Source organism: Python bivittatus, unplaced genomic scaffold (genome assembly GCF_059951505.1).
Source record: "Python bivittatus isolate LINGU-HERP-01145 unplaced genomic scaffold, Pbiv_v1 ctg000480_np1212, whole genome shotgun sequence".
Taxonomy (NCBI): Eukaryota; Metazoa; Chordata; class Lepidosauria; order Squamata; family Pythonidae; genus Python; species Python bivittatus.
This window is the reverse complement of record NW_028277075.1, coordinates 13,436,547-13,580,725: the sequence shown is the minus strand read 5'-3', so window position 1 is coordinate 13,580,725 and position 144,179 is coordinate 13,436,547. Positions and strand designations below refer to the sequence as shown.

At 37.6% G+C, this 144,179-nt stretch overlaps 1 protein-coding gene across 3 annotated transcripts; it reads right to left on the bottom strand.

Annotated features, from left to right (window-relative positions):
- Window positions 1-54,752: 54,752 nt before the first annotated feature.
- MBIP (MAP3K12 binding inhibitory protein 1) lies at window positions 54,753-104,995 on the bottom strand. Of its 3 annotated transcripts, none has more exons than XM_088145364.1 (10): window positions 104,811-104,995; window positions 95,228-95,347; window positions 93,217-93,438; window positions 93,019-93,115; window positions 91,077-91,142; window positions 89,398-89,550; window positions 87,188-87,285; window positions 86,376-86,414; window positions 84,795-84,881; window positions 54,753-54,988 (listed from the first exon to the last, which is right to left on the bottom strand). In XM_088145364.1, exons 1-10 carry the CDS (start codon window positions 104,940-104,942, stop codon window positions 54,977-54,979), a joined length of 1,026 nt encoding a protein of 341 aa, XP_088001490.1. In that variant the 5' UTR covers window positions 104,943-104,995; the 3' UTR covers window positions 54,753-54,976. The 3 variants fall into 3 exon arrangements, with proteins under 3 accessions (XP_088001490.1, XP_088001491.1, XP_007431002.1); XM_088145365.1 differs by having other exon boundaries at window positions 54,753-54,985; XM_007430940.4 differs by lacking the exon at window positions 54,753-54,988 and having other exon boundaries at window positions 84,390-84,881.
- Window positions 104,996-144,179: the final 39,184 nt, after the last annotated feature.

The following is a 144,179-nucleotide window of genomic DNA, read 5'->3' as shown; positions in this document are numbered from 1 at the left end:
GAGATCAATTTCCTATCTGAGTTCCCTGAGAGTAACATACCTATTCCCTCTTGATTAGAAGAAGGTGGTCCAGGCAGCCCATAATTCCCTGGCATGGAGAATAGGAGAGCTATACTTGGGGGTGCTCAAGTGCAACTGTACCTTGCCTTGGGGTCCCAGAGCTTTTCCTGAGGACAAAAACATGAAAATAAAGCAATCTCATAGATGGGACCCTGGGAGGGAGGATTCAAGAAAAGTGCTTTGCTCTTTCTTCACTTCTGTTGTATCTCAGCTCCAGACTCCAGTGTTCTCCCTTGAGCAAGCAATGCTGGACTAGTTCCCAACCCTTTATTTAGACAGACCCTTTATGTAGATCCTTTCTGATCCTGAAAACAACTAGTTTTTCTGTTTAAGCTGACAAGAACTCACCACAGCTACAAGATATGAGGAGACCACAGTGCTTCATCCCCTTCCCTCCTGTCGCATGACTGGGGTGATCTACGAACAAACAAACAAACAAAATGTCACTGGGATGTGCTCATCATACCACAATGACTAATTGCTGGCCTGAAAATATTGGCAGCCAACCCATGAGGATGAGTTTAACAAAAGTGGCACATTAAACCAACAGGAAGGAAAGGCTAGAAGGCCAAATTATATCCTCAGGCTGGAGATCATCTATCCCTCATATAAAGACATGGGACTAATCTGAGAAAGAGTATATAAGAGATCTTTCAGTGTCTTCATAGGAATAAATCTGCAACCCTTACACAAAGTCATAGTAATAAAACACTGAATTTAATGGGACTTGCTTCAGGGTAGGCTTGCATAGGATAGGGCTGTAAGTATTCTAGAAAAATCAATGTAATCTTTCCCTTAAGATTCCAGTTTAAATTTAGCCGAAGCTAAGACTAATAGCACTTTACACTTCTCTTTATGTTTCTTACTCCTCTTTCCTTTCATGCCACTTCTGCCCTGAATTGGAAGAAAGAGGTTAAAATAGCATGAGGAAGGCTTTGTAGGAAGGACAATGTACAGGAAATCCTTGGACATTCACTCTTAGAAGCCTGTTTTTGCACATCAAAAAGACTTGCAAAGAGTCCCCTGATAATAGTGAATTTGGCCAAGAATTCTTTTCTTGATTGATGTTAGACAACAGTTCCTTTAAAAAATGCAGTAAAAGTGTGTGTCGGGGAGGGGGCATTTTGATTTTTATATCACTTTTATAAAAGTAATGTTTATTTCATAACATCCTTTTTCATGAGAACTATCCAGGATCAAATCAAATCAAAACTTTTATTACAGCCTTTAGGCCAGAGAACACTACAATAAAATACAAGATCTGCATTTATAAATTATTTCCTTTTCTATTTCCTCTGTCTCTTTTCTTTCCACTTTCATAGTTTCTCACCTACCCCCTGCTACTCTCCCCTCCAAAATATTACACTGGACACAGAAAGAACTCTGAAGCAATGAAGGTAAGGAAGAACAAAATGGGGGAGGAGGAGGAGGAGGAGAAGAGGAAGAAGAGGAAGAGGAGGAGGTGGAGGAGGAGGAGACTAGCTATAGAATTCAACAAAAACATTTGGCTGGAAAAGAAATGAAAACCATGAGGAAATTGTATCCAGCCAATTTTTCAATTTTTCAATATTTCATAATTAATATTCTATTTAATCCATTACAATACTACACCATTTCTCTGCACAAAACTATTTTTTCTGTTTAAGAAACAATCATATTTAAAAATGATATTGAATTCCATAAACCTGGAGTTTTAGAAAAATATTTTATTTTTGGGAATACATACTGGGCACTTTTACATAGAATGAGAAGCCAAGAGTTTGAAAGATCCTGTTTCACATTAATGAACTCTGTTATTATTTCATACATTCTATTCACTCCTGTTTTCTACTCCCAGCTAGCATGAGAAGTAAGCAAAACAGCAAAACTTATGGACCTAATTTGTTTTGGACTAGGAAGCCCAAATTCCTGTTTCTGATGACTCACTGAAATCAACCTTTCATGAATTGCTTATTAGTCACACTTGTTGGGAGAGGCAAACCTGGAGTAAATAGGCTGCAGTGTGCTTAGGATAAGCCAGAATTCTGCCTAATTCTGTGCAAGCACAGCTATTGAGTCAATGGTTAAGCTTATATGTCATCCTAAGCCATGATTTGTTTTAACCATGTTCAGACAAGCTATTATAACCTGGATCATGCACAACATTAAGCCATATACTCTTGTTTACAAACTACAATGGTTGAATTAACATGTTACATTAACATCCCCTCAAACCTATCTATGGCTTAGCTTTATATGTTACCAGTTTTCGATAACATACATACAAGATTAGTGCTCCTCTCTCTTTGTAGGGCCTCTTTTCTTGCTTCCTTCTTTTTTCTTATTCCTAGGTTACAGATTCTTCCCATTTTCTTTTGGGAGGAGAACGGGGTCAGGCATTTTTAGGTTGATTGTGACTCCGTGTAGCACCTGCACATCTTGAAGGAAGTGAAAACTGGATGGTGGTACCCAATCAAGGTGAGCCCCATGGAAACAGTCTAACAATTACCTTCAGTAATTCCCAGACTATTTTTTGACACTAAAATCCTGACAGCTTGCTCTTGTGATAAAGATGTTAACAAGAGAAGAAAATGGCTCTAATTTAATCTATTCTTACAGGTCATGCTGAAATGAGATGGGGATGACACAAAATTATAATAATAAATACAGGCGTAATTTCACAGTTCTTCATAAATGCTGCTCCCCCGTCTTTTCACATGCAAATGTGCTAGCCTTTGCTTCGTGACAGTGATTTATGAGGTGCTATCTTGCCCTCCACTTGGGAATTGTATTCTACCTGATCCCATAATTATTTTTATACTACTAAAACAAACCCTTACAGATTACTACTGCAGTGCCATTCTAGAGATTTTGTACCTCCTTCTCTTTATGCTTTTGAGAGTCTTTACAATGATATTAGCTTCTTAATTGTGACTTGGCTTACACCGGACAAGAGATATAAAATAGGATCAAAGTGCAAAGGGAGACAAAAACAAATTTGTAAGAGCTGAGATTAGCTATTGTTTAAAGAAGCATTTGTGTGATGCTGGCTGCCACAGATGGAAACCAGGTTAATTCACAACTGGCAGTGGCTGGTGAGGAATGTATTCAGAAGAAAGAAGCTGGAGGCATTAAGTGTTTGTGTTTTCCTTGACATTTGCAGCTTCTTCCTTGGCTATCACTGTCCCTAACTATGTTTTTGCCAAACGTAGATTTATGGGAATCAGCAAGACCATGTTCACAGTCTAGTCTAAGGGGAATGGCTAAAGTCAATCAAGGGAGGATATTTGCTTTGAAGAAAAAGGAAGCTGGGTTAGGAGCGGATATTCCTGAGGCATCCCCCAGTCTGAAGAGTGTGATTTGCAGCACTACTGGGTTTCGATGCTGGTAATTCCTGACCCAACAATAGAAACAATAACATGAAGATACTAATAAAGTCTTAATGAAAATTATGTCAAATGGGGCAAGGGCCTTAATCTGAAGGAGAATGATATAGCTCTTAGGCAGAAGGATTAGTACAAAAACAGCAGCAGAGAGCTTCTGAATGGCAATTAAAACGATGGGTCTTTCCCCACTATCTTCCCATCCTTGAGTTAGCAGAAAAGTATACTAAAGTGAAATTTGCTATTCCCATTGCTGATCCCAATGCTACTTTTATTGCCTCTGTTCCCAGTTTATTGCCAGGAAACTTATTTCCCTCCAAGTTAGTGGGGGATAAAGCCTTACAGAATACATGCACTTGGAAGCTGCTTTTGGAGGTAGGTACACTGTACCACTGGTACAGAAAAGGATCATTTAAGCCTGTCTCATTATGGGTTAGAGACAGATGAAGGCAATGTCATGGAACTCAGCAGAAGAAAAAGGTCACCAGAGCGAGTTTATGCCATTTTGAGTGCAAGTGCAAAAGGCCTTAAATCTGGTAATCTCTCTACCCAGACCATTGGGAGGGCATATGATGAAGTACAAAAGGTTGGGGAGAAAGTTAATAAAGCTGTCCTTCACACAAGCATTCATATCTACAGTAGTGCCCTTGAGATATTTTAGGCTATAGTTCCATCAGAGTCAGCCAACTTGGGCAAAGTTCAGGGATTGTCAAACTCTTATTCTGAAGTCTCCTTGCTAGGCATTTGAGAAGGGCCTTCATAACTCCCAAATTAAGGAATGCACTCCCCGGCAATTTGCACTCCTTTCTGTTTTTAGGGAAAAAGTCAAGACTGTCCTCTTCAGTTAGGCTTTTTCAGATTTAGCTAAGGAATAGCCATTTAATTATTTTTAAAATATATTTTACGTCTTTATGCTATATTTTTATAGTTAGGTTAGCAAAAGGAAGCTCCTATCCTTCTGGAGATTTTTTTTTTAATCAAGAGGTAATTTTCAGAGCTGCTTCTTCAAATTTACTTCCTGCAGGACTGAGCAGAAATCAATTGGAGCTAGGTAACAATTATAACCACCACTGTATTTCTAGTTTCTCACCGCCACCAGGTCTTTCAAACCTATAACTGCTACCTAACTATATTGAGAAGTTTCTGTTACACCATTGCTTTAAAAATGCAAATAAGTTGAGATTCCTGTGAACCAATGTTATATCACATCAGAGGCGGATAACCCATTAACTGCATGGTTTTGATGCAGTACATGCCACTCACTTGCCACTGAAAAACATAATAAAGACATGCTGTTAAAAAAAGTGATACACCAAGGTGTGCTGTGTGAAACAAAATACATAAAAAATACACCGAAATAATATTTTATTTTGCTAATTTATAGCGCAAAGTTTTTCAGAGATGGTACAGTACTCTGAACCCAACGTTATATTTTAAAAGATGAACATCACATTTTCCCAAACATTTCTGACACAGTAACAGAATCTTTACAATACCGACTTGGAGACCATGGGACACCATTAAAAAGTATGGCATTTCTCCTGAGTCTGATTTTCAACATTACTAGATCAACATCTGTCAGACCACTGATGTGGCTTTTTTACTAACCAGATAATGAACACGAGAAGGAATATGTTTTTCTGCTGCCTGCATTACTAAAACTTCTCAAAAGAGTAACTCCTGTGAATCTGCAAGAATTACAACATATATAAGCACCCCAGGGTAATCAAGGAACAATACTAGATTATAGGCAGGCTGAATCAATCAATGGTAACAATAACTCAATACATGGAGCTCTACCCTGCAAGATGCCAACTGTGTTACTAATCTAAGTACTGTAGTGGCTTTTGTACGCAAATAGAATAATAGCTGTCACCACAAACAAGAACACGTTGGTGTATCTGATGGTACTGAGAACTGTGGAGCAAGTGGTCATTGTTTCTGCTTTGAGAGTAGATGCTACTGGTGGTAACTCACATCAGTTGTTAAACAAAACACTGTTAAACATCACGTGACTGTGACTTGCAATTTTATTGCCGGCTTTTCCATTGGCTCTGTTTGTTGGAACCTGGCTGTGAAGTGTGCAAATGGTGATCACGTGACCATGGGACATTGTGACAGTCATAAACACCTGCTGGTTTGTGCCTGAATCTCAATCATGTGACCACGGGGATGTTACGATGGTTGTAAGTGCAAGGACCAGTTGTAAAGTTATTTTTTCAGTGCTGTCATAACTTTGAATGGTCGCTAAACAGGGCAGTCATTAAGCAAGGACTACCTGTACCTCTGTTTTCTTCAGCATGTGCAGGTTGCTCAACTTGTTCAGCTATTTTAGCTGTTTGTGTCAAATATTCTTCTCAAATTAGAGTTGCTTAATCAGTCAATCATAACAATAACCCAATGCACTATAGAAACGACTAAAACTGTTCATAGAGTTTGGCTTATTTTGTGGTATTATAGTTTTTATTTTTGCAAATTGCTTTAAGCTTGAACATACATACATAAATATGCATCCATCAATTTTCAAAACACCAACAACTATAGATTAAAATAACTTATACCTCAATGACTGGAAATGTCAAAGTCTTATGTTACCAATCTGCCACTCCATTTTTATTGTAGAATCTTTTTTTTCCCTAGTGGAATGTGGGAACTTCTGTACCTTGTATACCTGGGTAACATGAGAAACTCCAAATGATATAGTAATTCTACTTCAGTTTAATCACTTGGTACATCTGATGAACTGAAAGCCTATGCCTTTTAATAAAATATATTAGTCTGAAAAGGTGCTACCAGATTCCTGATTTTTGGTTATCGTAGACTAATGCATGGCTCTCTTCTCACAATGTCTTGAAATTACATCAGAAGTTCTCTAAGCCCGTGTTTCCACAGTTTCTGGGAGGGATGACTTTGGGATGGGAAAGAGGTGCTCCAAGAGGTGTCCTTCATGTGATTTAGGAGTTCTCGTATGATCTCTGTAGAATGAGAGAGAACCATACCAAAGGAGCTTCTACACTACCAACATAAAATTAGAGTGCGGGCTTGCCATGACAGAAAAATTGAGAATCATTGCCATAGGTCTGGGGCACTCAACATGGCATCTGTGACACAAGTTGTCCTTCAGCCTATCTGCCTTGGTACCTACCAGGCTATCTGCTCCATCTAAAATAAGTGGCTAGATTATGATTTTAACTGTAATAATATGGGCATCTGGCATATGCCAAAGCAACTTGCTAACCTCACATTTCTTTTTGCCCAAGAATATATTCACATATGTCACGGGCTCCTAGGAAATGGAAGAAAATAAAAATGGTGGATGGACCCAGCCTAGTATGCCCCCTGCCCCCCAAAGCCAGAGAGATAAGGTAGGAATTGTCACAATCTTCCAAGGAGACTACGGGGCAGCAGGAGCTTTCCCATCATCTTGTGTTTTGGTAGATGGGTATTTTGTAAGAGGAACTACCTGTATAGCAGCAATTTGCTGAATGGGCGAACCATTTTACCCATTTTGTGTGAGCATCGTGTGAGTCCTCACCATGTATTCTACATTTTGAAGTATGCCCATGAATCACAGAAGGTTGGAGGCTCTTACCAAAGGCCTTCCATCTGAGATGCCATATTTCATGGACAAGAAGCCTATCTGGTTGGTATATGCTGGGTATAAGCCAAATGAATCATAAAATCCCATCTTTTCCTATACCCTTGGTCATTTGTATGTTAGGTAGGGAGAGTGAAAAAGCTGGGACTAACTAGGAGAAAAACTTGATGCCTCTGTGGTCTCAGGTGGCCTCCAACAATGTTACAAAATTCATGTATTCAGAATGAAAAGTTTTACAAGTGACCCATGACACCAAAGAGTACTATGGAAAATGTTTGTGAACCATATATTCACATTTTCTCTGAGTTATTAGAGAAAAATAGGGGTATTAAATGAACCATATGATAACTCCAAAAGAGTACATTAATAGCAAGCATAAATGGTAAAGCTAGTTTCAGCAGCTTCTTTATAAATGCAACAACAAAGGGTCTTTCTGTGCCACTAAAATGGAAGGAAATTACTTTTGGATTTGGAGCAAGCTAATGCCAAGGTGACATTACTGGATCAACTGTTGAATCTTCTAATGGAAATTAACCAAACAGCTTTCTCACAGCACGCACACTTGGGTTAGGAGCTGCTCCCTTTTGCAAGCTTCACTCGTTAATTTCTAGATTGTAAAGATCTTTCCATAGAGATTATTTTCCATATAGAGAATGAACTTACCATTAGGACATCAGACTTCATATTTAATGTCAACAGCACTTTTTTATGTAACATTCTGATTTACTATCCACCTCCCCACAACTAAGGGTTAGTAAAATATGATTCATTAAGTACACTATGATACCTAAATGGTCCTACAATTAATCTACCTTCTTAAGGCTGTTTTGTTGCCTGTTCCCCAGATGACTGCTAATATTTAATAGATTTCCACTGACTATCTGTGTAAAAGGATGTTTATGGGCAAGGTCTAATTTATGAACACAAGTACCATTATTTGTGCTTACTCTCATTATGGCACAAAAGGCTTATCTTGACCTTTTAAAGTAACACAATTTGTAGATGCATATAGAAAATTACAAAGAAATGCAATCCATTTTTCTAATAATATGACTACTGAAGTTAATAGCTGCTTCAGCCATCACAGAAATAAAGCATAAGTTAAGTGTAGTTTTTGAATATTTCTGTAACAAAGCCTGAAATATATAAAAAAGGGGATGACAATAAGAAAGAGTTTAACTTTGTAAGAAGGAGTAGATGTATTTAATATCTTCCTGCAGAGAGCAATTATGGTTGTAACAAATATTTCAGATCTTGTATTATGGAAGTATCTTTATTAATCCAACTCATAGTTCATAAATGAGTGGGGTATTGTCTAGAACTCTTGTTTGAGTGTGTGTGTGTGTGTGTGTGTGTGCTGTACACAAAATGAATCAAGAAGAGCATGAGGCTTAAGCCTTCCCAAAACACAGGGTATAGTCTTGGCACTAAGCAGAAGAAAAAATTTAAAAACTAACCCCATGCCATACACTATAAAACAGGTGAACTGAGATAGGTATACTAGAAATATGTTGATATAGTGAATAACCTGAACTTGATCCCCCTAGCACATCACTGGCTGAGTTTGGTTTCACAACCAATATGCTGCGGTGGATACTACAGGGCCAGAGGAGTTTGATACAATATCTCACCAAAGGGCTTTGTCCATAGCTGGGATTTTTGCTGGATTCAAATCCAGTCGGCAATGATTCAGATTATACCTCTGTAAGCCATTCCCAAGCCTGGATGAATAGGGAGGGCTAAGGAAACATAAAACGAGGCACGGACCTACGCAAGCCATGAGAAAGAAATTAGTGAATATTGTAGCAAATCTCATGTCATTTCTTGGGTAGACATGCTCTCTTCTGCAATGAATAAGGCCTGCAGATTAATTGATATGTAGAATAATCTTATGCAAGTTTACTAAAAAGTATATTGGCTGTGTACAGAGGATTGATTCTGGTGTAAGTCTGGATATTATTGTAGATATACTGAAATGTAATTGTATGTTTTGTGTAGCTATTTACAGTATATGTAGCTATTGTTTCTCTTCTTTGAAAAACTATTTCATACCCGCTATTCACTGAAATAATACTGTTAGTGCATATTTAATTTTTATGACTGATTTAACTATTTTATGGGAAAATTTTAGAGTATTGTAGATATTTCTATAAAAAAACAAATAAAAATAGTTTTATAGATATTTTCTGCATCTCATCATGCACGTTTTGGAAAGATGGTCTGCTGTTGATGCAGTTTTCTTTTAGAACAAAATTGCACCATAATAGTATCATGGAGGGAATAATATTCCTCTAATATTAAACACATTTACTACAGTTTTGAAGTAATTGTAATCTGAAGAAAGGACTGATCACAACTGGAAGGCTTTACTGAGTAGCTGCATTCCATATTTAATACAATCATTTTTTTTTTCAGTATTGTTTAGCCCTACTACTATTAATTTCCTAGGCACACTGATTAATTTAAGACATAGTTAACTGATAATCAAAGGCTCAGCTGGGCAATTAAAAGCCTATTTGGGATCAATACCAGTTGTGCTTAATATGGCTTATTTCTGAGCAGACATGTATAAAATCAATTTATTTATTTATTTATTATTCCAATTTATATAGCCACCCATCTCATATATATGCCTCTAGGTGGCTTACAAGCAGATAAAACAAATATAAAACAGCAGAAACAAAAACAAAAAACAAAAAAAAAGCAACTTAAAAACAAGAAAAAACAATCTGAAAACATATAGTAAAACATCATAAAATACATAAAGCTCATAGGGGAGGTAATCACACCCACCAAAACACTCAGTACAGCCACTGTGCTGGCTCTACCACACCCTGGGTCTCCATGCCTGTTGGCAAAACCATATTTTCAGGGCCTTGTGAAAGACCAACAGGGTTGGGGCCAATCTGATCTCTGGGCGGATGATGTTTGATTAAAATTGCACTAAAAATTCCAAAATGTGGGAGACATTTTACTTCAGAAATCTACCAAGCTTCATTAATACAATAATTAAAATGACAAAAAGACTACAAGTAGAATCAGGATTGGGGCATCTTTCACTGTATCCAAACCATGAATTATTTTATTTTATATACTTTGTTTTCATCATGACATTGCTTTCAAAAGAAAATGATAACATGTAAAGAGAATGCTAGAAAATGCTAGAAAATTTATAAATGACACAAGGTGAAACATTCACATGTGCCCTAGAAATGAAATAAATAAATTTAACAGATTTATTAAGAAAGTCCATTGAGTTTAATAGGACTTATTTAATAGTAAGTAAGCATGGAATTACAACCTTATCACCTATGTTTTCAGATCCTAGAATCTAATGGATTTTATATCTGACTCCCTGAGATCTAGAATCCTTCATATTCCATGTATCTCATAACTTTTGTAAGTTACGCCTTAGTTTGTAAGGTAGCACATAATTGGGTCTTATGATCTCTGTTGTTCCTGGTTACAGTGTGCAGTTACCCAATACCCACACTAAAGAATGTTCAGGAGAGAGTTTGTGTGAAAGAACTTTTATTTCTTCAGTGAAAATTTGAAAATTTAACAAAAAAGATGAAAAATACTACCAGAAAGTAAAATAATGCAATAACACAAAGAGAATACTCTTTTATTAAATGCTGTCATCTTGTGGGACTTAGGAAGCTTTCCTTCTCGGTCACAGCCCCCACCTTTTGGAAGAACATCCCCCAGAGATACAGACAGCACCACTTCTCCTTTTTTTTTCTTTCTTCAATATCATCTGTGGGAACAATCATTTTCCCAATCAATTTTTTCCCATGAAACTGCTGTATGTTTTGGTTACAAAACTGTGCAGGTTGCAATGCCATGGAGTTTGATACGTCTCTCCTCCTCCTCCTCCTCCTAAAAAAACCCTTGGTTAGCAGCATCAGCTTTTCTTTTTGCTCCTCCTGCTGCCATCTTAGGGCAGTACTGCACCGTACATGATTTGAAATTGCATTCTTTCTTACCAGAGCAGTGATCTAGTCCAATTAAACACTGCTTTTCAGATATACAGGCAAGGGAAGGTACTAAACACTTGTCCCTTTGACCACATTCTGCAATCCCAGGAACTACTCTATTCTCTTGACACTCATGGGGCTGAAGTAGCTAGCTTAATAAAGTTGGTGTATAATAAATAGGATGTACTGTGAGTTATGAAATCTATTGCTTAGCTACAGGTACAATTCTGTAGAGGTAGACAGGTGGCAACTATTCCATACAAAAATTGTAAAATTATAAAATATGTGGTTTTTAAAACTTGAGAAAGTTGTAACAATCATATTACTAAATCAATAAATGGAAGAAATACTTATGCAGCAGAATGGGCATTCTGTTCTGTTCTCCTGAGTAGCTTGAAAAGAAGGCAGACTTTTTAATGACATATGCTTGACAGAAAGAGTGCACTTTTCAGTTTTAGACAAGTTGTCCATGAATCAGTGTGAAGATTCTCTTAAACAGCTTGCTGTTTTTGCTGCTGTTGGGAATGGTTAAGATGGAGAGATACAGTACACAAAGATTTGTAGCCTATACATTTTAGTTCTGTTATCATTATTAAAACTGCTAACTCTGACAAAGTAAGTAAGATTATAGGCTGAATCAAAAGAAAGTACCCTGAATATGTTTTTAATGCCTCTGAGGCATCTCAGAGGCACATGGGAAATGTATTCATACGCTTCCTACAGTCAGAATCAGACATTCATATTTCCTGAATTTGCCATTGCAAGGAAACTCCCTACAGTGGATCCTGTGCTTGCATGGTATTTCAATTTAACTGAAATTAAATATTTATGTATTTATTTTTATTTATTAATTCCATTCATATAACTGTCCGCTTGCTGTATGACTCTAGGCAACTAACTTCCCATTAAAAGCAACAAAAAAATCACCAAAACAACAAAAACACATAATATCCTAGGCCATTCATATATCTACAGAAATAAACCTCTTAAAATGGGTTCCCTAATATCCTGGCCTGAGGGAAAAACTAGGTCTTCAGTGCTTTATGAAAGTCTGGCAGAATCTCAGAGGACATGCTGTTCCCCAAGGCAGGCAGAGCAGCAGAGAAGGCATGCCTTCTGTGTCCCATCAAATGGCATTGTTTAATTGAAGGGACCTGAAACATGTCGCCCTGTTGATTCCTGTCTGACAGGCAGAAATCTTTGGAGACAGGCAGTTTTATAATCCAGTCCTCTTCCATGAAAGATTTGTAGGTAACAACCAACACCTTCAGTTGTACTGGAAAACCTACTGGGAGTTAGTGGTGTTAAACCTGTGTCACTACATTCTGGAGCAGCTGCAGCTTCCAAGCAGACCTCAAGGACAATTCCATGTAGAGAACACTGCAGTCATCTAGACAAGAGGGGTCCAAGGGATGGGTGACCATGAGCAAGATGCAGGAATGGGTGCAATTGGCACACATATTTTGCAAAAGCCTACCTAGGCATAGCTTTCACCTTGCCTTTGAGCAGGAGCTGAGAGTCTAGAAGAACCTCCAACTTGGCATCAGTTTCATCCAGATATGGGGGTGGGGCAGGGAAGAGCCTGAAACCAACAATTACATGGTTTTGCTAGGGCTGAACATAAACCTGTTCCTCCCCATATAGTCCCCAAAGCTCCAGACACTGAGGAAGAACCCTGATGGCATCACTTGATCAGCCAAGGGTGCAGATGTAACTTCATGCAGACAGATGACCTCACCCAGCAGCTTTGTAGATGTTAAAGAGGAATGAGAAGGGAGTAGAGCCCTGAGGACCTCTGCAAAGCAGAGGCTTAGGACTAAACCTCTCCCTGAGCCACCAACCCACACCCATCTTACTGGAGATCCTGCTGCAGTTCATTCAGAACCAGCATTTGTGTTTATGTAGCAACGGGCTGAAAACCTCTGATGTAAAACCAACACATTACCAAGCAGCGGATCACAAAACCCGCATCCTATGTGAAAATCTTCATGGTGGAGAGCAGAAAGATATTGCTCCTCTGTCAAGTGACAATGAAAGGTGGTTTGGGTAATAACTCAGACTAAACAGTTGGATACCAACAACACTATAATTTACTTTTCTGTTTTCATATCCAGCACTGTGATTTTTCTCAGCTTTGTAAACTGCTGAAATTATATGAAAAAAATGTGGATGCTATAAATCTATTTTATGGGTTTATTTGTCTTGAAATTGAACACAAAATTGTAAATTTTTAGCTTTTGTCTGTGACAAAATATCTCTTGTGTGTGAAAAAGACTTTTAGTTCATTAGAGCTCCACAAAGAAATGCCCAGCTGCATTAAGTCTTATTTTGACCTGGGGATTAAATGGCCTCCCCAAAGAGAAACAATTTAGGAGGAAATTGTAATAATTAGGTCTGAATTAAAGAGAAAGAAATAGTTGTTTTAAAATGGCAAAATTTATCTGATAAAAGGGGTTAGTCTAAACACTATTCCCCTTGCTCTAGGTGGGGATAGGTAAGGAGATGATGAATCTTTCCGCTTAGCTAGACACAATGATGTTGGAGGACTGATTAGTTCCATGATGAAGAGGTTACCACCCTGCCTGTTACAACAAGTATCTGTAAAAAGGAGACCTGATCTGAGAACTGGCCATGTCAACCATGAAGTTATTTCAATACATTTCTTCTTCCTAACAAGATGATTAATCCCATTATTATCCTCTCACAAGTCTATTTTCCATTTAGCTAAGCACTTTCTATAATGTGCAGTGTACAGAAATAAAACTTTGACTTCTTAATCAAAGATTAAAATGATATTTGCAGTGCTCTTTCCCTCTTATCACAAGTTATATTAATATATATATGTATGTATGTATGTATGTATGTATGTATGTATGTATGTTTGTTTCTAAATGATTTTTCCTAGACTGTGAGACTGCTTCTGAAAATATGCATAAAACATCCTGTTAAAATGTAGATAACATGAATAGTTTTATAAAATGCAACCATATGACTATACTATTTAGGACCAGCTCCAGTCCAGATTTAATATGGTTCTCAAGTCAGTCTTTTCATCAGTGCATGCCCTAGTAGATTTATTTTATTTTATTTTATTTTATTTTATTTTATTTTATTTTATTTTATTTTATTTTATTTTATTTTATTTTATTTTATTTTATTATTCTATCCAGTTCTGTTCTATTGCCTTTAAGTTATTCTTGGTTCCTGGTGACGTGCAATTTTTTGGGCAATATTTTCAGAAGTGGGTTGCCATTGCCATCTTCCTAGGGCTGAGAAAGAGTGACTGGCCCAAAGTCACCTAAGGCAGGACTAGAACTCCAGCCTTCCAGTTTCTAGCTTGGTGCCTTTAACCACCACACCAAACTGGATCTTCTAGTGGATTTACCTGCTGTTAGTCTGGACATGCCATCTGCAAAATGCATGCCATCCAGTTACTTGCAACAGAGTTTACTCTAAGGTATTGAAATACATTCCAGTGGCTGCTAGGGTATACCATTAATTTACTTCCCCAGAGAATTGCTGTATCAGGACATTGGGGATAACTAACATTATGAACAGCTGTCCTGCCTGAATGCAGAGCCCCAGGAATTGCCCAAGGATGCCAGATCTACTGGCATAACAGTAATAGTAATAATACCTGACACAATCTTATCCTGAAAGTTTAACTTTGATCTTCTACAACAGGACAACTATAATGGGGTTACAGCTTCTCTGGAGAGTATTTGGCTTAAATCTCCACGGAAAGAGAATTTCACACCTCTGGGTCCAATGTGTTTCTGGATGTTACAGAATGGACTGTCTTCTACTCAGCTTTACAAAACTGGTTGTACTCAATATACAAGAAGCAGAAACTAGCCTCTGTAATGATGTCATGCCTGTGATATAGTTTCAGGACAGACATCTGCATGTACTGTGTGAATTCCTGTTCTAAAAAGATCTTTATACCTACAGATCTATACAGGAACCAAATCCTATGTTATGATGCAATCATATGGAACTGTACAAGCATAAGTACTGTAACATGGACACCTATGCTATATATATGGATATTTGCTCTGTACCTAGATTATAGGAACACGGCAGAATCAGAACTGTTATGTTGCTTGAAAAAACCAATTTTGTAGTGCTTGCACAGAATGATTAATTCATGGATGACTTGTGCTTTTCCATAATATTTAAAGGGAAACTTTGATAGGAATACAATTCAGGTAGCAGTGTATTTTACACATCTTTTTTGTGTAAATTCCTTTTGGATTATCAGGGGGGAAAAGTGTTTCATTCAAATTCATCCTTGTCCTTTACTGCTTAATGTTCAGTGCCATTGAGAGAATTAACTCTATCTAATATGTCTTTCTCAAGCTGTCTTGGATTAACATGTTGGCCTGAATCAAGGGAACTGTAGTCTTTATGTCAGTTCCATAAAACTGTATTTCATATCAACACATGTATACATATAAATAACAAATTAATATCAAGTTATCATCTTGTTGTTAATAGTTGTGATCAGGCTGGAGATAAGGAAAAAAAGGAAAGGTGTTTTATAAAGCAATATAAAGTAGTGAGTATTTGTTAGTAGAGAAACACTTTACACTTTCAAATTCCAGAGAAGAAATTATTCATTAGCTAGAATGGAATGCTAATGTAGATAGATGGGATGTCTTAATATTAATGAGGTGATGGGAGTTACAGAGTTGCATTTTTTAGTGAAGTTTTTCTGGCCTAATTACCTTCTAAGCAGCCAGGTACATCTGATTTACAGATCAAGCTCTCATTCTGCTTATAAGATTTGGAATCTTTGCCAATGGATTCAGGTCAAATAATCCATTACATGATCAGATCTTGTTCTTAATGAGAATATTCTCATTCATCTATCTTTTCTTTAACAACGTCTTTATATGTCTTTGGGTTGTCCAAAAGCTCTTGTTAGACAACAATGCTGTAGAACTGGTACAAACTTCTATTCATATTAAATTTTGGAGACACAACTGATATGTTGAAAGGCCACTTTAGTTCAGTAAGAAAAGGTATATAAATAGAACTATGTAAACTTTGATCCTGACTGTTTGTGTATGTTGGGTTCATGGTCAAGCTCTACAGAATCATAGGCAATCTGATGCCCCCTGACCCCCAGCAAGGCTTATGGCTCTGAGAAATTTGTGGGCAGAAGGTTGTTCATTTAAGACCTCCACACATACTTCCTTCTCATTGCATCCTTTATTAACATAATTTTCTTCTCCATTTTTTTTTTGGTCATTTGAAGACAGTGGTCTAATAAATGGAAGTATGTTTGGTAATGCAAAATATTGAACTTAGCTTCAGAATTATACATTAACTGATTAGTTTTATTGCACTCATTGTGAAATAACTAATCTATCTCATTTCAAATACTGAAACACAATGTGAATGGGATCTCTTCTATATGTAGGATCCAGGGCAATTGCCACCCTCCAAAAACCAATCAGCCCTAGCCAGCATGGTCACTGATAATTGTGGTCACTGTAGTTGGAGTCCAACGTATCTGAAGAACAATAGGGTGTCACATGTTATGTGATGCCCTGATCTTTAAATGATAAATTTAATAAATTACTAATCCTTGGTTTTGAAACTAACACATATGAACTATCTGGGACAATCTCTGGGCTTGTAGTAGAACTATATTCAGGTTACCCATATAAACTGCTGTTTGTATGCCACAAAACTGTTATTAGCTTTAGTCTAACTTGTGCATCTCTAAATGAATTCCAAATCAGACATATGTTCTTCTTCATTGCCCTCTATTATAATAGCAGTGGATAGAAAGGAGGCAAATAAAAGCCTAAAGTTCTAATCAAAACTCTAATCAGAAAGATGACAAATGGTGAAGCTTATTAAATTTTCTTTGCTCCGTTGATGAATTTAATAAAGAACTAATCAAAGATCATTAGAAAGCTTTTGTGCTTCGCATGCATTGTAGCTGGATTGCAATCTGAATTTGTGTTTTACTGGTTACCTAGGATTGGATTGGATGTGTAAATATGAGGAAAAAATAATTTAAAATCAGCTATAGATACCAAATGTACATGACACTTATTGCATTTGCACATTTCTACACTTGTGATTAAAGGATTGATGTTGTTTCATATTTTCTAATGACCTTTGATTAAATTGATATGTGTGTGTGTGTGTGTGTGTGTGTGTGTGTGTGTAGGGTTTTACATGGAAGTGTGTATTTGTGTCTGGGTAAAGGGAACACCATTTCCCAGAGAACAAAGCTATATGGTAGGCCAGTCATAACTGTGAGTGATGTTGAAAGAAGCTCTGAATAAGTTGTTGTCTCTTGGAAAGCATCCTCTCTCTCTCAATCTTTCTCCCTCTCCCTCTCCCTCTCTCTCTCTCTCTCTTCCTCAAATTTGCGGCTTGTGTAGGTTACTGTGTAGGAACATAGCTGATTGGCTCAGTGGTAGAATATGTGCTTTCAAGGCCAGCCAAACTTTAGGCAGCAAAGGAAATCATCTCAGGAGACACACGGTGGGTATGGTATCGGAAAAAAGGAACAAATGATTAGTTGTTTTTAATCGATTATCTTTGTATTTTTATTGCAAGGGAGAATGAAGTGTTCTGGAGTAGGTGCAAAAATAACTCAATCAACTGTAAGTATTATGCTCCTTGACTGAAGAGAAGGTATGTTGCCTCAGAAAAGCAAATTTCTTGGATCAGCACTATATGTATGCTTTGGTGTCATACATGGAAGTCTTTGCAGTTCCAATTAAATCTCAGATAAAACGTAGAATGAGAGGCCTTTGTCTGAGACTCCTAAGGGTGCCAACTGATGATCTCAATGAGCAAAGCTCTGCCCTGCTCCTGCAGGTCTAACTTCAGGGACACTAACGTCATGAGGAATGAAGAAGCAGAGCCTCTTCCTCTATTCCATGCCTCTCTATCAGCACAGAGCAATTTGTCTCCAAAGACTGGATCTGGGGGAGAGAGAGGACCTCTTCTGAGGACAGGGCGTGGTCTCCTTCCAGACCTTGGAGGCCTAAATTGGAAGGACTCGATGAACCATGTCCCTATTCCTAGAGTGGACAATAGGGCAATTGAAGTAAACTGGCATGATATTAGGCAAGAACATGTAACTGCATCATGTAGAAGTTATTATGCTGTGGCTGCTATTTTTCATTTCATTATACTGAAATCCCAGACTAGCTGAAAAGTTGCTTTCTAATACAAGTGGAAGGTTTAGAAAAGCTATCTAACATGGTTTGTTTCTTTGTCTTTCTGAAATTCTTTCATTGTACCTGAACTTCCAACAATATCTCTAGTTCAGTCTCCTCTAACCTGGGCCTTTTCAGGCTTATTGAACTAAAACATTTTCATCCCTGACCATCTTATTTTTTTGGTGGTAGCTGGCCATGTTAAACTTCTAAGGGCCAAACTCTGCATTATTCTGATTGTATAATATGTTGACTTGTAGTTCAAAAAGGAAAGGAAAAACCCAGGCTGAAGAAAGTTGCTACTAAATCATGGTTTACAAATCACGATGGATGGATATACAGAACACTTTAAGCCAAAAATAAACAACAAATCACATTATGATTTATATATGAACCAGTCCATGGAAATTATCTCAGAATTACCCTAACTCTTTCATTATCCAGAATTTCTAGAATATTGACACTGAATGATGATAGCACTTTGAACATTTCCTGCACCCTGGCTGTCTGAAGCCCAAAGGATAAGGATAAATATTCTCCTATCAGGAATACAGTAGTTCAGTGTGTTGAAGCATTGCATGCATCTCCTAAGAGAGAAAATACAGCTCCAGTGAATCAGTCTCTAACCTTGCTATGCTTTATTAGGCCATTTTAGACATGCCATGAAATTATGCCACTAATATCTCACCTAGAAATGTCCTTAAAATTATACATCAAGAATGGGGAACCTCTGGCTTTCCAGATGTTTTTGCAGTCCAAATCTCATTGGCTTTGTTAACTGTGGGTTACTGAAATTCAAATCAATACCATCTGGTGCACTTTAGGTTCCAAGGCTATCTTACTGTGTCTAATGATGGGATTCATTCTTTCAGTCTTTTTCAAGCCGGTGTTTTTGTGTTTCATATATATATGTCCTAAAATGTATCCCATGAGGTAGTAGCTAAATAAGCATGATGTCAAAGAAACGTTGCATGCTTTTGTTTCTGTTTGCAGTTTTATGGCAACTCCTTCATTCAGAGCAAAAACCTCTCTTGAATGTACTAATCAAATTTTGCATAATAAAATGAGTCTATTTTTTGTTTACTAAACATATGAAAAGAGTGAAGAAATTAGCATACATTCTACTTAAACCCATTTTATAATTTGTTACATTTGCCTGTGAACTTCAGCTCCATTGTTTCATGTTCCATTGCAGACTGAAGACATCAGAAACTACTTGGGCATCTGCTGCCATAGCAATTCATTAGTTACCATTCAAACTGTGGAGAAAGTATGCAAAGCCACCTTTTGTATTCTTATCACTTTTTAAACACACATTTTCATACACAAATCACCCAGCATCTCTCTATCAGAGCTTTGATCTGCTACCTTATCAGTTGTTGACTCACTACAAGAGGCAGGAGGATACACAAAGCGATCTGGTGGGTTGGAAAAAGAAGGCTGCTGAAAGCCACTTGTCCATAGAGTCAGTAAATATTGACATGATGTGTGGAGAATGCCTTCTTTATATTAGACTCATTATTGAGTTTAGCCCAGAAGAACCATCCCTTTCAAGAAAGTTGTAATTTTGGGGGGAAATGTCTTCATTTTCTCAGTTTCCTAAAGGTCAAACTACCCATTATTCTTACTTAGTGTGCAGCTATGTCTTTAGTTTTATTTTGGTCATCTTAATGACAGCTACATGCATATGCGGAATGGGTTTTAACTTTCAGCACAGAACAATTTGAGGAGAAACCCATTTCTTCACTGTGCAGCCATGTTAAAACCAGAAATTTCAAGAAACATCTAGCATTTGCACACAGTTTGGAGATGAAAGAAAAAAATCCTATTGATTGAATATCTTTCTAAGATTTCAAGTAGGGGTGAAGAACACAGAGGGTAATTTGATTTTTAGCCAGAATGCAGCTATGGAGTAAAAAGAAAAATCTCCAGAGTAAGAATTCCCCCCTTTGCCTTCATCTAGAATAAAGACAATACAGTTCTAGATCTAACCAAAAAAATAAATAAATCTAGATTACAAAAATTCCCATCTATTCTGGTACAAATAAGCATGAGGTTGGCAATCCCGTGACTGATTATAACATATAGTTTAAGCCTTGATTACTAGTAACAACTACTACTAGAAAACATCTGTGTTGTCCAGTGTGGCTAACTTGTGGACAACTTGTGAAATAATATGTGAAAGTAAGGCTCTGTGATGCAAGATTTAGGGGGGCTGTGCATTCATGCATTTCATTACTTAAAGTTTGAAGTCAGTTAAAGGACCTAGACCTATTTTCTTTTTGAGCATTACTGGATGACTATGTATACAAGAATCCATGTATCCAAGATAACTCTCTCTTTGAAGGACTACCTAGTACAAGGAAAAGAACTATAGGAAAGAAAGCAGGGGACAAAACTGCCACACAGATCTTTGCATTTGGACAGCAGACTGAAAAGGTACACAGGTCACCTGGTCACAGTCTTGCCAGCTGTTGGTAAATATATTTTCATTTAAATTCTAGTTCATAGTCACCCTGATACCTAAAAAAAAATGACAGTGTTATGAAGATTTGTGCACTGTCCGCTTTTTTATTATAATATTTCCTCTTCAGGAAATTGCTGCTGGGGTTCAAAAGGCAAAGCACAGAGGGTCATGCTGGAGACCTCAGCTGGTGTGATGGTGGTGACAGAACAAGTTCTGCCAAATGGGAGCTTGGCGGCAACTTTTGCACTGTAGTCATCAGGCTCCTGGGGCTGAGGATATCGTGGAGCCAAGGCACTTGATTTTAAAGTGGAAAGGAACGGCAAGATTCTCTCTTCAGGCAGCATCCCCTTTGTGAAGTGGCATTACTGTGGACTCTAAAAGTAGCATGTTCTCACACTAAGAATTAGGCTAAAAGCTGCCATGTTTTATTTATAGAACAGCTCCAGTGAATATTTTCCAGTTCCAGGAAGAAAATTCCTTCCTCCCCCCCCTCCCTCCCTCCCTCCCTCCCTCCCTCCCTTCCTTCCTTCCTTCCTTCCTTCCTTCCTTCCTTCCTTCTCTATCAATCTGATTTTTTATATTTTTCTTCAAATACTTTGGGAGAAATAATTATGTATCACCTAAGCAGACAACATTATTTCTTGAAGTACAAGGTTGCATGCTGTGGCTGAATATTTTTCCTCTGTTCACAGATTTACTATTTCTTTTTTTCAATGGGGCTTTTAAAAAATTGGATTGAGCCCAACTGCCCAAATTTCTGTTTGCATTCTGAATTGCAAGTGGACTTACTCTGCATTATGGTGCAGAAAATACTGGAGCCCACTTTTCCATTGACCATTTATTAGAGGATATGCCAAATAATTTTCTAAGACACTGATAAAAATAGTGCTTTAATATTTTGCTCAGGACCAGGATACTTATTACACAGGTGCATAAGCTTTATGTTAAAGTGGAGGAGGGAGAGAGATGGGGGGAAAGTATTTGGTACATTAATGGTAGAAGCTTAAGCTACAATATCTTACAGCTTTAAGATGGTAGGTCATGGAAGTTTCTGAACTAATTAGGTTAGTTTGTGTCCAGTGCTGAAAAAAGCAGATTGCATGAAAGCACACTGGAGCTCAAAATGGGGGGGGGGGCGGGGGGAGAAGAAGAAGCAATCAATGGCTGCATTTGCTTTGAAAAATTTAAAAGCCAGCCATTATTGAATTTATAGCTAGAAGATCTAATTTAATCCCTTTACAAATATGTAAATGTAATACTGCTGTGAGCCTTCGCAAATAAGGAACAACGACTTATCTTATCCTGAGGGTTTCCTATATGTAATTCTCAGCAATAATTTAGTCCTTATCTTCCTTTCTGAAGGATTTAAGGAATGATCTTAATTCTGGTTTGTTTGCATTCTCTCTGTCGTGCTTAAACGGACCAAGACAAACAGCAGTTTAACAGCACTTCCTTTTATAAGGTTGATGAGTCCCTTAAATGAGCCTAGAAACAAAGAAACCAACGTTTTATAATAATATATGTAATTATATATTCTTTTGCTTTGAAATTCCATTCCTTCCCAGCAGGTCATATAGGAAGACAACTTGATGTCTTCCCTTCTCCCTTCATTTTTATTTTATTACAGTATTCTATTTTTGTCTGCTTTCCAAGAAATTCCATAGCGGGGATTTATCACATTAGAACCCTGAATGGTTTTTTTAACATTTTGCCTATGTTTATCTTTAGTTTTGTAGAGAATCAGTGATATGCTATTTCTTTTGTTTTCACTGATTACATTAATTTCCTGTTTTTATATATCTTAGACATTTACACTGAATTCTTGCAACCATCTATTCAGAAGTAAATCCCTTTGAATGGATTATATTCTCAGATAAGTATTCATAGGATTGCAGATTTCAAATAAGATTGTTTTCTCAACCAAAATTCCTACATACTTAGTTTCTCTAAAGAAACTTCCTGCTGTTTTGCAACTATATAAATGAACTTCATATAAGCTGAAAGTGTGTGTAAAGACCAGCACATTGCCTGTTTACATTCAAATAAAGATATGGCATACCTGAACAGAGAAATGACGCCATTTTTACTGGAAATACAGAATTTGCAAATAGTATTATGGAATGTGAATCTATCAAAGTGGAAATAATGCACTGACTTGCCATATTTGAAATATACTGTTTACATTGTCCATTTCTGCAGTCTTTCAAACATACAAGTGTCCTGTTCATGTCAAAGTGATTTGTTCAGCAGAGGTGCCTGGCAGATTATGATCCCTAGAGCCACCAATAGTCTTTCCCAAACTGCTTTGATGTGGATTAAGTATCATTCACAGGTGATACAGCAAAGGCAGTCATCTTCCAGGCAAATTGGAGTAAGAAACTCTTATTACCTTTCACATTCCCTGCTACGAGAAACACGGCACCCACTAGCCATTCTAAAGCAGGCATGAACAATAAAATCACTTATAGATTGGATCATATTTTACAGAACCAGCACAGATAGCTGAGCATAGTTGATTCCTGTATGTATGATCCAGGACCTTCCATTTCCCAGTATATGAAGAAGTGGATTTTGTGCACAAGAGCTGATCGATGTGTGGAGGGGAGGCAACAGACCAGGTAGAGACTGGGAATGGAGTATGAGGAATGCTGCCTTCACTTACATTAAAAAGAGTTACAGCCGAGGAACTTTTGCAGCTTCTTAAGGCTTAGCTTCCTTGCAGTGCATTTGTTACTTAACAGCATTGTTCATCTGACTGTTTGTATGACACCCAGTTTCAGGATTGAGGTGTGAGTGCTATGTATGTTGTATGGCTTTTAGTACGCCCTGTAAGATACACAGACCCTGACAGACAAAATAAATTACAATACTTTGATTAAGGCTGTATTTATTAACAGTTCTTATATGCTATGCAGGGTGATACTTCTGTTCCCCTGTTAGAAATGGTCACAGAAGAAGACATACAGACATTGGGATGATGGCTCTAAGCAGTGTCCTCAAGCCAGGGGAAATAATCCCTACCCCAGACTTTGATACCCAATTGAATAATGGAATAACCTCCATCTAGATCTTTGTTCAGTTCCAAAGCAGTTTTGCAACAAAAGGACAAAATCAACATCCCCAAATATTGAAACATCCTGAAAGAGCAGGTATCCATCAGGAGCAAAAAAAAAAAAAAAAAAGTAAAAAATGAAATTAATAGATATGTATAAAATAACACAGGAACAAACTGATGCAAAGACAATAGGACAAAGAATAGAGGAAATGAAAAACCCAGTTAGCACCCTGAGATATGTAACCAAACTAAGAAAACTAACAGTAAATTGTATAGAGACCAGATGAATGGGCTGGGTGGGGGAGTGTTCTCCAAAACCACACCCCCACCAACACTTGCAGGGCAAGCCACTGTATAAAAAGGGAGCAAACCCCACACTCACTAGCACTGATGATGTTACCTAGTTGGGTAATGAAACATCTGCAAGCAAACAACAAGATCAGACACCACCAAGGACTTCACTGTTCTCCAAATATACAGCCTATGACCATCCCGTAGGTTATTAAAAAATAGAAAGTGCTGTTAATACAGAAGGGGCAGCTAAGTCTAACACCACAGTTAGCTTAGATACCATTCAACTAGTCCAATTTTCTGAATTCACTCAACATGTCCAACTGCAGATTAACCTTCCAGGCTGTGTTTGCACAACAGTAGGGAAAAATATGGCTAGTTTGTGGGACAATATGCCATGGGAACACAGACTAAAATAAATTCCATGTTATAATTTATATATTTATATGCCGCTTTCCCATCAAAGAGTAGTGTTCAAAGCATTTAACAATATAAAGAATAAGTTATAAAAGCAGAAAAAATAATTAAAAACACAGTGAAAAACATAAATTTAAAGCACCATTTTAAAGAAACCCAACTCAATAAAACAGATCTCATCCAACCAAATAAATTCAAGAAAGCAGCCAGTATGGTGCCCTCACCAAGAGCCTACCTGCATTCGAATGCATTTGCCTCTTGTGGGCAGACAAACAACAGAGAAGGAACTACACTGGCAGAAGGAACTACTTTCTGCCAAATGGTGGCAGAAATGGCAGAAGAGCCTCTCTGGGGATTTTAAAGCCCTGGAGAAGCAAATAAGGAAAAATAAATACTGTGTTTAAAATATCACAGACCCAAGTTAGAAAAGTAGGTGACTTGAGTTTCATTTCTGAGAGGAGAAGGATGATCTAAGGTTCACTAGTAGCTTCTGCCCTAAGAGGTACAAAATCTATTTCAAATACATTTTGATGGACTATGTGCCATCAAGTCAGTGTCAACTCTTAGCAACCCCACGGAAAGATTTTCTTCACAATCAAATGCATTTAAGCTGTGGCAATACATGGAAGGGCTCCCCTGTGCTCCTCTGAGTACCTGCATGCAATTAATATCTCAGTGAATAAGTATAAGAAATCCATTTGACGGAAGTTGTCTATACATAAAGCATACCAAGCAACAATATTGCCACGAAGAACTCACATACCCTGAACCTACATTCTCTTTTTAATGCAGTTAGAATTTGCAACTGTCCAGTTCTAAAGGAGGGCTGAAATAATTCCAGCTAGCGCCCCTTCAAGGGTGCTCCAGTGCTAGGAAGCCAGTTCAAACATTTCTTCACAGGAACAAATTGCTTCAATCAACCAGGCTAGAAATGTAAGGCTAGAACATCTCTTTTGTCTTCTTGTCCTTTGTCCATCATGGCCTTTGCTTTCCCCTGCGGTATAGGATAGCTTCCCAGGATTCAGCCCTTTTGGAGAGGAAGCCAGGGGGGAAAATGGACTAATTGGCTTTGAAAAAGACCATGTGTGTGAACAGAAATGAACTAATTAGTGCAGAGTCAGTGTAACAGTACTGGTCTCCCATTAAAAAGAGTTGGGCAGATGGGGGCATTCTTTAACGTCTTTGTATAACATGGTTGGAAATTTAGCAACTGACTTTCAGTGGGATGTGGATCCACAGTGTAACATTTTGAAAATAATCCATTCCTGGCTGTTGTGACCAAGGTCACAAAACTGCATATTTCTGAGATTATTGATCTAGGTAAGAGGTACTATTTTGAAAGTACTCCTTAATTAAGTGTATCTCTTTGATTTCTAACATGTTCTCTACTACCATGGAGAAATGTAAGAGAAAAACAGGATGTTTATATATTTAGCATGATTTACAGTATAATCTTATGTAGGTTTACTGGGAAAGGTCTCATTTTGCTAATTTCAACTGCAGACAATAACGTAAGTTCTAAATTACGGCTAAAGCAGCCTATAAAACAGAAAGCATATATTTTCTAAACTGAACAAATTTAGAGCATGAAAAGACTCAAATAGATATAGTTTAGGGATCTAGAGTAGGGAGAATCACTGGGAGTTAGGCAGTGTAAAAAATTATTAAAATAAACAAATACATTTTCAAATCCTTTGAAAGAAGTGCTTTGGAATGCCTGGAAGCATGTATTGATTACCTCTTTTTGTATCATTGAAGCAGCTGCATCTTTTCCCAGGTCACCCAGTTGTGTGATTGGCTGCTTCTGACTGTCTCCTCTTGGAAAAGGACCCACTTGCTTTCACAGTTTTTAAAAGGTGCTTCTTAGGTGCTTCCATATATATTAAAATTCAAATAACACAGAGAACAAGCAGTATTTCTATAACAACAGTCTATATATTGTTCAATACTTTTCTTTGCCATTCTAGTAAACCATTTTGAGAAGAGTGTAGTAAAATTGCTATAACTCCATTGAAAGAGGAGGAATTTTCTCCTAAAGTTGCCCTCTAGTTTCTTTAGAACTTTTGAACAGTGATCTGGGACTGGAATGAATTAGAAAAGAAAGCCTCAGGGTTTAAAGTTTTACAGCTAGAATTTGAAGATGGAATAGAAGTTCCCTATCATAAAAGATTGTTTAATTGATTCCCAAAGTGACCTAAAAGAAGCATTTAACTATTACAGCTAACCTTTACAACAGTATTTCCATCTGTCTCTCCCTCTATCTGTTCTTGTTGTCTTACTTCATGAGTTTTCATTTCAAGGAGGAAAATAGTAAAAGAACACAGACACAATCGGTAAAGGAGCTGCATTTTCTAAAAGATTAAATCTAAATTGCAAAATGGCTGGTATTTATATACTTGCATTCAAATTGTAGCAATTGTTCCAATAATAAATATAGAGCTCCCGTATTCTACCGCTATCTAGTTGCTGCTGTTATACCCCCTTGTACAATAATGTGCACTTTCTTTCAAAAGGGAACTTAGTTATTTCTTTCGTTGGGGCCTATTTGCTCCTTTTTTATGTGAGATTTTCAATACTCTGAAATGATGTCGAGCAAAAAAGGTCCATCCACTTCACTCGTGATGCCTCCTGCATTACCTAAACCACAACAGAAGAATGAGAGACAACAGGGCTTTTCTCCTCTCTAACAATTCCGTCACCATGACAACTAGCAGAAGAACGTTTGGCCAGAAAAAGCTTGGAGATTGGGGGACCAGACTAATCAAAAAAAAAAAAAAAAGGGAATAACATGACAACAATTACACTGATGAGTGAGAGGGAAGCTACAGATGCATTCAGACACCTATGCCACTGCTGACTCAATGCATTCAGCACTTTTTTTCATGTCTTGTATTTTTCTGACAGCAGGTAGAGAGACAAGATTGAATTGTGTAACAGAATGTCAGTGCTCAACTTAAATAGAAAATTCCTTTCATTTTGCTTTCCTACTTCAAGCATGCTGAAGAGGGTTTAAGGAAGATGAGGTTTTGAAGTGAAATATGTAATAGATACAATGTGAGTGTCACAAGGCAACTTTATTTAACTTTATGATCAGCTAAATATGCAAATGCAGCCACAGATGTAGCCTGGTGGAAACAAGAGACAAATGACCCTGTTCTCAAGACCCAGATGTGCAGGAGATCCAGGCAGTATATTACTAAAGGCTGTTTTTATTTAGGAGTATTAAAATATCCAAAAAGCTGTGGAAATGCATCATGGAAGAATCCCTAAGCACAATGGCCAGCATGCTAATCAAAGATTTCTGCCTGCATTTCCCAGTTTAGTACCTTCCGAAAGGTTTGAGCCTTCTTTGTCAGAAAGTACATTCTGGCTAGGAACAATGACAGGTTGGTCCGACAGATTTTTGAGTCTGAAGGCTGCTCAGAACGGTCCATGTCTCTCAACATCAGAAACTGAGAGCATTTTATTTCTCTCTTTAGTTATTAGACCCATAGGCAGTCAAGGAAGTTTATTATTTTCTCTTTCTCACACTTTTCATCGTTTCATTCAGAGGCTGCCACATTTTGAGGTCCACTCATATGAGACTTCCCTTTACAGAATGCTCCATATTCTCCCTCACACCAGCAACTGAGCAAGTGAATAAGAAAAAATAAGTTAGTTGCATGTTCTGTATCTAGTGAACATTTGGTTTATCTCCTCTTTTGCTTCTTAATTCAACAAGACAACACTATGTCTTCATCAATTGGCTACTGTGAACCCAAAGTTCTGGTTTGAACTTCCAATTAGTCACACAAGATGTCCACCTAGAGTCAACCACTTCCTCAACCCCTTGTCCCGAAGAACAGCCATTTATCCTTCCCTTGGTGTACTTATAAATCATTAGACTAGATCCATCAGGCTGAAGTTTCTTATGCAGTGTCCTTTTGATCATCACTCTTTCACTTCTCATCCAGTGTCATCCTGAAACAGCCTTCAGTAGTTAACCTGTAATCTGCATTTCTGTTCCTTTTTCAACAGAAATATATATTCTGGCAAATCTCTGATCTTCTCTTGATTTTTCCACTTTGATTACCTTATAAGGGCACTCTATGAGATCTAAACCTTTGTGGTCAAGTAAACATATTTGTTTCTGGGCATTCTAACAAACTTACAACTGTTCATCCTGTGAACTGTTCATCCTGTACATGACAGAGCCACAGCAGAGCCACTTGGGGAGAAACTACACCTAAGATTAAAATGAACATTTTAAAATAAACAACAATTTTGCAGCTTGGGGAAGCATTTTTTTTCTCCTGATGCTTTTGGAAAGGGCTCTCCAAGGTCCATAGAGAGCATGGCACTGATGCAGTGACATAAGGTGGGGGTAGAGTGGATGAGGACCAGTTTGTGGCCCATGGGATGGAGTTCATCCGTTCCTACACTATACTGTAGCTATGTTCCCCCAGGCGTTCCTACTACTTATTTTGGAAGGGTTTGTTTTTGTCTTCTTCAGACAAATAGATTTCAGAAATCCTGAGGGTGGGGCTCTCTGGAACACTGCTGACGTGATACAGGAGACTACAGGGAGAAGGGGGGAAATGTTCTTATACTTATTTACCCAGAATGGGGGAGGTAGAATATTTATATTCCCTTCACTCTCTACAGACTCCTGCATCACCTGAGCAGTGTTCCAGAGGGTCCCACCCTTTGAACGTATTTGGAGAAGACAGAAGAGTCATTGATGGCAGCAGAAAACCTGTGGAAAATCTCTTTGTCCTCTTTGCCCACAGGATCTCAAAATCCAAGCTGTTGCCTTTTATTCACAAGTTATACCAAATGAAACTATTTTTCCAAGGCAAATTGTTATCACAAATGAATAAATTAGATCAGTGCCACAACCCCATGTTATGATGTGGTACTGTTTCATGGGGCTACTCTGAAGCAAATGGGAATGCTGCTGAGCTACTTTGAAGTTTGCTCCATCTCAGACAAAAACAGGAAACATTTTTAAAATTTAAGAATGTGGGGAGGACAAAATTCTCTGCCATTTCATGTTACATGATCATGTTACTTAAGTTTCCTTCAGCCTCCATTATGTGTTACACAGAGGGTTAAAAAAGAGCTTTAATGCTACTTGTTATTTATCCAAAGATACAGGACGCATAGAAAACAATGTAAGTTTACCACTTCTATTGTTCACTTTTGGAACGAAAAGCTTCATTCATTCACTGCCACAGACATACTCATTCTCACAGACACTTACTACTCCATTGCAAGTCTAGCAGGCCAGGCTAAGTCTGAGTTTTGGAAGAACTGTTCTGGGATGCCCACTTTGTCTTGTATCTCATTCTATGGGATGACTCTGAGGTACTATGGCACCATTTGGTATTCTTCTCATGCCGTCTGATACTTTTCCACTTGAGTGTCAATGAGTCATCCAGTTCACATCAGAGCCATCTCTTGTTCTGAGAACTAATTCATGTTTTGAGTACTCTCAATTTTTATGTCTTTGTAGAGGTTTCCATTCTGGTATTTTTCCACATAAGCTGAAATCTTCCAGGACAAACACTTCTGCCTTTATGACCTGCTTTGAGTGGGTCCCATATACTTCATCCTTCATATAATTTCATTCACACATTCACACAAATACAGGGCACAAGGTATATACCCAGAAAGCATGTCTTCCCTGTGGTGGGAATGATCTCCCACTTGATGTTTGGTTAGCCCTGACCCGGCTGGCCTTTAGAAAGGCTCTAAAAATTTGGCTATTCCCCCTGGTGTTAGGGCTGAGATGAGTAGGTTTCCTTCAAGAGAGAGTATGAATATGAGCCAGGTCACCAATTATTATCATTATTAACATTACCAAGGAGAAAAACCACACCCCTGCCAACACTGGCAGGGCAAGGTACTGTATATAAACAGGGAGCAAACCCCACACTTGCACTGATGATGTTACCTAGTAGGGTAATGAAATATCTGCTAGCAAACAACCAAGCTCAGAGAGCACCAAGGACTCCACAGTTCAGCCCTGAGCTATATATATTCTCTTCTATTTATTGGTGATCGTTGTTTTTCATCTTGGTTGTTTTTTATTGTAAGCTGCCCAGAGTCATATTATTCAAGGTGGATGGCCATATACATTCTTTAAATATACAAATAAGTGTGTATGTATGTCTGTGCATGACTCAAACAACTACAATTACGTGTATATGAGAGCCACATAGCAAGACTAGTAATGATCGGCTGATGGATGCAAATTTTTCCCTGCTCACTTTGAAAGAGCAGAGACAGTCCTGTACAATTGGGGTAGAATATTTGGCTCCACAAGTGAGTTAGTAAGAACTGTTTCTTTTCAATATTCGTGTTACTCAATCAAAAGACCCCAGCAAACTACAAACAAGCAAACTCTCTTTACTGATATCCATGGCCTTTAGATGCTACTTCTGTCTCTCTCGGGTTAAAAAGCAAACACTTTCAGGATTCTCTCTTTATATACCTGCAAAGAAAGTCCACAGAATGAAAATAAAATTAGTGACTTCCTTCCCCTGTACTCCCACAATTTATCTGTTTGTCTGCTATTAATACAACATAAGCCCTCTATCATGCCAGTTTAGCTGGGTCTCTGGAACTTGTCTTAAAGTTTTAGACTAATTTTTGAAAAGAATGGAGAAGTGGGGGAGATGCAGGTAAGATTGCTAGAGCAAAGGATCGCCTTACTGCATAGTCCAGTCAATTAATTCCTAGGAGCATAGCAATGAAGCCAAGGAACTGTGGAGAAGATTGGAGGGTCAAAGAAACACAAACAGGTGGACCTCACATGGCCTGTCCATCCATCTCTCAGGAAGAAGAATTTGAGGAGGTTTGGAGTTTTGAAAGTTCCTTCAAATACATTGCCCTTTTTGAGGAAAAGCTATTTTTTTCAAAAGAAGGAATAAGCATAGCAAAGAAACTTTAAACATTGGGTTAGGCCTGGCTTGGGGTTTGTGTCAATCAACTGGCATTATGTTTGGGGTAAAAGAAAAATCCAGGGCTGCTGTAGCCCACTTGTGTGGAAGGCTAAGATTGTATCAAACCTGCTCAAAAATTGTTTGGGATTGATCCTCAAGACAATAGCAATAGCCATTATCAGAACTGTTACAGCTATTGCAGCAAGGAAGTTTTTTCAAATCCTCTGATAAATCCCATACAAGGATTATGATAAAATCTAGCACCCTCCAATTAAGCTAAATAATAGTAAAATACTCTCAAAATACTAGTTACTTTATTCCTTTACTTTCCCAGCAGGGGAATGTCTGCAGGGTATGGTTAAAAAAAAGTCAAGATGGCGGCTATAACAGTACAATTGAAGCTCCACCCATTTTTTATTTGTGATGCACTAAAAGGACAGACCTTCGATTGCACTGTCATCACCTCCATCTTGACTATTTTCACCACATCCTGTGGACACCTCTGTTTCCCAGCCTTTCTCAAACAGATACTATCCAGATGTGAAGTCCCACACATCTGGATGATAGTTGGTTGGGGGAGGTTTTTATGAATTACAGCAATTAGTGAATAATTCCAAGAAGTATAAGAGTTTTGACAATGAATATTGCATCCATTTTTTTTTCAAAGGCAGGAATCCCATTGAGCACGATGGCCTAGTTTTAAGCCAAGAACAGCATTTTACAGCTAGCATGGTGCAAAAATATGGATATTTCCTTCAGAATATACACAGCAGTCTTAAAGTTTGATACAATGAAACAGCAATTTGGAATTCTGAATCGTTTCCCAATAGCTGAAGCATATAATCAGCGATGATGCATTCTTACTTTGTGTGAAATAGAGCTTTAAATAAGATGAGCAAAGAAATAATCTCTAAATGGAGATCAATAGGGAGAAATAGGATTATTTAAGGTGACTTTGGTTTCATATGTGAAATAAAAATGGAATGTTCAGGTAATTTTCCACATGCAAAGCTATTTTATACAATGAGAGTGGCTTTTTTTTTTCCTTTTTAAAAAACCCATTTGCTAGCCTGTGGTGAGTGATTTACAGTCATCAAAATCCTGCAGGTAATTGTGGAAATCTGCATGAGACTGCTCCACAAAACTGCACAAACATAATGAACTCTGTGCGTGTGTGTGTGTGTGTGTGTGTGTGTGTGTGTGAGAGAGAGAGAGAGAGAGAGAGAGAGAGAGAGAGAGAGAGAGAGAGAGAGAGAGCAAAAGGGAAAGAGTTTGCCCTCTACTGGTCTGACTTACCACCTACATTGCTAGCAGTAAATGGAATATCTATCTTATTTCTAAGGAACTGGTGATCTGCACCAGATAAGATGATTGGTAGAAAATCCTATTGTCCAAAGAAGGAAAAGTGTCCAGTCACAAACATATATATTTCTCAGGCTGCTATTTCTGGCTAATTATTCTTAATGGTTTGAAAATGAAAAGGATGGGGTACCAAATATCCTGGTTGGGCATTTGCTAAGGGTGAGAAAAAACAACAACAACAGAAGATGACTACTGAATAGTCAAGACCAAAGCCAGAAAATTAAAAGCCCAAAACAAGCTGAATCTAGTTTACAGATTTTAAGAATGTCAAGAAAAGCCACAGGAAGGGAAGTGACAAGCTCACCCCAGTGCTTAATACAGAGAGAAACAGTAGATGCCCAGGACGTGGAATCACCCAAGTCCCATTTTGTTTTAGAAAGCCTTTACAACATCTGCTTGGGGCCAACAAAAATCCCACATACAGGCATGGAAGGGCACCCTTAGTCAGCAAAGGATTTTTCCTCCAGTGGAGTTTCTGGTAGTTTAACAGGGAAGGAAAGCCAGTTTGCTTTCATCCGCAGTCCTCTATATACCCCCAAATCTGCCTTCTCTCCCCACACCTCCCAGACTGTTTAATGTATACATAGACTGAATGTTTGAAGATGTATTTGCTTATAAATTGAAGCAAAGAGATATCTTGACTGCAGAAAAACGTAGCAATTTGTACCTTCACACCACTTGGCCTGCTCCAATTGCAACTGGTTTAAAATGGGGTGACAAGGGTAGTTATGGGCTTGCCTTGGGACACCCATGTCACTCCACTCCTTCACAAGCTGCATTGACTTCCAGTAGACTTCTGGGTACAATTCAGGGTGCTGGTTAATACCTATAAAGTCCTTCATGGCACAGGACAAATCTGACGAATCTGCCTGGTGGAACAGCTTACCCTACAAACTCCAGAGGGTCTCAATCCTACTGACCTTTATTATTAGAAATAATGTTTACCCCAAGCAAGTCTACTTACAAATTTTGGATCAAATGTAGGTTCCATTGACAAAAGGGGGGAAGAAGAATATTTATTTACCTTCCTCTCTCTACAACCTCCTGCATTACCTCAGCAGTATTCCAGAGGGTCCCACCCTTGGAAGACATTTTCAGAAGATAGAAGTGGCATTAACAGCACCAGAAATTCTGTGGAAAATCCATGATAATAGCAACTAATTAGTTGCTAGCTGTATTCATGGAATATGAATTAAACTATTACCTAGATTCACATAACAGAGTTCACTAACCAACTCTCTGTCCCCCAAAACCCTAACCAATGTGAACACTAACCAAGCTTAGCATATTATTCAAATACATCTGTTAGGTCCTTGACTGACTTGGTTCTGCCATGATGGTTCACTGAGCTACAACTTCAGCTCGCCCAACAACATGGAGATTATCTCTTAAAGTTGAACTGCTTTGCAGTTAAATTGGCAAGTGGATAATCTTACTTTTTCTTCACCATTAAGCTGTGGCTACTTTTGAGTGAAAAATGGGTCCTAAATCTCATCAATAGAGAAAGAATTACCTTCTACTCCCTCCTCTCTTCAGCTAGCAAAAAAGAACCAAAAGCAGTTGGAGCTGAAATAATTCTTCCTCCAGATTCTAAGGAACTCCAGCAAGCAATACTAAGAACTAAAGCTTCTGAAATTTGAGAAATTCCAGAGAAGGTGTCTCAGCTTGAAGTGTTTGGAATTTTAAAAGCTCTTTCACATGATTTAAGGCATTCTAGAACAGCAGAGTTTGATCAATTAACATCCTCAGAAACTGCATTAAAATCTGCTGTTGTTGAAGGAATAACAGGGTGGCTTGGCTCTCTTGATATGGACATGGAAAAGTTTAAAGATGCAGTAAATTTCTTTTATATGTATATACTGTATAGTAATTTTATTAAAGATTACAGTTACAACAGTAAAAACTAACACAAACTGAAAAAAAATGAAGAATAAAAAGAAAGGGTAGAAGGTGCAGAAAAGAAAGGAAAAAGGGGAAAAATAGAAAAAGAAAGAAAAAAGAAAGAAAAAATAAGAACATAGTAAAGAAAAAGAAATATGTAAAGAAATTACTTCCCACCTTCATCACAAGTAATTTAAGTAAAGTTTCATCACAAGTAAGTCATAAACAGTTTTAGTAACTTGACACCTTCTCTTAAAATACAACAAACGATCTCTTCTTCCCATATCCCATCTCTTATCCATAAACAAATCCATAAAGTGTCATTTCAGTCCTGATGTCAGCAAAAGTCCATTAAAGGTTACCAGCAATAACATATCTATTTTAACTTTGATCAAATAAACCAATTTTATATTCCTTCCTTTTACTTCTAACAATCTTAATCTTTAGTCCCTTCAAATAATATCATAGAACTTGATTTCATTTTTTCCTTGTCCCTTCTCACAAAATTCTTCAAAACTTTTGACAAGCCTCTTTTGTAAATCCAATGTAGGAAAATTATCCAGGTCACTCTCTTGGTTTGTTGTTTGTATATCCCTTTTAATTATTAAGCCATCAGCTAGTTTCTTTTGTATGCCCAGTGTAACATCTTTTTCCATGTCAGTCTCAATCTTGTCAGGTAGAACTTGTTCCTCTTCTGTAACATCTTTTAGACACTGTCTATCTATAGAGGCAGACACTATTAAAATTAACTTCTGGGTCCATTGTTCAAAAATATCCTTCAATATGTTAAAATATTTTGCTCTACTCTGTAAGTGGAATTTAAGTGTTCTTCTCCTTTAATTATAATCTTTAGTTCCCTCCAGTTCCCTCTAGTGTCCAATTTTTAAAATCTTAACTTTAAAAAAAAAAATCAAAACAAAAGCATTTTCCCATGGGAAGAATTTTTTATAATTAATTCCAAAATCTTATTTCAAATTTATCTGAACCCTTAGTCAGTTTGTAGCTTTCTAAAATCAAAGTTTTAATCACGCTTTTGCTGTTTATTCCAAAAAAATATTTTTCATTCATTAAGGATTGAAGGAAACTCACCCGGTACTGTCAAACTTGTCGATCCAAAGGTTTCTAATAGCTGAAAAGCAGTTAACAAGCAATTTTTGAAAGTATTTAGAAAAGGAAGTATATGAACTTAGTGTCCTTTCAAAGGTGCCAACCGTGGTTTGAGCAAGATGGTTATTCCCTCATCTCCCAGAGCTCTAAACCAGCCAAAGACTGCTACCTTGTGGTCTCCTCATGAGGGACAGCCATCTGGAGCACTTGTGGGCAATCTCAAGTCCTCTCCTTGTCCAGAGGGGAAGTATTGAAGAGCTGGTCTACTCTCCAGCTTTTCATTCTGCCATGGTGGTCAGCTCTGCTTTTCGTGGAACTGTCTTCGGTCCACTACTTCTTCCCCAGAAGTCTTAGATATAGTAAATTTCTCATGAATAATTTTTTTGAAAGTTCTAGGAAGTAACACACCAATCATTTTGAGGGCCTGCTGAAAAGGAACAAGGATACCCAAAACAAATTAACCCATGTTGAAGGCTCTTACATAGAAACCACTTACACTCACTTTCTGAATATTCTGAACATGCAGAAATGAATCATTTGGGGGGACAAAATATGACAAAAATGTCTGTATGAGATTTTTTTTCATTACAGCTAAATATAATTGGGAGATAGAAGCTGTATATCACTTAGGATTCCACTTTCATTCACCTCAGAAGTCCAGTCCAGTAGTAGAACCACCACTTGTGATAATATCTTGCCATGGTCCAGACAGCTTTGAACAGAAAAGACAAAAAGTTAATGTATTTTCCTGATTTGTCTTCTCAAATTGTTCAAAAACATACCTCATTTAATAGGGCAAGTTGGCAGTATAGCAAAAAGGGTCAAAACATCCCCCTCTCCTTTATCTTACTGTTTTTTGTCTGACCCTTGACTCAGTCATGGGAAAAAAACCCAATTTTGATCTAGAAGCTGATGATCACTTCATCTGGCTGGGACCAGAAGGAGAACAGAAGAGTAGCAGTCCATCTTGTTTTCTAATCCTCTCCCCCCCCCCCAACACACACACTGTAAATGGGATATACCTCCCAACTGTACCATAGTTTTCAGCATTCTAATATGGGAAACAATTTTTCTTTTACTTTTTGATTATTACAATATTTTTCTCTCTCTCATTTTGAAGCTTTAAAAATGTGTATGTCAGTTTATTGAAAATTGTTATTTTTCTCCTTTTTCCTTGGTTGAAGGACATATTGATCTTGTTTATAAAATTATGCTATTTTCATAACCATGCCATCTTTGATAGTTTCCTAGACAACTCAATGGATATTTAAGAAGGATTGGATGTCAACTATGTTATGCTAGAGATGCAGTATATTAGAGGGATTTCAATACATATGAACCGGGCTTGCTCTGACGTCTTTCCATTTGGAACTAATATTCAAGCTATTGTTAATATGATTTTGTAAAGAGAAATAAACTTTCAAGTTTTTAACGTTGAATTTGTATCCAGAAGATAAATTGGAATTTATCACTATAGGAAGAACTCTGGGTTTTCTGAGCTAAGAGTGTAACCCAAAATATGGTTTTGTTTTGTTGGAAAGTAACCACTTCTCTGGACTTAAAATCCTGGACTGAATTTTCAGCCTTTGAATTGTCTCTTTATTGACAGAACTGAGAGACTGATCAATTTGATGCTGAATGGGCAAGGTTTAATTTACTATTTAAATATTGAGTCACAGTAACTTCTAGGGTAAGATGTGCAGTTCATTTTTATGTATGTAGGTGTGTCTATCTTGAGCTTTTCTTTTTTTAGTTTTATATGGAAACTTTATGGAAAACTTTATGGAAAAAGTGTGTGTGTGAGTGTGTGTGTGTATATATACATATACTGTATACACATATACATATACATTCACACATTTTGTATATTTTTCATTTTTTTCTAATTTGTATATTATAATACCATTTTTTTAAAGGTCTAACTGATCTGGTTAAGCACATTGTATGAACACCAACATTCTCTGAAGTGCCAAAATGACAATATTTATTCAAATTAGGTTCTTATTCATTGGTTTGGGGGATGCCTAAAATACAACAAAATCTTCAAGAACCCCTAAGGCTGGGATATCCAAATCAATTTAAGGAAGGTTAAGTGTTCTTAGTGGGCACCCACTTACTCTGGGGAGAAGCATGAAGAAGAGAAGAGAAGAGAAGAGAAGAGAAGAGAAGAGAAGAGAAGAGAAGAGAAGAGAAGAGAAGAGAAGAGAAGAGAAGGGAGAATGAAATATCCTGGAAGAGGATTGTTCATGTTTCTGGATGGTCTGTGGCCTATTTATCATGTTCCTAATATTAAATTATTTATCCCCAGTTTGCTTGTATGAAAGGAATTAAAGCATAACCAATCCATATATATCACAATGGCCTCTTGTTATATTTGAATGAATCTGTTTAATCTGTGAATGCCAGCAAGATCCCTTAGGGAATGCATAGGCAGCCACATGTAGATCCTGCCTTTCTTCTCCAACTTAAAGCTGCACTTGAGTGGTTTTTAGATTTTCTTCCACTGGGCGAAAATGACTACCTATGCTACAGAATTCATAGCGATAGACTTTACTATACTACCCAATGATATATGAGTTATTGTTAATGTTATTGACATTGTAGGAGTATTGCCATGTTTAGATTCTCGCAAGAGGTCCTGGCATCCCGATGAGTTTGGCTGAACTTCAAACAACTAAGCAAAATCAACAGGAACTCCCAGAGTTGTTGACTAGACTGAGAAGTTTAAAAAAGGGCACACCAGTTCTATACTGATGCCAGGAGGACAACATGGGTGTGTTTATGCGGTCACTAGGTATTGAGTTTGGCTCAAGGGAGATAGTACTTGTATGATTAGAGTTATTTATGAAATTCTAAAATTGAACAAGTAACAGAAATCCTGCAAAAGTAGATTAAGCTCAAATGGTTTCCAAAGGAGGACCTCATGATAAAGCAATATTGCTTTGCATGAAATGATTGTAATAAATCATTTTACAGCTGACCAGATGGTGGAGCAATTACATTTCCCTAGTTCCTAATGGCTACTTAATGTAAACTTTCAGTGGACTGTTAATTAAAAGTGAACACATGACATCCATTGTTATTAGATATGAAAAACCCAGAAGAGAACAAACTTAAATGTTTGTACACACTGGCTAATATGTACATCTTTTAAAATCATATCTGTAATAAAATACAGGCATTTTAAACAATAATGGAAAGCATAAAAAGAAAAGAAAAAAACTCCACACACATATGTAAAATATGCAAGTCTATAGCGAAGAGCCTAGCAAAATGGGGTCGAATGTTCTTGCTTTCCATCCTATGCGGTGACTTCTTGCCATAATACAGTTGGTGGCAAACACAGTTTACATTTACATTTGGAACCAGTCCCATTATAATGTGTAAAGTCTTGCAATTTATAAAACTAAGCTTAAACCCTCATGCATATCTTAAAATAATGTCATGTTTTCAAAAATATATTTTAGCTCATTTTCAGGAAAAGGTGGGACATGCAACAAATTGTTGTAGTATGAAGCACAACTTCAAGGTTCTAGCCAGCTGTAGCCTTTTCTCTTTAATTTCTCCTCCAACAGTCCACCAACATTACAGAGTCATGGGTCATGCCCAGTCCATACTGGTTTGGGGGAGGGTTTCTCTTTAACTTTTTTTTTTTTAAAGACTTATCTTTGGATTTCTTCAGACTTTGGGGTTCCCTTGCCAAAAACATTAGACTGGGAAACTAAACTTGGAGAATAGGCAGGATTGGCAAAATTAACAGCATATATTCACAATGGAATTAAATTCAAGCAAGAATGGCTCCCTTGTATATCATGTGTAACACAACAAGGCAAACTTAGACATTTAGAGTATGGTTTCTAAGTGAAAAGAAAAACTGAGAAAGGTAATTGAAATAGAAATCAGAAACACTTCCCAATGTATTGGTTGCAATCAACATGTGGAGTATAATGGAAGGGAAGAGTATAATTTGTAAATAAATAGTTTATAATGCTGTTCTAGCGATTTTTACTCTTTTATATTTTTTCATGTATTTTTAAATTTCTTCCTTTTTCTTCTTTTGTATATTATTAGTAACCTTTTTTTCCTTTTTAATCTTTTTAAATTTATCTCAATTTATACTATCATAATTTTACTGTATGATCTATACTGTATTACTTGTTATTCCTGATATTTGTATTCTGCATAGAGTTTAATAATGACTTATATTCAGGTATCTTTAATCACTTATGGATATGGAAAAACCATAACTTCATCACACTGGTAAACTCCTTGTTATTTACCTGATTCTATTTTTAAATATTTTTTTCTGTTTCTTCTTTCTTGTTTACACACACATATATATCCTTTGTAAAATGTTCAATTAAAACAAAAAACTTTGGAGGTCCCTAAATGTTGCTGAAACTTTCACTATACCTGGTGCTGCTGCTTGATCAGCATAAAGATTGTCACTTGAGAATATATTAGCACACAGGAATTATAAAATAGGCAAATCATAATCCTTAAACATGTGGATGGTTTTTAATCCTACTTTGGGGACTATTTTATCATTATTGTAGTGAACATGGGAAAACTCCATTTCAGGACGTTCAGGCTCAAGAAGAGTAAAAGAATAGCTTATATCAGTGTTTTTCAACCTTGGTAACTTTAAGATGTGTGGACTTCAACTCCCAGAATTCCCCAGCCAGCATGCTGGCTGGGGAATTCTGGAGATTGAAGTCCACACATCTTGAAGTTGCCAAGGCTGAGAAACACTGGCTTATATTGGGGAGGAGGGGGGGGACCCAAAGCCCAGGAAGATCAAATGCTGCCATGAAATCAGGTGAGCTTTTACCTGAAGGGAGTGCAGTCTCCATTCTGCCTTTGTTTTTGCCTTACTGGATTTAATCTTCTCAGAGGCTTGCTGGAAGCCACGTAAGAGAAAAAAAACCCTGCTGGCAGAAACAGGACTGAAGTTAGTACATCTGGACAGGGAGCCAGGATCAGTGAAGCCAGTCCCATAATAGATCTTTCATTTCATGGTCAGAGATCTGGTGTCTATGAGTGGGAGAGATACTGTGATTTGGTGAGTAAGTGACTGAGATAATCCTTTTCAAAAAGCAATTATTCATTTCTTCCCCATTTCCTTTCCTTTCCTTTTCAACTGTCTTCTAGTCTCTTACTTTGCTATATATAGTAGAGATTTAAAATTCTTATTGACTCAGTGGTGTCCACTCTGAGATAGGATCTAGATTTAACACACACTTCTCCTAGCTGATCAGGCCATGGAAGGAAGGGAGATAAGGAAATAATCACTTACATCATCCTGGATAATTTAGTGGCAGAAAGGTTTTCTCTGTCCCCATTTCACAAATGCGGACAAATCGAGGATGTTTGGGGCTTAAAGCTATGGATTTGTCATGCATCCCAGCCATTGCAGCAAATGCCCTACCTTGGTGCCACCTTCTGTGATGATCTCATTGGCAGAGCCTGCCATCTGCTGCTCCATCTTCTCGAGTTTGTTACAGCAGCAGGGCATCTTGTTGCATACAGTTATGCTCTGAGAAGGGTGACTGAATAAAACTATGAGCTTCATATGGGACAGGGATTTGAATCCAATGCTCAGTGCAGTTTGCAGGCCGCACTATGGCCATTCCTTTACATCCTCAGTTGCTTCTACAGCATTAATCTTTCCTTAAATAGTTCCATATAAAAGTCCACTTACTGGAGTACTTTCAAATGAAATGTGATTTAATTCACTGGCCCATATTATTGTTGTACAAATCTTACATATGCCTCTTTTCAATACATATTGGAACTGTTTTCATTAAGCGCATTGAGAGAGAGAGGGAGAGAGCGAGTGCAGTTAAAACAAATAAGGTCATGTCTACCCAGAGGAAGAAGTAGCAGTGGCAATCAAGAAAGCATAATAATGCTTGGTTTATAGTAAAGTGGGGCCAGAAAATCTACCTTCACTTTTGTAGGGCTCGGTAAATGTTGGCAGAGGATTTTTGCAATTTTCTGAGGGTTGAAAGAAATCCATTAATTTTGGCCTGGGAGGGATTATCACTTTGTAAATTGAAGCAGCAGAGAGTCCTGTCCTCCCCCACTTCAGTATTAATACTAACACTAATACTGCTAGTGATAATAATAGTTTTGTCTCTAATTTTAGCAATGACAGCTATGGACAAAACAGCCAGCCATTTGCTGCAGAATGGTTGGGTGGTAACAATATCATATCATGATGCAAGGATGGTCCTTCAGGGCATCTCATTTAAGGAGAGGGAAAATCTTTACGATAAAACAGCCCCTACCTGACAAAAAATGATGGATGTCTGTCAACTACTAGTGATTATGACATTTTTCTTCTGTAGTTATTTTCAAACACCCACCTCCACTCCCACCCCCACCTCTAAAAACTAATTAAAAGTTCTGAACATTTTTTTTTTTAACTGTTAAGGAATTTGTGAATTCTGGTTAAATTCTAATAAAAATGATTCTTACTCATGCTTATGTTTAACCTATTTCTCTCAAAAAAATTAAATCAAAGTAATACATAATCATACATAAACCCCACATAGAATTAAAGTAAGAATTCTTCCTAATTCTTTATTGAGGATTAAAAAATGTAAGACCCTTCCCTTAAATAGGAAACTATCTGAGTTGATCTTCTGGGTAGCTCTGAGGAAGAATCAGCTTGTCTTGAGTTTTCTGCCCAAACAGAAGTATAAAATAAGTGGAGATACAACCACGATTTCAGGACATTGATCAATATCTGCATTTTTTATGCTTATTTAGTATTGTTTGATTGATTGATTGCTCATGGTTTCTTCTAGTACTATACATACTGGGTACATGCAAAGAAAAAAATGAAATGACCTGGAGTGAAGGAAATACATGTGAAAAACATTGCTGGGATTGTGGCTAACCACAGCTGTACATGAATTACCGGTGTGAGATTGGCTGATGTGATTTGGGACTTTTCTCTTCCTAGGATTTATATCCTGCCTTCTTCTATAGAACCAAGCACCATAGGCTTACTAGCCTTGTGAAATAATAATTATACTTGATTCCATAATAGTCAGGCCTCATCTGGAAAACTACATCCAGATTTAGACTTACAGTGTAGAAAGGATTTAGACAACTGGAATGCAAAAGGGCAACCAAAACACCTGTGGCATGGGTATCTCAAGCTTGGAGAAGACTAGGGATGGAAGGCACATAACACATGTCAAAAACCTGAAGGCCTTTCCCACAGAAGGGGATAATAATGTGTTCTCTGATGCCCTAGAGTGCATGGTTACATGTAACAGGCTTACGTTTCAGATTGGTAAGATTTGAAGTGTTGATCAGTTGAACATCTTAATTCTGGCGTCAGTGATTGGAACAACAGTGGGTTCTCCCATATGAGAGGCCTTCGGGAAGAGACTAGACAACAACCTGATGAGTGTTCCCCTTCTTTCACTGACCAGCTGGTTTGGCTAGATGGCCTTTCAGTTTTGTGATCCTACTATATATATAATTCATTTGATGGAATACTTGTTCCATATAAATATATGTATGAAACTGTCACCTGTTTGAAACAGTTGTATATGTTGGTTGTATGTTGCATATTATTGTTATCAAGTATGAATTAACTGAACAAGTCTCAGCCTGCCACACAATCCTGGGTGTGGATTAAACAAATTACTCTGCATAATCTCCCATGTACTAGCACATTTGATTGGCAAATGTGTGCAGATTATTAAGGATATATTGAAATGAATTACATACAATCCATGATATTCTGCAATCAGTTCTTATTCACTGACCTATACCTACACTCTGTAAGAATAACTATTTCCTTGTTGTGCAGAATGTATATGTAGCCTGCATACAATTCCTTCCAGAAATCCAGCAAAGGCTTTTATCTCAAAGCTTCACTTTTCAGAAAGTAAATTTTAGGAGCATCTTCCCTTTCTGAGATCCTTAGCTCTGCTACTGTCACTGTTCAAAGATTCCCAGTCTCACTGTACAAGTTATTCATTTGTACAACATCACTGCACTTTGCTAGAGATGAGAGCTCAGTGGGAGATTTGTCAGTATGGCGAACAAGTACACTGCTCTTTTAAAGCAGATACATGATGCCCAACTTCTTGTACAGCTCTCAGAGCAGCAAAGAAAAATAAACAAAGGCTCTAAGTAATCTGCTAAAATAGCCGATTTCTTTATAGTGAGCACAGTTCAACAATGAAAACACTAGGCAGTACATAGTTCATACATTTATCAGAAGCAGTAAAAGCCTGGTGGAGAAGTGGTGGAAGTCCCTTCCCTCTAGCACACTGATGATCTTTCACAGCATTCAGGAGCAACAAGCAGAGACTTGATGACATAGTGCCTGGCTGCTGACTTGAAGCATTCTGATAATTTTTCTATCTTTATGAGGATGATCATACATCTCTGTATTATCTGCTGTACACCGCCCAGAGTCGCTTTTGGTGAGATGGGAGGCTATATAAATTTGCTTAATAAATAATTAAATAAACATCCCTTTCTTCCATGCGACTGGATGAGTGTCTAGAGACTGCTTGCATAATGGAAGAAGAGATGACATCAGAATCACTGCTAACTGATAAAGAACAATGCTGGGAGTTTGGTGTAGTGGTTTAAGGGACTTGTACATGCAGTTGCTAGGAGTCAACACACACACACTTCTAGCAAGGCTCCCATGAGAGATATCCCAGGACTTCCCATTTTGTAGCAGAAAACCCAGACCCCATCCCACCTCCTTTCTTTAGGATTTTCATTCTTTTGTCTGCTATTATTCTGGTTTTATTCCTGTTTTGGGTTGTTATTGTAAATTATCATGAGTCCCATGGGTGTCAGTGGTATAAACATACGCTAAATAAATAAATACAGAAAAGTGATAAATACTATTTTCATCTTATACATATTCAGGGGTGCAGATAGGCTGCAAATAAACAAAGATATTTTGTTACTGTGGATCTTTTCAAACATTGCAGAACTCTCATGAATTCACACTATGTTCAGCATTCTAAACACCTCAACCTCTGTTGTTTCCCAAAACAGTCTATTTAAGTCTCTCTCTCACTCTCTCTCTCATCTCCTTCCCTCCCACACCTTCCGCCCGACACATGTTCAAGGTGTTGGGAATTTTCCATTGTGATGTTTCATGAAGTTTCATGAAGGAATTTGGTCTATAGCTATAGACCTGAACTATACAGTTCAGACAGAACTGTCCTGAGTTTGTGCTTGAGGCTGTGAAATAGCAAGACAGGCAGCACTGACATGAATATCATGTATCTTTGACCCTTCACTTATGTTGCAGCTAAAACAGCAAATTACATTCAATTAACAATGATTCAGAGGCCTACAACACTGGGCAACTGTAGAGAGGTAACCAAGCCATCACAGCTTGAAATGTCAGAGGCAGAATCCTTAAATCCCCCCTCTCCCAAATAACTATTTCATTTTGGCTATCTGCAGGACTGAGAACCTGCCTGATGGGGGAAGCAGTGACAGTGCTGTGCATTTTTATTTTGATCCCAGCTGTTCAGTTGGGAGTTTGCTATCCCCCTGGAACTTTATGAATCCTAAGGATACTTACTCCTTCACTTGCCATTAATAACATATACAGTTGATCACAGCTGGGAATTACAGCTCATTTAAAATGGAAATACCAGCTGCTGCTTTCAAGAAAGACTGGGTTTTAGAGCACAGTATGAGCACATGGTGGCCAAGCAGTAGGCATTACAAAGCACTTTTTTAAAAATAAAGCTGAAATCCTAAACATGCTTACTAAGGAGTAAGCTCTACTAAACATGGGGGACTTCTGAATATCACACATAGAATTGTACTGCCTAGAATTAATGCTTACTTTACTTAAAATCATGTCAGTGCACTCTACACCACTATATGAATGTCTTGACAAACTTATTAGAATGAATACATTAAAATATACTAATACAGAGGAAACAAACATTGACATTTGCAAGGCCTGACATGACTTACGTCTTTTATACTTTAATTTCTATAATCACAGAAGGAATAGAATAATGCAAACAAGAATAGGCTGGCTCTGGATGAAGAGATGACTACTTATTAATCAGCATTTACAGAAGCATTATAGCAACATGGGAGATATGAACCTGACACATCTGAATAGAAGTGTCAGAAATGAGAAAAGACTATTTGGTATATAATCTAGTCCTAATCTGTGTACTACAGTGTGTGACATCTTAGATTTGTTTATAAGAAGTCTACATGGAAAATATATGCAAATAATGTGTAGGCTGATAGTGCAGCTGGGAGTGGTTTTGCTTATATATGATGCTGATGCTGCTACTAGACCAGCCTTCCCTAAACTGGTGGTGCCTTCTGGAGACAATGAATTAGAATTCCCAGCCATCATTAGTGATTGTACACTTACATGTCAAGGTGTGAAGAATATACATTCACTGGAAATGTACACAGGGATTTTCATGAACTGCTTTTCATTTTGCATAGTCCAAGGAATATTGGGACTGGCTGAAAGCACTGAAAGCTGAAAAGGCATTTGACATGTTTTACACATTCCCTACACCTTGTTAATGACTGCCTGTTCTCCACTATCATGTAGGGATTGTGCATGCGCTTTGCAATGTATGATATTTCCTGTTGATGCTGTTAAACTATTTTCTTGCAGATGTAGACAAGTTCATGTCTCTTTATATTCTCCATTCAGCTCACAATACCCATCCAAGTACAGCTCTGAAATACTTGGCTCATATATTGTTATTTTTCTCTCACTCTTTTTGCACTTTAATCCTGAATTTGTTTTCTAAGTCAATCTTACTAACTCCAACAGGTACATAATCCTAAAGCATCACAGATGAAAATGCTGGGTAATTTCATGCCAACACTTCTAGAGGGAAGCAAGCTGAGGAAGCTTGCTCTAGACGTATCCTGGTATTCCACAGGATAAAATAAAATAAAAGCAAATTGTGTGTGCAGACACATGTTTTTCTGGTGAGAGGGTAGTATTGTAATAGCACCCTCCATTGTTCTCTATATACTCCTTGTCGAGAACCTACTTATGCATGCTTGCCTTTCTCTGAAATGTATCCATTGAGCAAGTACAAGATGGGTGGAACCAGCCTTTCCCCGCATTTGGTCGGTTAACTGTAAAGGATTCTGAACAATTGAAACTATAAGCAAGCCAGATGAGAACAGTGATCAAGGTGTTGGATTTGGACTGAGGAGCACCTGGTTTACGTCCCCATTCATTCACTGAGCTCATTAAGTGACTTTGGTCTGTTCATCCTTTCACCACAACTATCTCACTGGGTTGTGATAGAGATAAAATGAGGGGCGCCTACTTAAAGGAAAAGGCTGGTTATAAAGGTAAGAAGCCATAAACAAATAAGAAAATGTTAGTGGAGGAACTGACATAAAATTTCAGTTTATATCAAGAAAACTGAATCTTATAACTGATATTCGAAGTTTTTGGCAATTATGCTACCAAGGCTTAGATGACTGAAGTCCATCTTCACACTGGGTGGAATTTAGGCCAGTTATTACCTCTCTGTCCTACCTACCTCACAGTTTATCCTTGTTGTAAGAATAAATGCAACAGTAACATTATAATAACAAAATGCTATTGTAATATACAAATTAAAAGAAAATGGACTTGCTTTGCTCTTTTTTGATAGGAAGCAATTTAGCACTGTACATGCTCTATGAATTCAGGCTTATACCAAGGACTGTCTACTAGAACCTCTGAGAGAGATTCTCAGAAAGATTTGTGTATTACTCTTAAAATTTTCGGTGACTTGGTTTCAGCTGGGAAGAATCCTCACTCTACATGAGAGCACTTACTCTGCATGTTCAGGTTCCATTCCTAACATAAAAGGGTTCCAGGAAGAAACAGTGGGGGGAGCCCTACAAGAGACCCTGGATTGTAACAAAAGACATTGGGGATGCTAGTAGAAATCCTGGTTATTTGAGACAATAACCTGACCTGGAATTAAGTAGCTTTCTTCGTGACCAAAATAAATCCAAGCACCTAACTAGGATTATGGATTCTCATAATAAGGAAAGTTTAAGTTTGCCATAAGATGGTGCTAAATGAATTTCACTCTCACATGTGTAACATTTATTTTCAGCATTATTTGTAATTCATCAGTAAATGCTAAGCAATTTCGGTTGCATTATCCTCTCAGCCCAGACCAGAAGAACAAACCAATTACCATACAAAAAGGACATTTTTCCAATGTCACACTATGTTGTTGTCAATGTCAGTTTTGAAAAGACAGACAGTACAGAAGGCAATTAAGCTTCATTATTAAGCACATATTCTGCATACACCAGTAACCTGTATAGAAAAAGAAAAAAGAGTTTGTGGCTCTTTAATATCTACTGGGAATATCACTAGAAATTATGTAAGACTGCTTCATACAATGGCTGTTTGGAAATACCATGTGCATATTCAGTGACTCCTATGATATGGAAGACCTGATGGAAGACCTAAACAGTAAAAAGAAAAATTCTTAGCAACCATCTATGCAAAGGTTCTCCTTAGCAGCTATCTGCCTTATTTCCTGCCTAAGAATATCCAAGAGTTTCTGAAGATGATCCCAGAATTCAAGTAGATAGATGAAGAAAGAGATCATTCTTTGGTTTACCAACATCACTCTCGATACAATTTCTCCAAAGCCTGGATGAGGGAATGTGACACACGAAGGAAAGGAAGTAATCATTATCAACTTAGAATGAAAGCCATGCTACAAAAACCATATGGTGGGATGGGAGATATGAAAAACCAATTTAACCTGAATGTAGGGGCAGAGGAAAATTTGATGTTTTTCTCTTCTTGGCCAGCTTCTTAGCCTCTGTCTATTGTAAACATTTGAGAGTTAAACTTTTCCATTCACTACAATGATCTGTCACTGAATTTTCACTTCTTGTGTCATTTTCATAGTTACAGAGTTAATAAACTGCTTAGTAAATACAAAGGTATTTATATCTTTTATCCAAAAAGGAAATGCCTCTATTAACTGTTGCTCTGTGCTATCATCTTCCACCATGAAACAAGTACAAAACAGGAGGTTTTAAAGTTGTGTGAAATGTGGCAGCCGCACAAATGGAAACTGGCAAAAGAGAACTGGGTTTTGTTATTTTAGAAGATTATCTCCACAGCTGGCACATCTCCCAGGCACTTTTGTTGCTGCTGTTGATGACTTGATCCCGTTTTTTTCAAAAAGTAGCATCTAGAAATGCTGAGGAAGTTTGGGAGCAGATTTTGGTTCCTAATGCAGGCGAAAACCAGGTATTGATTACATAAAAAAAGTTAAAATCAAAGCAGTTTCTCTTCCCCTTTCTACTCATTGCAGCTTTTGGCCTATCCACTCATAGCTAAAAAGCATTCTTTCCTGATAATCAAGCTTCAGCTGCCTGAATTGCAGGCCGGGCCTCTCGTCTTGAGCTTCGGCTGAAGAGCTTCTTTAATTAACCATTATACCACAGATGTTATTGATTTTTTTCCCCCGAATCTGGTTGAAACATCATTGTGCTGGATCATCGCCAAGGCTAAGGCCTCAATTTTTGTGTGTGTGCTGCTTTTTACTCCTTCTGCATACCTTATTAGTCTCTATGTCTGTTAAGTGCAAGACACAGTATTAACTCAGAAAATATGAAATCGATTTTCAGCCTTGTAGCCCTGATCGAAGGGCTTCTAATTTGGAATCTGAAAGCCCAGAGTTGTTTAGGGAGCATAAGAAAGACATGTCTCCTAAAGGGCAGACCTTGTACTCTGCCAGTTTGGTTTAGATTTTTCACATAGAGCAAAATCCAAAGAATAAAAGTCTATGAGGATAAACATATTCTTATAAATTAGATGATAATTTAGTATGGTTCTGCAACAGGGTAACAATTTTGGAGCCAGACAGTTTGCGTAATTCATTGACTACACAGGCTGCATTGACGCAATATGCTTAGTTACAGACTTAGCAATTGTATTCACGCAACAGACCAAACTTGTTTAGTGAAAACCTTAGTTATGCATTCTGTAGCTTGGTATGTTGTGCAAACCCAGCCCCTTCAGTTAGTTTACAGTTCAATATATTGTACAAACCTGAAAATTGGTTAATTCAGTAACCAGATTAAGCATGTTATGTTATCACAGTCATCGATTCACAACGCAATCCTGGTTTTATCTACTCAAACTGAGTATGAAACTATTTCCTTCCAAGTAAGGATTTATTGCATATCCTTCCCAGTACTTTCCAGATATGTTGGGCTTCAAAGCCAGAAACACTCCAAAACATTTCTGTTTTTGCTCAAAATGCCTTAGTTTTTATTAGATTTTCCTGGAAAATGCAATTGACAGTTTGAATATGAAATAGAAACCACTGAGTAATAAATGAGCAAGCAATCCACCACCCCACAATCACTAAAGCCAGCCATGTTCAAGTTCCAGTCAATATTCAAGACCAGTGTTTCTCAACCTTGGCAACCTGAAGATGTGTGGCTTCAACTCCCAGAATTCCCCAGCCAGCAAGGCTAGCTGGGGAATTCTGGGAGTTGAAGTCCACACATCTTAACGTTGCCAAAGTTGAGAAACACTGTTCAAGACAATTGAGGCATGGTTTAGGGTTACCCCAACCTTCCTCCTTTTTGATTAGTAAAATGTTTAAAATGAGAGCAGATAGTGGGAGCCAAAGCTGGGAAGAGAAATTGGATTCATTCCCCCTCCCCTGAAGCTTCAGAATTAATTGACCAGAATCCATGGGGATCTAGTGGAGAGGTCCAGGATTAACTGGGACAAAGAGAAATCTGTTCAGGAAATGGTTCTCTCTTAAAGGATTGGTAAAACAATTCATCTAGAAATTGCATAAGATTAAATTTTATTGTGACTGTATGTGTTTAAGTCTAATCTTATGCTTTGATATTTATTTTTTCTGTACAGGCGCAGTAGTTGTGTGTTTCATGCAACTTGGAACTGCTTTTTGTGGTCTGTCTAATGCCTTGTATCTTCCTTTACATTTTTCTATGAAAGTTGAGATCTAAGTCCCAATCTGAAATATGCACAGTTCCATATTTTATCTCCTTTGCCACTGAATGGTTTGATGTGACCAATTAAAATTAAAAAGGGGATTTTAACACAATCTTTTTTTAAAAAAAAAAGTTTGATTTTATTTATCATTTGTGAAATTGGTCTATTTCCCAAAAGATAGAGGGATGGGCTAGTTTTGCTAGCTGTAGGGCCAGGAAGTGGCACTGTAGAACTTATTTCAATTTGCCAGAAGAGCAACACCATTTGTGGGAACCATCTCTCTCCCACACACTGGGATTAGGAGGAGAATGGTAAGGGAGTGCCCCCCACCGAAAGGTAGATAGTGGTAGAGTAACTACCAAGCCACTACGTCAAAGCAGAAGGAAGAGGGAGGATGCACAGACCCAGAGGGCTTTTGGTACAGAAGGGTTAGAATGGTACTACTTTCTCACTTAAAATGAATACCCCAGGAGGTTTAAAATTATATTTTGGTTATTTACTGACATACAGAGTTTAAAATAATAGCTATATCAACACAACACAGTAGGAATGCATAAAGAAAACAGTGCTTGAGCAATTGCACTGAGTTGTGGGTTTCGTTGTTTTCAAGCTGAAAATGACAACATTCAGAGAGGGACCCCAGTGAAGATTCCTCCTGCCACAGTCTTTTGATTTTACAGTATCATTAGATCTTTACATAATCACCCTCAAATGTCTAACAACAATCACATCCTAAGAGGAGGGAGGAAAAGCACTACTTTCTAACAGAACCCTGCCATATTACATTTGTGTATGATTTACTTTCCAGCAGCAATAGTTCTATAAATCATTACACAGAAAGCAATTTTCATTGCAGAAATTAAGCCGAGGGCTATAGTCAAGGGTTAATTCAAGAAAGATCAGCCAGTCTGAAGTAACACACCGACAGACGCAAGAAAACCTGCAATCTCTCATCTGAACATCTGCCTGATTAGTTCCTAGTTCTTCAAAATGGAGAGAAAGTGATCAAGCACATGCTCAGTTTTAGGAAAGTCAATCCTGCAAAACAATGCTAAATGGTTCCAAGAATCTTAGAATAACTAATCTGTGGGGGAAAGTAGAGGTTATTAATTTTGTTATTTGGTACAGAGATAGCTGCATAATAATATCTAGGGGGTTGGTTTTAAAAAACTGGAAGGTACTGTGCTAAGCCTGCTTCTGTTCTAATAAAATCAAGATATTTAATGTACATTTAATGGAAAATGTCCCTTTAGTTGTCTATGTCTCTCAGCATGTAAGTTAAACAAAATCAGAGTGCCTGAAGAGGAAAATCTCCTCTGCTGCTAGAGAGCAGTATGTGCACATACCAAAATTTAACAGCTGCAAATTAGGAGTGTGCAGGTCAATCCAATCAGGTTCTAATTGAATCACAGATCTGATTTATTTCAACTGTTAATATCAATTTGTAAATTCAAGCCCAAAAGGGGCTTTTGATTCAGAAAGTCAACTCAGTTTGGAGATTTGATCAAACTGCCTTTCAATCGAATTTCCAAATCGAAGCTGTATTGCAAACCTCTTGAGAAACTGATTTGATTTAATATTTCTGGGGAGGCTAAGGCATTTTGTCACAAAGCATAACTAAACAAGAGAGGCAGCCATAACCAGAACAAAAGAGAAATGGGAAGAGGCTGGGGCAAGAGCTAAAATAGGAACAACATGCAGAAACAAGGAAGAGTAGGATCCAGGCACTGAAGTGACACTGCTTGAGAGGCATAGACTGTAGCAAGCAGGAAGATGTTACATAGGGGTGAAGTGACCTGTGACCGATTGGACAAAGGAGGAGTGGAGGAAAGTGAGGAAACAAAGGGGTTACCAGTGAACTGTGGTATGGAGAAGCCCTTTTGGAGTCCAGAGACTAGGTTGCCATTGAGGCAACATTATGGGATAAAAATCCAGGGCAGCACCACTGAACAAAATAATAAGTGTCCTCAAATACGTAATCATTGGTTAATATGTATTACCATATAAAAATGTTTCTCCCCACCCCAGTCGTCCCTTTATGTCCAAGATCTGAAATTGCTTAGCTGGATATATTTAGAAACTGGTTTGGCATTATTCACTGCTATGTAACTGCACCAACTGTAATAGGAAGACAAAAGTCTTTATGCTACCGCTATAGGAAAATAAAACGTCCCTAGCGGAAAAATTCTTTCTTTCATTCGTTCATTTGTGGTCTTTCCACTAGGAAACTTTCTGATGAACCAAGGCTTCTGCACAAGGAAGTGAGGAAGCAGGGCAACACAAACTATGTGATTACATACTTGCTTCAGACAATGGGATGCAAGTCCAAAAGGCCAGGTTTGCATTGTGACATCACAATGCATATTTTGTCATTTTCACATCACTGCATTTTGTACTGAATGACTATGCTGATGGCTTAGTGAAATTTACTTTCTTGTAATTTAAACCCATTGTCTCTTGTCTGGTCTGGAACAATTCTGCATGTTTTCTACATGACATCCTTTAATACTTAAAGACAATGATCATGTCTCCACAAAGTCTTCTTTTTTCCAGGCTAACTTACCTAATATGTCCAATTATTCTTAAGTTCCTTCCAGGCTCCCTATTGACTTAGATGCTTTACTTTGGACATGCTCCAGTTCCTAAAAGGTGGTGTCTAGAAGTGGGTGCAAAATTTTAGCTGGAGAACAATGACTTCTCTTGATCTTGATACTACATTTCTGATGATGCAGCCTAAGATTGCATTTGCTGTAGGGCTCATGTATGACACATGATCCACCAAGACAACCAGATCCTTTTTGTATGTAGTGCTGTCCAGAATAGTCCCTCCCCACCCCCACCATTCTATACTCAAGACTTTGATTTTTCCTATCCAAATGTAGGATTGTGTTGAAATTGTGTGTTTTTCCTGTGGAAATCCAGTTTGCAGTTTTATGTTATTATTCCAGCTTATCAAAAACCTCTTGAATCTTAGTACTGTCCTTGAAGGCGTTTGCTATCTTCCTTATGGAGGCAAATATGTGTAGCTCAGGGTTGAACTGTGGAATCCTTGGGGTTCTCTGAGCTTGGTTCTTTTCTTGCAAATGTTTCATTATTTTCCTTCCTTATTTTTGTGTCACATGCAAATTGGTTAATTTTTTTTTCTAACCCTCCTCATCCAAGTTATTTATAAATATACTGAACAACATAGGGCCTAGAACAGAGCCCTATAATACACCACTTGACACTTCTGACTAGCTTAACACGGAGTCATATTTGTTGGGTACTTTTGTACAACCGGCTCAACACCCATCTAATGGTAACATAGTTCAATCAACATTTCCCAATCTCCTCCCACTGGAGAGTTCATCAAATCTTGTATATGTTTGTGGATCTGATATACTAATAGCAAACTCAGATACAAACTTCAGGTGCTGTTTAATAGTACAGAGGACTACTGAGATGTGTGGACAGCTATCAGTATGATTGGATGAGCCCCAACGTTTGCAGAAATAGATAGCATATTTAGTCAGTAAAAATTGGGGTGACCTTCAAACACACCAATGAGGATTGGGTAGGCAACAGACTTTTTCTTCTACCCTAGGGTTAGAACAGAAAGTAATCCAAATTAAAGTAAATGGTAGGACATTCAGGACAGACCAAATGAATCACTTCTTCACCAATGCACAGTAAAAGTATGGATTTCACTGTCACAAGTTGCAGTAGTGAACATTTCTTAAATGGAAAAAAGGCTCAAGTTCTTATACTATGTTCTTAATTTCAAAGAAGCATAGACAGGATTGAAGGTTTTGATCTCTAACTGTATTGCTCCGCAAATGTGTCTCAGCAGGGATGCTGAACTGAAGGGCACAAACCTATCCAGATTTGCTTGCCACTAAGTCTTGTTGTATGCAGGGGACTTACTTCTGAGTAGACACCCTTGTGCCTGTCATGTAAGACAAGTGGCTCCTAACTTTTTTTTTTGTGAGTTCAGCAATATGTTATTTGGACATAATTTGAATCTTGAAAAGACAGCAGTGACGCCTCTTGACCTTTGAAGAAAAATCACATGGAAGAAAATGTTTATTTACATTGTTAAATTGCCCGGTCCTTCCGAGACTCAGTAGTTCCTTTTACAATGGAGAACTCATGCATGTCGCTTTCATTCTTCAAACAAGAACCAGACAGGCTACTTGAACTGCAGAAACAATGACCTCCAGTCTATCCCATGCTTGAGCGATAAACAACAACGGAGTCCTCTTGACAAACTCTGCCATGAAGAGGGGAGTTTTGCCGCTCAATATGTCTGCTGAACATAAGTTGGGAGAGAGAGAAAAAGAAAAGATCATCTTGTAAACAATTAATTAATGTTTGCCATGAATTATCATTTTTTACTTCCTCCTCAAGAGGCTCAAAGGGAATAAAAACGCATTTTTGCAGGTGGTGGCATTCAAACGAAGGGCAATCAAATGTTTGAGAGCCGTGGCACAGTGCTTTGAGTCTCTAACAGTGAATGATGCTAGGATTAAAGCGCAGCAGGGGGTTGAGGGCTTCAGGTGTGAAGCTTAATGTTTGTGATCAGCAAAAAAAAAAAGTCTTGAATTTATCTAAACTGCTCTTCTGCTAACAGTACTTCTAGCACATAAATGTTCCAAAAGTGGCAAGTGTTCTCATTACTCTTCTAAAGCAAACATGATCTGCATTTGAAAGGCACATCCCTGTTGCCTAATTTAGAATGTGCATCACAAAGAGTTAGATGATGACCCCAAAACAGATCACTCTCACTCAGCTGATCATACATAATAATTCATAATAGAAAGATAGGAATGATAGATCGGGTATAGGTAGATATTACATGACCAAAACTCAGCACTTTCCAGGCTACCTGATTTCTGAACAATGTACAGTTCTATGCTTCCTATAAAGTAACTTATGTCACCCTCTTTTCAGTTAGCCTGTTATTCGGGAGTCCTCATTTTCAGATCTTATTGCCACCTAACAGGAAATGTGTGCTATTCTGTACTCTTTTATCTCTCTTTACACACACTTCCAAGCTTGCAGCTCATTCATTATTACAGTGAGTAATTTCTCACTTGGGTGGTACTGTATATCAACATTTATCTAAATATATATGATCTGATTGAGGTATTTGCTGCTAATATTCTGCATCTCCCACTGGCAATAAGAGTTTTCCCATTAATTCCAGTGCAGGAAGCAACTCCAGGTGGGCAGCCTTTTGCCAAAGGAAGGTACTTTGTCCATTGAAGTTAATGGTATTCTGTAGAAACTACATTTGAATTCTGCATGTGCACTGGGAAATATATTGATCAGGAGCCCTGATCAGGAACTTTGGCCACAATCCACATACCAGTTAGACTCAATCAAATTTAAATGTCTGGTTTGCAAATGAAACAAACACGGAAGCCAATGATACATGATTACCAGGAGAAGACTGCTATGGGGACTGGAGCTCTGGATGTCAATATTAAGCAGGAATTGCTCCTTGATCCAATTACATCAGATCACTAAATCAAAATTTGATTTTATTTGGATCAAACTGCTGAGCTTGAAAGATTAGCTGTAGTAATTCTATACTGATATACAGCAATAGTAGGGTGGTTGTCTCCTCCTCCTCCTCCTCCTTCATATCTTGGGAATTAAATTTAAGATCTTCTGCATGTAAAATTAAGCAAAGCATTTTATAACACTTTGGAGGAAGGATTGTTTGTCACTATCCAATAAGACTCAATGCTCCAGGAGACAGTTATCTTTCCTGTGCTTTTATTAATTGTGTCAAGAGAACTTTGTAATTCTGAATTTGTATTTTCCAGGAAGAAAATGCTTCTTGGGAATAATTCTGACCAAGTCAATATGACTGAGATCAGTGGATCTTAAATACAGCTGTCATTTTGTTTAGGAAGAAGGCTCAGTGATGGTAGTAGGGTCAAAACAGGCAAGATGGTGGTTGTTTCATTGTGATTGAAACCCCACCCTTTGTATGTGTGTGTCACATTGACACATCTACAAAAGGATGGGACTTTGATCAGAATGCTGCAACTGCTATCGTGCCTGTTTTGACCCTCCTGTGGATGTGGCTGCTTAGTGAATTGAATGAAGCTTATTTTTGACTCATTGTATACAAGTTTTTAGCAATTACCATAAAATCTCTTTGAAAGGCTTTCTGATACTTTGCCTGTACTTTGGAACAATCTCACCCATATTATTGGCTTTTCTCAAGCTGTTAAAAGTAGAGTTCTTTCAGAAAGTCTTTCAGGTTTGAAGCATCACTATTGATTTACTGCTTTGTTTTGTTTTTGTTTATTAACATGGATGTTTAATCTACTGCACTGTATTTATCTTTTTTATTAGCATGGATGTTGTATTCGATGATTTTATTATAAACTGCCTAGAGTCTTTTGGTTACAGTGGGTAGAAATCAAGTAAATCAAACAAACAAATGTCTGAGTAGTCTTTGGAAATTCATATACGGAAGCATTTGATACTTATCTTTTGGATAATGGGCAGATCAGAACTTTATATGAATTCTTGCTACTCTGAATATAGCAAAGCAGTTCTTAGCAGTTTTGCACATGTCAGGCATGCACTGAAATATTATTTTGATTTTTTTTAAAAAATACTATGTGCTTAAAATCAGATTTTTGAGATGGTTCAAAACAAAACAGCTTCATTCCATAATAAAAAAAACTGATTTATAGCTAAAAGATTATCAGAAGAGATAATCGTTTCCTGTAGTTAGCCTTTGAAGGGTATGGGATGTAAATCATTAATAATGCAGTGCTACACAAACCAAACTCTAGTTAAATTAAATGGAACTTATTACCAGCACCTATGGCATAGGATTGCTGCCTAATGTTATCAATGGTTATCAGATTAATACTTTTATTAGTTACAGTGTGTCCACTTTCATAAGTAAAAGTGAAAGGAATACAGGTACTTATTTGTTTAATTTCAGCTGATAATGCTCATGCTAAGAAGCTGCCATGATCCTTTCCAGTAGAGTTGTGAATCAGCTTTCATTCTGCAGATGCATCAGGCCCTGATGACAGCCAGGGAGAGAAACTACCCTGAACCCTTGGACCTGACCTACTTGTCAGCTTCTGTTTGAACTGAGCCTGGCCTGTAAAATCCAAACTGGGCCCAAAGAGAGCCATAAACAGTGTGACTGTGCAATGAGCCTTTGGAAGGCAGCTGAGGCCTCATTTGGGGTGACATGTTGTGGCTGATGAGTGTGGATGATGTGGGGTTTTCGATAAGTGCCTCATCAGTATCCTCATCATGATCGTGTCGCTCAGCCACGGCATGTGCCCTGACTTGATTGTAATTGCTTGAATCTGCTCCTGCTGCTCAGGAGCGCACAGTAATATGCAATAAAACAGCAAGAAGTGAATGTTAACCATCTGAGTTCTGACACGGCTGTTTTGCAGTTCAAGCACTCCAGACGGATAGATGGATAGGTAGGCAAATCCTGTCTTCATCCATTTTTAGAAGCATCTCCATGCTACTTGTCCTGCACACCTAGAATATGCATGGGGGAGTCTAAAGTATTCATATGGCTGCATAGATTAAAAGGCTGAAAACAGTATTAAGGTATACAGTATTTCTTAGAACTTTCTTTATGAAATAATGTGGGATTCATAGACCCATTCATTTAAAACAAATGATATTTATTTTTGCTTTTCTGTGGTTTATTATCCAAATGCCCATCTCTGCTGTAGTATTTCCCTGCACCATTGCTTCCAAGTTGCACAAAGAATTAAAGTCAAGTCTATATCAACTAGTTTTCTCAGTGACCACACAGAGATGATTAGCTATTTCTGCCTTTGGGGGTATGTTTTTTTCAGCTTTGCATTCAAGCCTGCAGCCCTGGGATTTCTGGTGGTCTTCCATTTCAGTCTTAGCCAGGTGCTTAGCTTTTGTGTGTTCAAGAGACTTGGGATGAAGTGCTGTAGAACTCAAAATCCCTATGCAATGCTAACCTGCCCCCAACTACTTGGCAAGACTGCCTAACATCTGGATCCTTCCACTTTCAGAGCCAAGTTCTGTACAAGGTTAGTAATGATATTCAACTAAAGGAGGAGAAGGGAGAAACCCTTTGGGACCAGTAAAGTACATTCGGAATGTTGAGCCTTGAATATTCAGTAGCGTGCAAATTCGATGAATACATTTAAAAATGGGAGAACATGTGATGGCTTCTCTCAAAAACTGGTTGCCATGGATGGGAGAGTGATTTCATAAAATGGATGCCTTGTTTAAAAATCATTTACCAGAGGATAAACTGATGTGACTATTCCCAAACTTTCCCTCTGTTTCCCCAAAATGGTATCTTCTGTGGTAATCATAGATCAAGGGGAAAGTAATTGGAGAAAAAAAAAAAAACAGGCAAGCTGTAGAAGAGGAGGAACCAAAATGGGATACATTGCCTATATTGCTCTATTTTCCTAGGATGCAACCAGGTATGGAGGGAGACAGTCCCATAAATAAAAGCGCCAGATACAGGTGACTAAAAAATATTAACAGAACAGACTTATTACACGGAAACCTGAATAAATTCAAGACTGTGAAACAAATTATGTGAATCATGAGTTCAACAATGGATTATAGCACCAATGGTAATTTGATGTTATGGCATGAATGCTTTAACTAACACAAACAAAAAAAGTTTGTGGTTGCCTGACATGATAACTTAGCTCATTTTCATAATGAAGCTACCCATTGTGTGCTAGAAACAATAGCCATAACTGTGAAAATATCATGAGTTAAATGGTAATTAAGCCATTATGTTGTGTTAAGAAATTAAATGTCAGGTGATTTAATATGATTTACTAATGGACATATAGCAATATTATATTGGTGAAGACAAACTCCTTTCTCGTTTCAAGGTCCACTGCTATTGGTTGTTATTCTCTTTGATTCAGAGAATCTCTGGCCAGATAGTTCAAACCTGTGGTTTGCAGACTTCTATTTGTCTGTGGAGGCTCTACAGGTGATGAAGCAGGTGCCAGACTAAAAACAGGTTTCTTTTTAATTACCCCAATCTAAGGAGACAGTCATATCTTGTGAGATTTTCTAGTACCCACTTGAAATTTTGTGAGATGTTGGCTTCTGTGCCCCACATTTACATTATTTCAGGCATGAACATCAATATCTCTGGAGAGTAATCCCTCAAGATTTCGGCCATTTTAAAAAAATAACTTAAAGGGGGGGGGGAGATGCACATACACTGTGGGAGAATTATATGTGCCACAGTGACCACAGATGCCAGGACTCTGGCCTTAGTAGTAGTCTTCACAACGTTCAGTGATTATGCAGCAGGTCATGTAAAGAAACAGGTTGGGAACTGCTGCTATTCAGAATCTTCATTTGAGCTTTTCGTGGAAAATGTAAGTGTGTAACTTGTCAAAACCTGATCCACTCACTTTGATTGTCTTATTATTATGCATATGAAATTTCAATATTTGACAGAACCCTTGATAAATAGGAATAACAGAACCAACAGTGAAGAAACTGCCAGTTATCCACTGTAGAGTACCAGGCCAATAGATATAGAACTGCAGTGTTAGCATTAAGCAGCTGGTGTTCCCATTTTATCCACAGTTTTTAAAAAGGAATAGTAGAAATAGAAGCATGAAGTGGTGCAACCAAATCACAAACCTCTCAGCTCCCTTGCTAATTGACTTTTAATTGACCCTTTTAGACCCATTGGAGTCACCATGAAACTGGTCTCCTGTGTGCATAAATTGGTTAATAAAATTCTGTGAACAATTAGAATTTAAAATGTTCTAGATTATTTTCCTAGGTTTTCTATTTATAGCATACATATATGCTAGCTCTACAATTTATATTCAGCATATAATCAAAACATATAGTTGCTTACAAAGTATTTGTTGATACATGTTTCTGCACTCGTATACAGGAGATATAATACAGAGAATTATTTCCCAGAAGGGCTATGATAGAGCACAGATTTGCACACAGGAGATTGTAGATTCAGTTCATGTTTTCAGATGAGTTTAGTAAAGACTTCCGGATGAATTGTGGCTAGTCAGTATAGACAAAACTGAGCTATTTGACCCAATGGCCAGACATGATATAAAACAGCTCCCTCTACACCCAACTAGACCAGCATTAAATCTGGAATGGCCATATTTAAGTAGAAGAGATTCCCAGTACCCAAGGCTGCCATTGTGCCATTGTGTAGTGATTATAACATTTTTTGGAGAGAAACCATAGTTTAAGTTTGTTTTTATATCCCCATAAACCAAGAGTGGACAAGTTGAGATCCCAAGGCCACATATAGTCTGTGAAAGTCTTGGGTGTGACTCTCAGAGCCTCTCTAAAAGTTGCCACCAAATTGTAATTTTTAGTAATGACAGAAGGAGAAAATCATTACATACATTAATGCTTACTTAATTATAATTAAAGGTTTTTTTCCTGACTCCACCCACTTCCTTTTCCTGGCCCTGCCTTTTTGGCTGCCGCTTAACACTATAAACTCCTGTCCCAACTAATTTTTAATTATTTAAAAAAAAAATGACTCCTAGCTTAGATCTCTTTTTCTCTTCCCAAAACTCTTCCATTCTTTAAGATCTTAAAGAAAAATTCATTTCTCTTGTATGCTAATATTTATTGATGCTATATTGGTTATATTGGTTGTGTTATATTGGTTACATGAAAAATGCAATAAATGCAAATGCCTTCACTCAAGTTTGTATTAAAGCAACACCCTATAAACAGTACTGGAGAACCTAGTTCACCTTGAGGAAAGCATACTGAAGACTATATGTCATGGTGTGGGAGCCCAGAATATGGGGTGGGGGGAGAACCCTTTTATAGATATTCTATCTCAAATGCACTTCCATTATCTCTTTGTTAGGGACAGGGTCTTCCTGATGGGCTAGCAAGTCAGATTGTCTGCAGGCCATATTTAAAAGGTTTATTTGTTTTAAAAATCATAGAAATACATTCAATATTATTTTAAAAGTCATTTCACCCTTTTAGAAAGTACTCTCCATTCTATTGTGTGTGTGCATGCACCTTTGAGTCAGTGTTGACTCCTGGCACTGTCTGGACAAGTCCCTGCAGTTTTCTTGGCAAGCTTTTTCAGAAGTGGTTTGCCATTGCCTCCTTCCTAGGGCTGAGAAAGCGTGACTGGCCCAAGGTCACCCAGCTGGATTCATGCCTAAGGTGGGACTAGAACTCACAGTCTTCTGTTTTCTAACTTGATGCCTTAACCACTAACCATTCTATTCTGCTGCATACATATTAGAATGGACATTCCCCTCCTTGCATTATAACAACAGGTACATGTCATAGCATTATTTTGGTTGCCATTTTTTGGAAACTCTGGTGTTAAAATCTCCCTTCCACCTCCTGTTCCTCTCTTTCAAGGTTTTCATTGATTGACTGATTGATTATATGCCATCAAGTCAGTGTCAACTCTTGGTAACCAAATATACAGATTTTCTCCATGACCACCTATCCCTAACCTGGTCTTTGAGATCTTCCAACATTGCACCCATTGCCACTGTAACTGAGCCTATCCACCTTGTAGCTGGTCATCTTCTTTTCTTTCCTTCCACCTTTTCCAGCATTACAGCCTTCTCCAGAAAGCTAGGTTTTTGTCTCAAGTAGGGTACAGTAATCCTAATTCAGACTAATATCAACTAGTTAGTATCTAACCAAGACATGATTTCTTATTACAAGTTAGGCTCTGCAGTATGCAGTCCATCAGATTACTTTAACTAAATACATTATTCCATGTAAATTGTCATGTGAGTTCTTGACTAGTTCTTATTAGCCCTTCAAGGCTTTCACACAAGTAGGTTCAACTAAATATGGTTATAGGCTGCCTTCAGCTATTTCTTGTCTCATTTGAATTTTTGAATGTCTGAAGAGCGAAGAGATTTGAGAAACCATTTTAAACCCAGGGATGAAAGATTATATCAAGAAATTAGATATGGAATGTTGCATCCAACTCTCTACTGGGCTGTTTAAATCTGTGCCCCTCTTACCTAACCCTTAACCTTTATAATTATAAATGAACTCAGATATTTCAAATGCCATAAACTACCATAATTTCTTTCTAAAGAAAATCACATCAAAGAAAACTCTATACACCTGCAACTTCTCATGCTTGGAGAACTGGAGTGAACCTAGTCATATATACATTCTGTTGCTTTGGAAGCCAAAATATATGACATTTAACAGATGACTAAGATTTTCAATCCACTTATTTTGAAATAAGAATAAAGTATTCATATATTAAAGCTACATAAATTTGGGATCTTTTCCAAGTAAATGTTTCCTAGAAATGCTTTGTAAAAACTAAATTAGAGATTGATCATTATTGATGTGTCATGATCTCATGAAATAATTGATTGACACATTAATGAATCAGCTGCTTATTGACTAAGGTACCATGTAAGAAAATGTTTTGCCAGATATTTAAGGAATAAAAACTTCATTCTGTTCATGTCGTTCAAAAGTATAGGCAAACTCTGAAGCAGCAAAACAGACATTATGTTTCATAGCTACTAAATTTGAACTAAATGTTCATCAATATGGATTGTCTATCTAAAGTGGAAGAGGAGGAGGAGGAGGAAAAAAATCAGTGTCATGAAACTGGAAACGTATTTCCAGATGGACAAAGCAAATGCAAAATTAAATTCTTGATGTGAAAAGGGAGACAATGAAGCTTTCTGACTGAGATACCTTTAGAGAAGAATTCAATTTCTCTGCTTTCTTGCTCTCTTGCTTTATTTTTTTAGAGATCTAGTGAAAAAGCCTGAAAGCCTTTTATTATTTCTTATTTTCTTTTTAATATGTGGTATAAGTTCTATTTTTTTCCCTCCCAATGTTAAAGCAGTTCCTATTTTTTGTGTTTGTTTCGGACACCTAGCTGAGATGAACAATGTCTCCCATTGAATCACTTCTTTCATCTATTCAGCTTCTTTTATCCCCTTCATCTCATCCCCCCTTCACCATCTTACCTCTCATTAACCCTCAGGGTTCCAAACACATTGGATTTCTCTTAAAGATACATATTTTTTATTCAGACAGAAGCCATTTCTGCTTGGTGGATTCAGTTTCCGTAAGACCCTAACACAATAGCTAAGTGCATAGTACAGACTCTTTACATTGCAATGAACAATAAACCAAGATACTAATTTATACTGGCATATTGTATACTACTCAATTGTATACTACTTTTTCCCCCTCTGGGTTAGGCAGCTTAAAGAAAACCTTTTCTTCTCCCAGCATAAAGAATATTTGAGTCATCAATCACTTTTGGCTGACATACAAAACCCATTGTTTTCCTCATCTCAGTATGAAGAGTGATAGATCCAAAGGTGTGAAGTAGCATCATACTGTTATTTTAAACTTCAAGGATGAAATTAAGATTCTTTTTTTAAAAAAATAGTTTTTTTTAATATATTAACTCTGGCTCTGAGTGTACTGTATGTCCAAGTGAATGACAATTTTCATTTGATTATTTTGTGAGATCAAACTTTTAAAACTAACTTCAGAGACTCCTTCTATGAACCTGGCAATATATTTAAATATTAATTATTCTGATAAAAATGCTGCCAAACTACAGGTGACAAGCACTGTTTCAGGGGAAGTTTTGTTTCACTCTTACATAGAACAGAATGCTTTTTCTCAGATAGCATTTGTGCAACACAAAGATATGATCTTTACTTTGAAATGATTTCTTAAAACAGATGTGAAATTATACAGATGTAATGGGTTAATGAATCAATCAAATCACTCCCTCTAATGGCATTCTCAGGTAATGAGTCCCAACAGAAATAAAAATAAATTGAGTTGGTAGGGAACTATCATTATATTCAGGAGACCCTTGAAGGTTACCAAAAAAGAGTCCATAAAACCTCAAAATCTAAAGTTGGAGTGGGGGGTGGGGATGGATGGAGATGAGTTTAATAGCCATAAAATATTAAATGTTGGTTGATAAAGAAACATGGATGACTGAAGTAAGGTGGGAAGTAATTACCTGCTGAAAGAAACCTTGGAAGGACTGCACATCGGGGGCCTTCTTTTCTTTTAAATGTAATGTTAGGTACAAACTGTTCTGTGCTTGTAGCGTGCTCCTATAGTTATCCCCTCAAAAATCAATCCCATTGAGTTCAATGGATCTTCATCCAAAATAAGTGGGGTATGTCCTGTTTGATTCAATGGAATTTCCTTGATTCAGTATCTATAGGTTTGCCCTTCAGTAAAGGCAAAATAAAATAATTGGGTCCGCCTGCAACTACATTGTATATAGCACTTCTAATTTCAATAGACATACTGTGTAGAGGAACAAAAGCTTTTTCCAGTGCTTGAAAGTGCACTATCCAGCAAATGAAAAGGCAGCCTCCATGCCTCTTGGTTGCATGTATCCGATAACTCACACTTCTGTTAGCTGCTAAAAAGACTGGTATTCTGTTAAGCCCACCCTCTGTTTTTCGTTCAAGTTCATTTTGGAATTATAGTGAACAATGAGAAGATCAAATTCTTTACAGAATCTTTCTCTATCCCATTCCTCTTGTTTTCCCTTAATTTTGATCAATTCACAGCTTTTGGCATGGCTGTTTCCTTACAAACGTACCTGCAGTCTACCCGAATGAGACTGATGATTTATTTATTTATTCATTCAATTTATATAGTTGCCCTTCTCAGACCAATGACTCTGGGCAGCTAACAATAATAAAAACAATCAAACAAGTAAAACAATACAAAAAAATATAAATACAGCCAAGAGAACTTTAAAAAAACCTATCAGTGTCATCACAACCATGAAACGGGGCCCTTCACACACTTGTTGAAGAGTAAATTATCTTTGATTGCGCATATGCACTATATTCAGCAGTTATGCAAATTTAGAATACCAGTCTGGCTTTTACTAGACAAAAACTAAGAAACCTTGCAGAAGATGACATGGGTATTCTTGTGAATGAGTGAATGCTTGTGAATGCTCTGTTGGAGCAGGGGAAGAATGGATCATTTGGAAGGCCCAAAGTCACATTCATACATAGAGAGTTAGATTGAGAGTCAGTGTGATCAAATGGGGGGAGGGAGAGACTAAACTAGACTAAAGATCAGCAATTGTAGTCAGAAACAGACTAGGGTTCCTACTTCCTACTTTCTCTTCTGTTAGGAGCAGATGGTTATATGCTGTAGGACTTCACTGTGGCCAACTCAAGAACCTTGAAATGTGCAAAGCAGTGGAAAGGAATATGGTTTGGTGAATGGACATGAGAAGCAGAAGCACAGGAATTCAGAGCACAGGAAGTCACCTTATACTAAGCCAGACTATTGGTCCATTTAGTCCAGTATTATTCATTCTACCGTAATGAGAAGTAATTTAAAAGAGTTTCCCAGCCCTGCATAGGAAACCTGGGACCTTGTGAAAATAAATAAATAAATAAATAATTTAATTTAATTTAATTTAATTTATTTAAATTTTAGTTATTTTTAAATAAAATTTTAAATAAATTTTAAAATTTTAAATTAAAAAAATTAAATAAATAAAGCATAAATAAATAAATGCTATAACTTAACTGGTTAAGAACAATAATATCTGCAATTTGACTGATTTTCATTATTTCACACTGAAACATGAAGAAATATTGATCATCTAAATGTATAGACTAGAACCTTCCCTGCCATAAATTGAACTAGTGCAACACTTTGAATAGGCTATGGAATTTGTGCTATGCCAGAATTTGTACCAGGCCAGAAGGTAACAGCATCAAGAGAACCTTGGCTGGATCAATCAGGTTTGATACTCAGATGGAAGACCACTAAGACATCCTACACCTTTAGTCTAGATTGGGAAGTCAAAAATATAACCTTGAATAAGGCAATAGTAAAGCACTTCCATATTGTTGGCAAGAAAATGATATCAACATCTAATCGCTATAGGTTGAGTTTGTCTTTTGAAAGTTTTTAACTTTTCTTGGTCTGGTACTATTCTCCATGAGCCTTAAGATAAAGGCCAGAATTTTATTGGTAAGTTAAATATGTTAGGACAATACCCTAATGACTTCCAAGTTTGAAACTCCATTTCCCAGCAGCAATCTGGCCGAGCGCATTATACTAGATTTTCTTTTTGAAGAGAATAAAAAGCAAACTATTCACTGAAGTAGTTTTGCTTGGTGCACATCTCTTTCATGATGACTGTTTGGGAATGTTACTTAGATGTTAATGTGCTTATATTCTGAGATTTCAAGACTGTAGCATTTAGGCTGCAGCCTTTCAGAAATCAATAATGCTGTAGTTCCCATTGCTTTTGATTGTTGCAGATTCCATAATTTGCAGGATGTTGATACTATTATTCTACTTTATAAAAATTTGCTTATTCCTTATGTAAAGATTCAGAAATCAATACATTGTCATGTCACTGTAATTTTTATTAACCTCATCGGTGCATCAGTATGATCACTGCTTTATGTTCTGTGTTTACAGAAGTTTAGCATTATGTTAGTGCAGGCTTAATTATATCTTATCAGTTTATATGAGCTCATTTCAAAGTGTCATGCTTGGAACTATTACATCATACTTCTGTAGTAAGTGCATTTTTACTGAGCACATGCATCTTAAAACTTCACTGAAGGGGGAAGAAAAAGACTTCTACTTTAAGGCAGATCTTGAATGCACATTTACTGTGAAATAAGTGAATAATAATACTAGGTTATTTTGGAAAGTGTTCTTTTATGCAGTTGCTGCATTTAATACAATCACAAAATGGCAGCCCAACAGGTGGTCTTTTCATAGTATTAAGCCACAACAATTGGAACAAAAAGGATACCAGAATCTAATGTTCTTCAGAATTTAAAAAGCTGTTCACTTCCTTTTGTGAATTTTCAGATTTAGCCATGTTCGTTATTGTTGAGCCACAAATGCAGGACATTCTTTTTTGACATTTTGCCTTAAATAGACACTGACTAAGGCTGACTAGCCAGCTAGCTGTTTTGTCACAGGGTAGCGGAAACGAGCCATTTAACAATGTGGAGGCACTCTTGGTTCTTAATGGCAGCGGAAAGCACCAGTTTTGATATGCAGTAAACCTAGCAAAGTCTACGATCACAAAAGTATATTTGACAAAGGATGAAGTTTCCTCTTTTGCTATCCCCTCCCCCCTCACAATCTAAGAATTTCGATCTGGCCTAATGAAGTTGCAAAGACAATTTGGTGTCATTGGCAGTTCTTGAAGGTCTTAAAATATACTTGGGCATTGTGGCTCGGGCCATTCAAATCACCTCCTTTGGGAAGGCCCATTATTCGAACAGCAATTATGAACTTCTTCACGGAGCAGGGAGGGAAAGGAAAGGATCTGATCCTTGTCTGTTAGATGTTTTTGGTAGTGGAAAAAGTACCTCATTACTGTGATCACCCAGCACAATTTTAAGTAGCTCTTTTTTAGAAGTAAGAATCACTGAGTTCATATATTTACCTGTGAGTAAGTTCAATAGGAATTCCAGGTAAATATGTGCAGGATTCTAGTAGTGTCAGCAGCATTAAACTAGTGGCCCACCACTATAAATCCTTCAACAAAATTAAATTTATTCAAATACGTATCAAATCAAATGGAGCATTCTTTAATGGATCAGCTACCCTGAGAAATAGCAAGCATAGTGTACTGAGATAATGAGAAGATAATGAGCTTAACTCAGTGAGCTTGATAAAAACTCTTCAAGGTCTAAGGGACAATTTTCATCCAATCATTCTACCTCAAATCTATCAATGATTTATTTTTTAATTTAGTATTTCTATGTCACTCTTCCATAACAGTAACGGTTACATCCAATTATACATCAAAACAGGCAAAACATCAAAAGAAATGCACTAAACCTATCAAATGCATTAAAAAATACAAATCAATTTAATAATAAAATTTTTTTAAAATATTCATAGCACAGGATTTACTATGACAATCTAGGAAAATATTCACTGATGGTAAACAATCCAGTACAATTGCAATGCAGCAAGTAAACAAAAATTATTAGTACCCTGTTCAACAGACTTTTCAAAGGAATGCTAAGATTGGTCTCTCCAACAACTATATACATTCTGATCTAAAAACTCCCAGGCACAAAGCCAAAGGTTTGTTACAGAACAGCCATAAATATGAGTCTCCAGAAGGGCACCCATATGAATATGTTGCAGGAAAACAACACCAAAGAGACTTATGGCTTTGTTGTGGCCTTAGCTTGGGTGGATTATAGTCATTACTCTAGATGCAAAGGTCATTTTTCTAAGCCAGCCTTCCAGATAACTGGATGTCAACTCTCAACGTTTCTGGGAATTATAGCAGATAACTGGGAATGATTACTTACATTCATTGGGGGTGTCACACAAATTCATTTGTCATTTTAGGGAGTCAGAACAATGTGGTTATTGTGTTGAAAACACCCTCCCAGCCTCTTTCAACTGTTCACAAAGGAAAGCAAGATTGTCCTCAATTCCTCCATGGGCAGGTAAAAAAACCTTTGTTATGTTAAGACTGGGAGAAGAAAAAATAAATAAAATAAATTGTCCTGTGTGCTGTGGTCATGAGAAGAGAAAAGTAAACACTATTATCCTTTCAGCCTTAGATTAAAGTGGGGAATTTCCAGAAAACCAAACAGTGAATACAGGTAAAACTGAATCAGAAAGGAGGTTTGGACTACCCAACTGTTACCTGGGTAGACATAGGTAAATGTCTAGTTAGCATTGTACTAAAATTGTTTTTTCATTTCTGTGTATTTAAGCCTGCTTTGTTGACTTTGAGATCCATTATCTCTATGCAGATTCAGCCATGTCTGATCCATTTGGAATCTTAGTACAGCAGAATCCCCCATTTTCTTACTGATCCATACCATCTTGAGATCTGCCCAAAGATCTATTACTATTGCTGCCCAAACTATCTATTATTATTGTTTCTTTCTATTAGAGAGCCTTTGGAACATCTGTCTGTAATATTTCCTTTACTATTAATTATAATTTTGCATGTGACTACCATAAATTAAATCTTCCAAGCAGCAGAGTATTTAAACCACCCGGTGAGTGATCCTTCAGCCCGGATTAAAGTTAAAAGTAAAGAAAGAACTATAAGGATTTAAAAATAATTAAAAGCAAAAAGCTTGCCAAGAGTTTGAACAAAGAAAGTTTCAAATGAATTAGGGGGACAGTTGAATTTGGAATATATTACTTTAAAGTATTTTTGAATTAAATAAATAATACATACCTCTGTGGGAACAAGGACTGTTTAGACTTGCTAAAAGGAATGATTGGTTGGCTTCATCAAACAAGAGAAAGTTGTGAAAGATCATTTGACTATAGAACTACAGAGTGCTGAATGGGACTAAAGAGTTAAGGATACAAGGAAAGGAGGAGGGGAAAAAAGCCTCTTTTACTGCTCCTTTCTGATTACAAATTAAAGAAAAGAAATGGCTACTACCAGGAAAGCAGTGAAACTCACAGAAGGGAGGAGAGGTTTGTCAACACAGCATGCGACAGAAAAAGGGATTACTCCAGAGGAGTAAAAGGATGTTTAAAAAATTGGGGAAGAATGTTACAGAATCTGTTAAAAGAGATCTGGCTACCCTTGAAGGGAGAATGGAGGAAAGATTTGCAAACATGGAAGAAAAGATAAATAAAAAATTTGAAGAATCTATAATACAAATGAATAGAGAGGTTAAACAAATTAAAGATAACATGGAAATTTTGGAAAATAAAACAAATAATAAATCAAGAGATGGAAAAAGATTTAGATAATGTGGCAGGACTGGAATTAAGAGAGAAGGAATTTTGTCTGAGATTGAGAGCTGTTCCAAAGGAACCTGGTGAAGACATCAGAGAAAGGGTTGTTGAATCTTTAACAAAATTTTTGGAATGGGATGAAAAAGATGTAGATACAGAAGTGGACAAAGTGTACAGAATTAATACAAGATATGCAGAGTTAAGAAATGTACCAAGAGATATACTTGTGCACTTTGTCAGGAAGAAGACAAGAGACCAGGTTCTGCAACAACATTTCAATATTAAGCTGAGTATTAATAAGGCAGACATAACTGTGCTCAAAGAAATGCCTATCAGAATATACATTTTTGACTGATAAACTCAAACAGAAAAAGATAGCATTTTGTTAGAATAAACTGGAAGGAATGATTTTAACTTTTAAGAAGCAGAGGTTCCAACTTAACTCAGTCCAAATGGCAAGACACTTCTTTGAAAGGTTTAAAGAGGAATTAGAGGAGATGCAAGTGGATCCAAAAGAAGGAATTATGCAGCCAGTACGGCAAGAGACTGAGGAAGAGACTACTACATTGGGCACTACAGATATAGACTTTTCTACATTTACAGCTAAACATGGATTTTAAATGCCTAACATGGAATATAAATGGGGCAAATGCTCCCCCCAAAAGAAAAAAAGGTATAGATCTATGCGACATAAAAACTGTGATTCTAAAGAATATACTTGTTTCTCTGAAAGACACAGATCTTTCTCAATAATAGGTATGTTTTAGATTTCTAAAAATCTTGTTACATGTGTTAACAAAATGGAGATATTGCCAAAGACTTTTTCAGATCATAAAACCCAGTGACTCTAATGTATAACAGGAGAGTTAGAACTTATAGATGGAGGCTAAAGGAGACTATGTTACAAAAAGAATCAATGGAGGATTGTAAAAAGAAACTGAAAGAGTTTTTTGAGAATAATCTTAATAAAGGCACAGATATAAGGAGAGTATGGGACACTAGTAAAGTCTTTAAGAAAGGGCAATTTATATAACAAAACAGTAAATTGAAAAGACAAAGACAAGAGAACATGCAAAAGACTTTAATGGAGATAAAGATGAAAAAGGAAGAGCTAAAAAGGAAGGAAAAATGTCTCACAGCGAATTAATCTTTTACAACATCAGCTTTCTATGTTAAGAATAAGAGAAATGGAAATAAAAATGAATTTTGTGAAACAGAAGAATGTTGAGTTTGCAAATAAGCTGGGGAAATGGTTGGCATATAAATTAAGAAAAAGTGAGAAGAAAATGATACTAAAACTACAAACTGGTAAAACTACGGTAACAGATAATATGAGTATGCAAAAAAATATCTCACCAGTATTATACAAAATTATATAAAGGAGAAGAAATGTCCCTGGCAAAAGTAGATGAATGTTTAAAGAAACAAAATTTACCAGAGATAATGGATAAACAAAAGCAGATAATGATCTATAATAATAAGAGAAATCTGTGAGGACATAAAAAAAAAAACCCTAAAATAGGGAAAGTGCCTGGTCCAGATGGTCTGCCGGCTTCTTATTACAAATACTTTGAAGATGAATTGTTACAATCTTAAAAAAAAATGATAAATTTTATTTTAGACAATGGAAAGATACCAGATACCTGAAAGGTACAAATATGGCATTAATTCTTAAAGAAGGTCAAGACCCAACCTTATCAAAAAATTATTGACCCATATCTTTACTGAATAATGACTTTAAGATATTTATGTTGATGAATAGGATGAAAGGATGAATAGGATAGGATAGGATGGATAAAGAACAATGTGGCTTTTTACCTAAAAGGCAATTAAGAGACAATATTAGAAATATTCTTGATATATTAGAATACTTGGAGCAGCATAATGTAAAACAAGCCATATTGATTTTTTTATGCTGAAAAGGTATTTGTTAATTTGAACTGGACTTTTTGGTTAAAATCCTGGATGAAATTGATATATACTTTACAAAAGGCACAAATTATAGTTAGTGGAAAACTGACCAAATCCTGTGAGATACAGAAAGGCACAAGGCAAGGATACTCACTTTCAACCCTGCTATTCATTCTAGCTCTTGAAGTTTTGAATAAAGATGTAAGACATGATGAGAAAATTGCTGGAGTGAAGGTCAAAAAAGAAGTGTATAAACTAAGGGCATTTGCAGATGATCTGGTTTTAATTTTGGAAAATCCTATGGAAGGAATAAAGATATTAATGGAAAAGTTAAAAGAATTTGGTACATTAGCTGGATTTAAAATTATCAATAAAAAAAATGAAGATGTTAACAAAAATATGAAGATGGAAGATCAAAAAGAACTGATTGAAAAAACTGATTTTAAGATTGAGAAAAAAGTAAAATATCTGGGTATTACTATGCCTGTTTTTACTGGGATAACTAATTAGAAAAGACTTATGGAAAATTGGTTTTGTGTATGGTAACTGCAGTGAGACTGTTGTACGCACAAAGATGGAAAAATACTGAAATACCAACAATTGAAGAATGGACTGTAAAAATGATGGAACTTGCAGAACTTGCAAAATTGACCTGTTTGACCAGGGATAAGACAACAAATACTTTTATTAAAGACTGGAAACCTCTTATGGACTTTTTGCAGAAAATGGGGAAAAAATGAACTGGTGATTTATGGATTTGCTGATTAAAAAAGGGTTGATTAGGGGAAGAAGAGAATAACGATGTCATTTTAATAAGGGAGGAGAGAAGATATGTTTCTTTGTAACCACTGTAAAGAAGATTGGTAGTCGCTTCTTTATATATCGTTTCTATTTATTTTCCTTTTTAATTCTATTTGTATTTCCTTTCACACTTTTCTTACCTTTTCACTTCACATTACTCTTTCCTTTTCTTTAATCTTACTTTATATTATTTCATGTTTATCTTTTATCTCTGACTTTTTAAAAAATTTGTTCTAGTCATTGCTTGGGCAAACCTTTGTATGACTGGGTGACACCTCCACCCTCACTCCCCTGCCTGGCTTGTCCATGCAGAATGTAACTGAGTCCTGACAGCAGTGCGGAACTCTTTGTATATGCAGGGTCAAAGGCTAAGACTCACCCTCTGGGCTTTCTTCCCCACTCTGCCTGGACATGCTGGTTTTTAGCTTGTCCAAAGTGGAGAGGAAAGCCTAGAAGACAGAGCTCCAGCTTTGTGTACACAAACCTGATGGAATTTTTGTGCATTCAGTGTCACGTTGTCTGGTGTGAATGTCCTAAGCCCACAGGTATATCAGTAAAAGCCTTGAATATTGGTCCTATTCCAAACCATTTCAACACTAATAACTTAGTCTCTTGCAATATCTCCTAGCCATCAGATGGAAAAAAAGGAAGCCTGTGTTCATAAGCAATGGCTGGATGACACCAGGAAACATTACCATGGGAATGACACCAGGAAACATTAGCATGGGAATGGCCTCATTAGGGTCAAGAAAGGTTTAGATAAGTCTTAAAATGGTTGTTTTCCTCCTGAAAGTTATTCTAGGGGGAAAAATCCTGATTAAAAAACAATACAAGAAAATGCAACTTTATTCGAGCAAACGCAACCAAACTTCCAATCCTGCTCCTTTCAAAAGAAAAAAAAAGTGGACTCAATTTCTTCTCTGAGATCTTGTTAAAGAACAGCAGCAGCAAGTGGGCCTCAAAGTTTCCTTTACACAGGAAATCTTCTCCTTGTAATGTTTTCTCTACTCCAGACTGCCTGTAAAAAGAGGAATGTAACCAGAACAACTCCCAGGAACAATCCAAGTAAAAATGGGCACAAGAGGCTCAACGCACTGAGTTTGTGTAGCTGCGTCTGGGTATTTCAGAAGCACCTTTAGGCTGGGAGGCAGGACATCCTTCCCCACCAGGAGGCTGCTGGGCGTCCCTCTTAGCTCTGCTGATATGGTTGGAGCTGGCAAGAGACCTTGATTTGGATGAAGCTCCCTTCCAGAGTGTAGGAGCAAGCTGGGGCCTCAAAACTGCCATCATTTGGCAGCATCACTTTTTGTGCAGCTTGCGGACCTCATAGCTAATGCAGCTGTTGGACACCTGACTCATCTAATTGCACTAGGTGATCAGTGCTAGCTTGAGCCCCTCCACTTTCAGTGCCCACTTTTCCAGAGCAAAGCTACCCACGTTCAGACTAAAATGATACCACAATCACTTTCCTCCAGCATTGGGACCCCCAATCAGGCATCCTGACCTGATTCTTGCCACCACCCTGCCACCAATACAATCAAGGATAGAAGCTGATTAAACCTTACTTTAGTACTCCAGTAATGCAGTTCGGCATTACATTTACCTTTTTAGTTGCTGCATCATACTGCTTGCTCATGTTCAGCTGATAGTCCACTAGCACACTTAAATCCTTCTCCCTTTCACAGGCAGTTATCAGATGGGAGCTAGACTAGATAGCTTAAGGGCAGGGCAGGGCAGGGCAGGGCAGGGCAGGGCAGGGCACTGGGCTAGATAACCTCAACCAGGGTTCCTCAACCTTGGCGACTTGAAGATGTGTGGACTTCAACTCCCAGAATGCTGGCTGGGGAATTCTGGGAGTTGAAGTTCCCACATCTTCAAGTCACCAAGGTTGAGGAACCCTGACCTAAACAATCCTTCCCATTAATGATTCTATTAAAATTGCAGTGCTGCTACTTTCCTAACCTGTCTTCATCCTGCACCATCAAATGCAGCGCTAGCTACTGCTTTGAGGAAGGGCTTGGCTGAATGCCTTCCTGTGAACCTACTGACTGAGCACCTGGCTGTCACTGCAGATAGCTACAAGCTGCCATGTTAAATTGACTTCATTATGGAAAATTAAAAGAGCTTCTTCCCTTGATTTCCCATAGTGAAGTGGGGCAATCTTGGGGAATTTTAAATGGGAGTGTTGCAGCCCCACTTGGCTGGTGGGGGGCGGGTTCTAGGATCTTAGGCTCAATGTTTTTTCACCAGGCCATAGAAACCTCACTGCAGTAGCCTGAGGGTGCCAAATGTTAAGCACTGGTACAGTATCTGGAATTTCTGCCAGGTGAAGCATCAGGCTGATGGTAAGTTCTGCTTGGGGAGAAAAAGAGTAAGAGAAGTTTTCAACTAATGAGATTACTGAAAGGTATCTTGGAAAGAAGTGTTCATAGATTTATTACTAGCTTTACAACAATAAACTATTGGTATGTCTGTAGAATATCCCCGTAGAATATACTAGGATAGTATATCATTTATATTATTTACAATGCTGCTTTAACCATGCAATAACTGATATGAAACATCATTTATGGTAAATTTTTCCTGAACCATGAATTAAACTTAACCTTCCTCTAATGAAAAAAAAGTTGTTATAATTATATTAATTATAAGGAAAAGGGTGATTAAAAACAACGGGAAAAAAAATCCCTTCCAAAACCCCTTTTTCGTCTTTTTTCCTAATGAAATTGGGAATGCTATTGCCTATGTCAGGAAATAAGGGGAAAAAGCCTTTGCCAGATTCATGAAAAGCTTTCCTTATTTCATGAATTATGCAAAGACATCACTGATTTCATGAATTAGGCAAAGACTTTATTCAATTCATATGGAGAGTATGCTTCTGTTTCTTGAATTGGGCAAATCGTTTGCCCATTTTATTAAAAAAATCAGGCTTCATTTCAAATAGACAATTTCATGAGGCAGGCAGAGGTGTGAGTGACAAATGCAGCAATATTTAGCTTACTGCTTGAATAAAGCAATTTCAGAAATTTGGCAAAACACACACTATACATCTGATAACATTCAACTGTGTGTGGGAAAATTAATTCAAAGAACTAGCTAGCACTGATCTAAAGCGTCAAAGGCTAGTAAAAGTGTCTACTCGTGATTGAGTAGCAAAGATAACCTGGAACACTGCTTGCGCTAACCGTCATCACCCCACAAATAGGCTCTTCCCTGCAGTAGAAAAGTTGCTTATACTTCTTGCCTGTGAAATAAAATACTTTCAGTTTTGTTCCCCCCCCCCCCAAACAAGAGGTAGACAGAGATTGAACCCCTCTACGTATTCAGTACAACCACATTTAGGTTAAAAACTTGGCAGGACAAAATTAGTAGCAGGTTGCTTGAGCTGGTTGCTTGATTTGGATTCTTAAACCCTTTATCACCAAACACCCCAATAAAGGGCATGAATGAAATATCCGTGTATGCATGTGCGTGCATGTATTCTTTGCCAAGGGATGCAAACAGTGTTCGAATATATTTAAAATGTAGTCAATATCTTTAGTCTTCTAAGGTTCAAGAGAAATCACTTCTGCCAGTAGTTATCCAAATAAACAAGAAAAACACAGCTTAGGGGTACAATACACGCTTGAAGCTCTGGAAAGACAGCTTGGGATAAACAAAGCAATATAGAGCTGGGACTCCTCCTATAGACGAGGTATCCTAGGAAGACCCTGCTAGAGAGATTCAGGTGGTCATGAGGAGGAACAGTAGATGAGGGGCCCTTGAGTAAAGTGAGGGGAAGCCAGATGTAGAACAGGAATAGAGCTATCAGGTGTAGGCTGCAAAAGTCTGGATTACCACTAGATGTCAGGAAAGAGTTACTTTGCTGCTATAAACTCATTTTACAGCAAAAATGAGTTTATGGTAGCTGATTTAGACTGCTTGCTAGTTTAAGATTCCTTATTAATAGAATATATTGTGGCATGAGTAACTGGCTGTACTATTAGCAGTCAACTATATTGATAAATAATTTACTTATCTTTATTGTGGATTTTCTTCACAAATCTATTTTAATCTCCCAGCGCACTGAATTGTTCATGCCATTGTTATATTCCCCTCTGTTTGCCACTGAATAAAACTCAGTACAATAATAGTATAAGCAGCATGCAAATAGTTATCAACAGTAGACCATCTGTATTGGACAGAAATCTGCGCCTCAATTAGGTGGTCATAAAAAGCAAAACAGATGTGGATGAATCAGCAGGGGGAGAAAAGTGATACAGCCTGAACACTGATGTTTGCTGTTCACATACGGACCTTTTCAATAACCTAAGATGGGTAAATTACACTAATTAACCTTTAAAAATTAGATATTTCTAAATAATAGGCTTTAAACAAAGCCTGTTCTTTTCATTTCTGCTCTAAGTGTTTTGTTCGTGACAAAGCACTGTTTCATTTCAAGATTTACAAAGGTGATTACCTAACTCTTGCTCTGTTCCTTTGCCAATTATTTTATACCATACTTACACTCACCTCTCTGGGAAGGACAAATCTAGAAATAATCATAAAGAGGTACAGTTCAAGTAAACTGTTTAGTTCTTGCACTGGGAACAATGAATAAAGTATTTTCCATATGCAGGAAATGTTATTACCTGCTGTTGGAATATACCAATCTTACTGGCAGAGGGGGGTAGGTTGCTCTTAAGAAGCATAGAGGCAAACATTGCCACAATTCCAAAATAACAGCCTTATAAAAATGGAGGCTTTGTTTTGCCATTGTGTTTGTATGTAATGGCTGTCCATGGGGCATGTCTCTATTTGTAATGTGTTTAAACAGATTAGACCTGTACCATATGGTGCTTGTCCACCTCCACTTAGACAGTGTTTCTCAACCTTGGCAACTTTAAGATGTGTGGACTTCAACTCCCAGAATTCCCCAGCCAGCCATGCTGGGGGGGGGAATTCTGGGAGTTGAAGTCCACACATCTTAAAGTTGCCAAGGTTGAGAAACACTGACTTAGACTGAAGGAGAGATTCAGTGCAAGGTAGAGGCTCAGCTTGTGAAAGCACAGAGTTCTGCCTCAACGCCTGCACCAACGTGTCCAGGAGGCCTGTTTCTCTGGAGGAAGTGCTGCATATCTTTTGTACCTATGGTATTTCTGTAAGTACCAGATGCCATTTTGTGGAGTAGCCCCAAGTGGCATTTGGATGAAGGCTTTGGCTGAAGCAAAGCCCGTCTTTGAGGCCTTGCAGAGCCCTAAATAATTAATCATAACTACATATTAATATTATAGTGTTATACATTAAGATTATAAATCACAGAATATTATAATTTCCCCATAGTATATATGACAATGTGCACAGTGCTGTTTCTGTGGTTTTTTAGAGTTCAGGAATCAACTTGCAAATATTAAAAAGTATTCTAAAAAACTCAGAAGCAGGATTTTTTTAAGAAGATGTGCAGGAAAATAAGGTCTATTGAATACTCAAATTATTAACAGTTTGCAATTTGTAGTTCAGTATAGGAAGCTACAAGGAGACTTGAAGCCTGGCTGAAGATTTCGCTACTGAAGGACAAGATCCTACCTCACCATCCCAGGTTTGGAAGCTGACAGGTGTCCACACAGGATAGCAAAATAATAATAATAATAATAATAATAATAATAATAATAATAATAATCAAGAAACGGTGCAATCAAAACTTCATCTGTTTTTTATGTGTGTTGCAGACATGACATGCATAAAAAACAGCAGAGTTTCCATAGCGCTGCCACAACTGCCATCTTGACCTTTTTGATCATACCCTGCAGACATCCCTAGCAGCTCAAAAACCACAGTTGAATGCTCCTCCTAGATGTCTGTCATGTCTGAAGATAACAGATTGAATTGGTTGATGCAGTCCAGACCAGTGCATATACTGGCTGGTTACGGTTCCACTTTTCCAGGCTCTATCACCTGAAACTACCATCTCATTCTGACTAACGCTAGGAATAAATGTGGCCAGGTTACAAGTGTTAACCCTAATAGCTTCTAGTAGCATTAGCACATTGCTAATGTTACCTAGCTGGGTAATGAAATGTCTGCAAGCAAACCACCAAGCTCAGAAAGCACCAAGAACTCCACAGTATTAACAAAGTAGAGATGCACAAATCTAATTCAAGATTTAACTTTGCAATTCCACAAAATAGCACAATTAATCATTTACAAGCATCAGGTTTATGTGTGTATTCATTTCCATAAGTACATTTTATGACAACATTTTAGTCTGCATATCTCAAAATACAGCTAGCTTAGTAGGCAGCTCACTGCACATATTATGTAGCACTTGTAGTAGTAGACTCTGGAGTTTCTGGAGCATGGTGTTGTACATATAATAAATCAAATAAAAACACATTGGTCTCTTGTGTCACTTGATTCTTGCTGAAGCCATTGTGACAGCATTCTCAGCAACTGTCACAGACATTTGTGCAAGTCAGCAGTTCCTTTCCCACCAACTGATCATGATGGCACATGATGGCATCTTCATCCTACTGCCAAAGGTGCTCTTCTAAGATCTCTACCTGTTTTATGCATTTAATGCAGTGTACCTGTATGTGTGTAAACTCTGCATATGTATAAATTTTGGGGGAAAGATGACAGGATGCAATGAGCAATGCCTGAATTCTGGGCTGGGCTGCTGACCCAACTGGTATTATCAGACTCCTGCAAGTACCAACTCAACAAAGCACATTCAGCGTGGTTGAGACAATGTAGGTGTCATTCAGGTCATATCCCCACAACTTTCCATACAGCACTAAAAATTGCAACCTGTGTTTCTTTTGTTTTGTACTATCATATACTATATGAACAAGTGTGGTTTTTTGGGTACCTATTACTTGACTGCAATCTTCCCTGAAAGTTGACAAGTTTATGCCCATAGTCATGGTGCTTGACAATCTGAAATATCCCTAATTCAGAAGCTACTGAGTTTTTGTTAAAATCAGGAAAAGGGAAATCAACTTCTACCGTACTTGGGGGAAGCAGACTACTTAGAATGGTTTAGGCCTGGCTCAATCACACTCACCATTCTGTAGGCCAACTAGACCTGGACGGCAAAAGTCCAGATGTCTCTAGAGGGTAGCAAAGAGTTGTTTGCTGCCATCTAGTGGTTGCCTGGAGCTTTGCAACCCACACCTACTAACCCTAATTCTACCCAATAAAAAGCTTTCTATTACGCCCCCTTCATGCAGCATGTGCTGCCTGAGAGTTGGCTCACTCTGACTAATGGTAGGGTTGGTCCAGTGGGAGCTGTGTGTGTTTTCTCTTTGACAAGCATAATTTTATTTATTTATTTAAAAATCTGCTTACCTCTTAAGTTTTTATTCTAAATTATTTGCTTAGCATTTAGGAGTGAAAACTACTCAGTGGTAGTACAGTTCCTTAATTAAAATCAAACAAAGAGATCACTTATGTTTATTGAGGAAAAAAATCTATTACTGTTCTTAACAATGTTAGACAGAATACTGAATGGTTCAAATTTCCCAAGCCACTCATATTTCCTGCTGATATGAGGGCTGTTCAAATAGGCACTTCACTTTTGGGTTTATTTATTAAAATCCTGCACTCAGCTATAGAAAATTAGTCTCCTAGAGATGAACCACTCCTTTCCTTGAAGAACTGACTGCAAAAGCAGATATTCCAGAATTAGACAATAACATAAGACCAATCAGTGTGTTAGATTACCTATCTGGAATACTCTTTGGAAGCTATTAAAAATACTATTTTTAAGCAGCATGTCATGATTTTCAAAGAACAGCTTTTATAAAACCAGATAATGATGTAGTTATTTATTTATTTATGAAATGTATAGGCCACCCTGATCTACCACTACTCTGGGCAGCTTACAAAATAAAACTAAAAACAAGAATGCAAGCCAGCCAGACTCATTCACACAGGGTTATTGACTTTTACTCTACTAAGAGTGAAAGGTGTTGTAAAAACAGACACAATAATAACCAAACCAGTACTGAAGACTCTTTGAAGCTGTACATACAGATAACTGCAAAACATGGAAGAAAGCTGACTTTACTCCTTTGTGAAATGTTCTGTCCTGTAGTTCAGGATGTGAAATTCTAGTGTTCTTCCTATTCTGTTAATACAGATGAGAACCAGCTCTTCCATTCTCAGGCATCAAAGCACACACTTGAAGAGGGCGGGAGTAATTATCCTCTTCCTTTGGATTCTCATTTCATGAGCACTGAATCATTTGTATAGATTCAAATAAGGGGTGCTACTATTGTATGTAAAATGAAGAACTTTCTAATATTCTCCAGTTATAATTCACAGGATCTAATTCACAGATCCATGAGTTTATAACATAGGAAGAACTCCAACTCTATGGTTTGAAATAATACAAATAATGGAAGAGGTACATAGGCTTAAATCATGCTAGGTACAATTCCTTTGTGTGTTGAGAAATTATTGGTCAGTATGATATGTTACACCTGCTTGAATTTACACAAAAGAATAAAGAGTAAAGCTAAACCTTTTAGATGGCTTTTTGTGGGACCTCTTGCTACTAGTCAGGAGCTTTAATGGTAATATATGTGTCTGGGTCTACTACTGAGAACCCAATTATGTTTCGAGAAACTCATATTCATATAACCACTGACTTCAGGGGTGAAGCAGGAATGATATGGGAGTTTTTGATTCAAACATTAAATTCCGTATTAAAGGAGCCCAGGAATAGGTTAGTCACCTATGACCACCTGGAAGATCGGGCAAAAGACATTTTTAAAAAAAGATCTGATGAGTTGAGAAATCCTTCACCCCCACCCCTTTACACACTGGAAGTTTCACTTCCTTCTTCCCTCCAAATTTATGATTATTCTGCCAGTTAATATTTGAAATACATTAGCTGATTGGCTCAGTCAACTGTGATTCATCACTATCACTGTGTATTTTCTCTGAATTCCATTAAAACCTTTCACATCTATATATCATTTTGCTTTTCTGACTCTTTTTTCTATTAAGTTTTGTTCTTGAGTATTTTTCTTTATTGCTTTATAATGTATTTCAATTCAACTGAACTGCATTAGACAACCATAATTATATTAAAGCTTCCAAAGAAAGAAACAGCAGCATTACCTTATCAAGACAGAGAATAATGCAACCCAATGGAAGCTCTAATAGCTCTTACAGCTCATTGGGAGCAGCATTCCACGGTTGGGGTGGCCCTACATGTAAATTAGCTCTTTATAAAAATGGACTATTCCTCAAAAGGTTATGGCACCCAAAGTAATAGCTGCTTTAAAGATTTTAGTCTACTGGCCACATAAGTGGAGTTCAGTGTTCCCTCAAATATCTTGATTCTAACTGATAAAATGCACTGGAAATCAGTGCACTTGGAAAAGCAGAGATTTAACATTATCATAAAACCCAAGCTCAGTTAAGCCATTTACTTCTATTTTGAATGAATTGGAATTTCAAAATTCTCTTCAACTACAGCCATATAACACATTTATAATATGTTTAATCTGGAGTTTGCCAGGCCAAGAATTGATAAGGCCAAACTACATTTTTCCAGTATAGTTGCAGCTATCATACTGAGTCAAAAAGGCAACATGCGCAATGGTAAAACATCTAGGCACTATTGATTTTGGCTAGAAATGCTTGTTTTTATATAAGATTGTCCTAAAAGGCAGATAGATGTCAAGCTTCTAAACAGGGCATACCACAAGCAGCAATTAATTCCAAAAGTTTGAAACAGCAACAGTTATGCTTTACCAAGACCCATTCCAGTTGAGGTTGACTCCAGGTCTCCTGTTTTGTTTTGTTTTATACTTTCTAGTCTAGCATATAGTCCTGACTTTTCCTGGTGATCTCCCATCCAAGTACTAAGATTCACCTCTGATTATTTTGAGAGGGGGAGGGGAGGGTTAATCAGTTAAGGTTAACTGTGTACTGCCTCTTGCTATATCTATGGATGGCATTTAGCCTCCAAAGGCATGAGCACTTGTAGCAAAGATTGGGGGGAGGGAGGGGAATTCAGTCACTAGAGAAGTAGGTAAGAGGATGGCCTATTACCTTGGAAATATTGCATCCAAAATGTGTAAGGTTTCAAGCATAAGCAGCAGCACCTTGAACTTAGCCTGGAAGTAAGCTAATTAAAGAGCTGCTATAGTATCTGTGATTATTACACATTCAATTCCATGGAGATCACATAGGAAGAACCCAACAGATGCTATAGCTGCAAGCATGCTTGCCTCAGAAACATTACTGGTTGAATTATTTGCCCTTGTGGGCTTTCTCTCTCTAAAGGGAAAACACTGAAGACAAAAAGAGAAATTTGGTGGATGAGGGGGAGGGATATTTTCCTATAAATATTCATGTATAATTGTGACAAGCCTGAACACATTGGTCACAAGCCATAGATATATGGCCCACTTCATGTTCCTGAAACCTGCAAAAGAAGTAAAAGGCACATTTTGGAGATGGCAAGGCATGTCAATGCCCCTAGTAGTGTTTATAGAACTTTGTGGTATCTTCAACATTATTTGTCCTTCAAAGATGTCAGGTTTTAAGATCTATCTCATTCCCTTCAATCAGTTCACTTACAGGTAAGACTGAAAAAAAATGATTTACTCAAGATCCCCAAGTGCTTTGTGGTTAAAGAAACATTTTTTGGAAAAGCACTCAACATTTTTTTACTTACTTACTCTAAGATTGGTATAATACCAATCATGGCCTTCTGGGGAGGGGGGAAAGGGCATTGTTCCGTTATCTATTGAGAAATCTGATATAAGAAGATTAGGCCAAAGTTTGAGCACAAATTCTGCTGGCAGGAAGCTGAGGGATGAAGTAGGTAATGGCAGCGTTTATACACTGGCTCTTTATGAAGACCTCAGAACATAACTATATATATAATTGTGCTCTTTTTCCTTCTTTCAGTATTGACTTCCCAGACAAGTGTATACTTTACCTATAGAAATCCTACTCACAAAAAACTGAGAACACTCAGCCTTAAGATTTCAAAAAGCCACAGTTAGAGTGAGCAATAGATGGCTGGGTTGACTACTGGCATCATTTGATTTGATAGGGATGCATATACCCTTGGCGAGTGCTTCTTCTCTCAAAGTGATATATGAATTTCATACGGAATAGGCTGTTAGTATTAACTCATGAAGGAATCTCTTACAGATGGTCAGTTCCTCTCCAACAGAAGAATCCTCATCTCTTTAAGTGTACCATCGACATTTCATAGTTACAAGAAGTCTTTATTTTTCTTCATGTATTACATAGCTTAGTGAAATAAACAGTCACATTTTCATTAACACTCCTTGCCAGAATTATATTTCAACAGAAATTTGTTTGCTCCATCAGCATAAAACACAAAACTTGAAAACAAAATATTTTATTTTTTTATTAAAAATTCTACAGATCCTCCTTTTCAGTAATGCAGAAGAGATATTTATAATGCTATTTCCAAAACGTTCTTCATTCTCAGTCTGGAGAAGTAACCAAGTTTACTTAATCCAAGTTTCCAGTAAGAATTAGATAAATTCATGTGCATGTTTAGTTTCTACCATAAAAGCTAGATAAACATTACTCAGTCTAAAAAAGTTAAATATGCATGAAAGTATAATGAAGTCTTATTGCCATAATCAAAGAAACTGATTTACCACTTTGGGCCTCCCTTCATTTGTTTTTCTCAGCAATGTTTGCTTGAGTGCATTGATCTTCTCATCAAGTTCAGCCAGAGTATAGTTCTGCCATTCAGAAAAAGATGAGAGCTTAATACCATGAATTTGTAGCATAAACATTTAAATTAAGAAATAAATTGTGAGCATGCTTGGAGTTAATAATCTGGAAAAAGGATAAGCAACATGTCTACAATCTTCTTCTACACCAGCTTCAAAGCTTGTTTAGTGTTTACCATATAATCTATACATAATACATAATAATAATCTAATATATAATCTAAGGTTAAATGACTTTCCTATTTCTGCCAGAAGTAGGAAACAGTCATTTAAACTTAGATTCCAGACCATGATATGAATCCTGACTTTATATAGTGGTCTTGATCTAACATTAAATCTAATTTTAAAAAGTGAGCTGCAATTCAAAGTAACTATAATATAAGCACTGAAACTGTCCTTTGATGTATGTGTGGGAGTCACATGGGTGCTAAAGCTGTGCAAAGCTTTAGATTCAGTTCCAAAAAGGAGCATCATAATAGACTCTTGGCACCTGCCTGCAACTTTTTAAAGCAGCTACATTTTTTCTCAGGATTACATGGCAGCTAAAGAAGGCAGCTGCATAATCCTTGGGGTGGGGGGCAGGGAACAGCTTAAAAGGTGCAGACAGGTGCTATTTTCATGCTTCCTTATGCTTTGAAGTACTTTTTCCAAAGTATTTCTGAAATACTGTGTAGCTCTAATGAAGACAAGGATAATTCCTGACATAAATAATATTGGCTATAGAGGGAAAATTTCCATGACAACTTAAAATGTTTCAGAAAAAGACTTTGTCAATTCAAATTATTAATGAACTGTTAAACAAAATCTTGACTTTATAAACTGAGATCCAATCTTAGAAAAACAGTAGTTTGAAGAACAGACATTACAATAAAAAATCTGTTCAAGTCAGATTCAGGTGTGTGTGGAATCCATGTAACTGCTAATTATCAGTGCACTGCTTCAGAAATACTATGGAAAAGGTTCTTCAGAGCATATGGTAACACCAGTATAACCCCCATCTGCAGCTCTTTAAAGCTGCTTCATCTTTTCCTGAAACACTGCATGATCCAAAGCACCTTTTCAATAACTGCATCTGAAGCACTGAACCTTTCTAGTAAGTTTTTCACACACACAGGCAATTGCAAAATGTTGCTTTTTATGTGAGTTGGATAGCTAGTGTGAGAACTGTCCATATCAGCACTAATGGTATGTGGGAAATTGTGGCACAATTGCTGTTTATTTAAACCGATAATCTGAGAACCAAATTTAAATATCCCTGACAAAAGAGTTTTTGGCTGTGACCACATTGCTGTGCAAAGATTAGAATCACTAAGCCTCTCAAGCAAGTTTTACTCTGACATTAATACTGCAGGAAGACACATTAGAATATGCGTGTAACCCATTGGGTGGTAGACAGAAAGAACATTCTGAATAAATTAAAGATACACCCTCCACCCCATAGGTCAGGAAAGCATCTCTAAATCTGTAACTATAAACACATATAAATGAAACAAATAGACTCACTTGATTTTGTTGAATTTTCCTTCTTTTCGTAGACAAATTCTGTTAAAAAATCCAAATATAAATATCATATCATTACCAACAGAACTGTAGTTTTAATAAAAAGTAGTTATCCTTTTCCCATCATTAGTGAAACCTAAAGCCTATTCATCCAGAAAGATTCACACTTTTATGAATGGGAATTAGTGAGCTATTAATTTTTTTTCTCATGTAACCTCTTCTCAGTGTACTAACGTGCATGTTCATCTCCCATCAGGAACAAAGTGCTTCTACTATACAGGTTATCATTGTTATTCTAATCTTTCTGAAAGGATTCAATGCATGCTGCTCAGTCTTCTCTCTCTCTCTCTCTCTCTCTCTCTTCCCCCCCCAGTAAAAAAAACAAGCAAATCAAAGAAAAAAATCTAACTGTTCTCTCTAATGTGTTAATTTTCTACACTGAATGGAGCTTTGGTTTTTAACCAGAAAGAGAATTCAAATCGGAACTCTGTATTACATGTGTGGTACATGCGTGGCTGTTTGGTAGATCAGCTGTTAAGAGAAAATCTTCACAGCTATGTAAGAGGAAAACACTCTGAACACTTTTAAAAAGCTAATCAATCTTATTGAAACAACACCCCATGAATTTCCCAGTGTGTACACAGAATTCCTGTGTCTGCTAATAGCCCAATTGACCTTGATGGAAATCATCATGCAGAGCTATCACTTCAGATGAACTGAACAAGGCTGTTTTGAAAACTGTGGATCCAGACATACACATCGCCATTCAATACATGCTTCTTTGGAACAAGAGACCTAGACTTAACATTACTTACCACAGACTGAAAATATTCAGGAGACATCCCTTCCAATTCAAGAATTTTATCTTCAAGCTTTTTTATCCTCTGATAAATATCTTTTGGCACTGGTCCACCTACAGTGAAGCATTAAAAAAGGAAAAGCGTCAGAAAATAAATCATGACTAGGACAATTTTAAAAATAAAAAAGGAAAGATTTCAGAACAGGATTAACCTTCCAACTAAGATGTGAGGATAAAAGAGTGAATGAAGGAGAAAGACATGGCACAAAACAACAATATCCTAGTGCAACGAATTGCTGGGACATCATGAAGCTTCGTTGAAAATTCCTTACATATATGAAGGGTTCCAAATATAGCTGTGAACCCAATCTAAAAAATAAAAAAGGTCCACTTTCTTCATAAATTATTTTCTGAAGATACAATTTTCCCTTTTCCATTCAACAAAGCAGAAATATTAAAATGGATAGATCACTGGGAGATCCTGCACAATGACTCTGAATGCAGGAGTTTTATTTTATTTTGGTTATGGTCTTCTTTGTGAACAAACCTATTGCTATATTCTTACCTCTACATTAATATTTTGTACCAATGCTGTATTGATAGCCATAATTTGCCAAAATGCAGTGATTTATTTTTACAGATTATCTTCATAGATTTCTATAACAACCCTATGAGTTAAAAATGTTCATGTTTCATTAATAGAAAACAGAGCTCAATAGCACGGTTCTCCATCCAGACAAAAGAAGAGTTTCACGTACCTATAAAATGGGCCAGGCTATCTCTTGGCAAAGTAGTGAAGAGGAAAAAAAATGGGAAGATCAAACAAGGAAGACAGCCAAAGGTTTACAATCTTTTTGCCATCCAGTGAATAATTACTCCAAGTAACTAGCTGAAAAAGGTCAATTTCCTCCAGATTAAAATAGGGGAGGAAAACAGGATAATACTTACTATATTCAATAACTTAAAGATGGCTTAGTTCAACAGCTATTTACCATTACCACTACCACTACCAGGCCACCAGCTACAAAGCAATGTGATGAATTAATCAGATGGTATGCTTACTGAGAACACTAACTCTAAATAAATCCTAAAACTCATGGTGGGAGAAGGTGAATCAAAATACAGAAGCAAATGTGTTATACAATACATGTAGTCCCCGGGTTAAGAACGCCTGGTTTAAGGATGAACCATAGTTAAGAACAGAGCCTACTATAGCAAAATTCAAGTTAAATACACAGTGATTCAAGTTAAATACACAATGGTTTGAGTTCATTACACAATACTACTTATACACGACAGGCAGTCCTTGCTTAATGACCATTAGTTTAACAATGGTTCGAAGTTACAACGGCCTTGGAAAAAGTGCATTACAACCTGTACTCGCACTTACAACTGTGACAAACCACCGTACCAATCCTGTGGTCACGTGATCACAATTCGAGTATTTTGTAACTGGCTCGCACTTACGACTGGTTGCAGCATCCTGAGAACACGTGATTACAAGTTGCGACCTTTTTTGCCAGTTTCCGGCAAAAAAGTCCATTGGGGAAGCTGGATTCGCTTAATGACATGATTTGCTTAATGACTCCAGTGATTTGTTTTACGTCCATTGTAAAATGGTTGTAAAATCGGGTCTTGTCACATAGTGACTCTCTTATTGTGATGGAATGGTTTGGTGAAGGCTGTGCTCAGGGAGATAAGCATTTCCTTAGCCCCCAGGATGAGCATGGGAAGATGAAGAGGATGAGACTAGCACCACCCTAAGGAATTTGCAGTGTTTGCTTGCTGGCTTGGGAAGTTTAGATTCAGTCTGGCGAGATTCTGTCTTGTAAGTGGAAGTTAATAAATGCTATAGAACTATATCTATACTGTCTCGTGGAGTTCTTTGGGCTGAACCTGACACTTATTGACCAATTTTCTGGTCCCTATTATGGTTGTTAAGCAAGGATTACCTGTATTATACAATAATAGTGTTCTGGCTTACATACAAATTTGACTTAAGGACAGACCCTGGGAATGGAACTTGTTCTTAAACTGGGGACTACCTGTACTATACATCAATACATTTAAGCCTATCCAGATTTTACAACTCTAATCCATTTCATTCTTTGTCGCAGAAGAATTCTGTGGTCCAAAAGTAAGAGATACAACATGAAATTATACTTTTGCTGGCTGTTGCTGGAAAAATTACAATTTAGAATTCAACTATAAACTCATTCTACTAACCTGTTTGTAACCTTAAATGAGCTTCAATGTTCTGTAGTCTCTCTTCTATTGCTTTATTTCCACAATCATGAGACTGAGTATTAGCTTTATGGCTGGAAACTTGAGCATCTTCATTTCTGGTCTGAGGGCCATAAGTATTTATAACTCGAGAAACTATGATTTTTAAAAGTACAAGGTTAGTATTTATCCATTTAACAGGACCAACAAGGCCATCTGTTCTTAGCCTTTTAGTTGAAAATCCCATTAGGTTAAATGGGGCTTATTCCATAATAGGGATGGAAAGGATTACCTAACATCATATCCTGACAGAAGCTAGGAACCTCAGACACAGCTATCTCTTGTTTAAAGTATATGTGACTTTTTTTTTTTTTTGACAGTGGCCAGCGGGAGAGATTTTACTGAAATTAGTTTTAAAAAACAAAAACAAACAAAACGTTCTTGTTCCTTGTATAATTCATGCTCATAATATTACTATCTTTCATTTTGCTTTTATCAGTTATACTATACATTTTTCTGTATATTTATTATAGCCAATATGGAAAATGTATTTTCAGTATGATAAACTCACAGCTATTTAACACTAAGGCTAATGAAAGCTTTGCTTTATCATAATTTACAAAATAAACCCCAATTAGCAATATGCAACATGCTAAATGATAAGCTATCATTGATAAATGACAGTGGTTAGGTTCACCAAGATGCTAAAACAAAATAAAAGAAACTATACCATGGCTTAGCACTGTGTAAACCCAACCTAAGTGTTTTTGAATTATGTGTCAACTCTCAAAGAAACTTCAGTCCTCAATTTAATAGCTGTTACTCAACTGTTTCTCGCATCGAAGAATATGTCTCTAATATGAATACCAGACGCTCACAGCAGACAGCTCACAAAAATTAAAGGGCAGTTTTTACTTGACACAGTCTAGACAATTTTTTTTCATGCTAGAATAATAATAAAAAAGTGAATTCCTGAACTTTTCATGCTCTTTATTTAAAACAGCAAGCCACTGGATTATTTAATTAAAACATTTCTACCTCACTTTTCCTCTGTGAGCCTAAATTTAATGTTATTGCTACTGTTTATTAACAGAAATTAAATGAGCTAGTCAAATAACATGACCACAATATACAATAAAGCTCAAATGCAGTAAAACAGTCACTATATAGAAAGGAGAGAAAAAGATTTTAGAAATTCAAAAAGACTTAATAATTAATAATTAATAGAAGTGGAAGATAACTTTTACCACCACCCCCAAACAATTTCTGAGACCTATGGTCTTCAGCAAAAATGATCACAGCTTGGTCATACAGCTGTTTATTCCAAAGCATGAACCGCTAAGAACTGCAGCCTTAGATTTTCTTCAATTATTCAACACTTCCCTCCCTGAAGGTTTCCAGCATTTCTTTCTGCAGACGCACATTTAATATAAAGTAAGGTATAAGTCTAATGAAGCTGGAAAAAATGGCTTGCTATTGGCTTACCAAATTAACAGAGTCTTAGACAAACACTTAGCAACAGTGGTTTGTTTTAAAATACATAGTGAAAGGAACATGAACATTTACAGAATACACCGAAATTGGTTTAAAAATATATTTAATGAAACTGAAGAGGCTCCTCTTGCCCTTATTAGTTAGTTCTTTGAAAAGTGGTCAGTGAAAGATATAATAGTAGTACTTACCCTTCACATGACTTTTGAATCCTGGGTAAGGTGTAAACACTGCATCAGTTCTAGCACAGCTGTTTTCTAAGGATGTTTTTGAACAAGAAATCATTACTTCAACCACTTAGGAAGCTCAGAATTCACTCTAAACATTCAACAACATGAGAAATATTGGTGGATTCAGAGGTTATGCTAAGCTATATTTATCACACATCATGGCTTAATTCACCAAATTTGGTAAAATTAAAATCAAATTATGGTTTGATAAGTTGTCTGAATCTTACCTTAACTACATTCTTAAACTGTCAGGTACAGAAGATAACAATTAAGAATAATTCTGGTACGTCTTCAGCTGTGTCTTTACTAGGATTTCTAACCTAAAGAACTTTTTTACTACTTTTCATTTATACACTGGATTCAAATAGGCTGCAGAGCCTTCTAATGTATCTTTGCCCAAAGAAACTGGCACTGAAGTCTGTGAGGCTTAACCCAAATATATATGTGCAGGATTGTGTATTGGTGAAGATGTAAATAATCTTATGTCTTATCTGAAATTAGTATACTGATAAGAAAACAGACACAAACCCCTTCCCTCCCTTTTACAAGAAGTGAAAATACCCAAAGGTTTTAACTATACCTTTAAACTTTTTTTTTCGTATTGACAAAAGACTATACATAGCTCTAAGGGGCAATATTACCAAATGTGCATTGGAATATACAATAAAGAAGCATTATTAAATCATCAGTTCAGTTGAGACAAATATATTTTATACACAATAGATGGAGATGACAAATCTGCTGATGCTTTTCATAACTGAAAATCATAAATCATAATCATCATCTGAACCAAAATTTTATTTTGGGGCAGGGTATTTTTCTCTAAGCAAAGAAATAATGGGTTTAGTAAGAAACAAAGAGCTCATTCCTGCTAAGTTACATCAAATATTACCTAAGGTAATTCATAATTAATAAATTCCTTCAATAGATACAACAGATACTTTTCACTTGGAAATAAATATGTTATTGAGATTAAAACATATTTATTTTCAGAAATGAAAAACCTCTTTATGACAGGAACTGGTATATTTCCTTGAAAGCTATTGAAAAATCTTGTTTTGTTTTTAAGAAGGAAATGGCATGCATCATACATGAATTACTGTTTGCTTTTGGTTTTATTTATAATTTGCAAATTATGTATATGATCTGATTACTGGATTTCATTTAATCTATTTTAATAATCGTAATGTGGATGTCAAATTGCTAACTTTTATTTAAGAACTCAATCTTTAACATCAAGCAGATAAGACTCTTGATCTTGAAACAAATTCATTAAGAGGACCACAGCTACCATTCTTGCTAGCCTAGAAGTTTGGTCTAGATAAATGGCTGGCACCCTTTCATTAAAAAAAAGGCCAAATTAACAAATTCCACATTTAAACAAAATCAGAGTAATTTAGGGTGCTGTTAAGAAATAGATTACTGGAATTTAGTTTCTCTTATTTTTAACAAGCTTTTAGATTTTGAATAAAATTTCAATTTGGAAATATTTTACTGCTATTCACTGCATTAATACATTTCTTGAAATGAGAATAAAGCATGGGTCTTTTTGTCTTATTCCATAGTGTGGTACTAAATTCAGTGGGATTTACTCCCAGATAATTTACAGCCCAAGTCCTATATAAAAATACAAATTAGTTGTATTGTGCTATAGGAAATTAACTAAAGAACCACCCATATTTGAAAGAAATAACTTTGGGATTAGTGGAATTTTATTATAAAACGGTATACATCTGGGCGTTATAATGGTAAGGTTCTGACAAATAAAAACATCTAATATTTTGCATTATTTTTTATACCGTTAACGGGCAATCTAGCTCCCTTTTTAAGAGGAGTCTTTATGGGGGGGTGCAAGAAAGAATGGTGATGTCATAAGAAAACGAAAGCTTGGCTGCATAGTTACCTTGATTACAATCCATAACATTGCAAAATTCTCTGACATTATTTTCATTGATCTCAGCTTGTTTCCTTTCAATGAAGGCCGATATTCGTCTTTCAATCTGCAGGTAAGAAACAATTTGTATTTAGAGTTCATTGCTGCCATTCAGATTGAAAGAAGGGCTTTGACTTGATAGGATGAAATGGTCCTACATTCACTTACTTCAGCTTTCCCAGCTTTTATCTGAACTACTTCTGGGTCAAAACCAAAATGAGCCTCTTTCAGATTTGCAGAGCCACTGGCTGTATGCTTCACTTCCTTCTGTATGTCTTTATCTATTACATCTGAATTACTCTCAAAATGTCCATGTTCTGTCTTTCTGAAATTATAAATGGGTGTAGTATTTTCTTCTTTAATCAAAGGCTGAAGTTTTTCCATAAAGGGCTAGGTAATGGGAGAGAAAGAGAATGGATTTAAACCACAGAACATTTTTTTAAAAACTGGAATTTCTAAAACAAACTTCTCAAAATAATTTCAGAGGCCATATGTTCCCATCATTGTGTACATAACCTAATCAAACCTGAATTAAAATACAGCATCTCGAAGTGTCACTGCCCTTTTGATCACTGTCTTTTACTAATCTGTGTATTAAAAAAAAAAAACCCTCTAGAGAGCCCAGACTATCAGAGCAAATCTGTCTGTTACTCATCTGTTTTGTACCAAATCAAAGCAGCAGCTTTTGGCACCAATACCACTTAATTTACATGTCATTCAAATGCTTACTCAGAACATTAAGGCTTAAGTATTTTTCCTCCTTAATATGAGAGCCAAGACTCTCATTCTGTTAAAGGTTTTGCTTTAGCATTACATCACTGGCAGCATCTCCACTTGAAACGGCAGCCACCCAAATCGCATGAGAGACAGCAAATATCCTGTTCCAGGCTCATGCATTTCCCAGTGCAGCCAATATTTGAAAAAGCAAAATAAATGCTCCTTATTACTGTACTTCACTCTTTTTAAAATATAAAAACCATATTTGCCTTTTTAAAAATGTTTACCACTAAGTCATAAAATAAATACTTAGGAAAAAATAAAAGCTCAGCAATTCTTTAATGCATCTGTGTTTTAAAAACACTGAATAATGACACAATCCTGAAGAGTACTTCCAAACAATAAACAAGGAAGAGCTGTGCAATAATAACTACTTCAATATGTCTCCTGCTCCCATTATCAGGAAATTCTGAAAACAGGATTTTATGCTATGCCTATTTACAGAAGTTTTAGTAAGCGCTACTATTTCTTTAAAAAAGAATAAAACAGATAATTCTATAGAAGTAAAAAAAATGTTATATTAAGAAACACTGACACAAGAACTAGTTTTTGCTCACTGTCCAGTAAATCTTACTTACTTTTAATGTATACATTCAGAATGATGAAATATTCAGCTGAAAATTTCCACTATCAAGGTCCCACATGAACAGACTGAAATTGTGCCAATAACCTTATAATTTTTCCAAATGGAGTTTTCATAGGAGATGCTGACAGATTACATTCTAATTCAACAGGAAAGCAAATGAATTATGGACATATTCTCATTGAATACCAGGCAGAGGCCATAAGATTTGCACTAGTAATTGATCCAAGATACAGACAGTGCAACTTAACTTTAACAAAGATTAAAAGGCATCAAATGAAAACGATGTAACACTGAAACTACTTACTTGATAAGATGAAACATTAGGCACAGAAAAAGTTACTTTAAAAAGATCTGTGCTGACACTAAGGTTAATTGCCAACACACACATACACCAGGATGCATCATGCTGGGATAATGCCACTTCTTGATCCACTGAAAGCACTCCATGAACCGCAGAACTCACCCAACGCATGGAATCATTATCCTAGCATGACACACACCTGCCGTGTTATTGCTTAATTATAACCCACCCCAGATACAAATGTACTGCATTTACAGTGGAAGTGCAGAAATCAACAGGAATGCATTTTCCCAATCTACTTAACCAGAACAGCTTGCAATAGTATTTCCACAATACTTCCAATAAACCTGTTATCTTAAAAACAGTTAGGACCTTTAGGAAGTGAAGAACTTTTGGCATTTCACATAGTGAGCTGCAACTATTCCTGATACATCAGTTTTAACAGTGGAGTGCAGGATTTAAGGTTTAAATTGTGCAACTGGGTTTTGGGAAAGCACCTGATAAGAAACATTTACCTGTAAAGAGGAAATATGTTGCTGAAGAGCAGTAAAGAGCAACGTGGGCTGGGGTAGTGACATGCCTTGAAGTTTGTTCCAGTTTATGTTAATTTTCACCACATCTTCTTCTAGGTTAAGCTTTAAAAGCCAAACACATAACATCTTCAGAAAGTTACAATGCAAAACTTTAGCAATTATATTAGAAGATTAAGATCTAAATAAAATGTGACCTAAGAACAGCCACGCAGATTAAATCAATGGCCCTAGTCTGGCAGCTTGCTTTCCATACAAGGAAGTGAGATACCTACTGAAAACTGACACCCAGAAGACTCAACAACAGACTTCAAAGGCAATAGTTATTGCTGTACAAATTTTGAGAAATAAATTATTCAGAATCAATGCGAGTACATACAAAGCCCTTATTTTCAAACTGTTAAAGCTGCTGCATTTTTTAACAGGTAGGCTTACAGGGCTGCTTCAGAAGGTTATCCTGGCTGTGTCCACAAATTTATTTCACAAGTAAAAATGTCCATATGTATCATTTTAAAAAATGTTTTTTGAAATGTATTCTCTTAGAGAAAACAGCTTACAAAATAAATAAGGGAAGCTGCAAAGTACATGTATCAGGAGAAATCTTTTTTGAAGTTTCTTTAAAAAACTGCAAACTGATAAAGGCTGAAAAGAATTTAAAGATGAAAAATGAGAAACTGAAACAGAATGATATATCTGCCCATCAATCATAATTTCCATAAATCATAATCAGATAAGCTGCAATTTCAGGCTCACTTTGCAGTCAGCTGTACTGATTTGAAATTGATTTTTTTCTAAAAAACTATGGTTCTGACTTTTAGTTACTAATTACTGGCATTTCGATTTTACAAACTATATCCTGTTCTTGATTAGAACTGCTCTGAGGGCCCATGGTTATATACAAGGGTGTAAATTAATCTGTGAAATGGGTACAACTGAATGAATGAAATCTCCCACCTTATGCCTTTCAAATCTACAGTTCAAGATTCTATAACTTCACTGTATTGTATATTATTATCATCATCATCATCATCCCACCTTTTATATATTTTAGACAACTCAAGGTGATAAACGTACTTAATACTCCTACCTCCTATTTTCCCCACAACAACAACGCCGGGAGGAGGGCTGGGCTGAGAGAGAGTGACTGGCCCAAAGTCATCCAGATGGCTTTCATGCCAAAGGGAGGCCTAGAACTCACAGTCTCCTGGTTTCTAGGCCAGCACCTTAATCACTATACCAAACTGGTGCTACATCGATCAATCGATCAATCGATTGATTGATCGATCGATAGCTGTATCTAGATCAAGCAGAATGTTATTTAACTTAGAGAACTCTTATTATATAGTATACATATTATTATAAACATTGTATTTTTATTGCAATCTGTTGCATGTAATTATTTTTGTTAAGTCTGGCTTGGGCTATAATACTGAGAATAATTATTTGAAAGTTTAATATACATTTAAACAATGTCTCTCTCTTTAAAAAGAATATATTTAGGACTGTGTGGCAAGTCGCTTAGTCTGAATCAGTATGTGAAATCAGTTAATGATAATATAAGCAAACAGGTAAAATAAAGAATTCCAGGTTGGTAGTGCAGATCCAAAGTAAAACAATGGAAATTGTGAATATTTAGTTTGAACTACAGTAATACCTGTTTATTGTTGGAAAATGCGTTAGCTATGTAGCCCGAAATTAAAATAATTCAAATGATTTATTTTTTTTTTGTAGTTACATGCACGCAACATGTTTTTTATTTAATCTACTGTCTCACTGCCCTCTCATATTCTCCAAATCTCTCCAAGGGTTCTCAGTCCTCCAAATCAGATTTGGATGATGGGGAAAAGTAAGAATTGATTCCCTGACAAATACTATTCCATTACTTGAACAAGTACAACTGGATATAGCTCTTCATATGCATCCTAGTGGAAATACAATTTGAGAATTTGCTCTGCAAATTCCATGCACTCCAACAGAACTCCACCAGGAGATACTGTAAGAGTGTGTATGAGAAAAGTTGGTAAGGCTGCAAGTAAAAAACTAGAACATGCTACCTAAACTTCTAGCTATTAATTTAATTCATTCAGATTAATATATTTTATATTTTGCAAGCCCACATTTTTACATCTATCTACCTATCTACCTACCTACCTATCTATCTATCAATCAGGATAAAAATCTGTTTGTGGTTTATTATCTATCTTCATTCCTAGGTACTTCTGAAAACCCTGTAGTTCTCACTCAAAGCATAATTCAGTAGGGTGAATGGGGCAAAAAAATCCCTATTACAGTTCATTTCAGCTTTGCCAGGTTTCGTGTTGGAATTTATTGGTCTCCATTAAGAAGTTCCTAAGTTTTGATTATTTAAAATAAATTATCCTTTTCCAGAAATCTTGACTCACTAAGCTCTGTGACTGTCAAATTTCAGCTTGCTAGTAAATTGAGGTATTTATAATTATTCCAAATTATATTTTTAATTACAAGCTTCAGGAAGACACAAGGTTTGCCTTGCTCTGAGGCAGGTAACTTTCATTATGAATGTACTGAAATTTTAGGTACCTAGGTGGTTTGGAAGTATCCTAATAATTTGGCTGTTCTCAATGAAATATATATTTTAATTCAAATCATACGAATAGAGAAAGCAATATTCTGTTTAAACTGTCTAGAAGGATACTTTTTGGTCCCTATATTAAAAATGTTCTAGAAGCAGTTGATCAATTATGTGAGAGGGAAAATAAATAACAAAATCAGGATATTTAACAGAAAAAGAATATAAGGAAAGCAGAGAAGTATTTGACAGAATTAAGAATAGATTAGTCATGTATTGTATCAATTTTGCTTTCAGTGTAATAATCACTGTATAATACTTTAGAATTTAAGAACATAAACAGTGCCCTACTGGATTGGACCCCTTGTCCATCTAGTCCAACAATCTGTTCTTATAGTGGCCAACCAACTGCCCAAGAAAGCCCATTAGTCTCCCAGCAGATGGCCTTCAAAGGCCGTCACACTTCCCTCAGACTAATAGCCATTGATGTCCATGATTTCCATGAAATGGTCCAACCTTGTTTTGAAGCCAGCCAAACTGATAGCCAGGACCATATCTGGTAATAGCGAATTCCAAAGTTGAATTACATGTTGTGTAAAAAAAAAAAAAATTCCTTCAGTCTGTTCTGATTCTTCCAGGATTCAATTTCACTGGGCAACCTCTGGTTCTAGAATTTGGAGAGGAGAAACTAGCTTCTCCTTGTCCACTTTATCCACACCATGCATAACTTTGTATATCTTAATCATGTCCCCTCTCATTTGCCTCCTTTCTAGACTAAAAAGCTCCAAATGTTGCAAACTTTTAGCTCCTCTAGTCCCTTGATCATCTTAGTTGCTCTCTTCTGAACATTGTCTAGCTCCACTTTATCCTTTTTGAAGAGAGGTGACCAGAACTGCAAACAATATTCCACATGCAGTCGCACCCACTGATTTATATAAGGACACTATAATATCGGCATATCTATTTTCAGTACTGTTTCTTATTATCCCTAACATGATGCTGGCCTTTTTTTACTATGGATGCATACTGGTTGTTATCTTCATTGAACTGTTTACCATTACTCCAAGATCTCTCTCTTCATCAGTCACTGCTAGCTCGGATTAGTTTGCATGAGTAGTTAGGATTTTTGGCATCAAAATTTTCTTAGAGGAACCTAAAGAGATATTTCCAAATTATAGGTATTGCAAATATGGAAGTACATATATGGAAGTAGATAACTATTCAAGACTGCTCAGCAGAAATCATATCCATCACTTATTCTGACTGAATTTACACACTGTGATAATATATGTTTTGTTACTGATGAGAAGCGGAAGAAGGTAGGCTAGGTATCACTAAATGCTTAATTCTTGCTTCAGCTAGACTGGATTTTAAATGTTTTATTTAGAATAGGTTCAGTTTATGGAATGTCACAGACTTACTACATGTTTAAAATGTTTTGAGTATCTTTGATTAAAAGCAGGCTAAAATTAAATAATAATTATTATTTATTAAATGTATATGCTGCCTGACTCCCAGTGACTCTGGGCGATAAAACACATGCAGAGGTTTTAGGGACATACACAGGGGCTGTCTCCATTCACATACTGTATGCACAAGGAGATTTCTCCAACACTGTCAGAAACTCAGAGCAGAATATTAGTGCACAATGTACAGGCAGTCCTTATTTAACAACGCTAGTTGGGACCGGAAACTCTGTTGTTAAGCAATGCAATCGTAAGTCAAAAAACCAGGTGATTGCACCACTTAGCAACGGCAGTCCCAGAAGCCATTGTTAAATGAGGATCATGCGGGTTGTTAAACAAGGACCTCATGTGACTGTGACTTCCAACTTCCTGCCAGCTTCCCCACTGACTTTGCTTGTGGGAAGGTCACAAATCATGATCACGTGACCGCGGGACTCTGCAATGACCATAAGTATGAGGTCTGGTTGTAACTACCATTCATTCAGCACCATCATAAGCTTGAACTGTTGTTAAACAAGGACCGCCTGTATCAGACTAGCCTCAGAAGGCCCAGTATTTAAATCTCATCCCAATCATGAAGCTCATGTAAAGATCTTTACAAAATTGTTTTGAAAAAAATATGTCTGTGTGTGAGATCTCTTTAAGCTTCTTTGGAATATTTCAAATTTTGATTATTATATGTACTAGATCACAATCTCTGTCTGTCCTTTCCAAAGAATCTGATTTCAGAAAGCTGTTGCATGGAGAATTATAGGTCCTATTTAAAAAGCAAACAAACCACAATTAAACTAATCAGATGGTCATATATCCTTTAAGTGACAGAAGTAATGTCCTTCTGATGCTTCAGACTACAACTCTTACCATAGGCATCCACAGGATCTATTGCTTTTGTCAAAATGACAGAAGCAGTGTTATGCTGGAAGCTCCTCCCCTTTTATACATGTAACATTACAAAACATGTCCAAAACAGGTGGAGCTTGCCTTGAGTAAGCATAATGCTGTTTTCATCATTTGCCTCCCATGTCCCCCTGTGGATGCCACTGACTCCAACTATGTTAGGCTAACCAGAGTTAAAGGACAAAAGGTTACCTAACCCTGAAATATTTCAATACAAATTCTGTAATCCTTCTAGGATGTCCTTTGCCCTCCATGCCCTCTTTGTGTAGCCAGAGAGGGATTATTGTCTGGATCTTGGAAACTGTCAATGCCTCCTTGCAGGAGGGGGTGTTGCTGGAAGCCTTCAAAGAAGCTGTACTACATTCCCTCTTTAAGAGGCTGGATAGCCAGCCAGCCAGCCAGCCTGCCAGCCTGCCAGCCTGCCAGCCTGCCTGCCTGCCTGCCTGCCTGCCTGCCTGCCTGCCTTCCTTCCTTCCTGTTAAAATAGTGATGAAAGAGGAATTACAAAATGCCCTAAATGAAACAGATGATCTGGATGCTTGTCAGTCAAGATTCAGGTATGAGTGTGAGACAAAAGACAGCTTTGGTCATGCTAGTGGGTGATCTCTTCAGGATCTGGATGGCGGTGGCATGCCTGCCCTGTTCTTTTAGACCTCTCATCAGCTTTCAGTACCATGGTATCCTTCTGAACTGACTTCAGAGGTTGGGGATTGGGGCACTGTTTTATAATGGTTTCACTCTTTTAGAGGCCAGTTCTAGTCTGTGGTGGTAGGACAGAGGTCATCTCTGTAGCTGCTTCTCTGTAGAGTGCCACAGAGGTCATCTCTCTCTTCCCTATTGTTTCATATGTACATGAATCCAGTGCGTGAGACCATTTGCCAGTTTGGGGTGAAGTGTCATCAGAACACTGATGATATTCAGCTTTACACTGCTATCCTGGGCTACACTAGAGAGACTGTTGAGGTCTTATCCTGGTGTCTGGAGATTGTAAGAGTTTGGATGGAAGAGAATGGGTTAAAAGAGAATCCTAGCAAGGCAGAGTTACTGTTTGTTAATCAGGGTGCTCCGGCAGTTCTAACAGTGACTTTGGATGGGGAAGAATTACCCCAGAAGGAACAGGTCTGTGCCTTGGGAGTCCTTCTGGACTTGTAACTCCTGTCTGAACAGCAGGGGGGAGCTGTGGCCAGGAGTGTGTTTGCTCAGCTTCAGCTGGTGTACCAGTTGTGGCCCTTCCTGGGGTGAGAAGATTCATGCCCTTGTCATCACTTGGATAGACTACTGGAACAGGCTCTACATGGGCCTGCCTTTTAAGATTTAAAGTTTAAATCTTTCAAATTTAAAGTTTCAATTGATCCAAAATGCAGTAACTTGTGCATTATCTAGCATTCACTAGTTGAAGCACACTGCATCTTGTGCTATGGGTCCTGCATTGGGTTCCTAATTTAAAGGGCTGGTGTTAACCTATAAAGCCCTTTATAGCATGGCACCAAGCTTCTTTTAACCACTAGAAGTGGCCTGACCTAATCAATTTTGCCAGGAACAGCAGCTAATAAGGGAGTTGGGGGAGGGGGGGACGCATTGCTTTTCTGCAGCAATGCCAGCCCTCTGAAATGGCCTCCTGTTGAAAGTTTGGCCCTCACTTTAGCTGTCTTTTGGAAACAGCTGAAGATGGAGCTTTTCTGGACGGTGTTTGGGGCTTGACACTTGCCTTCTCTGGATGGTTTTCTAGCATTTTCCTGTTTTGTGTCTTTGGTTTTTCTGCTTTGTGCCTTATGGGGTTTTTTTTGTTTTTGCATTTTACTAGATTATGGGTGTTTTAATGTTTGTATTCTTGTAAAACTGCTGAGAATTCTATGCGAGTGTGATGAGATACAAGTGCAATAAATCAATAAATGTAAGATAAACAGACTTCTGTATGTGTAGAGAGTAAAGGGACTGACAATATGTAACGTGTTTCTCATCTCTTCTGTCCCACATTCTATCTAAAATTGCTTCAGATAATCCCAACATATTTGGACAATTATGGTATGGTGGTTATTTAACCACACCCAAGTCTAAGTCCACATTCAAACATGGAAGCTCATGGGCAATCTGAAGCCACCAATGTCCCTCATCCCAATCTACTTCACAAGATTATTGTTGTGGAGGAGAATTGGAGAAAGCGCTGTGCATATTACATTAAGCTTCTGGAGGAATGACAGGCTATAAATCTAACAAACAAAATCAAGTAAAGTAAAATAAAATAAAAACTTTAGTGTTTATTCTGCTGGCAGACTGATAGACACAACAAAATGTTGATATCCTAAACACGGTAGTTAAAATAAACAGATTTGCAGGTACGTCCATAATCTTTCTCAAAAGGACTTGGACAGTTCCTATTTCTCTGATGTTTAAGTATAGGGCATATAGCCAGATAATAACACATTCTGGCTTAACTCAATCATCACAATACTATTTCTGGTTGCTACCAATGCCTTTCCTCTACTCATGTCATCAGCAACTATGACACAGCATGAAAAGTTCCTATTAGGCAAGAGTATTTTAGATATTCCTAAGTCCAGAGGACAATACTTTTTTCATGTGCAGTTTATAAGTTTATAAAACATAAATGTATTTCTTTTTTTAAGATATATTTTTAAGCATAATTGTAGCAAAAGTTACTATGAGCATTTAAGTAATGATACATAATGTTGTTGGATAACACAAATATATTTCAGCCCTATATTTTAAGAAGTCACAATTTATGTTGAAGATTTTCCTGCAAGATGGGGAAGAATGTGAGACAGGCAAGTATATTTAGTTCTGTACTTCCATGCTCCAGTGATTATGGTGACTATCTTCTAGTTTACTTAGTTGTAAAATTAAGATGTTATACAGAGTGGAAGAGAGCAGTTTTTAATTAAAAAGCAAAATATTTCTATTTGTTCCTACTTGCCAAACTTTTTGTAAGATTCTTGGCTGCAATTCTATATGAAGACATTCAAATTGAGTTTAATGGCTTACTTTTAAGTATATATGGAGAGCACTGTGGTATCCAGTTGTAAAAACTGTTTTCAATCTTTATAAGTGAAGTAGATATCTAATAATGTTAAGAGATCATGGAGGTATGATAGTCTCTGAAATATAGCCAAGGCCACAAAATAAATTCTTGAACCTTCCTTTTCTAGATCTAAATCCAACTGTTTCCCCAAAGGAGAAAATGTCACTTAAAGTAGGCAGTCAACTAATTTCTACTCACCTCATTTCCATCTACTAGATGGACTTTGGCAAAGACATATTACAAATCTTGAAATTACAGCTCTTTACTCTTTTGGTTCTTTCTCATTATAACAAATCCTTCCAGCGTTGTAACAGAACTGGCTCTGGTTTCTCTCTTCATCATCTCTAACTTTTCAGTGTACTTTTTTAAAGTTTAGACAATCAAAATAATATACTACATCAATCATTTACCAACAACATTTACCAACTAGAAATATGATATCTGGATCAGTATTTGCTTATCTTTAACTGAAATAGGCAGAAAAACTCAAGGATGCAAGAGAAAATTTTGAGGATGGGACTGCATTTGTCATATTTCTCCTAATTTAAGAGCACATATTCTTTGAGAACATAAATTAAAGTTTAAAACAAGATCTTATTATTCTTTCCAAGGCTAGGCTATAACATTTCAAACTTACAGATGCATGTGCATAGGTACTCAGTTATTTAAAACCATATGTAAAGATATTGTAAAGATTTTGAGATCCACATGGCTTTTCCCCCTCCCCTTCTTTGGGCTAAGTTATAATATCAATTTTGGACCAAAATGATTTGTTATTCATTGCTGGCAGACTATTAAATATCAGCCACACAATTAGCAAACAAGGAAGTTATTTAAAACAGAACAAAGAGATGAAAAGGAGATAAAACAGACATTCCTCCCCCCAAGAATGTGTGTATGGAAGTCATGCAATGCCTCATTCATGCGGGCATGACATATTGTAACATCTGTGTCTCTCTGCTCTGAAAGATTAAGGGAAGGTGAACTGTATATACCATTCTGAAAGCCTCGATTACCCATAGGTAATCCTGTTAAAATGACAGAGAACAAGGCACCAGACAGCACATCGAAGAAAACTACCGTTTTACAACTAAATCAAACATGAAAGCAAAACCCTATAAAATACTCCAAATCTTGAATGCCTAATGATTACATCTCAAAAGGAGCTCCCTGTGTCTCAGTGATTTCCCCCAAAGAACGCGACGGGAATTCCTTCCACATATCACATTCAGAACGGCTGCATTAAGCTGGTGAGGCACATCAGCTACAGCGACGGCTCTAACAGCATCTAAAGACGTGAAGGAGAAAACGTGGGAAGAGCGCGCTCGCCACGTTTAACACAGTTCCTCCTCCAAGCCAAGCCAACGTTTAAGGCTCTACTACTTCATCCTTTTCTCCCTCAAACAGTCCGTCGCCTCAGGCTCTCCCTACAGCAACTTGGGGTGAGCCTCGGGGCCTCCCCGCCAAGCAAGGCTCGCCTCAACCCCGCTATCCCGGGGTCTTCCACCCTGGGCATTTTGAGAGCGGAGGCGGCAAAAGAAGCCAGGGCAGACCGCTCTCTAGATACCTGTCCCCGCGCCAAGCCGAGATATGGCTTCGTTCCCCCTCCTCACTAACCTGCCCAATCAACCGAGGCAGCGAACGCAGGGAACCTCTCAAGACCTCTCCGACCGGCTCTTCGAAGGAGTCCCTCAGCAGAGCGGGGTCCTCAGGTGGATTCAAAGGCACCTCTCCTTCCGCGGAAGCCATGACAGCCGGGGAAAACAAATTCTATTAGTCGCGTGAGGGATTGTCCCTCCCTCCCTCCGCTTTTGCCTCTTGTCGCACAGAGATGACGGCATAGCCCCCCGCCCCCAGCGGAGGAGTCCTAAGGCAGCCTGAGAGCGGGACGCAGCCGGTCTACCATAGATAGAACAGCCCGGCTGTGACGCATCCTTTTTCCAGGTGCAGCTCCGGCCCTGCGTTCTCTCCCTGCGAGGAGGAGCCGGCGCGGGATCGTTCCATGGTGTGGCAAGCTGTGTGCGTGGGAGAGCATTTTTTGAACAGCGTGCAGGAACTTGCATTCATATAATGCAAATAATATCCTGCTGTTCTGGAAAGGGCGTTTTGAACCCTATGCGCAAACAGTGCAGCTAGTATACTTGGTTGTTGGTCGGCGTCACTCATGCGCATGGCGCTTGGTAGTCATGCGGCTTTGTCCCGAGAAGTTAAAATCTCAATTCGCCATAGGGAAGCCCACAGAAGGATGGAGATGGGAGAAAGATGGGGCTACAATGCCGATACAGGGCACGTGGGCGTTGAAAACTGGTAAATGGTTGAGGATATCCGGAGGATATTCCTAAGTGGAGTGAGCAAGTGTGAAATTAAAATGGTGTGGCTATTGTAGCTGTTCGTACCGGGGGGGGGGGGGAGAGGGGGGACTCAGAAGCAAACACTGAAGAAAGCTTAACATTGGGACCATACAAGGAAAATATATTTTAAAAAATTAAACTTTCATGTTCAGTATTTCTGTCCAGAAAGACCCTTGTATACATAAATTATTAGATCACTGATGCATGTCTACTGTACATAACAAGAAAACAAAAAATCCTGCAGAAGAGAAAGTCTCAAACCATATCTGAAACACCTTGGTTTAAAACCTACTGATGGTGATGGGAAAGCCCCCCAAAGTTGCTCAGACCATGAGACTATTGTGGACATATTTGAAGGAGCCTCAGGCTGATGTACTCTCTTGCAGGTGGGTCCCATCCCTATCAATAGAAAGGGGGACTTCTGTCCCCATGTCACATTTTTCTTAATACTCTTTGCATTGTAATGAGCATTTTAAATAAATGAATAAAATTATTTCAGAATCACAAACCTCTCTGGGGCTGCAGCTTCTTTTTTTGCATGTTTTCATTCTTAAATTAACAGTTAACAAAACCATCTTTAGTACTCTGGTATCTTATGAGTCCTCTTCATGGATCACTGCCTTGTCGTGGCGAAGGGGCTTGCGTAACTCAGTGAAGCCATGAGCTATACCGTGCAGGGCCACCCAAGACGGATAGGTCATGACAGAGAGTTCTGACAAAATGTGGTCCACTGGAGAAGGAAATGGTAACCCACTCCTGTATCCTTGCCAAGAAAACCCCATGGACAATGTTAAAAGGCTAAAAGATATGACACCGGAAGATGAGCCCCTCAGGTCGGAAGGTGTCCAATATGCTACTGGAGAAGAGCGGAGGGCAATTCCAAGTAGCTCCAGAAAGAGTGAAGCAGCTGGACCAAAGCTGAAAGGATGTTCAGCTGTGGGTGTATCTGGAAGCAAAAAGAAGGTCCGATGCTGTAAAGAACAATATTGTATCGGTACCTATGAAGACCTACAACACCTTCTAGAACTAGCACCAAAAAAAGATGCCCTTTTCATCATAGGGGATTGGAATGCTAAAGTAGGAAGTCAAGGAATAATCGGAATAACAGGCAAGTTTGGCCTTGGAGCACAAAATGAAGCAGGGCAAAGGCTAATAGAGTTCTGTCAAGAGAACAAGCTAGTCATAGCAAACACTCTTTTCCAACAACACAAGAGACGACTCTACACATGGACATCACCAGATGGTCAGTACCAAAACCAGATTGATTACATACTTTGCAGCCAAAGATGGAGAAGCTCTATACAGACAGCAAAAACAAGACCAGGAGCTGACTGTGGCTCAGATCATGAGCTTCTTACTGCAAAATTTAGGCTTAAATTGAAGAATGTAGGGAAAACCACTAGACCACTCAGGTATGACTTAGATCATATTCCTTGTGAGTACACAGTGAAGATGATGAATAGATTTAGAGGATTAGATTTGGTAGACAGAGTGCCTGAAGAACTATGGACGGAGGTCCGTAACATTGAACAGGAGGCAGCAACTAAAACCATCCCAAAGAAAAAGAAATGCAAGAAAGCAAAATGGCTGTCTGATGAGGCTTTACAAATAGCTGTGGAAAGAAGGAATGTGAAAAGCAAGGGTGAAAGGGAAAGATATAAGCAACTGAATGCAGATTTCCAGAGAATAGCAAGGAGAGATAAGAAGGCCTTCATAAATGAACAATGCAAAGAAATCGAGGAAAACAATAGAATGGGGAAGACTAGAGATTTCTTCAAGAAAATTGGAGATATGAAAGGAACGTTTAGTGCAAAGATGGGTATGATAAAGGACAAAAAAGGCAGGGACCTAACAGAAGCAGAAGAGATTAAGAAGAGGTGTCAAGAATACACAGAAGAACTATACAAGAAAGATCTTAATGTCCCTGATGTCCATGCTGGTGTGGTCACTGACCTTGAGCCAGACATCCTAGAGAGTGAAGTCAAGTGGGCCTTAGGAAGCATTGCTAACAACAAAGCTAGCGGAGATGACAGTATTCCAGCTGAGTTATTTAAAATACTAAAAGATGATGCTGTTAAAGTGCTGCACTCAATATGCCAGCAAGTTTGGAAAACGCAACAGTGGCCACGGGATTGGAAGAGGTCGGTTTACGTTCCAATTCCAAAGAAAGGCAATGCCAAAGAATGCTCAAACTATCGCACAATTGCACTCATTTCACATGCTAGCAAGGTTATGCTCAAAATCCTACAAGCTAGGCTTCAGCAGTACGTGAACCAAGAACTACTGGATGTACAAGCTGGGTTTCGAAGAGGCAGAGGAACTAGAGATCAAATTGCCAACATTCGCTGGATCATGGAGAAAGGACGAGAGTTCCAGAAAAACATCTACTTCTGCTTCATTGACTATGCAAAAGCCTTTGATTGTGTGGATCACAACAAACTGTGGCAAATTCTTAAAGAGATGAGGGTACCAGACCATCTTACCTGTCTCCTGAGAAATCTGTATGTGGGTCAAGAAGCAACAGTTAGAACCGGTCGTGGAACAACCAATTGGTTCAAAATAGGGAAAGGAGTACAACAAAGCTGTATACTGTCACCCTGCTTAATTTAACCTATATGCAGAGTACATCATGAGAAATGCCAGGCTGGAAGAATCACAAGCCAGAATTAGGATTGCAGGGAGAAATATCAACCTCAGATATGCAGATGATACCACCCTAATGGCAGAAAGTGAAGAACTAAAGAGCCTCTTGATGAGGGTGAAAGAGGAGAGTGTGAAAGCTGGCTTGAAACTCAACATTAAAAAAAACTAAGATCATGGCATCTGGACCCATCAATTCCTGGCAAATAGAAGGGCTAGAAATGGAAGCAGTAACAGACTTCATTTATTTGGGCTCCAAGATCACCGCAGATGGAGACTGCAGCCATGAAATTAAAAGACGCTTGCTCCTTGGGAGGAAAGCTATGGCAAACCTAGATAGCATATTAAAAAGCAGAGACGTCACCTTGCCGACAAAGATCCACATAGTCAAAGCTATGGTTTTTCCAGTAGTAATGTATGGCTGTGAGAGCTGGACCATAAAGAAGGCTGAGCGCCAAAGAATTGATGCCTTTGAGCTGTGGTGCTGGAGAAGACTCTTAAGAGTCCCCTGGACTGCTAGGAGGTCAAACCAGTCAATCTTAACGGAAATCAACCCTGATTGCTCATTGGATGGATTGAGAATGAAGCTCAAGCTCAGATACTTTGGTCACCTAATGCGAAGAGAGGACTCCTTGGAAAAGACCCTGATGCTGGGAAAGATTGAAGGCAAAAGGAGAAGAGGACGGCAGAGGATGAGATGGTTAGATAGCATCACTGAAGCAATGAGCATGAAACTGAGCCAACTCAGGGAGGCAGTGAAGGACAGGAAGGCCTGGCACGATATGGTTCATGGGGTCACGAAGAGTCGGACACGACTTAACGACTGAACAACAACAATCCTATGAGTACACTACATAACTATACATACCATCTGATTGAAGTGGTGTGGGGAACAGTATTTTGGCTTAGAAAGCCTACATAATTGAATAATTTGAGCATGTTTGATAAAACCTGGCTTGTTCCATACTTGGTAAAAGGTGCCAAAACTGACAGGTACTGCCCTTACACTTAAAAAGAAATGCTGCATGTGACACAGGAACAACCAAGGCTGGGAACATAATTTACTCTTTCTCTTTTAAGAAGTACTATATGAAAGCCTCAATTAACCAAAACCATGATGAGTGGCAGTCTGAGGAGAATATCTTTGGGTCTATCTAGTGACAACCATGGCATATGGGAGAACCATGGCATTTACCCCTTCAATGTAAGAGGGGTAAACGGTACAAAGCATGAATTAAATGAAAGGAAAAAATTGGTATGTTGTGTGTCTGTGAAACCAAAAGAAAGGAAAGAACTTGGTCTGAGTGGAAGTGATGCATGCAGAGAAGTAAAGGTTTAATTATAAATGAAAGGGCTAAAATATACATCAGAAAGTTATAAGCTGTTATCATCTAGGTTATGGATACATATGAAAGGTTCATGATAGCTGCATTTTCCGTTCCACTGAATGGTATATGAGAAGACCCAGATATGAGTTTAGGGGGAAAGAAGTGTATAATGTTCTGAATGAATGTGATTCAGTGGGCAGAAATATTCTGCTAGGTGATATAAATGAATGGGTGGAAACAAGATGAGAGAGTTTCCTAAAAAAAATTGACTGGACAATTTGGAAAATCAAGAATGAATTAAAGTGGTGACTAGTAACAATTTGCTTAGAAAAAGTTTTGTTTATACATAAAACTTTTTTTATATACATATGGCAAAGGAATGAATATAAATCTAAAAGTAGTATTTATTTTATTGTCTGATGATGGAAGGCTGAGAATTAGTGAAGGATACAAGGGTGATGGACATTCTGAACATGATACAAACCACTTAGTAGTTTCAAGAAAGGATCTTGAGGAAAAAGGATATGGAAGAAAGGGAAGAATGAAAAGAAACAAAAAAAACAAGAAATAATTGCATCAAGAGAAATACGTTTTTCCTGTATGAAAAATGTATTAGGAGGTGTATTTCTCTCACAACAATGGGAGTGGAAAATGGACATAAAGAGAATGTGGAAGTTGCTTGGAAATGAATGACTTTTTTTCTATTTAATGACAGAGGAGTATGTGGAATTATGGTAATAGGAAGAATGAAAAAGAATACAGTACTTGGTAGAACAACATGAAAGATGTTACGAGGGAGGGGGAAATGCATATAAGAAAATTATTGCTACAAAAAAATGAAATGACAGAAATATATAATATGCATAGAGAGAAAAAGACAGTTGCAAAAATGTAGTCAAATTCAGCAAGAAATGATTAAGATTAAAAGCAGAAAATGCAGACAATTTTGATGGAAATTTAAAAAAACAGTTATGGAAGGTAGGCAAAGAAGGCTAAATAAGAATATTCACTAGCAAAGTGAATATAATTAATAATAAATATGATTAAATTATTGAGATAAAACTGAACCAAGAGAGTGTTGGAAGGAGTATTTGAAAGATCTATAGCGATGTGCTGAAGAGTAGAACTTAAATTAATGCTATAAATGGGAAAATGTTAAAAAAAAAGGCTGCAGGTGTAGATGGTGTAATTGTAGAAATGTTAAAATACAGATGTAGTTTGCTCATGGAATGGCTATGTAACTTGGTTAATGTATATGCGAAGACCGTGTCTGTTATGTTTCCCTATACAGAGATGTGAACGGTTGTGGGGAGGATGGGAAAGTAATAGAAGAGTGGACATAAACAATCAAAAGATAGAAGGCAAGTCTCTTGGCAGCTTATTTTATATATGGCAACTGTCAGCCCAGATGGCAAGGAACCTGGGAAGAAACATTTTAAATAATTCAGAGACTCTGCCTCAATAAAGTCACTCTAGATGAAAGTTGGAAATTCTTCTTATAGTCTCCAATATTCTGTATTTACCCCAAGACCAGTTTTAAAGATATCATACCGAAGTCTGTGTATTTCTTGCTTTTTTGATTTTAGCCAGCTGTGTGGAGCCTGACAAAGAGGAGCAAGAATGAATGCAAAAGCTACAGGATGTTTAGTTTGTATTTTGCAGCATTCCGATCAAAATAATGCAAGAGGAATCAAAATTTGGGAAGCTCAGTGTGATTTTATGCCGGACAGAGCATGTGCAGAATTGATTTTTGTTTTTCAACAGATAATTGGGAATGTATGAATGTGAAAAAGAAAGTTTATTTATATTTGTTGATTTACAGCAAGTGAATAGGGTTGAATTATGGCATGTTTTCTGCAAATATGAAGTTGAGGGTTATTTGCTGAATGTGGTAAGATGGAAGTAAAGCATGCATGGAAATTAATGGAATGTTTAGTTCAAAGTTTAGCAGGGACTAATTAAAGAATGAGTAATGTCCCTTTGATTATTTAATGTAGTTATGGATAAGTGTATAAAGAATGCCTGCAGCAATGTTAGAAGTATATTGATTGGGGACATAAATATACATATACTTTTCATGCAGATGGTACCATTTTGTTGGCTGAGAACCTGAATGATTTGCAGCAAATATTAGATTGTATGATGCAGCAGCTACTGGATTGGATTGAAAAATTAATGCATTAAAAATCAAGTTACTTGTGGAAAATGGAAGAAATGATTGCAAGTTATATACAGATGGCAAGAAACCAGAGTAAAAAAGACTGATTTGGTGGAATGTGACATCTGTGGATGGAGCAATGGTAAGATGTGTAAATGCTGGCAGAAAGGTAATGGATAGTGGTTTTTTGTGATGAATCAGTTTCAAAAGAAGCAAAAAAGGCTGGCTGTAAGAACATGCTTCTTTCCTCATTGTTGTATGAAGGGAAAACCGCAATGCATGTAAGGTGTCTCAGAAATGAGCATGGTAAAAAAGGAAGAGATAAGAGAAAAAAATGAATGGGTAATGAATGACTATTGGATTGAATACAAAAGTGAGTGACTAGTACAAAAGAAGTATGTTGAGATGGTTTGGTAATATAGAGAAAATAAATGAGAAACAAATTGCAAAGATATTTGGATATCATGTCATGACCATACCTACAAAGATCAGAATTGTGCAGGCAATAGCTTTCCATTTGACACTCTATAGAAATGAAAATTGCACTTTGAAGAAACAGGATAGAAAGAGTATTGATGCTTTTGAACTTTGGTGTTGGAGAAGACAATACCATGGAAAGCCAAGGAGGGGAAAAAAGCAAACATCAATCCAAAGTTCTCACTCTAGGCACAAATGACCAAACTTAAACTATCATATTTTGGACACGTTATGCAAAGACCTTGCTCTCTTGAGAAATCCATAATGCTGGGAAAGGTGGAAAAATACAGAAGAAGAGGATGACCAGCAGCAAGGTGGATGGACTTGATTACAGCTGTGATGAGTGCACTATTGAGAGACCTGAAGGGCCAGGTTGGGGGCAGATCATCCTGAAGAAAGTTTATGTAGTCACTAAGAGTTGACATTAAGAGTTGATGACACATAATCAGTTGAAGGAAGAGTGAGCAGGTAGAAAGGAAGGGGAAGACTGGGGAAGTTGTGGTTGGATGGAATTGACTAGTTTGTCAATAACACTGAAGTCCAATGTGAAACTGAATCCAGCCTGCATGATTTGTTCACAATCCAGTATGTCCTGCAAAACCAGGAAAATTGGTTAATTGAGTAAACTTTGGTTAAATTACTCATGAGTAAGCATGTCATGCAAATTCAGCCATTGAGCTATCTTCAATGCCTAGATATCATATTATCACTTCACATTTAAAAAGTGTGTGAATTATCCCTTCAGTAAGAACCTAGTGTTGTTAGAAGAATAAGTTGAAGTTATGGTGGGGTTGTGAATGCTATCCTCCTTTCATAGCTTCACTGTTCAATCTGAAGTTTCTTTTATAGCCTTTCGAGTTTTATGCATGCAGGCAAAAAGATGGACATCTGACAGGCCATTATAGACTGCTCCTTTCCCAGGTATTGCCTGCTTGTTTCCTTTATCAGTGAATAGGAAATGGCTTAAAGGCACCTGTGTTATGAAGGTCCCGGGGGCAGCTGCCTGGCTACTGAATGCCTGATTATGTGTTAACATGCTTTGTCAGATATTGGCAGAATCTGTTCTCTTCTTTTGCCTTTTCAGCAAGGGGGCCATTGATGGACTGACGACCCATTTATAGAAATGTTGTCCATCAAACTGTGAGGAAGGACAATGGTGTTTTTCTGTGACCAGTGACTGTGGGAAACTTTTCTTTGGCTATTCAGGCAATTTTTGTAGCTTGTTCTGAAGAGGAGAGACTGATGAGTGCAAAAAGTACAATTAAGCCAAGCCAGACTTCAATTGAAGGCTGTAGTGTAGTCTGCGGTTCTCAATTTTTTTTTTATTTGTGTGTGTGTTGCGGGTGGGGGGGGAAATCTATGGGTTTTCACTTTGCTGTGTGGCATTCAGCAGGGGGCTATTACAATGCTATTTTTTTTCCTGGACCACCTCATTCTAAGTAAAAATTAAATGTAATGAGAGCCACTTGGAGTTCTGAATATTTTAAAGCATAATTCCCACAGAAGGGATTCAACCTAAACTGCAGTGAGCATCAGTTGGCTAATTATAGCCGCATTTATATTACAGCAGGTGTCAGATGCAGTCATCTCAATAAAGTCTACATAATCCTCGGGGAAGAAAAAATGACAAAAGCTTTTCTTCAAATGTGGGTACTAATTTCTGCTAGGTGTCATATGAGCACTGATACTTCCCCTTAGCAATAACAAGGACTTTGCAGCACTCAGAAATGCATTTTGCTGGTGGCTGAATTGATGTTATAAAGCACTTGCTAGTCAGCCTTGGCAGATGTCAGTAGTTAATACTAGCATTGCAGAGGTTACAATATGATGCAGAGAGTTTTAGATAAATACTTTTAGATGATGGACAGGTTTAGAGAAATCCAAGTGCTGTTTCAGCTCATTAAAAAAATCTAAAGAAACTGGAGGAGAAGATCTTCATTTGCTTCATATTTTCCTCTATTTACAGAAGACCTTCCACGCCGCTGGGGCAAATGTTGAGAACTACTGTGAGAGACTTGGCAAATACTTGTTATACAACTTACGGCACCTCTTCTGATTTCTATATTCGCTGTAGCTTGGCAGAAGCCAGCACAGCAGCTGGCTGTGCCTCACAACTGCAGCTGTCTTGGGGCAGCCTCTCCAAAGAACATCTTGGCAAATACGTTTGGCTCAAATGCAAAGCTACGGCCTATCATACTTTCACTTAATTTGCTTTCCAGGGGTTTGGAGATAGAGGATTATTCAAAAATAAGTGAAAGGGTCTAAAAAGCAGTGTAAAGTGTTGATTTGTCTTTGAACCCTAAATTGGTTGCTTAGCCACGTGCATGTAGCACAATTCTATCTATTATTTGTAGCATTCATTCTTTAAGGAAAGAGCAAGGTGCCTCTTCTATCCCCACATATTTGAAATTAAGAACCAGGATTTCCAAGGTGGCTCTTTTTAGAAATTATATATTTATTGCCTTGTCATCCTGTCTTTCTCCCAAAGAATTTATTCTCCCCATCATTTTCTTCCTCACACTGAGATTTAAGTGAAGATAAGTGATGGCAACTATCACTACAATACTGTCAGGTGGTACTGTATATAAATTTAATAATAAATTAAACTTAATTAAATATCACCCACGGAGCTTTAGCTCACTGCCAAGTCATAACCTAATGCTGTCATGCTAGACAAGAAAGAACAATGAGCCAAACTTTTGGGGGAAACTTCAGTTTATAATTTGTGATCTTGTTCTACTGCTATTATACTTTGTGCTGGAAGTCTCTATCCCATCATATGGTTTCAATCCATAACCAAGCACTTCTCTATCTGACTGCCCTAAGGCTTTCCACCCAAAGGCTGGGTGGTCAAGATTCTGGCTCATGGACCAAATCTCCATGTGGGGCATGTCAGGAGTAGAAACATGTGATGCTGCCTCTTCATTGTTGCTAGGGCCCAGTGCTTCAGCATCAGGTCTAGCTTGTGTCTCATCATGTTCTCCTTACTCCTCCATTGGCATGACAAAAAGTTTGGGTGTGAAAATGTTATCCTTCCCCCATGAAAATGCACTTATTTCACCTCATATGTTTTCTTAGAAGGTCAGTGAGGGGAAGGAAGCACTGCTCTCACTCTAAGCTGAATTGGTGAAGATGCTATGCAGCTAGTGGTAATGGTCCATGCAGGAAATTTTGCATTAGTTTTCTTAATTAGCATTAGGTATTATGGTAGAAAACAAGATTAAAAGGCAGTCCAAGGAATATTTTTAGGGTTAAGTTACAGCTGATGTAGGAAAAATATGTTCAACACACCCAATATCCTTTTCTTTTATTTAAAACAGCTGTAGGAAGCTAAAAAGCTGGTGGGAAAACAATACTTTTTAAAACCCTTCTTCTCCACCATTTCCCTGACAGAAATGTGCCTTCATCAGACACTATTTATTCTAAGAAAGAAAGAAAAAAGAATAATATCAATGTCTCAATACCCAGCGAGATGGAACTGTAGCCTGAGTGCAAATTATATCCATTGAAGATTTCTAAATTGTGACCAGAACATTAAGATAACTATCTATGATAGTTGCCAATCCCTTCCATACTCTTGGCTATCAAGGTCTCTACCAAGTAGCAGCATCTGTCTTGGATGACCTAAAAAATCCAGCTTTAATCATCAACATCTAATTATTCTGATTTTAGTCAGATATGCATTAAAGTTGTGATGATGAAGAAGGGAGATAGTTGTAAATATTAAAATCATAATCTTAATCTAGTAGCTTTATACATGTTGAACAGGATACCAGTGAAGATCTTGAAGTGATATAGGATTTTCCTATTAAAGTAAAGGAATTGAGAAAATGCGTTTTGCATTCTTTGCAGAGTAGAAAAAAATATGCCTTCCATGTTGGTGGTTTAATGTAGTATTTTAGAGGGGCACAATCTGAGCCCCTATGGATTCATGCATCCTTTCCTAACCCCCCAAAGGTTGACACAAAAATATTGAATAATGGGGAATAATAAAATTCATTATATGTAACTCATACAAATTAATTTTAAGGACATTTAAATCAAAAAGTAAAGTTTACAAGTCAAATTTATCTCTTGGTAACTTCATGCTATGCAGAAGTAGTCTGCCATTGCATTCTTTCAGGGTGTTTTTCAACTTCCCAGTCTAGCCAATAGCCTCCGGATTTCCAGTTGTCTCCTATCCTAGTACAGTAGTAAATAGATTTACCCTGCTTGCCTTCTGAGCCCAAAAAGTTCTCAGACACCTGCAAAGAAAAGTTTAAATTATATGAAATCAAATTTAATTTTTGTTTTGGTCACATTCCCTTTTCAGAGTACAACCCATTACATGCCCATTACATATCCATTACAAGTATTATATGGGAGCAAAGCAATTATGCATTACCTGGGTCACATAATAATCAGTTCCTTCTCTACCTTGGTGCTTGTTAAATTCCAAGTGAGTATAATATTCTCTCTCTGAATATACGTGAACATGTGTGTGTGTTCCTGTAAACAAAAAGAGGGACAGGTCATCCAAATATGGATGCTGTTCCTTTTAGGTTTGAAAAAGTTATTTTCTATTATTTTGAGAATTTGGACTAAACACATCACTATTTACTGTAAGCCTATTTTTGTCAGGTGAAAATGCACCAATAAAAAGATCACTAAAATTGTGGTACTAAGGGTGCCCTTAGTGGGGAAAAAAAAGTGCTGAGATACAGTGCCAGGTGATTTTCTTGATACCTCACAGTCCACAAGCAAAGCATAACCCATTAAAAAAAAGAAAAGAAAAGCATCTGTACTTGGAAGGATCCTTTTTTTTAAAAAAAGTTGGATTTCCTTTGTTCTAAAAAAATGGTGAAGAAATCACACAAAAACAGACAACATAAAAAGTGAATGAATAAAGTATGGAACTGTCTTGGAAGTACTCAGGGAGACCCTGTGATACACTTTTGTAACAGTTTTCTTTTCTACCCAAGTTACTGACAGGTCTGTGTATTAAGGAATACAAGAAAGGGAGCCATACTCTCTCCCACTCTGTTGTGTCATTTCTATCTACAGCCAAAATAAACTGAGCTTAAAGCAATTCATGGACCAATCTTAATGCTCAGTTCCAGGGCAAACTGGTGACGGGGCAGTGTCGTGTTTTGCAATCAGTCTATTAGGTTCTTCAATTACCTAGAGTGTTGCTGTTTGAAGGTTTTGCACCCAACTCAATCCATCATCTCCCAAATGACAGAACTACTGAATGCTGCCTTTTTCTATCTTTCTATTTGCTACTTTCCTGGTATTAAAGTCAGCAGCAATAGGCTTTCAGACCTGTAAGAAAATGTATTTGCTGGATATGTGACTTCCTGATGAAAGTGAGCAATTTCATGGTCTTTACAGTTCTCAGATTCCCTCTCTTCTACACCACCCATATGAATGAGCCATTTGTTCAGCTACCAGTCAGAGAGCTGGAGTAAAATCTCTGAGCTGGGTGCAAAGAACTGTTCTCTTTGTGTAGAACAGGCCAGGATACGCAACCAGGTGCATCTGGGCTCCATCCCTTAATGCCCAATAGGTTTCCTGCCTCACTTGACAATTTAAAAGATCTTAATTTGTTTTGTTTTTCAATGGGAAGCCTGCATGCTGCAAAATAATAGGCCAGCCTCTGCATAATCTTTTATTTTCAAAAATAAAAATAGCCCATGGGGCATCATGTAAGTTTCATAGGCATTCTTAGAAATATGGTAGGAGGCTGTAGTCCAAAATATTGTCTAGAAGTATGGCTATTTGCCCAGAAAACAAAAAAAAGCCAATGGTGTGCTGAAGTGGTATGGCACATCCTGGAGGTGGGGAGGGGGAAAGGGGGATGGCACTGAAAAGCATCAGCAATTTCCCTTTGGTAAATGAGTGTTATTTGAATGCATAAGGCCCACCATGACAGCCATTTTGTAAGAATATCTATGGGAGGCCTGTAAGATTGTCTGTCTCTAGTACTGAATATCAGATGCCTTGAAACATATACCCTAAAAATGGAAATTCCCTTCCCTCCATTATTATCAATATCTTCATATTTAATGTAAAGATGTAGTTATCATCTCATCCTGTACCTAATGGCATGTAAGCATAATAGCATCCATAACATTATATTTATGTGTGCAACTTTGGGTATGTTGTATGATTAATGTAGAACACAATAGTTTCCCCATGTATTTGCTATGGTACTTTGTCCCTTGGAACAGTCAATACTTTGGTTAGAAATATATGCAGAGACTTTGCTGGCAATGCTACATGAGCATCAATCAAGGAAGGCAAATAACCTATAGACTGAAATAATATTACATTTAAGGTCTTAAAAATCAATTACTGTAATATTTTGATAATATTATATTTATATCTACCAAAAAGATTCTGGACTGAACCGTAATTTCAAAGCTGTTTCTGTGATATCATGGAAGTACTTGTATTTTTCTCCTTCATTCAAGTCATACTGAAACTGCCTACATGTGTTAGGTGAAGGGACATTTAAGAATCAGTCAGAACTCATTGCTGAACAAATTATATCTGCCTGCCTAATACATAATAATTTCCATTAAGTGAGCAGTGTAAAATGTACAAACTCAGACTTGCTTTGATCAAGAGCACAATCATATACAGTCATATGATCATTTTAAAAGCTGTCATATGTACAATAAGCTCAGTTTACTGTATATTTTCATATATTACCTTCTATTTCTTTGATTTCCATTTAGTTTTACCTTCAGCAGGTGAAAATCTGCGGTCTGCATAGAACTCCTTACAGTTGATGGTTTATATATTGGTTTTGAGTGAATATCTTGGTTTTGACCATACAAAGGGATATACCCTTCAGACTGGTAAATCCAATTTAGAGGAAAAACCTCAACAATTTCTTAGTAAAAAGCAGAAGGTAGAAACCTTTTGCTCTGAATGAAGCTTTAGTTTTGGAGGAATAAATATCATCACTGAAATCTGCATGTGAAGTAAGGAAAAATATGACCTAGAAATGTTTTTTATTCATGCAACCCTCATAAGCCAATTATGTTAAAAAAAAAAAACAATAAAAAGCAAGCCACACACACACACGTTTCTTCTTTTCTAGGATTGTCAGTTGGCAACATTTCAGAAAAGAAATAGGGCCGTGACTATTTTAGTGTGTCTCTCACGGCACAACCCACATCATTATTTTGCCCTGCCTGCCTGCCTGCCTTCCTCGCCCCACCCCCATTATTTTCTCTCAAATCCTAAAGGTATAGTTTTCATAATGTTTACCTCATGCAGCTTCTAGATGTGGGACTTTTGAGGAACCCCACATGGTCAACAGATTGAGGAGGCCATCTCAGGCAGCAGATGCTGGTAACTTTAGATGAAACCAAACTATTCGTTATTTAATGGGGTATTACTGCCCTGAAGGGGAGAGATATTGGTGAGGGGTGCAGAAAGATAGAGCAATATTTTAGGAAGCCAATACAGTTTTAGAAAAGTGATTCTGAAATCAGCATAATTGCTGTAAAATTCATTTAGTTGGCCCACATGTGTCATAATTCTTTTGGAAAGGGTTGTCTGTTATACTGGTGGTACTAAAGCATCAGTTCAAATCCCAGCTAGGACTGTTTGGTAGCCTTGGATAAATAATATAACAGTGACCTACTTAGAAAACCATTCCAAGGTTGAGCAAGGTATGGACTTATTATAAAATGCTTTGCATCTTTAATGTCATCATTAATTTAATAGTTCAATTATTACTGTTCAAAACCACCTTTTTCTATTATTGCTGCTTCTTTATATTATCTTGCCATTTTAAAATATATGAATGGGGCTTTTGGGGGTTGGGGGGAAGAATACCTACATTATTCTTTTTTAAAATATTCTTCACACATCTCTATTCAATATACGTAACTTCCATATGTACAAATATTCTGGGGGACTTTTATGCTCCCCGAAACTTGTGTTTTAAATGTCTGTGGCATCTACTTCATTTCCCTTGTTATTCTTACCCTTAAAGAAATCCAGAAGTTAGTGAAGCATGACCCTTCATTCCTGAGACCGCACTGGCTATCCTTAATCAAGCTGTGCTTTTCTAAATGTCTCCATTTAATCTCCTAAAATGCTTTTTAAGACCTCTCCCCCCTGCTACAAAGGAATCAAAACTAAATGGTCTGTAATTTCCTGAAGTGTTCCCAGATCCTATCTTAAATAATGACATTAGGTTGGCCACTTTCCAGCCATCAGGTTGTTCCTGAATGCACTGACTTTGTAAAACCTCTGCTGAATCTTGGATAAACTCTCCCCCACCGTCTCTTACAATCTTGGGTGAAGATTGATTGACAACATGTATTCCACGGAATGCCCCTCTTAACTCTACTATGTTGTTTAATACAATATTCTTATTTTTTTAATTCCAATTTTATTTTGTACCAATAACTTCAACAATTAGCAGCACATGAATGAACTTTATGAATTTAAAAGTATTTAAAGGTACTTTTTAAAAAAAATTATAAGCAGTTTTATAGTCGATAGAGCAATTCCTTTCCTTGTTTTTGTAAAGTTTTCAAAATTCTAGGTATTGTTTTATAGAATCTACATAAAATTTAATGTGATTCTAAAGCATTTTTCCTATGTAGGTAGATAAACATAGCATTGCTATTACATTAACTTTCATATAACACCATTTAAAAACCTAATTTTGATTTATGGACCTAGGTGTGTATGGAGCATTGGAATAAGATCTTGGGTTGAATTAATTTTGTGAATCAATAAAGAAATCATATGCCTGCTTATGCTAACATAAAAGATATATATATATATCTCAAAAATAAATAATAAAAGTTAAAAAAAAAACATGAAAAGTAATGCCACCAATGTTATAGGCACCAACAGATGGCAGTACTGACGTGCTAGAAACTCTGACATGTTCTTTGGCATCTGTTCTTTCACTTCAGTTGATGGGAAGTTGCTGTGAGAAAAAGTTGTGTTGCATCTATTTGTTTGTGTGGCAGTGAATGCTCATCAGAGTGCTCTAAGCAACACTTTATGATTAAGTTTTGACTTTCTGAAGGAGTCCTTCCAACTGAAATTCACCACCAATTGCAGGTTGTCTATGGTGATGACTGTGTTGACATGAGTATTATGTGTTACTGGGCCCCAAAATTTATAGATGGTGAACTAGGAAGAACTGATTTTTGCTGTCAAGAAAAAAATGTCCTGTAATAGTAACCAATAAGTTTCACATGAACTAATTAAAAACAAGCAGTGGATCATTCAAAGGGAAATTGCTACAATTTGGCATTTCATAGGAACATGTGGGTCACATTATTGATTTCTTCAATATTGGAAGATTTGTACAATAAGTGTTCCTTGCATGCTGACAAAAGCAATGAAAGCTTCAAGAGTTGAAATTTGCCAGCAATTGTTGTCACACTATGAGAATGAAGGTAAAAATTTTTTTCATGGCACTGTGACAGCTGACAAAACATGGGCTTATAATTACCCAGAAATGAAATGTCAGTCCATGGAATACCATCACAAAGCTACAGCTGTGAAAAAAACACTTAAAAAACCAGGCTTCAGCAGGAAAACTTATGGTTATATTTTTTGGAGATCCCAATACTGTGAATCATACAGATTTCCTTGAATCTGGCAACACTATCAATTCAGAGCACCAAATTGCAACCCTCGAAACTTTCAATGTTCAAAACCAGAGTTCAGAAGCACAAGAAGGAAATTTTGCTGCAATATGACAATGCTAGGCCTCACACCTCATGAGTTACCCAAGATGCAATTGTGAAGTCAGATCTCATTTTCTTTCCCCATCCACCATACAGTCCAGACTTGGTGTCCTGTGATTTCCACCTTTTCCCCAGAGTGAAAGTATACCTTAGTGGGCATCTATTTTACCCAAATGAAGAAGTGGAAAGGACCATCCAGACCTAGTGGAAGAGACAAAGTGTGGAGTTATTTCAAAGAGGATTTATCAAGTTTATCCATTGTTGGTGGAAATGTGTACCAGACAGGGGTGATTATGTGGAGACATAAATGCAGGTGGCAAAAGAGCTCATTCCAAGGATAACTTTTTCTGTTTCATATATTAAATTATCTCTGTTTAAATCAAAGTTATGGAAGTGGAGGCATTACTTTTCTTTCAACTCTCATATAATTCAACTGTGGTATCTCTTATGTAACATCTCTTAAGAAGGTTTGAAAATGGGATTTTTATTACTGTGCCAATCTGTGTCTGTTAGTGACTATTTGGCTATAAAGGTCATGCCTGGAAAGAAAAAAGGAGATTTCAAGGATGCATTCAGCTGTGTTTCCTTATCTCTGTTCCCGCAATAAAATATAATACAGCTTCTTAGAATAAAAATTAGGACCTTCATACAACTTCTGTATCAAAGTGACTATGCTGCCTTCAAGAAATGTGTCTGTAATGATCTCCCACCATGAAAGATACCTGTGTCTCCCTTTCTGTTACCTTGTATCCTTATCAGGTCTACTGATGTATATGCATGTCAAACTGTCTTTGATCAACATTACACATAAGGTAGATCTAAGACTGTCACCTTTTCTTATTAGCTCTCCTGGGTGCAAGAAACCAGTGACTTACTGTAATACGCTAGCTTTAGAAATAATTATTTGGAATCTTCTCCAATTATTACCTTTATTTGGGTAAGTTTTTCTACTGCAACATGTAGATGTTTATATATGAAGTTAAGGTAAGGATATTTGATTGTATCATCAGCAATCTTCTTTGCATGCCTATGCTGCATATTGATTAGGCTTCGGATAGAGTGGTCTACAGCATAGGTGGAAGTTGTGTGCAATGAACTGAACATTAATTTTCTGTGTGTGGACTTGACAATGTAATCTAACCTAGTGCATGTAGGACAAACATGCATAAGGATGTAACCTACAGACCTAAGCTGTACTGTCCTCCTCAACTTCCCCAAAAGGTTGGAAGCCCCTCTGAAAGAGAATAGGACATGGCTCAGAAAGAGGCATAGCTGCAGCATAAATAAGCATTGCAGAAAATTGGAATACTTCCTCTTGCAAGTATGAAAGTGCCTTCAGGTTGCATAGTATCACTTTTAGTTAAAAAAAAATGATATTACTCAACTCCCATAGAATAGTTCATCTGCAAAGAAACACCATTTTTCTTCTTTGTTTTCTTATGTAAATATTAACTCTGGCACCATATTTTAATCACAGTCCAAACCAATAAAAACTTTTTATAATAATTGTATTAAAGTTTACAAATGCAAAGATTTTAAAAAATTATTACAAACTAAGAAGAATATAAAAAGTAAAAAACAAAAGGTGCAGAGAAAAAGAGAAAAAAAATAAAAAAAGGGGGGGGGAAAGACATATAAAGAAATGGCTCCCCCTCCCGCCAGACAAGTATAAACAACTTCAGTAACTTAACACCTTCTTTAATATTTCAGTTAAAAAAAACCCTCTTCCTCCCATATCTCATCTCTTATAAATAAATTGTAAAAACTCATAATTTAGTCCTAATCAGCAAAAGTCTATTAAGAGCTACCAGAAATAGTTTAACCTTAATCAAATAAATTCCTTTTATATTTCAACTTATCACTTTCTCTAAAAAATAAAGCAAAAGAAATATTTCCCCATAGCTTATCTGTTATCTGTAAACAATCTTTAAAGCCTTGTCATTCAGTCCTGGTAAAAAAAAAAAAGTTCCATTAAGAACTACCAGAAACCACAACATATGTATTTTAACCCTGATTGAATAAATCCACTTTATATTCCTTCCATTTACTTTTAAAAAGCTTGAACTTTAATCCCTTCAGATAATGTCTCACAAGCTGATTTCTTGTCATTTTCTCTTTCTCTCCTCTCAGAAACTCCTTCACTAGTTTAACACATCTCTTTTGTAAATCCAGGATAAGAAAGCTATCCAAGTAACTCTTCTGATTTATTATTTGTATGTCCCTTTAATTGTTAAGACGTCATCCAGTTTCATTTGTAAACCCAATGTGACATCTTTTTCCATATCACTCTTGTAGTTTGGCATTTTTAAATCCATTTTCAGATCCACATTCAGATCAACTTCAGTCTCTATTTTGTCCAGTAAAATCTATTCCTCTTCAGTGGCCTCTGTTAAATCTATTTTTATAGTGGTAGACAATCTTAAGAGTAATTTCTGGGTACATTATTCCCAAATATCCTTGATTTCTTCCATAGTCGAATAATATTGTTCCATTGTATTAATAGGTCTCTTTTCCTTTAATTATAATCTTTAATTCTCTCTGGTTCCCTCTAGTCAACCTTCAAAGTCCCCTCTTATATGTTTATTTTCCAATCAACAAAACTTTCCCATGGGAGGATTTCTTACAGTTAATTTCAATATCTTTGTATATATTTTATAAAATTTTAAACAGCCCACAGGAAATATTTTTTTCAAATCCATCTGGCCCCTTAACTTTCCAAAATCAACATTCTAGTCCCCCTTTTGCTGTTTTTCAAAAATAAAAATTATTATTTTTAATCCTTACTTACATGAAACTTCTTTCATCAAGGATAGAAGGAAACTCTCCCAGTGTAGTAAAACTTGCCCTTGTGAAGGTTCTTAACATCTAAAAAGTTGATAACAAACAATTTCCTAAGGTGATTAAGAGAGGAAGTGGGCAAACCCAGTGTCTGTCTGAAGGCACCAAACTGCATTTTAGACAAGGTGATTTGCCCCCTGGCTCCCAGAGCTCTAAAACTTGCCAGAGACTGCTATTTTACAAACTCTTTGCAGGGAGCCTTTGTATGGAGCAAACTTGTGGGTGATCCTGGTCCTCTCCTTAATCCAGAGAGGACTTCTGAAGAGCTGATCATCCCACCACTGTGACCTATGGCTCTGCTCTCCATGGAGCTGTCTTCAGTTCACCACTGCTTCCCCAGAAGTCTGCCAATAAAAACTTTTTGAAGAGAATCTGTCAGTAAAAGTTCCAACATTGGATCATGATATTTACAGTTTTCATTCTTATTTGTTTTGTCCTGTTATTAGTGATTTTTTTTTCATTCTGCACTACAAGACAATAACACTGCTGTCCCCCCCCCCCCCCCAAACACTTTTAGGTTTCACCTGCCTTTATAGCAACCTATCTTGGAAGAATGAAGTGCCATAAATATGAATAAAAGTAATAAGCAGAAATTAATTAAATAAACAAATACCAAAAAAGAAAAATAAAGGGATTGGCTGGCAGGGTGTACTTTTCATGGGCCTCCACTGGTTTTATGATGAATGAAATGTTCTGTATATAATTCAAGAAAAAAAATCCAAAAGTATTAGATCTTTAGCTTGTTTGTTTTTGCAAATTTATAATACACCAAACTGTATGGAGCAAATTAGGCTTCCTTTGTAATAAAAAAATGCACTTAACTTAGAACTATACTAAATACCATGTGCTATATAATAGATTCATCTTATTCTGCAAGTTCACAAACCCATAAGTGAAGATGGAGTGTCCTAACTTAATCCTTTAAGACACAGTTATTAAATATAATAGCTTCTGATGAATTGGAAGGTGGAACTCTGTCACTGAAGCTGTACACTTTGGGAACAGTGGTAGAGGTTAGAATAAAACACCACACTGCCTCCTTGATTCTCTGACAACTTTCTCCAAGCATAAAACCTTGCCTGCCTGGGCATTTTATGGCTACTTGGCAACCCCACAGAACATACTGCGTGACTGAATCTGGACTGTCTGCCCTCCATATGAGTTAATTGTATTCATCTGTATTTATTCATTATTCAGCCCTGGTCACAAGCCTTGAGCAAAAGGCTAGCCGAAAGGTCCTTTTCCAATTAACTAATTAGGTGACTCATCCTGATAATAAATGAACATTATTGACTCCCTTGTAGTGATTGTTGAACTCTGTAAATTAATTATCTTGTTGGAATTTCTTTTAGTCCAATCTGCTGCTATCAGACATTATTAAGATAGAATGTGGCGCACAGTGGGAAATCTTTTCACACGTAAGATGAGCGTGGTCATCCTAGAGATCTCCAATTAGGAAGGCTATTGTATGATAAATAAATTTTGTCTGTGCTCTAATGTGATAAGATAATCACTAATTACTATACTAGTGGGAATTACTGTATGTGTTTTCCTTCCTCAAGATCATTGCAAGACCATAAAGTATTAATAAGAACTTCCTTTGTTCTATACAGGCTTTCTAAAAATAAATAAATAAAGTTTAAAAAATAAAGTATATACAGCTTTTCATGCATTACAATTACAAGCCAGTTTGGTCTAGTGGTTAAGGTACCAGGCTAGACACCAGGAGACTGTGAGTTCTAGTCCTGCCTTAGGCATGAAAGCCGGCTGAGTGACTTTGGGCCTCTCTCTTTCTCAGCCCAACCCACCTCACAGGGTTGTTGTTGTGGGGAAAATAGGAGGAGCAGGAAGGAGTATTAGGTATGTTCGCTACCTTGAGTTATAAAAAGAATAAAGGCAGGATAAAAAAAATCTAAAAAAAAAAAGGACAAGAATTCCAAATGTAAATGTGAGTGAATAATCATCAGCATGATCATCATCAAAACCCAGGCCTCTGAATTAAAAGATATATGGAATAACAGAGATTTGTATAAAGTAAAATAAGTCTTTATGGCCTTTTGTGTAGTCTTCTGTTTCTAAGCTGTGTTCAGCCAATATTCCCATATCCTAAGATTTATGCTTTGGATTTTCTCAGATTTTATTTTAAATGTTTTGTTGAGTGCCCTGCCCTGTTCAATCGAACACCCATTTCAGTGTCTTTCCCCAGATATGTAACACAAAACAGCATGAATTTTATATGCTATAATGCAAGTTGTAGAGAAAAATAACTATGGAGGTTCGGTGTTGTTTGTTGAAATTAGCATTCCCTGACCTTGCCTGTGGGAGTCCAGCATAAATGAAGAGCACCAGCTTGGGAAACACAGCTCTGCATGGAAACACCAATGGCAAATCCAAAGAAGTCTACTGAAGTCCCAGTCTGTTGCTCTGAGATTGCTGAAAATGAGATGCATATGCTAGTCTTATTGCCTGTATCAGAATTTTATTAAACATTGAGTTCATCTAAGAAAGCTCACTTGCCTCGGTCTACAAATGCAAAGTTCAAACAATGTACAATCTTTAATAATGATTCATCTTTCAATTATATGTACACTGCACCTTATTGTAGCGTTATGAATATATTATACTATTCTCTTATTGCTGCGCTGTTCTATAGAGCAATAATATACCATTGTTCTCCCCTTACCCTGACTGAGAATCGTGGTTAATTGAAGGACTTTCTAGACAGCCAATTCATAGGGCAATAAAAAAAATCAAATTTATAGAGTTCTTTTTTTTCTAAAAGTAGTAGAGAGATTGTTAATCATCACTCAAACAATTAGCTGTTGAAAAAAATGAGATCCTTGCTCTCAAAACTGAGCATTTGTCTGAATTTTGGGGCAACTAAAATTACATTAAAAAATTACTGTTGCATTGCTTTTTATTTTATTGCTATTGATATAGTATCTTGATTTTTCTGTATTAGAGGTTCTGGAATTAAGCAGTTCATTATATTTCATACAATACATACATGTAAACGTACTATTCAACAGTACAGCCAGGATAATTTGAAGTGGGGGAAGCTCAGAATCCATCTCATACATGTACTCTCCTGATCTGTATTTATAGCAGACATTGTATTTGCTTAAGAGTATTAGGCTAGCAATCCTTCCAGCGTGGAGTCCTTGGTGCTCTCTGAGCTTGGTTGTTTGATTGCAGATGTTTCGTTACCCAACTAGGTAACATCATCAATGCTTGTGAGTGTGTGGTTTGCTCCCTGTTTATATACAGTAGCTTGCCCTGCCAGTGTTGGGGGATGTTCTCCTTGGTAATTCCTTAATTAGGGTATTGTTTTCTGCTTGATTGTTTGTCTGGTGTTGATCCCTGCTTACCTGGGTATAAGCCACTGGAGAAGATGTGTTCTGGTCTTTTTGTTTCTTTCTTAGCTTTCTTATTGTCTCTTTTGAATGGTGTGTAAATGTGGTTTATCTCTGTGTCTATTGATGGCTGATATGCCTGGGTCCCAAGCTTCCAGGAATTCCCTAGCATTTTTGGATTTTGCTTTGTCTAGGATGCTCACAGTTTCCTAGTTGAAACTATGGTTGAGTCTGTCCATGTGCTGTGAGATTAAGGAGTTTTCATCATGTCTTTTCATTGCTAGTCGGTGTTCATGGATGAGCTCTGCTAGCCTTCTGCCTGTCTGTCCTACAGAGTGGCTGTTACAGTCCTTACACTGTACGTTGTAGATGACTCCTGTTTTTCCTTCTTGGGCTACTGAGTTTTTGGTTTACCTAAGATGTTTTGGAGGGCTTTAGTTAGTTTGTGTGCTACGGTGATGCCATGTGGTTGTAATAGTCTGTTGGTTGTTTCTGAGATGTTCCTGATGTATGGCAATACTGTCCTTTTCATAGATTGTGTTGGTTGTGCTGTAGTGAGTTGAGTGGTCAGGCACGTTTTGACAAAGTTGCGTGGGTATCCATTTTGTTGGAAGATGTTATATGGGTGGTCTGTTTCCTTTTTCTGGTATTCTGGATTGCTGCAGTGTGTTTGTGCTCGTTTGAATAACGTTCTTACACAGCTCCTCTTGTGGGAGGTTGGGTTGTTACTTTGGTAATGGAGCACTTGGTTAGTGTGGGTTGTTTTTCGATAGACTTGGGTTTCTAATTTGCTTTTGTTTCCTCTGCTGATGAGGATATCCAGGGAAGGTAGTGTTGTTGTTTTTCTTCCCTTCTGAATTTTATTTCTTTGAAGATGTTGTTGATAGTTTTATGTGTCTTCTCTAGTTGTTCCTTTTTTAATATGATGAAAGTGTCATCTACATACCAGATCTACTCTTTTGGTTGTATGCATGGAAGTGCTATAGTTTCTAGATGCTGTGCAGGGTGATACTTCTGTTCCCCTGTTAGAAATAGTCAAAGAAGACACACAGACATTGGGATGATGGCTCTAAGCAGTGTCCTCAAGCCAGGGGAAATAATCCCTACCCCAGACTTTGATACCAAACTGAATAATGGAATAACCTCCATCTAGAACTCTGTTAAGCTGCAAAGCAGTTTTGCAGTGAAAGGACAAAATCAACATCCTCAAATATTGAAACATCCTGAAAGAGCAGGTATCCATGGGGATGTCTGACCTGTCAGGAGCAAAATAAATAAATAAATAAATAATAAAAAATGAAATTAATAGATATGTACAAAATAACCTAGGAAGAAACTGATGCAAAAATAATAGGACAAAGAATAGAGGAAGTGAAAAACCCAGTCAGCAGCCTAAGATTTGTAACCAAAGTAAGAAAACTAAACAGTAAACTGTATAGAGACCAGATGAATGAGCTGGAGGGGAAGTGTTCTCCAAAACCACATCCCCACCAGCACTGGTAGGGCAAGCTACTGTATATAAACAGGGAGCAAACCCCACACTCACTAGCACTGGTAATGTTACCTAGTTGGGTAATGAAACATATGCAATCAAACAACCAAGGTCAGAGAGCACCAAGGACTCCACAGTTCAATCCTGAGCTACATATATCTTCTTCTATTGGAATCCTTCTAGTGCCACTGGTTCCTACTACTCATGAATTAAATGCTCCTGATTATTGTGATAATTTGTCTTGCCCTCCTGCTAGAGGATAAAGAATCCATTTACTCGTGGTTGTTGAAGCAACATGTCAAATGAGCCTTCTTCAGGCATCCAGGAAGTGGGAGTATTCATCTTGCTAAGGCCCTAAGAAGTTCCCTCCTGCTGATGTTATTCAAATAATCTCAGCCTTCACAAAACATCCATGCAGATAATACTGGCATCTGTTATGACTCTGATCTGCTGGGAGACAGAGTATATTAAGCTTCTCATGTGGGGAGTATTTCTGGTTCCTAAACACATATATAGCAGGAAAACAAATACATCATTTTCTCTCAGTCTTCATATCCTGCTTTTAATGCCACCAGTACATTCCTGTTCTAGTGAAGATCCAGAGGCAGCAATTCACAACATTGCTTGTTCTGTTCTAGGTGGCACCTGTTTGGATCTAGTGAATCATGTACAATCTAGACAATAAAAATACAGGGAAACAAATCTCCATAACTGTCCTCAAATGTGATGTATAATTTTTTTGTTGTTTAGTCGTTAAGTCGTGTCCGACTCTTCGTGACCCCATGAACCATATTGCGCCAGATGTATAATTTAGCATTGTTTTTTTCTTTGTTCATGGTAATGGGGCTCTGGCCTAGGTCAAAAAGTGCCCGGTCCTCCAAGCATCATTAAAGGATATTGTTCCCCTCCAGGCTTTCATCTTGTACGTATTATGGCAGGAAAGATAAGCAAACACATTTGCCCTCTACTTGTATCAGCTTGTGGCTTACTTAAAAAGTTAACATTTTCATTGTTTTGATCTCTTATATGTTGTTCCTCTCAAAGATGAGATCCTTCATGCCATTTTTCCAAGGCCTTGTAGGAATTTGGTAAACACTAGGAAATCTACCCCCTTCATGGATCACTGCCTTGTCGTGGCGAAGGGGCTTGCATAACTCAGTGAAGCCATGAGCTATACCGTGCAGGGCCACCCAAGACAGACAGGTCATGACAGAGAGTTCTGACAAAATATGGTCCATTGGAGAAGGAAATGGCAACCCACTCCAGTATCCTTGCCAAGAAAACCCCATGGACAATGTTAAAAGGCTAAAAGATATAACACCGGAAGATGAGCCCCTCAGGTCGGAAGGTGTCCAGTATGCTACAGGGGAAGAGCGGAGGGCATTTCCAAGTAGCTCCAGAAAGAGTGAAGCGGCTGGGCCAAAGCTGAAAGGACGTTCAGCTGTGGATGTATCTGGAAGCGAAAAGAAGGTCTGATGCTGTAAAGAACAATATTGTATAGGTACCTGGAATGTAAGATCTATGAACCAAGGCAAGCTGGATGTGGTCAAACATGAGATGACAAGATTGAACGTCGACATCTTGGGAATCAGCGAATTGAAATGGACGGGAATGGGTGAATTTAATTCAGGTGACCATTATATCTACTACTGTGGCCAAGAAACCCTTAGAAGAAATGGAGTTGCACTCATAGTCGATAAGAGAGTGGGAAAGGCAGTAATGGGGTACAACCTCAAAAACAACAGAATGATCTCAGTGCGTATCCAAGGCAAACCATTCAACATCACAGTAATCCAAGTCTATGCCCCAACCACTGATGCTGAAGAAGCTGAAGTTGACTGGTTCTATGAAGACCTACAACACCTTCTAGAACTAGCATCAAAAAAAGATGCCCTTTTCATCATAAGGGATTGGAATGCTAAAGTAGGAAGTCAAGGAGTAATCGGAATAACAGGCAAGTTTGGCCTTGGAGCACAAAATGAAGCAGGGCAAAGGCTAATAGAATTCTGTCAAGAGAACAAGCTAGTCATAGCAAACACTCTTTTCCAACAACACAAGAGACGACTCTACACATGGACATCACCAGATGGTCAGTACCGAAACCAGATTGATTACATACTTTGCAGCCAAAGATGGAGAAGCTCTATACAGACAGCAAAAACAAGACCAGGAGCTGACTGTGGCTCAGATCATGAGCTTCTTACTGCAAAATTTAGGCTTAAATTGAAGAATGTAGGGAAAACCACTAGACCACTCAGGTATGACTTAGATCATATTCCTTGTGAGTACACAGTGAAGGTGATAAATAGATTTAGAGGATTAGATTTGGTAGACAGAGTGCCTGAAGAACTATGGACAGAGGTCTGTAACATTGTACAGGATGCAGCAACTAAAACCATCCCAAGGAAAAAGAAATGCAAGAAAGCAAATGGCTGTCTGATGAGGCATTACAAATAGCTGTGGAAAGAAGGAATGTGAAAAGCAAGGGTGAAAGGGAAAGATATAAGCAACTGAATGCAGATTTCCAGAGAATAGCAAGGAGAGATAAGAAGGCCTTCTTAAATGAACAATGCAAAGAAATCGAGGAAAACAATAGAATGGGGAAGACTAGAGATCTCTTCAAGAAAGCTGGAGATATGAAAGGAACGTTTAGTGCAAAGATGGGCATGATAAAGGACAAAAAAGGCAGGGACCTAACAGAAGCAGAAGAGATTAAGAAGAGGTGTCAAGAATACACAGAAGAACTATACAAGAAAGATCTTAATGTCCCTGATGTCCATGCTGGTGTGGTCACTGACCTTGAGCCAGACATCCTAGAGAGTGAAGTCAAGTGGGCCTTAGGAAGCATTGCTAACAACAAAGCTAGTGGAGATGACAGTATTCCAGCTGAGTTATTTAAAATACTAAAAGATGATGCTGTTAAAGTGCTGCACTCAATATGCCAGCAAGTTTGGAAAACGCAACAGTGGCCACGGGATTGGAAGAGGTCGGTTTACGTTCCAATTCCAAAGAAGGGCAATGCCAAAGAATGCTCAAACTATCGCACAATTGCACTCATTTCACATGCTAGCAAGGTTATGCTCAAAATCCTACAAGCTAGGCTTCAGCAGTACATGAACCAAGAACTACTGGATGTACAAGCTGGGTTTCGAAGAGGCAGAGGAACTAGAGATCAAATTGCCAACATTCGCTGGATCATGGAGAAAGCATGAGAGTTCCAGAAAAACATCTACTTCTGCTTCATTGACTATGCAAAGGCCTTTGATTGTGTGGATCACAACAAGCTGTGGCAAATTCTTAAAGGGATGGGGGTACCAGACCATCTTACCTGTCTCCTGAGAAATCTGTATGCGGGTCAAGAAGCAACAGTTAGAACCAGTCACGGAACAACCGATTGGTTCAAAATAGGGAAAGGAGTACGACAAGGCTGTCGACAGTACGACTGTCACCCTGCTTATTTAACCTATATGCAGAGTACATCATGAGAAATGCCAGGCTGGAAGAATCACAAGCCGGAATTAAGATTGCAGGGAGAATCATCAATCACCTAAGATATGCAGATGATACCACCCTAATGGCAGAAAGTGAAGAAGAACTAAAGAGCCTCTTGATGAGGGTGAAAAAGGAGAGTGCGAAAGCTGGCTTGAAACTCAACATTAAAAAAACTAAGATCATGGCATCTGGACCCATCAATTCCTGGCAAATAGAAGGAGTAGAAATGGAAGCAGTAACAGACTTCATTTATTTGGGCTCCAAGATCACCGCAGACGGAGATTGCAGCCATGAAATTAAAAGACGCTTGCTCCTTGGGAGGAAAGCTATGGCAAACCTAGATAGCATATTAAAAAGCAGAGATGTCACCTTGCCAACAAAGATCCGCATAGTCAAAGCTATGGTTTTTCCAGTAGTAATGTATGGCTGTGAGAGCTGGACCATAAAGAAGGCTGAGCGCCGAAGAATTGATGCCTTTGAACTGTGGTGCTGGAGAAGACTCTTAAGAGTCCCCTGGACTGCTAGGAGGTCAAACCAGTCAATCTTAAAAGAAATCAACCCTGATTGTTCATTGGAAGGACTGATAATGAAGCTCAAGCTCAGATACTTTGGTCACCTAATGCGAAGAGAAGAGTCTTTGGAAAAGACCCTGATGCTGGGAAAGATTGAAGGCAAAAGGAGAAGAGGACGGCAGAGGATGAGATGGTTAGATAGCATCACTGAAGCAATGAGCATGAAACTGAGCAAACTCAGGGAGGCAGTGAAGGACAGGAAGGCCTGGTGCAATATGGTTCATGGGGTCACGAAGAGTCGGACATGACTTAACGACTGAACAACAACAAAGGAAATCTACTCTCTTCCTACTCTTCTTACTCCCTGCAGCAGTATCTCACCATTTTGGGCATCTTTTGTTCCTTTTTTATGAGATAGATGCATCTGCCCTATTTCTTGGTGAATTATTGCATTCCTCTTCTAATTCTTTTCTCTTTTTTTTAAAATCACCAAATATAATTTCTCCATGGCAGGCGTTTTACCTCCTCGCTGTGGATTGGGACATTGTAGAACTATCTGCTAAGGCTAAAATGTGACTGCAAGACTTTTTTTACTGATCATCTGGATAAGCCCCTTTTATGCTGTCTTTTTTCCACCTCTTTGAAACTGTTTACATTTTGCTACAATCATAGTTTGCCTTATCACTGTCTCTGCAGGTGGGCAATCATCAGTGAGATCTACTGTGAATACACTGCGGCTGATGTATCTAAATGGAACCTGCACTTATAGCTAGACCTGTCAATAACCTTAGAACCATTACAGAAGATAGCTCCTCTCTGAAGATCAGTTTCTTTCTGCAATGATTATTCAGTACTCTATGAACAAACAACAGCAGACATTATTGCTCTTTATTTATCACCTCTTCTTTCCAGAAAGAAATGTGTGGCTTTTAACATGTTGTTGCTGTTGTTGTTCTTGTTATTATTATTATTTATTTATTTTTTATTTATTTATTTGAAGGGGGAACAAAAAATAGCTCACTCTTTCTCATCAGTTGATCATAACAACATTAGCACTTTTTGAGTTTAAAGCACTCGGTATTCATTATCTAATTAATTTTCAGAGCAGTTTGGTGAGGCAAACAAAGAAGTGTCTCCTCATTTTATAGGTAGGGGAATATGAAAATGCGGGCTTATTAGTGTGGTGAGTGACTGGATGGAATTAGTTACTAGTAGGCTGCAGATACCTGGGTTTCAACCATAATGCCAACACAGCGATTTTGGGTCTCAGCAAACACCTTACAAGACCAAAATACTTCAGGAAAATATAAACTACCTTGAACTCCTTGGAGGAAGGGCAGGATATCACTGCAATAAATAAATACTGTACCTATTCATTAGCTTAAGAGAAAAACATTGAAAGGGACTTTATGATGAAAGAAGCACGGCTTCTTAAGACCTCCTCACTTCCACCAGGTATGGCAGCAGGAAAGGATGCTCCGTGCCCTCTGTTGGACTGGTGCAGTTTCTCTGTTTAGGTCATGGCACAAGAACACAAGGGACTAGACCGTGGAACCTCATCTAATACCAATTCCCACCCACCCCCCACTCCCCAATTGTCCTACATTTGGACCCACTATTTATGAAGCAGGACTGGAAGAACAGCCAGCCACAGCAGTGGAAAGATGCACTGCTCTCAGGGGAGGGCCTCTGTGGGTGGGCTGCCTTTTCTAGCAGCTCTCCAGGAAGTACAGGTCTCTGTATAGATCTCTTTATTTCAGGGAAGTTGTCTAGAATTCTTAGTTCCCTCTGCAGTGATCTATGCAGTACATTCTTAGCACTTTTATTGATAACATTATTTACTCCCAGTAAGTGGGCTTCTGCGTGGGGTTATTCATTCAAGAGTCATCAGTATTTCTGTGAATGAAGCATAAGATCTGCACAAATCCAAACTCATCTTAAAAAAGGTAATAGTTTGTGGCAACCCTAAACATAGGTGTCCTTTCTGTCTACTTCCAACTTCTTCCTTCCCAAGTTCTTATCAATTCAACTACCAAACAGAATTTGAGATTAAAATAATCTAAATTTAATACAGGCCAGGCATTTAAACTGATCGAATAGATTTGTATAATGATTTATTTTGCATTTACAGATTTCACCCTGAAAGTTTCTATTCTAAGTGACATACAAGAGAAAGAAATGCAAGTTTTCACTTGATTTGGAGAAGAAAATGGAATGACTGGAATGACTGCAAGCGATAGGAATAGGAGGTGTTTTCAGTCCTAGCTAAGAAGAGAAGAAGCTGTGGAAAACAAAGGAATCAGCACAAAGTTGCTCCAAATAGTGGATGCTTTTGAACATTAATTGGCATTTGGGAGAGGTAGTCTGCCTTGGTGAATTTAATGAATTTTGTAATGCTTAAATATAGTTTCTCTTTCTTTTCCTTCCTTTCCCATCCAGTTAGGTCTTCCCCTCCCCTCATCTCCATTTCATTTGGTTTTCCCCTTTCTCTTCTCCATCTTTCCCAATGCAGGAGCCAATGAGCCAATCCTTACATCTTAATCCCACCTCCTCCTCCTTCCTCTCCCTCTCCTCTTCCTCTAGCAGAAGAATGGATGGGAAACTATGTGTCTGGTATGTACATGTACTTGTACATTTCTGTGCATCAGAAGAATTTGTATAAATGGGACTTATGGATAGCCAATTAGAAAAGGCTCTTGAAAGATGGATTTTATATATGGTCACTGCAGCAAGATTATTATATACACAACAATGGGGAGATACTGAAACACCCACAATGGAGGAATGGATTGTGAAGATGGCAGAAATGGCAAAACTGACCTGCTTGGTCAGTACAATAAGTACTTTTATAAAAGCCTGGAAACCTTATATGGATTTTTTGCTGAAAATGGAAAAAAGTGAAATAATGATTTCTGGATTTGATGATTGAAAAAGGATTGAATAAGGGCCCGAAGGGATTTTTGTAATATTTAAGAGGGAGGAGGGACAATGAGTTTGTTTATAACTGTTGAAAAGAAGGTCAGAAGTTGCTTATTTTTTCTAGTTCTTGTTTCTTTAATTTTCTTTCTTCCTTCTACTGTTTTGCATTTTGGACTTTTTCTTTTTCTTTCTTTTCTTTAGATATTATTACTTTATATTTGTCTTTTATCTATGTAAAAACTCCTAATAATATATATATATATATATATATACAGTCAGGTCCAGAAATATTGGGACATCGACACAGTTCTAACATCTTTGGCTCTATACACCACCACAATGGATTTGGGATGAAACAAACACAATGTGCGTTAACTGCAGACTGTCAGCTTTAATTTGAGGGTATGTACATCCAACTCAGGTGAACGGTGTAGGAATTACAACAGTTTGCCTATGTGCCTCCCACTTGTTAAGGGACCAAAAGTAATGGGACAGAACAATAATCATACATCAAACTTTCCCTTTTTAATACTTGGTTGCAAATCCGTTGCAGTCAATCACAGCCTGAAGTCTGGAACGCATAGACATCACCAGACGCTGGGTTTCATCCCTGGTGATGCTCTGCCAGGCCTCTACTGCAACTGTCTTCAGTTCCTGCTTGTTCTTGGGGCATTTTCCCTTCAGTTTTGTCTTCAGCAAGTGAAATGCATGCTCAATGGGATTCAGGTCAGGTGATTGACTTAGCCATTGCATAACATTCCACTTCTGTCCCTTCAAAAACTCTTTGGTTGCTTTTGCAGTATGCTTTGGGTCATTGTCCATCTGTACTGTGAAGCGTCATCCAATGAGTTCTGTAGCATTTGGCTGAATGTGAGCAGATAATATTGCCCGAAACACTGCAGAATTCATCCTGCTACTTTTGTCAGCAGTCACATAATCAATAAATACAAGAGAACCAGTTCCATTAGCAGCCATACATGCCCACGCCATGACACTACCACCACCATGCTTCACTGATGACGTGGTATGCTTAGGATCATGAGCCGTTCCTTTCCTTCTCCATACTCTTCTCTTCCCATCACTCTGGTACAAGTTGATCTTGGTCTCATCTGCCCATAGGATGTTGTTCCAGAACTGTGAAGGCTTTTTTAGATGTCGTTTGGCAAACTCTAATCTGGCCTTCCTGTTTTTGAGGCTCACCAATGGTTTACATCTTGTGGTGAACCCTCTGTATTCACTCTGGTGAAGTCTTCTTTTGATTGTTGACTTTGACACACATACACCTACCTCCTGGAGAGTGTTCTTGATCTGGCCAACTGTTGTAAAGGGTGTTTTCTTCACCAGGGAAAGGATTCTTCGGTCATCCACCACAGTTGTTTTCCGTTGTCTCCCGGGTCTTTTGGTGTTGCTGAGCTCACCAGTGCGTTCCTTCTTTTTGAGAATGTTCCAAACAGTTGTTTTGGCCACGCCTAATGTTCTTGCTATCTCTCTGATGGGTTTGTTTTGTTTCTTCAGCCTAATGATGGCTTGCTTCACTGATAGTGACAGCTCTTTGGATCTCATCTTGAGAGTTGACAGCAACAGATTCCACATGCAAATAGCACACTTGAAATGAACTCTGGGCCTTTTATCTGCACATTGTAATTGGGATACTGAGGGGATATCACACACCTGGCCATGGAACAGCTGAGAAGCCAATTGTCCCATTACTTTTGGTCCCTTACCAAGTGGGAGGCACATATGCAAACTGTTGTAATTCCTACACCATTCACCTGAGTTGGATGTACATACCCTCAAACTAAAGCTGACAGTCTGCAGTTAATGCACATTGTGTTTATTTCATTCCAAATCCATTGTGGTGGTGTATAGAGCCAAAGATGTTAGAATTGTGTCGATGTCCCAATATTTCTGGTCCTGACTGTATATATATATATATATGAGAATAGTTTGTATAAAGAGATGGGGATTGATTCTGTAAATGAGTTCTCTTATTACAGCTAACATATTGTAATTAGTTTTAATTCAATTAGCATACAGGGCTTTGTTTGGGGTTTTTTTTGGTCCTTCTCTGCCCTTTATTTGAAGTGGCATACATTTGGGTACTAAGACTTCAAGGAGACCAGAAGCTTGAGCTAGGCTCAGAAGCAAGCAAGCAATCATTGGAGGTTTCTTATTTTTTAAATGAATGTTGTACATAAAATAGTGGTACCAGTCATCAAGCCAACAGTTATATTTTGCACTCCAAGTAGCTTCTGAATCATCTTCAGGAATAGATTCCCGTGTTAGAGATTTCAGGATCCAAATGGGAGCATTGTCTAAAATGGCTGCTACTGGTGATCTAACCAAACCTGGCTGAAAACAAACGGTGCCTTTATGCTTCATTTCACAGTTCAGAAGTGTAGGAAGAAGCTGAAGATAAGAACCTTACTTAATGGAGATGCTGTTCTCTTGGTACCATGCAATGCAACCAGCAAGGTCCTACATACTTTTACTTATTTCCTAGAGAGCAAACTGAAGTTCTTTTGAAAAGCTGAACTGCGCATGGAAAGCAAAATGCACTTCACTCATGCTGCCCTAATATTTGGTGGTCCTGTTTTACCAGGTGTTGCATTCCTTAATCAGTGGAATTGTGCAGCATGTAGATGTTCAGCAAAAGCGCTTAATAGAAATCATTTAATTTTAAATTACAGGAGTGCACTTAGCTCTAAAGATAAAGATACACTGCAGTTGGGGAATATATGATTTAATGCAGTGCAATGGGAAGGTAGATTTTTAAACATAAATGCTTGCTTCATTGACTTCAAAAAGCACAGGGCTTATACCATTTAGTTCAAACCTGGTATTAATCCTTGGTTTTATGCTATGATAACCTAATCCATTATGGGTTTTTCAGCTGTAAATATGAAGTACCTGTAAATACAAGGCAATAAGGGAAAAAACTGAAGTAAGGCTCTCGTAGGAAGAAAAGCCAGTTCTGTGTATGCCTAAACTGAAGCTGTCAATATATTAATGTTCATTTCCACCATGGTATTTTTGATTGTTGAGGTTTTTGCTCACCCAATCCCTGAAACATTTGAAACTGGTGTGTGTTAGTAAAATCATTCAGTTTAGGATGTAATCTTGTGGTCTGCACATTTGAGAGCATCAGAGAAGCATGGGGCAGTATTTTTCAGTCCCCCAAATATGATGGGCTTGGGCTTCCATTTGCATGATTTTTCAGCCATCAAGACTAGTCTCCATGTTGACTATAGATTGTTGGAACTGATTTCCAATAAGTATTAAGACAACCAAGTTGACCAAGGCTGCTGTTATATATATATTATGTCAAGCTACTCTTGAACTATGTGGGGTGCTGAGGGTTCGGTGCTTTCCCTCCTCCTATTTAACATCTGCATGAATCTGCTGGGTGAGCTCATCCATCACCATGGGGTGAAGTATTATCAGTATACTGATGATACCCAACCACACATCTCTGCCCCTGGCGGAGTAAGTGATGCCGTGGACGCCTTATCCCAGTGTCTGGAGGCTGTGAGGTCTGGATGGGGAACCACAGGCTTCAACTGAACCCTGGCAAGACTGAGTGGCTTTGGGTTTGGGATCCTGCCGGTTCTAGGATTATATCATCTTTGGTGCTGGATGGGGTGGCATTGCCCCAGACAGACCCAGTGCACAATTTGGGGGTCCTCCTAGACTCGCGAGTCCTCCTCGAAGAGCAGGTGGCAGTCATCACTAAGAGGGCCTTTGCACAGCTTCATGTTGTGCACCAATTGTGCCCCTTCCTGGGTTAGGAGGCTCTGCTCACAGTCACTCATGCCCTAGTCACCTCCAGATTGGATTACTGCAATGCACTCTATATGGGGTTGCCCTTGAAGAGTATCCAGAAGCTTCAACTGGTGCAGAGTGCAGTGACATGAGCAGTTATGTGTGCTCCTAGAAGAGTACATATTACACCTCTGCTTCACAAGTTGAATCAGCTGCCAGTTTGCTTCCAGGTCAAATTCAAGGTGCTAGTTTTGACTTTTAAAGCCCTTCATGGCATGGGGCCAGGTTATCTGGGGAACCGCCTCTCCCCAGTTACATCAGCCTGTCCCATTAGATCTGGCAGGAAGGTATGTTATGCGTTCCATCAGCCAGGGACTTGCATTTGGTGGGTCCCAGGAGCCGCGCCTTCTTTGCCATGGCTCCCTCCTTGTGGAACGTTCTCCCTCCTGAAGTTAGGGTCACCCCTTCCTTGCTGTCATTTAGGAAGTCCCTCAAGACCTGGTTATGTTATTGGGCCTGGGGTTCTTGGGGAACTGGAGACTTTCTTAGATGGCTCCACTGTAATTGATATTCTGCCCTCTCCGCGAGGTTTGTATATTTTAAAATGTAAAATTTAAAAATTTTTGATAATGTTTTCATTTTAATAATCACTTTTTATCTTTTTATAATGATTGTTTTTATCCATTTGTTATTTTATTTAATTGTTGTACACCGCCCAGAGTCACTTTGTGTGAGACAGACGGCTATATAAATGTGACATACATACATACATACATAGATACATCTATGCTCAAACACTATGGCTAATCCAAATATTTTTATAATAACTTCCTCGACTTCCAACTTGTTTCTAGGCACAATTCAAGGTGCTGATTTAGCTCTAGAAATCCTATATTGTTTGAGGTGATAAAGGACTACCTCTTTCCATGCCTAATTCAGTCTTAAACTATGGCAATATGTTGTGATAATATCAAAACCTTCTCTCCTAGAGTGTTATGAAGAGAGGAGCAGCATTATATGTTTTGTCATTGCAACATAGCTTCCATATATTATGAATTCATATTATGAACCTATCCGTGGGTTGACTATTTCTGGAAGAGCAAGGAGGACAAGGAGGAGAAGCTACACCCATGTGGAATGTGGGCTTTGCAGATGCAGATCTGGCAGCTGGGTTAGTAGTGGAGTCTATGGGTTTTGGTGGCAGTGAGATCAAGTATGATACCTGGTTAGAGAACTTGACTTGGTTGTGGGAAATCCAATTCAGCTGATGATTTGAAAAGCTGTTCTCTCATCTGTGTTAAAAACTCCTATTAACAAAGTTGCTCTGAGGCTAAAATAACAAGTTCTCCGTATATTCAAAGGGACTTACACCCATGTAAATGACGAAGGATTCCTGCCTCTATCTATGGAGCACTTTCCAACATAGGAATGATGGAGGTTGTAGCCCCTCACATCTTAAGAGTACCAGCTTAAAAGGCTGCTCTCTACACCTATTCTATGGCTTATGTCATGACTAGTTTGACCTTGATCCTTCTTATTTAAATTTATTCTTGTTCCTCCTAACCTTTCATGCCTTCAGAAGTTTTCATTTTCTCTTTATAGACAAGAATAATTTATTTCTTCAACAAAGCACATGCAGTTCATTGCAAGTAGCTATTTTTCTTCCACTAGTAAATTCATATCACACTGTTCATTGTGTTGAATAATAGGCCAAGCAACTTCTTCCTTTCCCCTCCCCACCCACAACAGAATTCCATCACAAGCACGTCCCATCTTCAGACCTTGTTGACTCTTATTTGCGTTCCTGCCCCTTCTGTTCCAGAGCAGAGGCACACCAGGGCCCTCTGTTGTTGGTCCTCTCCCTAGAAATAAAAATGACAGCTCTAGCAAAGGAGGCAGGACTGCAGTGAGCTACATGGGAGAACAATGCCATGAATAAGAAGCTGAACCTTGAAGGGAATCTCTATTGAGTAGAAATACAATAGGAGTGGCTAATTCAATTAGCAATTGATGCATGTCACTTGAACAAATTTAAGCAGCATTTTTGTAAGAGTATGAAATAAAAAAGCCACTGAACAGGTTGACAATATATGAAATTTTAACCTGTACAGTAGAACAAAAAACCAAAAGTAACAACAAAAACAGAGCAGTAACTAAGAGTCATTTAATTTAGCTTATCTAAGTTTTTATTGGGCTCTTCTTGTGTCATGTTATTTCAAGGCTCTGAAGACTTAGGCTGTAATTTTATACCTGCTTATGTGGGAGCAAGCCCCGCTGAACTCAGTGGGCCTTATATTTAAGGCTGTCTTGCTAGGTTGCTCCTCCACTTCCACCTAAGGAAGCAAACCTCTGTCTGAACTGCATTGTCTGTGAGAATAACTGTTTGAATAATCTTGTAATTGAGTAAAATAATTTTGTTACATATAGTACAAAGCAAAGGACCTTGAAATATCTGAATGTATATTATGCATAAAAATCCAATGAGACTGGTCCACTATCAGCAAGAGATCTGGGCTCACAAATTCCTCTCTCCACTCTACAAAACAAATGATGTAGCCAGGAAGGGGGCCTGGCCTGTGTGTGGGTGTGCTTGGAGTCTTCTGCATTATATAAAGCTCTCTTGAAGATATAAAAGATAACGTTCTTGTTTATGGAGCTAACCCCATTGTTTCACCCATGTAGTGGCTTGCTAATCTAGATAAATCAGCCACCCAGGCAGTCCTTCCCAACCTGATGCCCTCCCAATATGTTGCGACTGCAGCCCAAGAACTCCCACATGTAAACTATGAAGTGTGGGCATTATGGAGAATTGGAGAATGCCAAGTGGGAGAGACTACTGTAAGGCCCCATAATAACTTACTTTAAGCTATAAATTAAACCCCCAGGAACTGATCCCATTCATCAGACTGGTCGGAGAATGCCTTTGTCTTGGGTTATCAAGGATCCAATGAAAGTTCTGGGTAGTGCCCCATGTAATAACAAGGTATCAAGCCTTGAAGAGACATATGCCTTGAGCACTGGAACAGGGAGGACATTACACCGCATAAGAGGCAAATGCGGAAAGGATGGCAGGCAGGAAAACCTTTCTTCTTCCAAAATCCTGTACACATAAAATGCCGGCCATCTAGAAAAGAAAGCAAGCACCTGCTGTGTCTCCAAGCTGATATAATCTTTATGACAACAAACTCAATATTAATGATATACTGTCAATTTGGTACTTTTAATTATTATTAATTTTACTCTTAATAATCAAGCATGCATGAATACATGTCTATTTCACTAAACCTCTGGCCATTTATATTAAATTTCTATTTTAATTTTCAACCATAATGTCCTCAACATAGCTTATGTATAATTTAATACATGCGTACACTAGTTCCCAGTACCTTTGCCCCGATTGTAGATTGTGAGTTAGCTATACTCATTCCTCACCAAGACTTTGAAACTATCTTCCTGTTTTATAATTATTAAGCAAACACAATTATTTCTTCACCTCCAAGCACTGTTCCCAGACAGTGATGCGTGGTCCTCCAAACCCTTTGGCATCATTTTTCATATTCTTCAAAAGCAAGAATAGGCAGCTCACCTGCAAAGGATAGAGCAGTGCCCTAATGTCCTGTTTTAAATATTTATTTATCACATTTATATGGGCACCCATCTAACCAATGGAACTCTGGTGGCAAACAGAAAAGAAATATCCAATGCATTAAAAGAAAAAAAAAGAAACCAAGATTTAAAAAAAAAACACCAAGTCAAAGCCCCTATAAAAATGTTTTTTTTAATCCCCCAGAGCTCTCCAAAGCCAGCCCAGTATCATCCCAACTTTTTCCTGGTTTTCTGCTTAAAAAAACCCCACTAAGTAAAGAGTTGCACAACACTTTCAGTGTTTCAAACATTTAACCTCCAAATCAGAAAAGATGGGAAAGGCTTAGCATCCTCGAGTTTTTTATC

Excerpts from the sequence above, each read along its gene's own strand:
- MBIP (XM_007430940.4), bottom strand. The coding sequence starts at position 104,942 with ATGGCTTCCGCGGAAGGAGAGGTGCCTTTGAATCCACCTGAGGACCCC. Across the intron at positions 87,286-89,397 it reads TCATTTAAGGTTACAAACAG|GTGGACCAGTGCCAAAAGAT; the intron begins GTTAGTAGAATG and ends GCTTCACTGTAG. Across the intron at positions 84,882-86,375 it reads GGAAAATTCAACAAAATCAA|AACTATACTCTGGCTGAACT; the intron begins GTGAGTCTATTT and ends TCTGAATGGCAG.